This window comes from Taurulus bubalis, assembly GCF_910589615.1.
Source record: "Taurulus bubalis genome assembly, chromosome: 17".
Classification (NCBI taxonomy): Eukaryota; Metazoa; Chordata; class Actinopteri; order Perciformes; family Cottidae; genus Taurulus; species Taurulus bubalis.
Window position 1 is genome coordinate 17,675,923 of NC_136605.1, and position 127,844 is coordinate 17,803,766.

At 42.6% G+C, this 127,844-nt stretch overlaps 7 protein-coding genes across 8 annotated transcripts; 6 read left to right on the top strand and 1 right to left on the bottom strand.

The window, feature by feature from the left end:
- The first annotated feature begins 10,307 nt into the window (after nt 1–10,307).
- LOC306749849 (vascular cell adhesion protein 1-like) lies at nt 10,308–13,403 on the top strand. Its single transcript, XM_079233184.1, has 5 exons — nt 10,308–10,434; nt 10,909–11,175; nt 12,169–12,501; nt 12,587–12,841; nt 12,912–13,403. Exons 1-5 carry the CDS (start codon nt 10,383–10,385, stop codon nt 12,917–12,919), a joined length of 915 nt encoding a protein of 304 aa, XP_079089310.1. The 5' UTR covers nt 10,308–10,382; the 3' UTR covers nt 12,920–13,403.
- A 2,337-nt stretch (nt 13,404–15,740) lies between these two features.
- LOC306750023 (hsp90 co-chaperone Cdc37-like) lies at nt 15,741–20,050 on the top strand. Its single transcript, XM_079233397.1, has 9 exons — nt 15,741–15,802; nt 15,908–16,100; nt 16,594–16,875; nt 17,550–17,655; nt 17,747–17,862; nt 17,978–18,100; nt 18,967–19,149; nt 19,240–19,311; nt 19,421–20,050. Exons 2-9 carry the CDS (start codon nt 15,993–15,995, stop codon nt 19,559–19,561), a joined length of 1,131 nt encoding a protein of 376 aa, XP_079089523.1. The 5' UTR covers nt 15,741–15,802; nt 15,908–15,992; the 3' UTR covers nt 19,562–20,050.
- A 2,332-nt stretch (nt 20,051–22,382) lies between these two features.
- Nucleotides 22,383–33,065, top strand: tyk2 (tyrosine kinase 2). The gene is made up of 24 exons (XM_079232979.1): nt 22,383–22,557; nt 23,637–23,840; nt 23,960–24,080; nt 24,172–24,304; nt 24,409–24,572; nt 25,507–25,885; nt 25,974–26,150; nt 26,441–26,598; nt 26,694–26,811; nt 26,899–27,082; nt 27,188–27,294; nt 27,385–27,555; nt 28,049–28,136; nt 28,352–28,479; nt 28,798–28,933; nt 29,952–30,103; nt 30,190–30,340; nt 30,428–30,519; nt 30,610–30,799; nt 31,099–31,217; nt 31,863–32,035; nt 32,125–32,242; nt 32,360–32,470; nt 32,564–33,065. The coding sequence occupies exons 2-24, from the start codon at nt 23,657–23,659 to the stop codon at nt 32,702–32,704; spliced, it is 3,495 nt and encodes a 1,164-aa protein (XP_079089105.1). The 5' UTR covers nt 22,383–22,557; nt 23,637–23,656; the 3' UTR covers nt 32,705–33,065.
- Nucleotides 33,066–34,418: 1,353 nt separating this feature from the next.
- raver1 (ribonucleoprotein, PTB-binding 1) lies at nt 34,419–42,811 on the top strand (the record flags this gene model as incomplete). The annotated part of the gene is made up of 15 exons (XM_079233779.1): nt 34,419–34,742; nt 35,747–35,813; nt 37,820–38,289; nt 39,731–39,922; nt 40,026–40,146; nt 40,235–40,335; nt 40,471–40,506; nt 40,901–40,979; nt 41,252–41,454; nt 41,536–41,617; nt 41,750–41,892; nt 42,030–42,093; nt 42,155–42,294; nt 42,481–42,546; nt 42,665–42,811. 15 exons carry the CDS (start codon nt 34,419–34,421, stop codon nt 42,809–42,811), a joined length of 2,235 nt encoding a protein of 744 aa, XP_079089905.1.
- A 14,955-nt stretch (nt 42,812–57,766) lies between these two features.
- On the top strand, nt 57,767–97,401 carry pde4a (phosphodiesterase 4A, cAMP-specific; the record flags this gene model as incomplete). The annotated part of the gene is given in 17 exon segments (XM_079232946.1): nt 57,767–58,062; nt 68,138–68,142; nt 68,145–68,196; nt 83,936–84,121; nt 84,542–84,578; nt 84,725–84,795; nt 85,608–85,657; nt 86,682–86,794; nt 91,862–91,955; nt 92,051–92,214; nt 93,022–93,120; nt 93,210–93,374; nt 93,503–93,602; nt 94,361–94,515; nt 94,600–94,722; nt 96,510–96,692; nt 96,865–97,401. Coding segments are annotated over 17 exon segments (2,430 nt in total).
- Nucleotides 97,402–101,920: 4,519 nt separating this feature from the next.
- prkcsh (PRKCSH beta subunit of glucosidase II) lies at nt 101,921–107,409 on the top strand (the record flags this gene model as incomplete). 2 transcript variants are annotated; one of them, XM_079233243.1, is made up of 17 exons in its annotated part: nt 101,921–102,005; nt 102,129–102,245; nt 102,420–102,515; nt 102,602–102,659; nt 102,792–102,909; nt 103,127–103,256; nt 103,499–103,583; nt 103,847–103,925; nt 104,365–104,448; nt 104,522–104,689; nt 104,786–104,879; nt 105,206–105,275; nt 105,404–105,493; nt 105,575–105,649; nt 105,760–105,859; nt 105,929–106,088; nt 107,202–107,409. In XM_079233243.1, 16 exons carry the CDS (start codon nt 101,921–101,923, stop codon nt 106,073–106,075), a joined length of 1,596 nt encoding a protein of 531 aa, XP_079089369.1. In that variant the 3' UTR covers nt 106,076–106,088; nt 107,202–107,409. The 2 variants fall into 2 exon arrangements, with proteins under 2 accessions (XP_079089369.1, XP_079089370.1); XM_079233244.1 differs by having other exon boundaries at nt 104,525–104,689.
- Nucleotides 107,410–113,750: 6,341 nt separating this feature from the next.
- Nucleotides 113,751–120,440, bottom strand: elavl3 (ELAV like neuron-specific RNA binding protein 3; the record flags this gene model as incomplete). The annotated part of the gene is made up of 8 exons (XM_079232881.1): nt 113,751–114,099; nt 114,848–114,886; nt 115,404–115,457; nt 115,735–115,969; nt 116,093–116,246; nt 118,331–118,434; nt 118,527–118,743; nt 120,348–120,440. The coding sequence occupies 8 exons, from the start codon at nt 120,438–120,440 to the stop codon at nt 113,751–113,753; spliced, it is 1,245 nt and encodes a 414-aa protein (XP_079089007.1).
- Between the last annotated feature and the right edge of the window lie 7,404 nt (nt 120,441–127,844).

Genomic DNA, 127,844 nt, shown 5'->3' on the forward strand with positions numbered 1-127,844 from the left:
CCCGAGAGCCGTCCGGACTCCTCTGAACGTGTCGTCCACCATCAGCATCACTCTGAACAAAAAGGACAACGGAGCGGAGTTCAGATGTGAGGCTCAGCTGGACCTCGGTCCTGAGGGACCGCAGCCTCCTCCGAACATGATGTCCGGTCCTTTCAACGTCACCGTCTACTGTGAGATCGCACTTCCATCTGCTGCTCAGTATATCGTGAAGATAAGCGATGAAACCTTTTAAAAGCAGCACTTATTCTGCTTTATTTCTCAACAGATAAGCCCACGATTAATACCTCAAAGCTTCCAAAGACGATCCCCGTGTTCAACGGGTATCTGGAGGAGCTGGTCTGTGAAGCCGACGGCCAGCCGGCTCCAAAGATCCAGTGGCTCTACAGCGCGGACGTCAAGCCCGAAGTGCGCGGAGACGCGCTCTTTGTGTCCGAGCCCGGCGTCTACAACTGCAGCGCCAGCAATCAGGTGGACTCCATCTACCATGAGGTCAATGTGATTTTAAAAGGTATGTAAAAAAAAAAGTCTAAATTTCTTATTGTTGAATCCAGTAAATAAATAAACACTCTGCTTGCCTTTATACAAACGGTATAAGACATTTCACTGGTTTCTGTTGCTCAAAACTGCAAAGTATAGATACAAGTGTGCTCTAGGCAGCCTAAATGTATTTATTCAGTAGAAAGGGAATACTTTACCCAAAGAATAACCATTTGTTCATTAATTACTGACCGTGTGTTACCTTTTTACTTCTTGGAGAAAACTCGTCCTCTCATATTCCCCCACGTTGTACAAATAATTTAAAAACGGAGAAAAGTCTTGATGAATTAAAATAAATGGAGGTCTCAAAACAACTCTACCTTTTATAATCCAGGTGTCTTTTATCTCGTCGTATGCACACTACTTCACAAACAAGCGTCTTCACTCCTTTAATCCTCACTATTTAAAACACCAGCAGACGGGAGCGTTGCTGTTTTTTTTTTAGCAAAGATGGATCTGCTTTTGTTTGTTCAAAGCGGCCCCTAGTTACTTCAATTCAGGAAGACTTTTCCCTGTTTTTTGATTCTGCGAGGAAAAACAAAATGTTCTTCAAGAATTCACGGTGACATGGGGTGAATAGTTGATGTTCAAATGTTCATTTTACGGGCGAAGACAAACTGCTGCGAGGAGGCTTCTCTCCGTCGTATCAGTGAATCTCATAGTGGCGGCGTGTGATTTCTTTGAGCGGTTTGCGTACAAAGACAGAAACAAAAAGGCAGAAGGCCGCTGGAATGGTCCGAGGTTTCGGTAAGTTTTGTTGAAAAAGCTTCTTTTTTTTCTGTTGTCAGTTGTTTTAATAACCTCTTATTAAAGGCGTCCATGTTTTCATGATACAAATACAATCATCCTTCATCTGACTGTTTGTAAGTCATACGTTAACATTACAAGGAGATCGTTAGAAACCTTTTTAATGGTTTTATTTTTGTTTTCTGCATCCAAATAGTAAAATGCATCCTCGCTATCAACATTTTTAAAATAGAATTTCATGACTAAAAGTTTCCATAAATGTAATGAAGCATGACTTGTGTATTTACACCCATTTATTGTGACATTTTTAAGCATTAACATGTTGCCTGTGTTGATTTCTTGACAGAGGACTACCTTCCCCTCATAGCTGGATTTGTGGCTGCCACAGTCATTGTGATCTCCATCATCTTTGTCTTCATCTTCTCGATCTACTACAAGAACACCAAGATGCGCCGCTACAGTCTTAAAAACCCCAAAGTCGAGACCCCCAGTAGCAATGTGGCCCACAACGGCTGGGACATGCAGTTCCCTATGACCAAACTGTCTTAGCAGGACGTCCGAGGAGAGCCGGGACGGATCGCTGACCACTCTGAATAAGCTGCATCTTTGATATCCTCGCATCCATCGTCCCACAAGCAAAATAGTATTTTACCCTTCATGGAATAATGTTATTATGAGAATGAGAAAAACCTGGCTTGAGATGTACCATTTTATATTTACTACTGGATTTTACCTATTTTCACTGGACAAAAAGAAGAAGAGGAGGGACTTAAGCGTTGTCTCTGAAATGTCAGAGAAACTGTTTCAATATTTTTTTAATGAGCACAAAGTCAATAGAGCGCTGCAAGTTCCATGAGTCGTCATTTTTGCATTTCCAGTTCCCTCATCTCGAAGTCACAATCTAAAGGTATTTTTATGTTTTTTTTTGCGTTATACAATTTCTCAGTAAATACCACTCTCGGGAATTTTGAGGCTTTTACACGTCATAAAAAATGCAGTTGGGAACTAAACGTCATCACGAGAACACGAGTCCTCCTTTAGCTCCGTGGCGGTGACGGGAAGTCATGTGACCGTGGTGTAGTTATAGCCTAACGTTAGCTTTTTACTTCTGCCGATTGAATTCACGCTTCAAAAGTGGCGTTCATCTGTGAAGATTATTTTACTGAACAAACCATACAAGGAACATAAAAGTCTGTTTGCCACGGATTACATTTTTTCTGCAATAATGGAAATGGAATGGAAAAATGTCATTGGCTTTTTGTCGATGGAACCAGTGTGATGCTAACTTCCTGTTGGCCGACACAAATGTGTCATCTGTACAGCCCTCTATTTAATATGAATGTTTTTATTATGCCCCCTTAATATTCACTCAGATCTCTGTATGTTATTATTTTCACGCAGCGAACATGATTTGTGACCCTGAAACTGCTCTGGTTTTAGCAGTCACACCACACGTCCGCCCTCTCCGAAGGTGTGACATTGAATCTGTGAAAAAGGAGACCGGCTCTGCTCAATCTGTGGACACGGTTACTTGTGCCTACTTTCCGTTGAGCCCTTCACTATTCGATGCACTTCTTTCTGGGTGTGTAGCACCGGTGCTTTGGTGCGCCATATCCGGCCTTATGGGACGAATGGCCTCGTCCCACAGTTGTCTGCTTTTGTATGAAGGCCTTTCAGAACTGTGCATTCAGGAGGAAATGATATGTAAATGCAAAAGATTATTTATTTCATGAGAAACAGCAAAGATGGAACATTGTGGTGTTAAATAGACTGCAGACAGGTTGTGAACATTGCAAGTGTTGGATGAGTAAGGTTGAGTTTAAGTCCTATCCAGAATGTTGGGGACATGAAGACATTGTAACACGTTTGTGAATACAGCTGTAAATATTTGAGACTGATGTAAAACTGTATTTTAATATTAAAAAAAGTGGCTTTTCAAACTAATTGCTTTGTTGCTTTTTTAACCTTACAGCAGGCCTGAATATATCTGATGTGCATAAATGTTAGATCCGATATATAACACAATAATAATGCTTATATCAAAAACTTCTTGCCTGGTAAAGCCACATCAAAGCACAGACCTGTGATGAAGCAAGCATTTAAAGCCTTTAGATTTTTTTTTATTGTATATTTGTTGACTTTTGCAGTAAATTGCCTGTATTTTTATTTCCTCTTAGTATATCGTGCTTATTGTATGCACCAAAAACATCAATGCAATAACTCTGAAAGAGATGTCTGCTGGAAAGGAATCAGACAATTCGGAGGAAGTCCTTAATTAAAACAATGTGTCTGTTGGGCAATTTGGTCAAACACAAGAGACCAGTCATCCCAGTCCTTGTGTTTGGTGGTCCTCCTCCTCCTCGGGAGGGTGCTGTTAACCGTAACCAGCAGCTTGTCTGTATGATGTATGCTGCGTTCCGTGGCCGTCGGAAATACGGCAATTACTCAATAACTAATCTCTTCTTGGGAAAGGGAGGAGTTGATACTTGAGTTGCTGACACACACACAAACACGCACACACGCGCGCGCACACACACACACACACACACGCACACGCACACGCCGACTGCGGCTCATTACATGGTGAGACACGCCTCACAGAGAACACAAGTGGCTTCATTTTACTCCAGTAGAGGTTGAGAACTCTCGTTTTTTCAAATTCAATAAAACCCTCAAACTTAAGAGAGGAAACATCAACAATGTACACAAACATTTGGAGAAATCGCTGAGCTTAAATGTGCAGTTGAGTTGTTTAACACATAGTTATTAATAAAGGGAGCAGCTGTGTTGTAGCAGGGCTCTCAAGTGTCACGCATTGAGCGTGACTGTCACGCATTTCGGTCTTAAGTCACGCCCTCCCGCCACACATCGTATTTCTCACACTGAAAAAAAACTCTAGGCTATTTAATGTGCCGCAGCGCGCAAACATGACCTGGTCGCGCTGCCCTCACCATGGAGGAATCAAGCGCGTCTCCCCCGAATCCCCTGCCAATCAATAAAAAGAGATGGGCGACACGAATAGCCAATCAGACAAACGTATCTGTTGTATCTGGGTGAAATTAATCGTGTTGATTCTTAATTAATCGTGTTGATTCTTTTTTAATGAATTGTCTTTTTTTACCCTCGCAAAAATAATCTAAATGACCCATAAGCAGTATCGATAACAGTACTAGTATAACAATCCTAACAATACCCCCATAGTGGGGAGTACTGGAATCGTGGAGGTAAAATGAATATTTAAACCTCTTTTCCAGCGTATTTGACTACAATGAGCGGACTGTCCCTCCCCCTCCCCGCGCCGCATGTTTACTTTCGACCGACATCCTCCAGAGCCACGAGTTTACGAGGAGCACGTTAACGCACCACCACAGTTACAGTTACAGTCGGGACTTTCTCGGTCTGCAGGTAAAAGCAAAAGTAGCTGCGACGGAAACTGAAGTTTGTCAGCCAGACCATTTTTTTTTATTTTTCTTAAAGTCGTAAAGGTGTTTCTGGTCGGCACACTGTCCACATCATGAGGTGGTTCTTCATATTGAGCTGCGTTGTCGCGTGTGCAGGTAACTATTTCCTGTGGTGTCTGCTTTTATTTGTATTTGTTTACACGTGAAGTCACATTAATAGCTCTCCGCAGTCTGAACTCCTCCGTTGGCCGACGCCCTTTTGGGATTCATGTTGCTCAAAGCTGATGGTTATCTCTCTGTTTTTATCACTGCCCGGGATCGAAATCATTCTCGTCATTTTAAAGTATTTGGACACTCGTCTAGTCGGCTAAATCATAATCACAGAGACCAACACAATACATGGATTTATAATAAACAAGAACACATATTGGATTGTTATGAATGATCTTCATGCACAAGGCAGAACAACGTCCTAACATACATGTTTAAAGTTAGAAAACAACAACATACATTGAGCCAAAGTTTTATATTTCTATTAATATGTGTCATAACTGAGCTGCTGTTTTAACTGGTGAACACTGTAACCCAGTCAAAGTGTCCCAGGAGCCGTTACCGGGTCAAACCCCAATCCAATCCAACATTGATGTGTAGAACTCTGTTGTGAACCAGCTTGTTGTGCGTCTGCTGTAACACACTCTGTGCTTCCAGGACAGGCTGTGGACCCGCCCTGTCCGGTCCAGATGAACCCTCCGATGGCCGTGTTGAGGTTTGGTGACTCCTTCTTGGTCAACTGCAGCTCACCATCGGACCAGATCGCGTCAATAGGCTTGGAGTCTATCTACGGCAGCACGATGGATTCAACAGGCAACTCTTCTGTTGCCTTAAAAGTAGAGTCTGTGAAGGACTGGAGGTTCGGACCGATCTGCTTCCTTAATCACCTCACTAATCCTCAGTGTTCACTAGCCCTCCCAGTCACCGTGTACAGTAAGTATCCTTGACCTTTATCACACGCACACTCCTGCTAGATTTGTGATCGCTCAACCCCTCTGATGTTGGACTTTATTGTGTGTGCAGAAATGCCGGACATGGTGTCCATCTCTTGGCCAAGTCTAAAGGGCCCCCTGGTCGAGGGCGAAAGGTACAGCATCCAGTGTGACATTGTTAATGTCGCACCAGTAAGAAACCTCTCTGTGCACTGGTACAAAGGAGATAAAATCCACTACACGGAAGCTACGATGCTCCACACGGAGGTTTCGTTGTTCTACACGGAGACGTTCGATGGGTCCAGTCGATTTCCAGTCAACGCGACGTCTGTCTTCAATCTGACGGCCCGAAGAGCGGACGATGAATCTCAAATCTGGTGTGAAGCACAGCTGAACTTCTATAGTCCAGTACCCACGATCGAGTCGGATCCACTTGACGTGATCGTCCTGTGTACGTTTTTAATGCCATGAGAATGAGAATATTGGGCGTGTTTCACCTTTCTCTGATTGCATTTGAATTATTCTTTGTTTATTATCTTCTAATTTCCTCAGACTCACCAGCCTTCACGGAGCCCGAAAATGAGACGCTCGAGCTCTCTGCTGGCAGTAAATTCATTTTAGATTGCGCCGCTGCAGGAAAACCAACGCCGGTGTACAGCTGGCGCTCCCCACACGCCATACAACGAACCAATCAACACGAGAATCAATCCGTGTTGGCCCCGTCCATTCAGCTTTCAGGAACCTATGAGTGCACAGCGTCCAACAGCCAGGGCTCCAAGACCAAATATTTCACCGTCACCGAAGCTACAAGTAAGATATTGTTGTGAAAGTCATCCTCATCTTGTTCGTCTCCATTATTGTCTCGCCATTATTCTATAACTCCTCCATTCTATTGTTTCCCATCAGGTAGTCACCCCGGAACCACTGCTGGGATTTTAATGGCTGTGTTCTTAGTTGTAATCGTTATTTTGGGATGTGTGGTTTATCACAAACAGAGCCGCTCTGAGCAGGTGAGCTGAGAGAAAGAGAGAAAGTAACAGAAACTCTCCCTCCTCCCACAGGGAATCGCACAACCGTTGCAGCCTTGGTTGGAGTAGGTGTGCTCCTGGGAGTCGGGATCTTCATTGTCGGTTTTCTTACGTTGACACGTGGAGGCGCATTTTCTTTCAGCAAAGGCGGCTATCTCAGAGGACGGCCTGCCGCATCGGCACCCGTATGAAGCTGGCTTTTTTTAAATTCAATTTTGCATGGCTTTACAGTGAAATGTATTTGTATTTTGGTGCTTTGATGAACATCTCAGAATCGTGTCTTTTAAAAGCCTGGAGGCATGCTCTGTTCTGCATGGACTTCTGCTCATGTTTGGCCGCTGTAGCAAAATCCCAATAATCAATATTGTTATATTAACAAACGGTACTTTTAAATTCTCTCAAGAAATCGGGTTATGCAGGTGATCGGAGAACATGTTTACATTCACTGGTCTGGCCACTGTAAATCTGTTAACGCGTGCAGCAGGTCAGTAATCAGATTACTCCCCGACCCCGAGCATTATCATGGAAGTGGAGTAGACCTCAAGAAGGATACGCTGTGTGAGTGTTTAGCCTGACTTTGGATGGAATTATTTTGTATATACATCTGTAAGTTCTAAATTCCTATAAAACTAAATTGCAATCTGTAAATTGAAGGGGAAAAAACTAGACAACACTACTTGGTGAGGTTTCGTAAAAAACATCATGGTTTGGCTTAAAATGAAATTGAAATATATATTTTTTGACACATAAACAACTTGCGACTTCCACTGACTCATTTGAAACTTAATTGTGATTCGTCAAAAGCAAACGTACAGTTATCCACAACAAAATCAGTTTTCCTTCAGGCGTGTTTCACACTGCAGTTTGCGTGTATGTAACGTAACATTTCACCGGTACATGTCGGTACCTCTCCTCCCTCTGCTCTGCGGTCACAGCGAAGTGACCGCACCAAAGGGACGAGATGAGGATGCGATTTGAAAATGGAAAACCAAATATTTTTCTAAGGAGTTTAACATCGACTGTAGAGACAAAAACAAAGCTCAAGGAATAATACATATTGGATTTAAAGCCATAATAGGTCAGGCCCAGTGGGCTCGTCTGCCCCTAAGTGACCAAAAAGTGAATGTTTTGTGTGTCTTTGGTCAGTTAGCGGCTGCTCTCTATTTGTATTACTTAAACAACTGTCTGATGATTGCTGATGACAGACATTGGTGCCTTGTTGCTTGCATTATAATCTTGTTACTTATCATTTTCTCATTCTGCAAAGCCACTAAAGGCCACATTTTTAAGGGAAACTTAAGTTTTTAAATCCACTCAGGTATGATTACATTTTTCACAACATGCTTTCCAGACACTACGATACAGCGACAGAAATTACTTGAGTAAGTTTGAACACTGCAATGAGGTACGATGTTGATACTGCTGGTTTTTATTGTTTGTTACATTTTGCTCAATTGATGTTCTGTACAAATTTCACCAGATTATTTTTTTAAATATGCACTGGTACAGCTTTGGAATGTTGAATATCTTTTTGCACTGAAACAACTGACCATGGGACCTGTGTTGGTTCTGTGTTGTGCCTACAATTTCATATCAGTTTGGTCATAATGAAAATGACTGAATGTGAGCCACTAAATCATGTGTCTGATGTACCAGTAAAAAAAAAAACTGATTTCCATTTGTAAACCTGTGTTATTGTGAAAGTAGAATTAAAGTGGAGACACTACAGATAAAAAACATTTTTCTTCAAGACTTTTGAGCTGTTTTGCTTCCTTCACATGTCTTCTTTCAGACTAGTAGAAAGATAACATCCAAAAATACACATTAAGCTGTTTATTTCACATTTTTTTATTTGCATCTGCAGATTTCTCCTAAATTCACCATGTTACCATTAGATAATGTCTCATTAACATATTAAAACTAACGTTTCAGATAACATGCAAAACAAACAATAACTGTCAGCAATAAACTAGAAGGTTCATGGTGATGTCTATTAGTTCATTTGTTAGACTATTTAATTTACTTCATACATTTGCTCATAAATCATTTATAGCCTGATTTATACAACATGTTCTTCTTAAAACATGGAGAAAATATACTTTTTTTAATGGTTCTTGATTGTATTTTATGGTTTATAGAGTGATACAAAGAGATATAAACCCCCCAAATAACCAAAGTTTTATGGTGATATCTAACTCTATATCAGATATCTGCTCTGACCCCTAGTGTCTCCCTTTAATTGAGAAAGTGATACATCCTTTAAGTGTTAATGCATTTTCTGCATGCACTTGTTAAATTAAGTCAACTTCTCTGTCAGTGATCATCCTCAAACAGAATACTGATGGAGGCGGTCAAACCAGCGTCTTTCATTCATGTTTCACTGCCACCTTTTGTCAACCTCTTGGACCTCCCTCTCTAATTCTCTCTCCCTCTTTCTCCCTCCCTCTCGTGCTCCCTCTCTCTCCCTCTTTCAACCTGCCTTACATTACATCGTGCTGAGGCTGCCATACTAATTAGTCGTGCACAGAGTGAATGTAAAGGAGAGCATTTGTTATCCTGCCTTCCGGTGCCAATAAGCCTTTCCCCCCCTCCTGAACTCATGTTCTTTAGGTCCAGTCCGTCATTCCCACTGAAGCTTTTGCCAGAAAGCGCCGTTTGTGTATGCTCAGACTGCGTTGCCATAACAACCTGGCAGAGTGGATATTGCTCAATTGGTCATGGAGTTTAAAAAAAAGTATTTTTTTATCATAGAGCTTCACATATGTCGTGTTGAAGAGAGAGAGAGAGAGAGAGAGAGAGAGAGAGAGAGAGAGAGAGAGAGACATCTTCGAGCATGAATCTGTGCATTTAGATTCCTCAGCTGTGCTCTCCATGAATACACTCCCCAAAGAAATGACTGAAGCATCCGATTACTGAGTCGCTCTGCGGTCAGAGCGGTTACGCTGTGTAGCATTCTGGTCACAGTGTGAGACGTACAAGCTACATGCTGCACCAACACTCCTCCTGCTGGGACTTCACAAAGCTCAGCAGCAACAGGAGACGAGCATGCAACAGAACCACAAGCAGGCTTTTGTCCACAGATGAGACAACGACACAGCAGATTATAAAAGATGGTCTGAAAGCACAACACGGACACACACAGAGCTGGACGAGTATTGCAAAAGAGAAACCGTCGACTCAATCTGATAATATAATGAAGACCAGATGTATATTTGGACTACAGAGGTAGTTTTTACTTGGACTTGCTTTGAATTCTGCAAACTTCTCCCATGTGCATAAATGGTAGGACATCTCAATTATTATAGATGTATTGGAGATGTCCATTTGGTTAATTTAACCACATTTTGTTCCGCTTAGATACTGAAAATAGAAAATGTATTAGTCTTACATCCTAAGCACAATATTATTAGCCTGTAATTTCCTGCTAAAATGCGGACAAGATCAGTGCAGTGCAAAGGATCTGGCTGTGTTTTTCAGAGGCCTGCCACCTGTTAGTTCTCCCTCTCTCTCTCTCTCTCTCTCTCTCTCTCTCTCTCTCTCTCTCTCTCTCTCTCCCCCCCTCCCAAGTCAGCTGAGATGAAGGGGGCCCTTTTGTTCCAACATAGTTCCCTGCAGAGTTGCCAAGCTTGTTCAAGTTGGAATTTCCTCTCTCTCTCCTCCATCGACGGCTCAGTGCAGAGAATAACATGGGAAACAACTTTCTCAAATGGATCCCGACGCTTTGCATGTTTTACTTAGGTAAGTGTTCCTCTCACTTGCTTATAGATTATGAGAAGTGCTTGTGAAAAAATGTGGTGTAGCAGGCAAACTGTGACCTTTAGTCGGGGATAATATATGAATATGAGAACGACCAACAGAGACAATAATGAGGTAAAGCTTTGGTTTATTTTTCCTTTAATTAAAGGACTGTTGTAGATCGTTGAAGCATAAAATATGCCTGTTTGTGTTTGCATGGCTTCACTCTAATCTACAAATATAATTATAACGGGTTACCAGTCAGGTTGAATTATTTACAGATGAATAGAAATAACAGATAAATTAATTATTATATGCAGGCGTATTTTAGCCAATTCCCAGTGTGATTTCTCTGTGTGTGTTGCAACGGGGTTACATAACAGTTCCAGCTTGCTTTTCCACTAAAAATGAAAGTGCCACAAGAAGAAGTAAGGTGATGATGATGATGATGATGATGACTGCTGCTGTGTGTCTCAGTGTCAGGTGAAGGCTGCTCCCTAGTCCTCAAGCCCTCCCGGGTCGTGGTGGGCTTTGGGGAGCCGGTGTCAGTCAGCTGTGAAGCCACTCGCCCGGTCCGTGTGCTCGGCTGGGAGTCGGCCATCAGCGCTGCTCACACTCAGCAGGAGCTCTCGGTCCAGTGGAAGGTGGACAGTCTCATCGACTGGATCGAGGAGCCCATCTGTTACGGGGTGTTCTTCACGGCTCCCAGACAGTGCGAGGAGAAACTCAACCTGGTGCTCTACAGTGAGTTAACTCCAGTTGTATTCACCGATATCTAGACCCACACCTGCAGGTACCGAGTACCGGTCCAACACCAGTGATGAATGATAAGCTGCATGCCTCTCTGTGTGGAAGAGACTGGGATCTTTATTTCCTGTGAGAGACAACGTCAGACTCAAACGTTGCTTTCTTAACTTTGAAAAAAAAAATGTAACAAATAAATACAATATAAGTGTGTATATCAATATTATTAAAATATTAAATCTTGCACCTGTAACTTGGTCAAATTGTAAACCTTTTTAATGCAAAATAAAAGGGATAGTTCAACCCCGGTTAAAACAAACAAATGAGGAAAAATGTCTTGAAACAACAAGGCCTGTGGATTATCTCAGTAAGTAGGTCATGGTTTCTGAAAAGAAACATTGTTGTCGAGTTTTTCAAGTGTATTGTTTTCCGCTTACTTCCCCACAAGCCGAGCTCCATATAGTCCCGTTGTATTGGAGAGAAGGCAGACATCTCCAAAACACAGCAACTCACACCGACACAATCTAGATTGATAAATAGTACGACAGGTAAGAGGTTAATTTGAAGGAATTTAAATTCCTGTTTAAAATGTATCAGCCCAGTATCATGGGAAGTCGTGAAAGTGTTGTTGTGGTTTTGTTGCCTCAATCTAACTTTTGTGACGTTTCTTCAAAATGCAAGTAAGTGGTTTTGTGGCCTAAACCTAACTTTTGTTTTGTAACATATTATAAAAATTAGTTTAGAGCGACACAGGAAAATCGGACAATTCGTGTCCCTCAACACAAAACCAATAGATTGCATGTCCTGACTATGTCACTGTGTCGACTGTATACATATAAAAACATAGGATAGAATTGAACAGATAGGCCCCATTGTCCCCGATACCCGATCCAGCTATTTGAGTCAGTATCGGCCAGATATCCGTATCAGTATCCCTATGCACAGTGTAGTAATGGAGGACTCTCTTTAAAACTGTGTGTAATATTCCTTTAGAGACCCCAGACAGCGTCTCCATCCGGCCTGTGAACCACACCGGCCCCATGGTGGCGGGGAAAGAGTACCAGCTGCTCTGTGAGGTTCAGAACATCGCTCCGGTCCAGTACCTCACTCTGAGGTGGTACAAGGGCCAGACGGAGGTTTACAACAACTCATTCTCCGAGCTCACATCTTCCTCGCCTGTCCAAGTGTCCTCCGTCCTCATCGTCACACCAACCAAAGACGAGAACGGAGCGCAGTACAGGTGCGTAGCGGAGCTGGAGCTCGGACCGGAGGGACCACGGACACCTCCTACTGTGACCTCGGAGCCTCTCAATGCCTCTGTGTACTGTAAGTCATGAAGCTGATCTGGGGGAAAAAGAGTTCTCATATGTTAAAAATATGGTGCATCTAATCACTGTGATGTTTGCTGTAGTTCCCCCGACGTTCCTCAGTCCCGAACCCGAGGTTTTGGACCTTGTAGTGGGTGCTGAAATGACCTTGGACTGCACCGCCAAAGGAAACCCCACACCTGTGTACAGCTGGCAATCCTCCAATCCCAGTGAGGAGAGGATGGAGGATGAAGCAGCTCTCACCTCCTCCTCACTGCTTCCAGGGACCTACACCTGCACTGCCTCCAACGCACTGGAGAAGAAGAGCAAGCAGTTCATCGTCAAAGCCAAGACCAAAGGTAAACAAAGACGACTCTGAAGGGCACATTGTCTCCTTACACCGCGTCCTAATCTTTTGTTTTTACTCAGGTGTGTGAAACCAGACACCTTGAGATTGGATCAGATGACCACATTGGACATACGAGAAGATTCTAACTAAGCGGATTTTACTGCTGCAGCTTTGGAGACGGAAATGACAATGCATTCATGACTCAACAGATATTTATGAGGATCTTGCTATCAAACAGAATTAGATGTAATTTAAAAATCAATATATTCAAATATATATATTTGAATATACTGTGTTTGGTAACTGTCATTCAATTTGTCAGTATTTTAACATGTGTTCTGTGAGATAGTTTGGTGATATAGTTCACTGTTTATGCTTCCCTTGTGATATCCTGTCCCTAGTTTATATTTTTCTAGAATTATTTTCATATTAATTCAAATTATCTTGTAACATTAAGGTAGCTACTCTTGATACAGCAATGATGACTACATTATCATGAATGTTTGCAGGAAATTGAATACTGAATGTTAAAGATCAGCATGCCATTACTGTAAATATGAACTGTTTCTTGATTTTCTTATGTTTATTAATAAAAGTTAAATGAAAAAAAGTATTTTTCACTTATTTCATTCATTCTATTATAATTACATTAAATTGACTATACTAACATGTGAAGCACCTTGAGACTTTGTATTTATTTTAAAGCGTGCCAAACAAATCAAATTCATTTGTATTATTATTTTGGATGCAGTTTCTCATAATGTTTTTATTAAAGGGTTTGGATTAAAACCTACCAATAACAAGACCAAGTAATATTCAAATGTACAGTTTTTTCATAATGTGCCATTTATTCGATTTAGTCGTTTGCCAGTCTGTGGTGTATTCACCTCGCGCCACCAGGTGTCGCTGCTGCACGTTCTAAGAGATGACTTCATTGGCTCTCGGCACGTCACGTGATCAAAACATTGCCTCGCAGTCGCAGGAGAAAGTAGCGTTAGCTTAGTTTAGCCAACACCAGCAGCAAACGACCTCCAAGACCTCACCAACGATTCCGAGTCATACAGGTGGGACTCAGTCCTTAGTGACGTAGTGTCTTATGTTTATTGACACTTCTGAATATTGTCCCTCTCTGTTCCCTTCCAGGTATGCCACAGAAAGATCCGTGTCAAAAGCAAGCATGTGCGATTCAGCACTGTTTACAAGGTACATAAAACCGCCTCTTGAAAGCCGGTGTGTTGCTGAAGCAAACCCCACGTTTGATCGTGTGGCTAACCCCGCCCCCCTTTGTGGTCCTCGTCCTGCAGCTAACAAATACCTGGAGCGCATGTGTGAGGACGTGATCAGGGACATGCGGCGGTGCTGCGATGCTCAGGCCGGAAACTCCATCTGCTGCTCCGGGTTCAAGGACGCCAAACCCACGGAGAAGAAAAGCAACACATAGCTCTCTTTAGCCCACAGCTTTTGATGGGATTACTGCAGGAAAGGAGCATTGTATCAATGTTTTATTGACTGTAACAATGTAGTGGATTTGAATAGGCCTTACTTTCTTTTGTATAGCAGACATGACATTGCAGAAAGGCGTATTGGTACTATGGGTTCTGGAGGTGTCACACAAACAGGATTATATGTTATTAACAGTGGCGGGCCGTGGATTTTCTACCTGGGCCTTTAGTGGTTCAGCTGAATTTAAAAATTGAATTATAAAATAGCTATAACTTTGTGATTCTGTTTAGGCCAGCAGAGAAGGCTTAGATGGCCCTGACGGCCCGCCACTTTACCTGTATTTGACAAAATGTCCCACCTCTTTGGCACAACATTAAGTGGGACATTACAGTGTAAGATGGCAAATGTTGAATTTATTAAAGACAATTGTTTCCAGTGTTATTTTGTCCATGCCCTGTTAATTGCATGTCAGCAACGAGCTACTGAGACGGTCATATTGCATATGTGACTTGTTAGAGGCCCTGCACACTCATGGTAAACCCACACAGGAGATTTAAAACTATTTGGCTGGTTAGGCCCAAAGACTGTAGATAAAGATGTGCTAAACACGAGAAGATCATTTTGTCTTTTAAGATCAAATAAAGCCATTTCAGCTTGTGTTTGCAGACCTCAAACTTAGCTTATCTGGACAGGAAATGCAACAACTCATCCTGTGCAGGAAACACTTTCTCTAAATTTGATTAGCATTGAGCTGTGTCTCGTGACTTTGTTTCCATTAGATACACTAGTAGGGTACATACATCTGTCTCTTCGACAGTGAAATTCTCTCTGTGAGATTGCTCTATGTCAGGCCCAGGCACCTTACTCTTCAAGAATACGTAAGGTGCTCTACGTCAAGAAAAAGCTCTTGATTGCTTGACTAGCCAAAGGACTGTTTCATTATTTATTTGTCAATGTGCTGTTCTTAAAGAAGTATTTTCAACAACCACATTTCCAAAGAAAATTCAATACAATTGAGGAAATAGGCAAAATTTACAATTTCTTTCAATTTTTGTATTAACTATATATATTTATATATAAATATTTATAATAAAACAAATTGAAATAAATTATATATATAAGTATTTCATTTTTAAATTAGCATAAATAAGGCTACAAATTGCACACAATACAATATTTACTATTGCACCCTGAAACAGTTCAAGTGCAAATTTAAAATCAGCTCAATAGAATAAAAAGATAAACTGTTTTTATATCGCCAGGTGGAGGGAAAACAACATCAAAAGATTGTTTTAAACATAATGTACAAAAATAGAAAATTCAGGTTTACTCATGTCAAATAAACTAACACATAAAAACAAGAGTGTTGATTCAAAAAGTCACGGCTGCAGAAAGAAAAAAGCGCATCTTCTCTGTCTTCCGGCGTCATGACGTCAGTGCGACGTAGTGACGCGCTGACGTCAAACGGAAATTTGCAGCAGCAAATCTTTCTAGAATTCTGTAGCCGTTTCTCGCTAGTCCGCTCTAGGTTTGTTCTTCTACGTTTATCTTGGCTCAACCCAGCCGGCCGCTGTTTTGAAGACACATCTGGAAAGTGCTGAACTTGTTGTGTTTTCTGTATTTCTGCTTCTAGATCCGGGTTATCTTCGTCTAGCCCACCAACTTAACGTTAGCCGAGTCATATCCGAAGCTAACGCTGTGAGCTTCTTGCTGGCATCATGTCGAGAATAGACTACAGCGTGTGGGACCACATCGAAGTGTCAGACGATGAGGATGACATCCACCCCAACATCGACACACCCAGCCTCTTCAGATGGAGACACCAGGTATTTAAATACACGAATCTCTGGTTTAATGGCGCACGTTGTGCTGTAGCTGTGAGCCTGTTGTGCATGTTTCCTGATACCAGTGATGAAGTGACTATTTTGGAGTCGGTGACAACTTTCCATCTTTCAGTTTACTGTCGACTTTCTTTGTCTCGGCGATTATAATCTCTAATTGTTTGGTTCAGTTATATGCTGATGACACGGTTATGTGTATGTCCTTGTTGGGGTTACTAAGTAGATTGTTTTGTGTCATTGAATTGTTGAATAGCTGGTGCATCTCAAGTGGTGTATCCTCTAATTAAATATAGATTTAAATCAAATAAGTTTAAAATGTGGAGGATGTCCACCACAGTCTTGTATTATGGTGGACATCCCCCGCCTTCCATTCCTGTCCTGTTCTCTTTTAAGAAGCAGCTCTTAAAGAGAACAGGACACCTTTGCGCCTGCTGCTGGGAACGATATGTGACTGTATTAATTCATATTTGTTCTTCAGGCACGTGTGGAGCGAATGGAAGATTCTGATAAAAAAGGGGAAGACATAGCCAAGTCACTTCGTGATTGTCAGCGTAAGCTGGCGGATACACAGAAGAAAATACAAGAGCTGAGTATTTCATCAACTGATGACGCCAAAGCGGAGCTGAACAAAGCCCAGGCTGAGGAGAAGAAACTGAAAAAAGAGGAACGCGATTGGGAGAAGAAGTCGGTGGAACATAACCGGGAAGAGAAGAAGATGCCGTGGAACGTCGACACGCTCAGCAAGGAGGGTTTCAGCAAGGTGAGGCCGACAACGGGGTGCTAGAGAGGTGACTAACATTTTGAATGGGTGTCATATGGTGATATTTTTCACCTATGCTATTAACAGCTCTTATTTCAACAATTAATTTTTTTAGAAGATTGTAATAATACAATAGTAATAGGCAAATCTGGGTTTCAGAATAATAATGGCATTTTTATTTTATATGATACTTATTAATCTGGTATTAAGGATCAGTGTCAGTACATCTACGTCTAAAAACACATAAATGTTGACTTGAACAAATAATTTCTTCTTTACCATGAACATAGTCAGTCTGCAACATTGCTGACTTGCAGATGTTAAACTGGTTACAGTGATCAACTGTTATATGGATCACAAACGCTTCCACTACAATGGATGTTTATATTATTAGCTTACAGCTATCAGGCAGTCTGCCTATAGTGCTCATTTGGGGTCTTTTTGTACATGACCGAATATGGGAAAATGTTTAAAATCTATCGTAGTCTAACATTATTTTAGAGAAAGAAAACAAAAAGTTCTTTACTTTACTCCCGGTAACTCCTCTGCTCTCCAGTTTTTGCTCAATAAAAAACGAATGGGCTCTGGGAAAGTGCCTGTGGTTAAAGTCTTCACACGCCTCACTTCCAGTTTGTGATGACGACTCTCTGCCACTTTCTTTTCATCCTCCGTAGAGCGTTGTCAATGTCAAACCTGATTCTGATGAAGAGACTGAAGAACAGAAGGAGAAAAAGCACAAAACCTTTGTTGAGAAAAATGAGAAGCAGATCAAACATTTTGGTAAGGATTACTGACATCCATCCATTCATGTTCCAGGGTGCCTGTTTTATAAGAAAGTGGAGCTGGTCCTTCATTGCTGTCTTCCCTACAGGCATGATGCGACGTTGGGACGACAGCCAGAAGTACCTCTCTGACAACCCGACTCTAGTTTGTGAAGAGACCGCCAACTACCTGGTCATCATGTGCATTGACCTGGAAGTGGAGGAGGTAAAGACCACAACAAATAATGTGTTTTTCTGCATTTTGATTTCAGTTTTACGGGCCGTAACTAAGAGATACTCACTTTCTTTATTTTTCAATTCTTCTTCCTTTCTTCTTGTAGAAACACGCATTGATGGAGCAAGTGGCTCATCAGACCATCGTCATGCAGTTCATTCTCGAGTTGGCAAAAAGCCTGAAGGTGGACCCCCGCGGCTGCTTTCGGCAATTCTTTGCCAAGATTAAGGTACAAAATCTAATGAAATACTTCCTCGCTCTTTGTGACCAAAAACTCCCGAAACTATGAAGAAAACAGAGGAACTAAACCCTGAACCTAAACTAGGAACTAAAGTTTTCCACATTCCGGTTTACACTTCCTTCACATCTGAATATCAGACAAATTAGTCCAGTGATTGTTTAAAAACACCCCTGCAGCCTGCTGTTCAGTTTGCCCGTTTCATCTTTAAAAAAAAATCATGTTGAAAAGGAAACTAAGAGCGCCTGTCTTCACAATAAATCACTGTTCTGTTTTAATGGTAGTTTATTTGTGCGTTACAATGCAACAACTGGAAAAGAATCAGAAAAAAAAGTTTTTCTTTCATTCACAATATCACAATATATTCAATAGCCAGAAAAGGACAGCAAATCCTAACTTAACTTGTAATGTTATGAAACAAAGAGAAACGTTATTCCTTTGTCCTAAATCAATACTAGAGTACTTCCTTGTCCAGTGAGTTGAAGTGTCAGTTCTGTGTGTATTTGACCAATCGGCGATCGCCATCCTCTAAACCCCGCCCCGAAAGTTCCTGTTCTTTCAGAAAGTACTACCTCCCGACCAGAGCCTTTTAGGGGGTAAAATGTTCCCGTAACTAAATTTTAAATCACAATGAGGTACTCAAAATGTTCCTAGTGCCTGAGGAGTGTTCCTGCAGTTGAGAGAGATGAGGTGGAAAAGAAGACCGGTTATCTCTAAACATGTTCCCTCTCTCTAGTTGGCTTTAATGCCTCTACTGTTTGAGTTGGAAATCAACAATCAATCACGACAATTGAAATATTACATTAAATGCTAATTTTTACTGCAACCAACACACCAAATGACGTGTCTCCTCACAGACAGCAGATCAGCAGTACCAGGATGCTTTCAACGATGAGCTGGAGTCTTTTAAGGAGCGGGTTCGGGGCAGAGCGAAGATCCGCATTGAAAAGGCCATGAAGGAATACGAGGAAGAGGAGCGACAAAAGCGTCTGGGACCGGGAGGGCTCGATCCTGTCGAGGTGTTCGACTCCCTGCCAGCTGTGAGTTCTTCAGTTTTCAAGAAGCCTCCGCACTCTGCTTTCATGTTATCTTGTTAGTTTAAAGTGCATAAAATGTGTTCTTAATTGCAGGAGATGCAGAAATGCTTTGATGATAAAAACATCCAAATGTTGCAAGATGTCATTAGCAAAATGGACCCAACGGTAGGTTCCCTTGTTAAAGCCGACAGCTTTATTTCTTTGCTAGGAATCCTATTTCAGTTAAGTACCTAATTTGAGCCAGTTAATAAATGTGATTGTTTGAATGATTTAGGAGGCGAAGGTTCACATGAAGAATTGCATAGAATCGGGCCTCTGGGTCCCCAACTCCAAGCCAGACGCTGGGGATGAAAAAGAGGAAGAAGCTACCGATGAGGAGGTGAAACCGGAGCAGGAAGAACCTAAGAAGGAATGACCAACACCTGTGATTTGTTTCCGCAAATGTACTTACCTACTGTATTGCGCCTCCATAATATGTATGACTAGTTTATCAATCATGGAACAATGAAATAACTTCTTTAAAATGCTAAACTGAGACTTGAGGTATTAGAGTTCACCTATCTGCACAACTACATTGAATCAGTTACTCCTGCTTGGAAAAGAAACTGCTGCTCGTGTTTAGGGCTTTTTAGTTTCGTTTTGACATCAGCTGTATTCTTCCTTGTACTTGTCAGTTTGTGTGGGAGTGCCTGCCTGCTTCACTTGTGCTGTTGTGTGGTTAAAAATGTTCTATACATTTTCAGGTTGTGCATTTAATGAATTGGATGGTAGGATTTACCAAATGTTTTTGTTTTTTGTTTGTTAGGGCTTGAGCGACCAATGTATTGAGATGGTTATTTCCCAGAAGAGACATTTTCTACGAACTTGCTTAAATAATAGTTGAATTATATCCAACTACTCCAAACTGAAGTGTTGTGGTTTTGTTTAAAAACTCAAGGTGTGGGGGACTTGCTTTTCAAATCATAAACTAAGGTAAACAAATTATAGTCAGAAGAGAATTAGCTGTTTTAACATGGAGCGACTGCATGTGGGCATTGGTTTTCTAAACATGTCCCAAAAATGTGACATTCAGTGGTACTGTTAGTATAATAGAAGAATTTGATTTGGCCGCTGGAACATCACAGTACACACTAGACATCAAAAGACACAACCAATATTAAACACAAAATCAGTGCTTGTTCTAGATGGGTGTGGTTGGATTCTACACTTTCACTTTTGATGCTTTTATTTTGAAGGTGAAAGTGCCGGAGCTGCCATAGAAATAAACAAATATTAAGTGAAATGGCTTAATTAAACAAAAGCATTATTTGACTATCTTGGATAGCAACAAATAACAGAGTGTGTTTGTTTCCAAGTTAAGTCTCTTATGGTTTTAATGAACTTCTGCGGCATGCCATCTAGTCTGCTTACACGATTAAACAATATCTAAGGAGTTTTGATCCTTTATCTCTTAGCATACAAAGCCAGCATTGACTAGCTGGTTGCTATATGATCTCTTTAAACAGGCTATTGCAATTTAATATTAAAATGAAAACAGTGAAGACGTTCCTTGAAAGCAGGAAACGGAACCTTCACCATTCCTCAAAGACCCGCCCTACTCTGTTATCTAGTTAGTACACGTTGCCTTCTTCACAGAATTTCTTTAAGTTTATTGCTGATGAACAAGATTGGTGGAAGGTTGCTAGTTTAATGATTTCAACTCGGATCTGGGTGTTTTCATAAGGATGGCAGCCTTCTTGTATAGTGCTCTCATATGTAATTACAATGCCCTGCTTATAGGAGAATTATTTTTAAATATTGTTTTGCACGTTGCCTTTTTGGATTTAATAAAAATATTAGATCTGTTGTAGATTTTGTCATAATTGAATAATTGGCACATGGATTAACAAGAAAGCTTATAAATGGCACTTAAGATAAAACATGTGGACAACTACTTTAAACTTTAAGTGAATACCTTTATTTTGTTCCTACAAATGGATAAAACTAATATTAATATATTAACAGAAGCATATTTATACTTAAACATAAACATGCAATAATAACTCAAAACCTATTTTTCCATAACAGTTAGAGGACGACCCTATTATAATTAGTCTGGGTCTCCAACTAAAAATCATCTGATAATCTATTGTAATCTAACACTATCCCTCTCCTCTCATACAATGTTCACAAGTCACAGGTCTCAAGTCTTTTTAAAGTATCAAATCTCTGTGTGAGCGACTTTAGTCCAAGTCCCATCTCTGCTAAACGAGACAGCTGCCAGAAAATATTGTAGAAAAAACTGCCTGTTTTTCCTCCAAGTTTTAGCTTGAGATGATTTGATCATGAAGGACTGGAAGCTCCTGATAACAGGCCGAACAAACACACTGATGAAGGTGATGCAGATTTCCTGAAATTGACACCGGACATCAAACAGCAGAAGTTCATGAAGAAAAGTGTCCAGTTGAAATGATGAAATCATGACACCTAGTGATGAACAGTAGATCTACATCCCACATGACAACTGGATGAGTCTGTTTACTAAAGGCGTGTGTGTTGTTTGTATTTGACTTTGTCTTACGATGGTTGGTGAATTGATATCACACCCAAGTGCATTGTTTATATTGACTAATTTCATTCCAGGACATCAGCTCATTGCAGGATAATCGCAAGTGGAACCGATACCATTCATTTATTACACCTGTGATCTTCATCTTACTAAGTCAAAATTAATCCAATGAAAATGATCATTAATTTGACCATTTTCATTGTGATCATTTTAACACTGGTCATATTGCCAGCGCATTACAACACACCAAGAAGCACTGAGAGCTTTTACTCAAGTAAACGTAAAGTATACTGACATACTTAAATAAAGCAAAATCATTATGTATTATGGAGAATGGTATATGATATAATATATTGTAATCTATAGATAATGTTCACTCCTTGTGTATATATGTTGAGTATTAATCTAAAACAATTTTATAAATGTATCAAATGTGTTTTTATGTAATATTAATCTGCAGAGGAACTAGTAACTAGCTGTCAAATAAATGGAGTGAGCTGAAAAAATTGTACAGTACTCAGTAAATATAAATATACTTTAGTTACGTTCCATCATCAGTGTATCTCACCATCCTCTTCGCCACTTTTTATCCTCGACGTTTATTTTGAAAGGGCAGCTCTTGTTTGTGTGTACGCGCACGTAGGCCAGAGGGCGCGGCCACGTGAGTCTCAGAAACCAGCGGTCTGGAGCCCGCCGCCGCTCGCAGTTCACGAAAAGCCCGAGAGTAGGCGAAGAAGAAGAAGAAGGAGAAGAAGAAGAAGAAGAAGAAGGGGAACCACGCTGAGAAAATAACGAAGCCCGGCTGTCAGCAGCTTTCCGTGGCAGCTCTTCACGTAACTCCGTCCACAGCTCGCCATTAAATGGTAAGACACGTATTTGTCCCTCACGTTGTTACGTTTTGCGGTTATGCCTCTAATAATGTTTACATGTTTCCTTGTCATGGCATCGGACACACCGGGAAATGAACGAGGACGCGTGTTTATGAGCCACTCGGTCACATTCGGTGTGCGTTAAGTTACATTTATATATAAAAATACATAAACATGTTATATTATGTGTGTTATATGACTATTGTGAAATGTCGCCAAACAAGTAACACAAGCAATAACCCCCGGAAGTCCCGTTGACGAATCATTACCTGACGTCATAATTACTAGTTATTGCCACATTTTTTGGGGTCATTTGTTAACAACTTAGTTAAACCCATCATGTATGAAATGAGCAATATGGAATAAATGATTACAGAAAAGCGCAAGGTATCGCTTTAAAACCGCTCTTCCGTTTGTGTTTATGTTTATGTTTATGAATGCCTTCATGAGAACTTAATTTCCATTCAACAGCTGATTTAAGTGACTGTGTTTCATATTCAGTGGTGGAAGAAGTACTCGGATGTGTTTTATACTTTAAGTTAAAGTAGTACTACAGGGTATAAATACTTTGTTACAAGTACAAGTACTGCATTCAAAAACGTACTTAATGAAAGTAATACAGTATTGGAAACACGATATACTGAAAGCACCAAAGTAAAAGTACTAATTAGGCAGAGCGGTCCATTTCTGAATAATGTATATCATGTTATTGTATTATAATTATTGATTAATTAATGTGGACATCACTTTATTGTTGAAGCTGGCAAGCTGGGGCAAATGTTTTACTGCATACACAAAGTGCAATCCAATCTAAATTCTTAATATTACATAATACCATTTACATACATAATTTATGCATTGATAATATTTTGGATTATTAATCGGGATCTGTACAAATTGCAATATTTTCCTCTGAATTGTAGTGAATTAGAAGTATAAAGCTGCAGAATACTCAAGTACCTCAACACTGTACTTAATTACAGCACTTGAGTACATGTTTACCTGTGTGTGTGTGTGTGTGTGTGTGTGTGTGTGTGTGTGTGTGTGTGTGTGTGTGTGTGTGTGTGTGTCAGTGATTTAGCTGCTCCCCACCATGTCCAGAAGTGGGTGGTCGAAGCGTTCAAGATCAGAGGCGTCCCCGGGCCTGTGTGAGGCCCCTCAGGGTCCGGGCGTCCATGTTTACCTGTTCTGGTCAAAGGAAGGTGAACGGTACTTGTCCCACACAGGGGGAGGAGTCACAGCAGAGGAGCTGTGCATCTCCGCTGCAGAGGCAGTAGGTGAGAGTGACCGCACACAGACTAAAGTCTGGAGTTAGTTCTTCTTTTTTTCTTCGTGTGGTGTTTTCGCCTGCTGGGGTGGAAGTGTGTGTGTGTAACATCTGTGTGTTTCTCCTCAGGGATAACGCCTCTGTGCCATGTGTTGTTTGCTCTGTACAATCCACATTCCCGCTGCTGGTACAGCCCAAACCACGAGTTCACTCCAGAGGACTCCAACCTCGTTCTTCACTACTGTTTGAGGTTAGTCTGTGTTTTTATAACGCCGTGTCAGGAAGGCCGATGAAACGCACTTGTCATCTTCATGTTGTTTCTCTGGTTTACTTTTCACTAGGTTTTACTTTCGGAATTGGCACGGACTAAATGAGAAGGAGCCAACTGTTTCCCGTTATGCTCTCAAATCCGGAACCAGTAAGGGGGGTTCGCCTTTGTTCGACATCACATCCTTGGAGTACTTGTTCTTCCAGGTTGGTGTTTGACACAGTTTGAATGGTTTACTGTGCACCAATCAAGTTGCTGCTTTTCATAGCGATTCAGTGACGGACATCTTTTCTTCTGGTCTCTCCAAAAGGCTAAATATGAATTTGTGAACGAGGTAGTGCAGATGGAAGACGTTCAGTCTCAGGAGGAGCAAAGTCGCTTTAAAAACGAGAGCTTGGGGATGGCTGTGCTTCAACTCTCTCACCAGTCAATGCAAATGGGCTGCACCTTACAAGATGTTGCAGAAAAAGTCAGGTAATTACTTTGAAAGGAGTGAAAATGGTACGGTGAAATAGTAACCATTAATAACTGCTCTGAAAAGGATAGTCTGGATGTTTTGAAGTGGGGTTGTATGAGGTACTTATTCATAGTCAGTGTATTACCAACAGTTCCCCCAGTCTTGAAGAGCATACCGTAGCACCAGATGCGAAGCGATGCACTGCAATGTACTACAGCACAATGTAATAAGCCACGAAAGAAAAAGGCCAACCTATACAAAAATCTATATTGGTTTAACAGTACGCCGTATTGAGCATTTCTTTTCCGCTTTACCTTGCTGTGAGACAGATACACAGTCTATGTTTCTGAGAGGGAACTGAAGCCGTTATCAATGCTCTCTCCAAAGTTATCAGACTTCTTTCAAATAAACAATAATTTTTGCCTTGCAGAACATCATTCACCAAAGTCACACAGTAACACAAACAAACTAACTGATCAAAGCAGCTGGAGACCAGCAAGTTCAGTTCTCTGAGTCTGGTTGCTTTGGCGAGAACATAGACGGATACAACGGCTTCAGTTCCCCATAAGTAAAACTTTGAAAATGTTCTAAATATAGCGTACATTTAAACTAATATTGATTATTTAGGTGTTTAAAAAAACGTTTTGCTTGCTGGTACTCCTGCCTGTATCTCCAAACTCCATGTACTTATAAACTGACTATGGATAAATACTTTATTCAACCGCACTCTAAAGCATCGAGATTATCCCTTTAAATCTGTAAATTGATTTGTCAACAAATACGTTAAATGGTCTATATTCATTTGAATATGTTCTTAATATGATGAAGATTTGTCTCATGATAATGAGGTTGTGTTGTTTCTATCCTATTTTCCTGCTACTGTGACAATCCATCATCATCTTAATCTAATTTAATCTCCAGGTAACATCAAAACCTCTGTTTCTCTTCCAGCTATTTGCACTGCATTCCGAGGTCTTTCGCCAAACACATTTCCAAAGACAACTTCCTGACAAAAATCCGGATCCGGCGGGTTTTTGCAGAGTTTGTGCGGACCTTCCAGCAGCACACTGTAGATAAGGGCCGACTGGGCACCCAGGAGATCATGTATAAGTACATCTCCACTCTCGAACATTTGGTGCCACGCTTTGGAACGGAGACCTTCCCTGTGTCGCAGCTGGAGCTGAGAGAGGAAGGGAACGGCAGCAGCTCTCAGTCTAACGCCACTCATTGCCAGGGAGCCGCAAAAGACGACTTCATTAGCCCCGCCACCCACGAGATACTGGTGTCTGGCACCAAGGGGATTCAATGGAGGCAGGTGTCAGAGCAAAAGGTTTGTCAAAACAAAACATCATTAGAAGCTTCTGCCGGTCTAATTCTGTGCCATGTGGACATTTTGTTGATTCGGTCTCTTTACCTAGGCTCTGGCGAACACTTACTTCAGGAACGACTACATGAGGAACAAAAAGCAACAGTCCAGCCAGCCGAGGGAGAACACTCCTAACGAATGGACCTCCTTCTGTGATTTCCCTGAAATAACTCACGTAGCCATCACTGGAAGTAATGTGTGCATTAGCACTCTGGACAACCACTGCATGGTGAGAGTACTTGTTTACCCCTTTATGTAAAAGCTGCAGTGCAATTATTTAATTGGAAAATGTGCTTGTGGTGCATTAGTCCAACTGATGTGCTGCATAATAATCCTTCTACTTATCAGAGTGAATATACTGTACAGTATGCCTGAATTCTTATATATTCTATATGATTAGGACCATAAGAGCTTTGGGTTTTGTTCGGCTTTGGGCCTTTTCATCATGTTTTGATTTGTATGTGTCTGTAGGTGGGAGCTCTGATTGTAAGCTAGTGGTGTTTCTGTGTGTGTATGTAGGAGGTTCAGATGAACTCCAGCCAGGAGGCCCGTTCCTTCATCTCCCTCCTCGATGGATACAACCGGCTGACTGCATTCGCCCACCACTATCTTTGTCATGAAGTGGCTCCCCCAAGGGTAGTGCAGAGTGTAGCAAATGGACTGCATGGCCCTATGCAGTGAGTTCTTCTCCTCTCACACATCTGCACATACAGGCACAAGCCGGCTTTAGAGAAACGCAGCCCGTTATATCACAACTCTGGTGTGCTTCCAGTGATGATTTCGTGCTGCTGAAGTTGAGAAAGGAGGCTGCAGAGGAGGGAGCTTTCCTCGTACGCTGGAGTGCTCTCAATTATCGCTGCATCATCCTAGCTGTCCTGAACAAAAATGAGGTAAGTCAACACCCACGCTTCCTCTCTGGACATGATTGCAGTGCAGCGATGGTGAAAATGTAAAGTGTTTTTACTCGTGGCTCGTAGAAAGGATCGAAGCCGAGCCACAAGCAGTTTCGGATTCACCTCAAGGGTTCGATGTTCTGTCTGGAGGGCTGGGATCGAGAGTTCTCCAGTATGAAGGAGCTCACGGAAAACCTCAAGACCTTTGTGCTCAAGTCTGGTTCGGAAAGCTTCACTGTCAGAAAATGTTGTTTCCCAAGACAAGCAGGTTCGTGTTTATTGGGCTTTTCATTTCTAGACACCTTTTGCCTTAGTTACTTTTGTGTTTTGGGATATTTAGGTCTCAACATTGGTTTACCTTTGTGTGATATAGAGCTGTCCAACCTTCTGGTGATGAGGAAAGGTGTTCACACTGACCCTTTGACCCTGAACATGACCCAGCTACGCTTCCACCAGATCAAGGACAAAGACATCGTACAGGTGATGGAGACACACACTTCATCTGTTCCACCTGACCAGCTTCTTTGTCCGCGGCTCTGTTTGACCACTGGGTGCTGTGTTCATGAGCAGGAACAGCATCTGGGCCGCGGGACCAGAACCAACATCTTCTCGGGACGCCTGCTGGTGCGAGGTGGAGGAGAAAACGACGAGGATGACGAGTTCAACAACAACTCCGCTGACCGCAAAGGGATCCAAGTGGTCCTCAAGATTCTAGACCAAAGCGATAAAGACATTGATATAGTAAGTTATGTGGTCTTTAATAGCCATAAAGGGATATTCTGGATGTTTTGAAGTGGGGTTGTATGAGGTAATAGTTGGTGTATTAGCTGCAGTAGATGGAGTTTGAAGAAACAGACAGGAGTACCAACGCGAGAGCGATGCATTACTGAGGACGTATTTTAGACACCTAAAAAGTCAGTTAAAATCAGTTTAAGTGGATGCGCCTTTTTAGAATGTAAGGATTTAGGGTTTAACTTGCCGTCAGACAGACCTTCCTCACAGGGAAATTAAACCGTTCAATCGATGCTCCTGCCAAAGCCGCCCGACTCCATGGGGAAAAACCTGTTATTTTTCCTTGCAGAACACAGGGCTGCCTCTATCGGTTAATTAGTTAGTGTTATTGTTTTTTAGGTGTCTAAAATACTTTCTCTGCATTTCTTTGTTTCTGTGCTGGTTCTCCAAACTCAATCGACTGCCAGTAATGCACTCTTTACTCTCCTTTTGTGTTTCTCAGGGGTTTTTGGAAACGGCAAGCCTCATGAGCCAGGTGTCCCACAGCCACCTGGTGTTTGTACACGGTGTGTCAGTCAAAGGATCTGAAAGTAAGACAATAATACCATCACCTTCACAAACTGACTTCCTCATTTGCTACTTCCCCATCACACATAATTGGTGTCTACAGTCAAAGTCACAATCCCAGTAGAGAGTGAGCCGTGACGTAGATGCAAAACAACACTGTTCTATTTTAAAAGAGGATGTTTACATTTTGCTCTTGGTGATACCAAAGACCCCTCCGACTTTGTTTCTATCTTTACAGACATCATGGTGGAAGAATTTGTGGAGTTTGGGCCTTTGGATGTTTTCCTTCGCAAAGAAAAAGCATTAGTGACTCCTCAGTGGAAATTCATTGTTGCAAAACAACTCGCCAGTGCCCTCAATTATCTTGTGAGTTCAAACACTCCTTTGTTTTTTTCTTTTTTTGTCTTCCACAGATTCAATACAATTCACTCGCATGACCACGCAGCTAAATGGTCATTAAAGTGAAGTGAGCTAATCAGGTTGTGCAGCTTTCCAGCTGCTTGCGTGCCAAACTGAGTGTTGAGCTGCAGTACAGGAAATAAATAATCTTAATCTTAATAAGTGCTGCAAGTAAAATTCATTTTTGCCCCGATAACAAACAGCATTGATAGTTTTTTTTCTTCAACTTATTGAAATGACCTTTTACAAAATAGTTCAACACCAGTCCTGTTTTCATCACTGTAGGAGACCAAACGGCTGGTTCATGGGAACGTCTGTGCCAAGAACATTCTGGTGGCGAGGCACGGTCTGGAGCCCGGCACCACTCCTTTTGTCAAGCTGAGTGACCCGGGGATTTCCCTGAGTGTCCTTTCAAGGGAAGGTCAGTACCAGAAAGTCTTAATTAGCCTCATTTTATGAGCAAGTCTCCTTCGGCTTACGGGGTTCTGTGTTTTTTATTCTAATCAGATTTCGGAAACAGGAAACTTCAACTAGACCATTTCCTGTGACTTATTTCCTATTTCCTGTTGAAAATACAAAGTTTGGTCAGCAGAGATAGTCAAAGTTTGCATAAATGTTTCATACAAAATATGTCTATATTACCTGCATAGCTAAATGAGACAATACTTACCCAAAAATATTTCTTTATCTTATTTCCTGATTGACCACTTGTCTTTTTTCTTTCCTTGTTAATCGCTGTTGTTTTCCATTATTGTGAACTGAATGAGTTTTGATCTCACAATCGCCTGCAATTTCCTCTTATTTCTGTTCATGTCCACATTTTGTTCTTTTTTATCTTTGTGCCCATTAACTTCTGTGAATCACCGATGTTTTTCCAAGATAAGAAAAAACATCTTTTCACAGTCCACAAACACAAGAAAACTAGTTTTAAAATTGATAAACATAAACAAACCATGAATATCATATCATGAAATTTAGATTATTCTAAGTTTTAATTATAATACAAGATTAAATAATTTAGGAGAGTATCCATAATAATCTAATTAATAAATTAATACTGTTTGTCCATTGAGCCCATTAAGACTATAACAACTCTTGGGTGATTGCTTGTCTGTTCAGCTGAATGCTTTACATACTTGTATCTCTCCAATTCTTGGGCATCTGCCAGAGAATTAGTGAACAAGCTTTTCCCAAAGCAAGGAAGGGCAAAGACCTGATATCATCAAGTAGCATTTCTTTTGTTGCTGCTGACATAGACTACACACACCAACTTTGTTTAATATTTAAATTGGATTGGTATATGATCATTTAAATTTTAAAGTAGGGCAACAATTTGCAACATGTGTTCAGCTCTCTCAAACTAAACCTGGAGCTGGAGATCCCCTTAACATGACACACGTACCTTCTGTCATTTCAAATATCGCTGTCATGCGCTGCAGAGCGTCTTGAGCGAATCCCGTGGATCGCCCCGGAGTGCATTGACAGCGGCTCTCCCATCGTCATCGCTGCTGACCAGTGGAGCTTTGGCGTCACGCTGCTCGAAATCTGCAACAATGGCGATCTTCCCATGAGTGGCTGCACGTTGTCCGAGGTAAGGCCCTTTTTTTATTTCTCTTCCAGCGAGCCCATCTTATCCTTCTGGCTTCTAATTGCAACACTGTAACCCTCCCTGAACAGAAAGAGCGCTTCTATCAGCAAAAGGGCCGTTTAGCCGAACCGTCCTCCCAGGAACTGGCCAGCTTCATCAGCATGTGTTTGACCTACGAGCCTGTGGAGAGGCCTTCGTTCCTCTCTGTGCTCCGAGAGCTCACAGAAATCATGATCAAAAGTGGGGCTTTACTTGCTCAAATTTGTTGTTTCCCTCCAGCTTATCTGTGTGCTTTCGATAATGTGTTGTGGATTTGTCTGCTCACAGATCCTGACATGCCCCCCAGTGAAGCTCTCTCTGACACAGACCCCAGCGTGTTCCACAAACGCTACCTGAAAAAGATGCGCGACTTGGGAGAGGTGAGTTTGAACGCCACATCACCTGTAGTTCTCTTCTTCTTCCTGTCACGCCAGAGAGAGTAATCCACCGCTCGTTGTTCTTGTCTGCAGGGTCACTTTGGAAAGGTGACTCTCTACCTGTATGACCCGGCCAACGACGGGACAGGAGAGCGTGTGGCAGTGAAGGCTTTGAAACAAGAGAACGGTCATGTTTCTGAGGGCTGGATGAAGGAGATTGAGATCCTGAAGTCTCTCTATCACAGCAACATTGTCAAGTACAAGGGCTGCTGTACTGAACTGGGTGAGGCTTCAGCTGGCATCTGCCTGCTTCAAGCATGTGTATTGCAATACATAAAACAATGTACAGTGTCTGCATGTGCTCAGTGTGCTATTTGAGCTTACAGAGCTTCAGTACATGACTGATTGATTTCTGATCCCTGCTGTTCTTTTGAAAATAATGAAAATCTTTTTAAAGCGCAACAAGGTTTCCCTTGCATGTCAATATTTTGAGCTTTCAACACACAGCATGCTGAGCACCAGGTCAATCTTGAAAAGTAATGGAAGTAGGAGGATAAGCCCTGTTGCATTGTCCACTGACAGGAGGACAAGTTGTGCAGCTGATTATGGAGTACCTTCCTCTGGGGAGCCTGCGAGAGTACCTTCCCAAACGCAAACTGGGAGTGCCCCAATGCCTCATGTTCGCTCAGCAGATCTGTCAGGTGGGTTTCGGTGGTTTTGTGCTCATCATCTAATTTGCTTGATTTCCCAACATTCCTGGTGCTGGGTGCAAGCTGCAGACGTGTCTGGTTATGTTTCCCTGCATCACATTTACGCTTTAATGTTTCTGTGTATTGTCATCAGTTCATTCTGCGTTAGTTAAGTAGTTTAGTAGCGTTATGTTTTTCTCTCAGTAACCAGGAAGTAATTACGTTGCCTGCTGTTGATTGTCACATCATTTGCATCATTTCCAGCCGGCTCTGACATTGTATACTTGTCATTTTTTGATTGAATTTACATGTTATCGTTTATAATATAATTTATATTCAATGTTGCCTTTTCAGTGTAGCATGTTAAAGGAAAAGTCAGGGGATTACCAAAGTCAGCAAGATTTGTCATGTAGGGAACATGAATGTCTGTAATCGGCCCAATAGCTGTGGAGACATTTCAGTCTGGACACCCGAGAGCCATGTGTGCCGCTAGCATGGCGAAGAATCGCATGCTATCGGAAACTTTAAAGGACAACCTTTTAAAAAAACATTGTACTCTGCGGTTTCTTTACTCTGTTATAGTATTTCGGTTTGGCATCCACATTTTGCCGCCTCTGAATAATTGCATCCCTTTTTCCTCCCTGTTCTCTTTTTAAGGGGATGGAGTACTTGCACACTAAGCGATACATCCACCGAGACCTCGCTGCCCGCAATGTGCTGGTGGAAAACGACAGTTTGGTGAAGATCGGCGACTTTGGCCTGACAAAATACATCCCTGAAGGCGACATCTACTATCGCGTTCGAGAGGACGGGGACAGCCCGGTGTTCTGGTGAGTTCGTGCAGCACTTAGCGGCCTTATTCAATACTTTGTTTTATGACTGTGGCAACTAAATATAATTTTCTTTCCGCACTGTTTAGGTATGCCATTGAGTGCTTGAAGGAGAGTAAATTTTCCTTTTCCTCTGACATTTGGTCCTTTGGCGTTACGTTGTATGAGATCCTGACCCGCTGTGACTCCCGCCAGAGCCCTCCAACAGTACGTCAAGACTCATATAACAAGCTCAAACCTGCTTATATTTTCATGTGAGACGTATATTAATACATTTTGAGTCCTTGTGTTAAATGCTCAATGTGCTCTGTTGTGTTTTTGTAGAAGTTCTTTGAAATGATGCAGAGAGCCCAGGGACAGATGACTATGATTGAGCTCATTAAACTGTTGGATAAACAGTTGCGTTTGCCTCGTCCCAAAGACTGCCCTCATGAGGTAACATGTCCTTTAAACACTGTTGACATTTCATTGGCATTATGCGTAGCCTGATATTTGCGAAATGATTTTTATTTATGTATTTACCAACAGGTGAGGATGTTGATGGAGCAGTGTTGGGCTTCAGAGCCGGCACAACGGCCGTCATTCGGATCCCTCATCGAAAAGTTTGAGGCTATTCGCCAAACATACAACTGGCAGCCGAATATAAACTTTTCTTTGGCTCAGATTTGATTTATATGTCATCACTTTGCCACTATGGCCACCATATATTACAGGGTAGCCAGTGATGAGCCTCCATTTTCCTTGATATCTTTACAGGTTCCTTTCAGATAAAAGCGCACAATGATAAACTCTTTATCACTGTGTTTTTTTTTTCCTGGCTGATGAATTGAACTTAATGAAGAAAGGTGAAACCTTGGGCGTCAGCGTCTGCCTTTCAAAAGTTCTAGGTTTCCATATATAACACAGTTAGTATTAAATATTTCTGTAACTATCTCTCATTTCCTGTTTGTACATTTGTTTGTGTGTATGTTAACTTTATGTTTGGTATAAACCGAAAGAACAATTCTAAATCTAATAAACCATTTTTCACTTGCCCTTTTATTAAGGACTGAAACGGATTGATGCCAAAAAGTGTGTACCATTTCTGATCTGTGTTTTCTATAAGCAACAAAGTCCTGTGTTGTCTAAACCATTTGTGAAAAAGGAAAACATGCACTGCCACTGACATTATGCACCTATGACCTTGCTGCAAAGAGACAAAAACACTGCTACTCGGATATTTGAATAATGTAGCCTAATGTGTACATTAGCCACATAGGAATTTGTAGATATAAGACCAGCTAAATAACCTTGATGCATCCCAGATCAGTAAATAATCACCTCCTGTTCTGTCATGTAGTGAATACTCTGTTCAACAGGTGTTTTAATCAGTGTGCACAATGTGAGAAAGACCTTAAACCAGGCTCAAATGTGATTCAACACTGCTGCAGACATCTGGTCTACATTTCCACTGGACGAAGCTGTGCGGACAGCCACAGTCGTGTACACAGCTACAGTTTGGGCTTTCCAGCCACACCGTGAACGTAACAGACTTGCTGCAAGTGTCTCGTCGTGTGTTTAAAGTAAAGTGCATACAGGACAAAAAAGCTAGTGCTAGGAATGTATCACTGGACATACCCAGTACAAAGGAATAGTCCAGAGTGGCCACCGTCAGCTGAGACTTTGCATGCCTATATTGTGGTCTCCTTACCAGCCAACCAACACAATTACCAGGGGACATTAAGATGTACAAACAAAGTTGGCGGCATTATGTCTTTATTTATTTATATGTATATATATATTTATATGTATATACATACATGTTATTTATATATATTATTATTATTAATAATAATAAAAACAATATGGGGGTTTAAATACAAACAATATCTTGAGTTTATAATGAAACATAGGGCTGGATGCATTTATTAAAGTGTTTAATTATTAAAGTTGTACTATAATAGGCCTTTATTATGTCCTTTAACGATTTAGTTGTTCCTGTGTCGAATCAATGCATCTCGTCAATCGACACTCAGACTGTTAATGAATGATTTAAACATCCACAGTCTAAAATATTTATATCTGATCCAGCCATAATATAAATGGAAACGTCTATAATTTTAAACACTCTGTAAAATGCAAAGGGAATCCTTAATGATTAGTGTTATGGCCCCCAGTGATTTTCTGCTGCATTTATCCACTTTTAAACATAAGTTTGGGGTTTTTCAGCAGCATGTAGCGAGCAACTGAGGCCCCGCCCCCGGCCTGGGTTACGTCGTAGTCGTGGAGAGTGCGTCTCCCTCTCGTCCAATGAGAAGCGACGCTGGGGCCATGTGTGTATTGTTTAAACTGCTCAAATCGGGCTGAGTTTCCCAGACGGATAAAACTTCCCCCAAACAGAGTGATGGCGGCCGTCGTGTCTGTTAGCACAGCAGCCGGAGATGAAAGCACAGACACAGGGCTCGGTTTCGTCCCTCGTTCTCGTCACGATAACTACGACCTCGCTGCGGAGCACGAAAGCTGGATGTCCGGAGACCGCCGGTTCCCCGAACTCGAACCCAGCGAAGTGGACTCGAAGTCGGACCGCGAGTGTCAGCGGAGGGTCGACGAGGACCTGACATCACTGAGCCCCGAGGAGATCGAGAGCCGCTTGGAGAGAACCCGCCGGGAGTTTTACAACCGGAGAAAGATCATCATCAAAAATCTCCCCTCTGACGTCAGCAATCAGGTAAATCAGAGTTTAAAAGCAAATTATTGGATGATTGATTGATTGATTGACGAGGTCGTTTGGCTAACGTTAGCTTAGCTCCAATATGCATTGCCATGCTACCGATGTTAGCCTGCGAGCTATTTAACTTGTTGGCTGGCTTTAAAAAAAAAATGTGATTGTGACATTTTAGCTTTATAGAAACTGCAACTGACTTATTTTAAAAGTCGAAACACGGTTAATTATTAGCAACTGAACACAAAGTATTGTTATATTTCGCTTGTGTCGTCAGGATAATAAGTGCCAGGTGGTCAGAAAAAGTTAACTGTCAATAATGGTCATCTGTGGCCTGCGTGACCTGCCAGTCAGGCCTCGGTAGGGACAATTATACAACTCTGATATTCATGGTTTTTGCTCACGATGAAAGCTTAAGAGCCAACCTGTCGGTGACTATACCCGCTACTCGGAGGTTACAGGTGCACTGGAACTTTTTTTTCCATCGGTCCATCTGTTGCGTAAGCTGGCGTTTCGTTGCACCGACTACCAGTGATTTTACTCATGATGCCACATTTTTTTGGAACGTGCCTGACTCGTGGGGAGCGATGGGCCTGCGGGCTGTACCATTGTTCCCCGAGGGGAGGGGAGGGGGGGGGAGCAGTGGGAGTTCGAGATGTCAGTTGCACTACAACAAAAGGTGGAAGGTGTGCAGACAAAACGTTTCAGAAAGTGCTAGACAGCATCGCCGTTTCGTTTGTGAATGGTCAAAAGCAGCGCAGAACAATTTCTCCTCCAACAATGAGTCGGTTATTAACCTCTCAACCCCTCACAGGTGCAACTTGTTGCTAGTTTCCCAGTGGACATGAATGAGTTAATTAAGGCGTTGAACACAATATACAATTAAGTAATCTACAATTATATGATGGCCAAAATCTATAATTTAGAAAGTAAAATGCTTTATGTGGATACCCTGTTTAGCCTGTTATTTGAATGTCTTGATGTAATGATTGTCTTTTCCTTTTACACAGGAGGTCCATGAGCTGTTGGGCAACTATGACTTGAAGTACTGCTTTGTTGACAAATACAAGGGCACAGGTTGGTCTAACTGTTTGTTCGGCATCACACGTTCCGTTTAAAGTAAAAGATAAATCGCAGATGATTTATTAATGTTAACTAAAATAAGATCTAGCAAGTAAACTTGATGGTCGCATAAAACACTTGGGTTGTCTGTATTCGGAGCCTTTCACTATTTGCTCCAATATTCTTGATGACAAATTGCTTCACAATTTGAAACGCTTTGTTCACAAAACAGAAAAGACTCTTCACTATTGATCAAAAAGATCAAACATGCTTCTGAAGTATCAACATTTGAATTTATTCGGCCCTTTTAAATATAGCTGTTTAGACAGGCAATGTCCTCTCAGGGTTCTAACGGTCATGAAAAACCTGGAAAAGTCATGGAACTTTAAAATGGTTATTTCCAGTCCTGGAAAAAAATAAAACCCCAAATGTTTTGGAAAAGTCATGGAATTGTGTGTTATTCATATGTTCATGACGTTTATTTACGCTGAGTTTGAAATAATTAATATGCTTTTAAAAGAAAGATGCTCAAAATCTAAGCGGGCATACATACAGGCATCTATCTCAATGTTTATTCTTTTAATCAAACTATTGTCTCATTCATTTGTCATTTAAGGTATACTGATGCTTTGGAATTCTCATTGTTAGTTTAAATACTACATTTTCTCACTTTCATGTATACACCGAGATTTCACAAAATGTTTGGTCATGAAAAACTCCATATATGTAAACGTAAAAACTGTTAATTTGCGAGAAAGATCATCCGGCTAGCTAATGATATTTTTCCAGTGGTTGTTTTCTCCAATGTGACTTATGTAGCAGCCATGTTGGAAATTAATGTTCAAAATGGCTTCACAAAATTGGAAATTGAAGGATATTATTACTAACATGTTACAAAAACGCCTGGCAGATAAGACGCATGCATGCAAAACTGTATTTACTTAATTATTTATTAACACATGACATTCATCTACTTGTGATGACGGCCGTGTGCATTGTTGCCCGTTCTTGTTGACGACTGTAAGAACTCACTCGTCACAATGTCGAACACAAAGTCGTTAATTTGTATGCAGCAAGAGAAGCAGTTTCTACAACTAAATCCCCAAAATAATCGGTTTTAAATTAGCCTGTGGGGAATTGCCTGTTTACGATGGTATAGGTGCATGAACGATCGGCATGCCATTAGAAGTCTCAAAAGACAATTTGACTGGAAGAACTGACATAAAAAAACTAGAACAGAAACAGTCACGTAGTACAAGATAATAATGGGCCAGACAATTGCAAGAGCCAGATGTTAAATGCAGGATATGCCTGGTACCTACCCTACTGTTGTGGCAGATACGTTACATTAAGATGTGCTTTTGTTCTAAATCGATTCATCCTTGTATTTTTAAGGACAAGAATATTTTATCCTCCCATTCTGCTTCTCTTTCAAAACGTGGGTAACGGGGTGTTTGATGAAATGGGGCTCTGGTGTACCGATCACCACGGTAACACGAGAGTCACATTGCTAGGCGTTCTAAAAGTGGGCGCCAATAACATTAGAACTCAAACATCTCTCGACGTGACCTCTTTTAGCCATCGATCTGCTGCTCAGTCAGGTAAAAGCGCCTTTGATTCGTACCAGCTGTGACTGTGTTGCAGTGTGTTCGGGAGCAGAACGCTGGTGTGCGGTGACATTTGTGCCGCCAGCGTTCTCTTTTTATCAGATTTGCTAAAAGAAAAATGGTGTCGTAACCAAGTTTTCCTCCCGGAGAGCTGCTGTGCACGGCAGTTGAAAGAGAGGTTTTAAATCAAATCAGTTGCGTTTGATTGGTCTGCTAAAAAGTGGGTGGGCTTAAAAGAACATTTAATATAAAATTACAAAAAGATTTTTTTTGGAAAACTTTTATATTGTAAATAGGTACTCGATGTGATCTAAAAGAGTTTTTCATCTTAACTTTACTGCTTTGCAAATGTTTCTTTACTCACTCACTTACAGCCAGTTTACTGTGCCTCCCTCTGTCCCCCGCCGCCCTCAGCCTTTGTGACGCTGCTCAACGGGGAACAGGCGCAGAGTGCCATCAAAGACTTCCACCAGCATGTTTTGCGCGACCGGGAGATCTCCGTGCAGCTGCAGCCCACCGACGCCCTGCTGTGCATCGCCAACCTGCCCCGCGCCTCCACCCAGCAGAAGTTCGAGGAGCTGGTGCGGCCCTTCGGCAACCTGGAGCGCTGCTTCCTGGTGTACAGCGCCACCACGGGGCACTCCAAGGGCTACGGCTTTGTGGAGTACATGAAGAAGGACTCTGCCGCCAGGGCCAAGTCGGAGCTGCTGGGGAAGCAGCTGGGCTCCCGCATGCTGTACGTCCACTGGACTGAAGTGGGCTCCCTCACGTATCCACTGCTGCACTCTAAATGCCTGTGCGTGGACCGCCTGCCCCCGAGCCTGCAGACGGCCCAAGACCTCCGCAACGCCCTGGCTGACACCCATGCGCCGGTCTTCTGCCAGGTCGGTTTCATCACACACGCACACAAACACACACACTGCACATTACTACGATTTCTGAAGGGACGCTTTAGCCAGATTGCATTTTACAACAAGAATAATGAATACAAGTCCATTAATCAACTAGTCGATTGACGGATGATTCCTCTGCAGCTATTCTGATGATTGATTATTAATGCTCAGTCTTGGTCATCAAGTACAAATATCTGGTGTTGATGGAGGTTTGTGTGCTGCCCATGTTTATATCTGGAAGTTGTAGAATTGCCACTGCAGGATTGACTCATTTTGTCGAACTGGCTTCCATATTTGATCTTTCGGTGCCTTTTCACCTCTCCCCCATTTTTTTTCCTGCGGCCACTCAAAGTTTCTATGGCAATGAGCATTGCTGGTTTCCATGGTGATGACCACCTGACTCCCCCAGGTGGTGTCATTCAGCAGGCTTTTCTGGAACGAGAGAGAGGGGTGTCCTTTTTAGCACGGCACGCATAGTACCTTTTCTGCTGGTTCCGTTTTTTTTTTTTTTTTTTTTTTTTTTTTTTTGGATTGTAGTGAAAGCTGTGACGATTTAGGGAACCAGTTTAGCGTCCCAGTCCTAGTTTTACCAAGATGGCTATGAGCTATTAAAACCCGAAGGCGTTACATCATGAGGTCGCATCTAGCGACCGATGAGGAGTAAAGAGCCTGAAAAGGAAATTAAATACAATAAAATGGTATTTATTAGAAATTGTAAACAGTCAACAGATATTTGATATCAAACTCTTCTGACAGGAAATAAAATGAGATTTTATTGGTTGGCAGATGGTTTAACGGCTCTTTCACTGCAAATGTGTAACAATTATGAGACTGAGGTTTATATTCTAATAGTTTTTGGCGTACCTCATTATTTATGGTCTTTCTTTTCTATGCTGCAGCCAACAGATTACATTTTTTTGGACTTGATGGAAAAAGTAAATCATCAGTCTTCAATGCGAAGCTGCTATATGAGAACCCGTCAATGCTAGAAAATAGCTTGTAGGGCCACCTGTTAGGAGAGTCACTAAATAATCAATGAACAAGAGTCGCTTTTTTTTTTAGCAGAGATTTCAGTATTTTAGGTGGCTTAGGGAATGATTCCAACATTAATTGAAAAAAGTAAAAAAAAAAAACATAATAAAATGACTAATGACCGTTTTACCAAAAACTCTCAATTACATCTCTGGTGCTTTTTTGTGAAACTCAGTTTCACAGATCTGTCAATTTGAAATCCACTAATGGATTAGTGGACTAAGTTGTACGAGCGTTAGTTGACTAGTAACGCAGCCTCATCTGACGCTCTGGCTTTCAGTCGGGCCAGAGAGGCGATTTGTGAAGGAGCCCAAAACTACCCTTTTGGGACGGTCCTACTAGTCTCTAGCAGCAGAACTTGGGCTAATTGTGTGTCCGTTTTCATTTTTCCTCTCCACAGTTAGCTCAGGGACAAGATTCAAGCTTCCGGCGGTTTACAGTGTTGGAGTTTGCCTCGGCTGAGATGGCCGAGGAGGCTCAGCGACTCGCCGACGGCCGGCTGCTGGGCGGGTCGCACATCAGGCTGTCCTTCTGTGCCCCCGGCCCTCCTGGAAGAAGCATGTTGGCCGCTCTGATTGCTGCCCAAACCATGGTGCGTAAAGCGGATGGGTTTACTGCACCCACATGTCCGTAGCTGCTACTGAGTTTGCCGTTGCTCTCGTGCTGATTGCCTGCTTGTGGCCTCTCCCTTCAAGGCTGTGAACAGGGGTAAAGGTCTCCTTCCTGACCCGACAGCCATGCAGATACTTACAGGCCTCAATAACCCCGCCACCCTCAAGATGCTGCTCAACCCACTGTCGCAGGGACCCAAACAAGGTGAGGAGTCCTCACTAGCCCTTAATCAATGCCTTCATTGTGGGATTAGTTCCGGTGCCGTGGATCCTGACGTCCCCTTTGTGTCCAGGCCTCCTCGGGGCAGCCCCTACGATGCCCCTGCTGGCCAACCCCGCCCTCTCCGCCGCCCTGCTCCAGCTGCTCCTTCAGAACCAGGCCAAGGCCCAGCAGGTACTGCTGCCTTTCTGCCCTCTCTCTATCTCTCTCTCTCTCTCTTTTGACATGTGCCTCCTTTGATGCCCCACCTGTTTTCATCCATCTTTCCTGTTCATGCATCCTTTCTGCTCTTTCCCTCTTTACCTTCAGCAAGCCTTTCTAGGAAATCATCTTCTGTGGGCTCAGGTGCTGCACAGTAAAGAAAACCCTCTAGTGCCTTGTGTGAGTGACAGTGTGTGTGTTTGTGTGGCTATCGCTGTGTAAGATGCTGGTTAAGCCTTTTATATATTTATTTTTGATGTGATAGAAATTGCAATGACTTGGTGGGTAAGCTCTGGCTAGGAAACTTGTGTTTGTGTGGGCTGTACTTTTGAGTGGTGCTGAGTGATGTAGTAGGTGTGCTCCATTGTGTGCACACAAAAAAGTGTAAATACCCACTCTGTATGGACATAATTTCATATGTGGTGAGTAATCCTCGGTGCTGACTAAGCGTGCCGCTGTAGCGCAGCAGTGGTTCACCGCTGGAGTGTTGCAGCCTGTCAGTGTGACCCTGAACTCTGCTCTCTCTTTTGGCCAGCAGGCGGGACTCATTGGGGAGAATCCTCTGGCTGCTCTGCCCGTCCAGCAGGGAGTCCATCTGCTCGGAGACCTGCCCCAAGGTTTGGCATCCGCCGACTCCAGCCGCCGCTCCTTGACCCACAGGCTGCATGTTTTTGCCTTGCCTTTGATGCTAAACATCTGTGTCCCTCTTTGCCCGTTAATCACGGTCTCTCCTCTTGATTTTGGTCAAGATGTAACCAAAATACCACTGAAATATTGACATTTACTTTATTAGGTTACATCTGTATGTTAAAGAGATGACTTGTTTGCTGCTAATCTAATCAGAACACACAGTTGTAATTCACAATGGGGCCTCTATCTGTTCCTCTAGGGGGTGGAGTCCCGGGTCTTGGTCTTCAGACGGATCCTCTTGCCCTCCTAAAGCCAATGCAACTTGGCAGAGCGCTGACGAGGGAGCAGGAGTCTCCCACGGCGATGTGCACCTTCTCCCAGACTTCCTCTCCTACCCTGCAGGGCATCTCCATGGCCCTGATGGGTAGCATGATGGGGGCAGATGGCCTCACAGCTCAAGGGGTGAGTTCACCGAGTCATTTCCGTAACGTTTTCTGCCCACGTGTCAATATAAGGGTGACTCACCTTTTCCCCTCCCGTCAGGTATCCATACTAGGAGATCCTCCTAAAGATGCGAACCATCCCCAGAGTGCTTTCCTCAGTGTCAACAATGTTTTCCCTTCAGGTGAGCTGTCTTTTATTTTTATTTTTTTGCACATTGGGGTTCTGATTTCCTTACTTGGAAGTCTGTTGTTGTTTGCTGCATCAAACCGGGTAAATATATTCCAGCATCTAATGTCTGTCTGCACTACTCCAGCAGGAAGCTGCAGACTTCACCCCTACAGGAAGAGGCCTACACTGAGTAATGTGTCCAACCAGCACACGCACCCGAGCATTCAGCCAAACTACAACCTGCGCTACCAGGATTCTTACAGCCCAGAATATCCTCCTCTACACCAGGTAACTTATTTTCACCTGAATAGCTGCGGCTTTACGAGCTGAATTTAGTGTCGTGCGTGCCTGCCTGCTGATGGCAGCTCATTCAGTAGCCTGTATGATGTTATCTGGTCTGATACCCATCTGGTGTTTCTCCTCAGGATCCTCTGGCCCACTTGAATGAGCAGCAGGAGAACCTGAGTGCTGGATTCGGTCAGCAGGTAAGTGTGTGAGCACATGTTTTTAAATGTTACTGGGTCACATGCGTGCGGCTCTATAGTTACAGTTTGTCTCTCTCGTCAGACGGACTACAGCGACCGCTTCCCTCAATACAGCTACCCTCCCAGCGAGCCCATGTCCTCCTACTTCAGCTCAGGGCCCGAGGAATCTGGTAACGGGGGCCTCTCTACTACTCATCTCAACCGGGTAAGCATAAAGCTTCAGACTCTATTTTATTTTATATATTTTTTTTTTAAATGACCTCTGGTTTGGTTTCAAACTATAAAGGTTAGATTAGGTTCCAAGGAAAAAGTCCTTTTTCAATAATGAATGCTTTGCTTGAGCGCTTCAGTAGAAGTGTCTGTGACTGAGGGTTGTTTGTTTGGTTGTCAGGCGGTCGGGATGCCTCCTGGGAGCCACAGCACCAACTACCCACCAGGCCTGGGGAATGCTGCGAAGGTAATAGAAACGCTTTTTCATTTTTAGTCTTACTTTTTGTATACATTTTTCCTTTTTAGACTAAGCTGCCCTTTTTTATTTTTTATTTTTTATAAATCTTTTTGACCAATTATTTTAGACGCCCATCGGTAGCCACAAGCGTTTGTTCAACCGGCTGATCCCGTCTCCGGAGCCCAGCCCCGAGGGCGGCTACGTGGGCCAGCACTCCCAGGGCCTCGGTGGTCACTACGCAGACTCCTACCTAAAGCGGAAGCGTATATTCTAGCGGCGGCCCAATGCTTCAACAGCCAGCACGCAATGGCATCTCCTCTGGTCTCTTCCGATGAACTGCATGGCGGGACGGTCCTTGCCGTTGTCTCCTGTGTACTCCTGGTAGTGGCCCTTGGAGGGTGCCGGGGACCGCAGCCTGTGGCGATCTGGACAGTTGTGTCACTCCATTAAAATTATTGGCGGTCGTATTTTTTTTCTGTTTTCTGTGTGTATATATGATTTTAGTGTGTTGGTAAATTAAGTTTTTACTCATTTTTATTTGCTTTTTTAGTTTCCTGTTGAAAAACTTGTACAGTGAGAAAAAAATGGTTAATATGCAGATGAAGTATTTCTCCTTGAGCATTTTTTTTAAATTTTTTTTATTTTTTATTCCTGTGTTGAGTGTGGCGTATCAGCAGAGCTACGGCGAGTTTGGCCAGTTTTCAATAGCGGCCATAGGCTGCTTTTTATATAATGTTTGACATCCCACTAAAGTGATGCTGTCCACAACTTCAGGCAAAGGGACTTGCATAGTATTTTAAAAACAAGCTTGACTTTTTAAATAGCCCTCCTAATTCATGTAAAAAGTTCAGTAGTTTGTAATGCGATGGTGTTTTGGTGTTATTGTGCCCCCCCCCCCCCCCCCCTCCCTTTTACACAGGGTTGTTCATTTTGCTGTTTGACTATTTCTGGATTCAAGCCTCTCATTGGTTAACATGCAGCTTTCCATCCCCCAATGATGGCTGTATGGACCTGGCTGTGTATCATGACGGTGAAGCTTTCAACCTCCTGGCATGTTTTCTCAAGCCTTCACTTTTCCACGTCGTTTTGTCTTTTGACCCGCACCCTCCAACTTGTTCACGGAGTCCGTTTTTCTACACCGGTTGATAATGCACTTGGAGGTCACGATCCTAAATCTGTTCTCACCTCTATACGATGCCCCTTTCAAGTCTCCTCTCACTCGGATGTTCAGGAGTTGAATATTTTCTGTGTTTATGTGAGTTCTGTTTGCCAAGTTTAATATTTTGAATGTCTTGGAAGTCCAAACGCCTCGCCTCCATGGTTTAATTGGGTGAGGCGGTGGACATGTGCCATCTTTGGAGTCTGGGGAAGTACTAATGGAAGCTAGTGGCAGGTGATTGGTCGGTGACATGACTGTTGTTTTTTTCCTTTCTCTTTTTTTCTTTTCAAATAATTATCTGGTTGACAGTTTGATTGTGAAAACCCATTACCTCTGACTTCTGCTAGGAAATGCAGCTACACTTGAGCCTTACCAGTGTTTTCTGTGATCTCATCCTGCCCTGTGTTGGCTTCCATCTACATTTACCTTTTCTGTGTTTATTTGCTGTGTAAATAGTTGAGCTTGATCATTTTTCCTGAGTCCAAAAAGTTTTTGTTTTCTTTAATCATACCTGCCTCTGGTCTGGTGTTTTTAAATGGATTTGCTGCTCGTGTTTTTGTCGTTTTGCCTGTTTGCTTGGACAACTGATGTGACGCCACTCATGTTATGTACGGACCACGAGATGCAGCCGTACTGTGTGATGATCATTCATTGTGAACTGCCATCTGTACCTCCATGGTTGTCTCTGTATGTGCGAGTGTGTGTGATGTGAGAGCAAGTAAATGTTATTTAAACTCATGTTGTTGTGAACTCGTCATTTACAAAGAAGAAAAACAATCTTAAGATGTGTATTTAAACCAAAACCTTTTTTCTTCGGGCAGGCTCCTGTTTTGGGTTGAGCACCTTATTTTCTCTTAAAGCACAACTATCAATAGTTTAAATATAGGACTTTTGATTCTCATCAATTTCAGGACTGAGTTTAGTGACTTAACAGATTTGCATAGTTTGATTACATTTCTGCCTTTAAAGCCGAGATGCAATTTTTTTTAATTTTTTTTTTTTTAATTTTTTTTTTCTTCCTCTGAATGCTATCAAAAACGTAGAGAACCAGTTTGTAGGATTTCGGGTGCTCTCTTTGAAGAAATGGTGGACCAACAATGTTTTCATAATCGCCTGACCCTAAGAATAATTTGTTACTTTAGAATTAGCCTTTTAATATCTACATAGAGGAGCGGGTCCTCTTCAAAGTCAGCCATATTTCTACAGGAGCCCAAAAAGGACAACTCACACATTGGCTCTATAAGGGTGAGACATTCATTCTTTTTGTCGCATTAAGGCCACCGTAGTTCTTCGACATGCTTGGAAAGGAAGGAGTGAGCTGAGGATTGTTGAGTTGGTTGCAATCTGCATTCTCACCGCTAGATGTCTATCTAAATTCTACACACTGTCCCTTTTTTAAATTGTGGATGTGATAAATGCAAAGATGATCTGTTTAACACTTAAATAGTCACATTTTCATAAATGGTAAAAAGCCTTGGCGGCATGTCATCTTGCATTGGGGAAAAGCTAAACGAAGAGGCATACTATACTGATCTTTTAGCCCGGTTATGGATGCAATGAACCAGCAGTGACTGCATGCACAAGCGGCTCATGTTTTGCTTTATTGGACTATCGACCGAACATAAAACGACTGCTTCTGCAGACGGGTTTTGAGGAATGGGTGCAGAAACGTCTCATCTGTTGCCCCAGAATGAAGGCTTATTACTTCAAACGACAGTTGTTTTAATGTTCCACGACGAGCATAATGTCTAATAACTTGATAACCTTTGACTTTTCCTTTGGCTCTGGCATTCTCCTGTGAATGTGTATGACTGTTAAACAAGTTATTGCTGAGAGGATGAATTGTGCTCCCTGACTGAATAATTCAACAACAGTCTCAGTCAGTTATCGGCTCTAAAGGCTGATGATAACGGGCTGCGGAAATGCATTACAACTGAGAATGATGACATTTAGATTTAATTAAAAAAACATTCTGAAGAATTAGCTGTTATCGGCCCAGTATTTTCTGTCCAGGTAAAGGCAGGTCAGATTGAGTTTAGTGTCGTCTGCCCAGGTAATCTTCTGCGTGGCGGCACTAAGCCCGTCAGATGGAGGTGCCGGTGGCCAAGAGGCGGCGAACAGAGCGCCTCTTCCTCTCAGCCGCCATCAGGATGAAAGGTTTTGATGAGTTGTTATTCTTGTGGACCCGCTGACCCTCCAGCTGATGAAGTTCTCCCCTGATGGGCAAAAACACAACCGCAGTGCATTGGTCATAAAGCTCCCCTTTCTCAACATGGATATTGTTTCTGACGTTTTTTTCTTTGTTTGGGTCTAGAATATCTCCTGTTTTATTAATCTATAAAGGACAATGGAAATAAGAACACTGAAGAAATGATGGAGTTGTTGTTTAGACCTTCTAGCATTATATTAATGTTTTTTTGTGTGTTTTTTTTTACCAGCCGCTGGGGTTATTTCTGTAATATTTGTCTGCAGTGCTTCAGGCACCCTTGAATTATGTTCTCATACCTGCAGCCAGGCTACCCAGAGTTCTCAGAGGGATCCACCGCGGCTTGGTGGACGCTGTGTCAGACACATTTAGATTTCTGCCTTTCATATTTCCACCCACACAGTCACCCTGCACAGTTGCTGGTGAATGCTGCTGAAACCTGCGATTCTCCCAAATGCAGCTCCGAAGGAGGAAGAGCTCTGAAGGCAGATCGCTGCAGCCTCATTTATCACCTATTACAAACACACAAATGAAGGCAGAGTTATAGATTACTGTGTGTGTGTGTGTGTGTGCTGAAGGTGAAACATACACCCTATCCTGTTATTGCCCCTTGTGTGTTGAGTAGAAATAGGTGTGCTAAAATATACAAATTCACTGTAATCTACACGTAAAGCACACACTAAATGCACGTGTCGTGATTTATTACGTTTTTATTTCAGGATGCGAGCAACAAAGAGTAACCAAAAGAGGGCATGTCACAAGAGCTGTTTTTAGCAGGATTAGTCATAGAAAACAGCCCACTCCCCCCGGTGACAAACAGTCTATAAAAACAGTGGAACATCCAGGAGAAAGCTACAAGTCTGAGGAGACGGTGAGATGCTGCTGCTTATACACCCAGACAAGATTATATTATAGTAGGGATTTCAATTCCAAGTCAGAACACAAACTCTTATCCCCCTGAAATGAGCTTGGCTATTCTTACGCTCTTCTTTTTCATCTTTTCCGCTCGCTCCTCTGTGTAATTGTATATCACCGTTGCACAGGCACAACAAGATAAGATAACCACTTCTGGTTATGTTGGGGAAATTAAAGCTAAGTTTCCCAGCACTGTTATTGTTCTGATGCACTGAAACAACACACCTGCTTTCTGAAACGACGAGGTGATGCTTGTATCCAGACATTAACTCATACTATCACAAGAGTTTATTCAAAGCAAAGCACCAGCGAGCTGTCGTGGAATCCTGAAATCTTTCCATCACACGCCAAGAAACTCAGATCTTATAGAATCCCGTCATCCCGTCTTCTGTCCCGTATCGTCTTCCTCAACATTAACAGCCTTCGCTTATATCTAGAAGGGCAGATCCCGTTCCTCTTATCTCCTCTTGTCTCTTCCATGATCACTATTGAATTACGAGATATCTAATGTATATTCTTTATCTCTGATTAGGAACTTTGTACATTACTTTCTTTATACATTTTTATATTTTTATATTTTCTTCTTTCAAAAACAGCATGTCTTTAAAGGCACCATCTAAACAGAACAAGCCATAACTCCCAAATCAGAATCACCCTTATTGGCCAAGTAGGCAAGGATATTTTTTCCCTCTCCATCCAATAATGCGGGACAGATGAAGGGAGAGAGCCTTTCAAGTCACTACGCTCACTGAAGGCCATCGTTGTTCTCGCTTTAAAAGGCAGGAGTGATCACACTGGTGTTCAGCAGGTTGCAATCTACAATCTCACCACTAGATATCACTAGATCCCCAAAACGATGACTCACTGGATTCCCGCAGCTGTATGACTTCATCAACTATAGCTAAACAGTAGGAGGCTGATTAGTGTGGTACTCTTCAGGTAAGTTGTTCTCACTCATTTAAACTGAAGGTTACTATTAACTATTAGCATTAGCTAGCTTACAGTTCATGCTTTGTGTTGAGCTAACGTCTTTCGGTGGTCGTCTAGCATCCAAACAAAAAAAAATGGAGCAAACTGCGAAAGGAAACTGAGTCTCAGAGCGCCGTCTCCTCTCTGGACTGTCTCAGATGCGCAATTCCTGTCAAGCCTGTCAAGCTGAGCACACCTGCACGCCTCATGAGCAGTCAAGCCTTTAAAACACAAAAGCTTCAAACAGCGAGCCGGGCTCCGTCACAGTAACGTGCACTGCGTCGTAACGACTTCACGCCACTGAAGGATCCTTTCATTTAGTTTTCCCTGGCAGTCTGTAAAGTTTCTCCATCCCTCTGGTTTCACCATTAGTATATATTTCACTCCAGGAAGTTGCAGATGCACATAAGGAGCAAAAGAACAACCTTGCGGTCATTCTGACACTTGATTCTCATTTCCAGTTGCCATTATAGCGCCACAACCTCATTAGTAGAAGTTTTTAGAAGCTCTCAAATCCAGTTATCAAGTTGTTTTAGACCTCTCTGGTCCTCGGCTAGTCCCTGAAGTGAAACCTCACCTCCCCGTTGCAACATTTCCCATCTAACTCCTCCTCTGCCTTCGAGATGCACAGACATGTCAGGAGCATCGGATTGGTTTGGAGGAATAACGAGAACATACTTCAGTAAAAATGAGGTGAACAGTGGGGGATCGCTCTCGCTGCGTGTGAGGAACTCGCCCCCAGGATCTCTTCTGATTGTGCTGCTGGATGTGAGGAGGATTTGTGCAGCTCTGGTTTACACACATGAACACACAGCGTGGACAAAAGGGCAGGCCGCCCCATCTCTGCACCGCCACAGAGAGAAAAGACAATCGAAAGCTATTTCAGGAACCTTTTTAATATAAATGATCTGCAACACTGTTACACATTGCTGTCTAATCATGCATTTATGTCTCTCTCTCTCTCTCTCACACACACTCTCACACACTCTACATCCACTTTTCATTGTTCTACGTACGTGTAAACACACAAATGCAGACACACATGTTCCACTTAGCTGCCAGACTATTGTTCACTGTCAGAAAGAGGTGTGGATTAATATTTCATGGTCCTTCACTGGCAGAAAGTGGATCCATTTCCCAGCATTCCCTGGTGCGCGATGTGTAGACTCAGTGCGGGCCAGAGGCCAGACAGGCAACTGACAGGCGGCTTGACAGGCAGAGTTGGATGTCTTCAGTGGCTGAAAGCCGGAGAAATTGTTCACAAATTCAGTTGAAGATCATCTTTTACCAAGCACACTACAGAATCTGTAGCATATGACGCTAGATATGCTAAATAATCCATTGGTACCAAACAACCATGTCATGCTAACTTAAGGAGGCTACATAATGCTAAGGCTGCATTTCGGTGAGGGAAGAACTGACATGGCCATATTCACAGGGGTCTCCTGGCCTTCCACCTCAAGATTTGTAAATAAAAATGAGTTATTTCCACCTTTTCTAAATGGTGTATTTGTATATTCTTTGCATACTGGGGTACCTAAACAGTCTTGGAATTGCATATGTTTGGTATGACTGGAAAGCTAAGACTCTTGTGGATCCTGTTGTGATCTCTAGAAAAACCACAGCCTCATGAAACTTTGCAACCACACACGAGAGAACCAGGAAGTATGGTTTTCTGAGGCAATAAGAGGGTTTCTAAGAACAGAAGCATCCAATGTAATTCTTGCAGAAATCTCTAAATGTGAAAAACGTTTTGGAAACCAACTCACAGCATGGAATTGTCTGCTCGAGGTCTTGTTGTCTAAATGTGGTAGTTTCAAGGGATTTGGGACAATTGCTATCATTTGTTAAATTATTCAATTTAGAACCAAATCTTGACAACTTGACACATTGCTGAGCTCAAACGGGTTCAAAGTGTTTGAATGAACCCTAACCCGTGTGGAGGACTAAAACAGATAAAGAAAAAGGGTCTATGGTAAAGAGGGGTGGAGGAGAAGAGGGTCAATCAAAATGGCGAGGACGCATTACACACAGTACTTTTCCGTGCTCCGCAAAACCCTCTCATCCACCTAAACTGAGCCAGTAAGGCTGCTTGGCTTTTCAATTATTCCTCACAGTATGAATGAGAGCCATTTGGCGAAGTTGATCATATTAAATCAGATGCTCACTAGATGAAATGTGCAGCTGATACAAGCAAGTGGACATATTTTTTTCTTCCATAGTGGAGCACTGCAGTCTGCATTGTGGGTTCATGGTCATTTCCTCATCCACTGCATCTATGAATTATTACTTTCTTTATTTGTGAAAAAAAAATATATGTAGTCACATGATTTGAAATAAGGTCCATTTTCTACATCAAATAATAGCCCATATAGAACACTTCATATCCCTTCAATGTAATTTTATTAGAAAAATTGAAATGAGTCGGATACAATGCGTATGGTTTGAGTTTTTGTTCAAGGTTTTGAGCAGATGAAAGCTGTGTGACCAAACACCTGAGTATTTAATAAAATACAGCACTACATGTGTGTGGACATTTCTTTTCCTTCGTACTTGGTCAAGGTTTTTGAGATGAAATGAAATGAAAGCAATTTTCTTCTGTTAAGATGCAAGAATGAGAACTGCTGAGTCTTTGTGAGCTCATTCGCATCCCGATCAAGCGACTGAATCGTGTATTTAATTGTGCTGAAATTGTTCTAATTATCCTCTAGAGAGGAATTCCTTCCAGAGCAATTCAACTCAATTGTACATTCATAATTCCATTTTCAAGGCCCAAATGTTTCCCAGAGAAACAATACTCTAATCTGTGATTGTGATAAACAGCTTGGAGTTGCTCATTGAGGGGTTTTCTGAACCCAAGCAGACTTTTAATGAAACAGGATTGTCTAATGGTTTCATCCGCTTCAAATAGGAATATACAGTTATCTCCACATATTCTTCCTGCATCGCGTTACAGACTTTACAGACTTTTCACTTTCTAAGGACAGGCACTTCTAAACTGACAATTTTCTCTCAAGGAGACAGCATTGAATGTACTTTAGAACCGCTGCCCTGAGAGAAAAATAATAATAAAGTTGAGTTTATTCTGTGTTGTAGCAAAGACAGAACAACATCAAATCCCAGTGTCATCACACAAGTCAAAATATATTCTTCTATTTTTAGGCTAATTACTTTCTTACTGAAAAAAAAAGCATCCTTGTACTCAAATGTTTGCAAACATTCTTTTTTTTTATAAAGCTTAGCTTTTGCCCGGAAACCTTCTTCAAGGCAAGAATAGATATCAAGTGGTTGTAGCTCCAGCACCTCAGGTGAAGTCTGACACCGGGTGAGCGGCGTTTTCATCTCTTAGCTCAATACATTGCAATCAAAATGGTTGTTTGTGTCAATTCTGAAGAGACACTGGTTAGTGAAAGAGTCCAGGGTCCTCAGATATTCCTCAAAGGCAACAAGACAGGACATTGTTGTGTGTATTTCCAGTGCAGGCCGCAGCGTTTTGGTGGCAGCCCTCCCTCTCGTTTTGTGAATTGACAGCGCCTCTTGAACTGCTTGTGTAGCATATTGACCTTGAGACATTGACCGTTCATTTAAAATTACAATTATTTAGATTATATACTAGGTGAAGATAAAATAAATCATTGTCATTTTAAGATTACTTAGTTTTAGTCTTCGTCTAGTATACAATCTAAATTTCGAAGGCGATACCACTACTATAACCAATATTCCATGAATAATGATACACATGAATGTCTTCTACTACTCCCTCTAGTCAGGTGATGTTTTGGCCAGGTTCACTGTTCACATGTTGACTTTTTATTCTTACTTCAAAATATTATTTATTTCCAAGTCTCCCAAAAACATTGAAGTAGCAATAAACACAATCAATATACATATTGATCAATATTCATATGACTGAAGAAGAGCTCCATGCTATACAAGCAGATTAATGTAGAATACCAAGGGTATCCACAGATTCAGGGTTTAGGTGATTTAGAAAGCGCAGAATTTCCAGTGACACAAAAAGCAGTAGATGAGAAAACAACCGCGTACGGTGTTAATGCCAGCGTTTGGTTTATTTCTGCGTCACATCAGACATAGATGTCAACATCCAGACTCTCTCTGATGAGAACAAAGCAGCTACAAGATCCCTCATCAGCTTGACATTTTCAGTCTGCCATTAAACCCCCATTTTTTTAATGCAACAAGCAAAAAAACATATTCAATTGTGTGTTTTTCTCTCTCATTCAGCTGAGAAAACACTTCTAAAATTAGGCCCTGGCTTATAAAGACACCAACACAATGATTAATGGCTCTGTGTTGTGGTTGAACTACTGCAATGCTTCTCTACACCCATTCGCCGAGCTGCTCCAGTTATAATGCTGCTGCTGCTTTTCTCTGAAGGTTACCACAGAAATGTTCAAATTTCTTTAAATCGCTTTGAGGGAAGCATTTCATGATGAAGTACCACAGTGTATGTGTAAATATCTTTCGGTCCATTAGGTCCTCAAGACAAGAGTTCTTGTTCATTCCGGATGATATTTTTAGTGCTTCATTTATGATCCATACTGAAATATCCAGTGATGCTCACTCCAGGGTACCTACTTACTATTTCACATTGTCAAATGTAGCTTTTTAATACATTTCTGATTGTCTGCTGCATTATATACCATCCAGACCTCTCAGGTCATCTGGGAAAGGTCGGCTTCCTGTCCTCAGAGTACAAAATGAACATAAAGAACCAGCGTCCGGTTTTATGCTCCATTATATCTGGAGCAAACTCCCAGAACATTGCAACTCTCACTTCTTTTCTATCAAGGTTGACGAGTTATGCCTTTTATTACATACTTTCTTACACTGCACTGTAACTTTTATTTTTTCATTTCATACCAGCCGTTTTCTATTTCAGCTTCCTTTTTATTTTCTATACTGTAGGATTAGTACTGACTGCTTTTAATTATATTATATCCTTTTATATCCTTTTATGATGTGTTTATTATGCACTTTGTCTCAATGTTTTTGATGGTTTATGTTTTGTGCTTTTACTCGCCTGTATCAGAAATGTGCGATATGCAAAAATCTTGCCTCACAGGCTCAATATCACATGAACCTGTGCACACTGTTCAGCCACTTCCTCTGAAGCGGCTTCATGTCTTTCATTATGAACTACGTATACTATACACACTTGTGAAAGCATAGCTCTCGAGCAATATTTCTTCACTTCAAACAGAATGCAACAGTGGTGTGTTTTTGTTTTGTGTGAAACACAGGCAGCTGGACATGAGCACGGAGTCAAAAAATGCTTTCATTTCGGTTGAGGCAGAAAAGCAAAGCATGGGGACGAGAGGAAATCAACTTTTTACATCGTCAGTCTATTTCTAAAGCCAGTAATTACAGTATAGATAGAAACCAGACTAAAAATCTATAACCACCCTCTGCTGCTCTGTGAGGCTGTGAAGCTCACCAGGAAACAAAACTGTTTCTTTATGGTTATGCACTTGTCTCTCAAACAATAAATGATAAAGATGTTCATTTATTTTCAGTACAAAGGTATATTTTGACAACTGAAAACTGTGGTTTTAGTGTGAAGTCTCCTAATGTGCCCTTCATTTCATTCTGGTCACGTTCTTCCCTTCTGTTTCAATCTTTCTGAGCTGAGGCGCCGCCACTGGGGAGGAATGAGGGAAAGCTTACAGGAGACTCAAAGGAAAAAGTGGACTTTTAGTTCATTCTTAGTGGCACCGCTGCTTCTCCAATACTGCTTTCCTCCTGCTGCAGCGTGCTACACACACACACACACACACACACACACACGGCAGCAGCCGTTTGCCTCTGGTGGCCTCCGGCTAATGAGCTCCACTCGCCCGAGGTGTGAGGCCTGAGGTCAGAGCTGTGGTTCAGCCAGCCGGCATTGGATGGAGCCAATGGCTGAGGCTCTCTACAGACCCTCACTGGAACTTTATCAGCGTTATTACAGTCTGGAGTGTTTTTATTTAGCGCCTGTACTTTGATGCCTTCCTTCCTTTCATGTCGTACTTTTTGATGCAGTAAAATGCTCCACATTGGCACAATCATGTTCAATTCAACGATGCGTAGCCGTGTGTGCCTCCATCCTCGCTATTCGCGGCATTACTCGCGAGAGCATTCAGACCGCGCTGGCAGAAGTTTTCAAAAGCTTTCAAAGCTTCACAGTACATCAAGACTTCCGTCTGCTTATTTTATTTTTTTAGCTCATCATCTGTGTCAGAGTGACCGGAGGCAACAAGCAGAGCAGCCCAGATGTCCTGTTTCCCTGCAGCTCGCTCCAGATCCTCTCAAGGAATCTGAAGGCGCTTCCAGGTTCAGCTGAAGCCGAGGCCGTCATGAGTCACGGTGCTTCCTGGTGGGCTGGTCGCCGATAGAAAATGTAACCTTGACCCATCTCAGGGCTCAAATCTTTACTGGGAGGTCCTTGCTGATTTTTTTTTAAAAAACATTTTGAGCTAGGTGCTTCTCTGATGACTAAAACACATTTTTTTCTCCATTTAACGTACAGACATTTAAGACACCGTGATTTAGGAATGAAAAATGGTTTCGTAGTCGAGCGCGCTACGAACGCCTCCAATGCAACGAGGACAAAAGGTTGACGCCTCTGCAGACAACAAAGTTGCTCCTTACTGTCACTCAACTGCAGCTGCAGCTCCATCAGTTTGACTCAGGTGCTTGACATCTTTAATCTAGAACTGGCTTTCTTTGCAGTTTTTCTCAACCACTTTAAACCCTCAAACGCTTCAAAACCTTTGTTGTGTCAGCAAACTGTCCAGTGGCTCCAAAATAAGAGGTTGTTTTATCATCATGAGAGAAATGCTGGTCAAAACCTGGAAGTGTTTCTCACAAATCTGTTTTGTTGACAATGACTATAAATGAATGTCTGTTTTGTCTATCTGAATGATGTTGTGCATCACACTGAGCTTTTGGATTCTGATTTCAACTGTAGCTTAAGGTTTATCGGTCAGTACTGTACAATATTGTAGTTCACAGAAAAAGGATTTGCACATACAGTAAATGTATTTGTGCAGCAACGTGTGACAGAAAATGTGCCACAAAGGGACATCAACTCCAACGATGAAAGGATGCTTAGAAGTCTATACAATTTGACTGAGAATAAATTCATCAGTTTTGATCAGCAAACCATGTGCAAGTGGCCACTGTGTGAAATGTACACCATGTCTCTTGCACACATGTGAATAAACACGTGCAATTTGCTTGAATGATTGAACAATTCCAATCTGTTGTGAACAATAAACTAATTGTTCTAAGATTTGAACTTAACTTACAGTTTAATGTTAACTGTATACTATCAATATACCCTCTAGACTGCACTTTTGGAACAAATTAACTGTAAAATTGATAATTGACTACATCTGAATTTTCAGCTTTGTGAATAGAAATCCATTTGATAATGAGACAAGAGTCTGACGTGGATCATGTGACTTAGAGGGAGCATCATGTCAACCCTTATTTTTGTCAAAGTTACATTGTTGTTGTATGTATTTCATAAGATTTCTTTGCTACATGCTAGGCGAGACATGTTTTTCATGCATTGGTCAACTTTGAGATTTTTTTTGTTCTCCAAAATATGTGCTCTCTCAGATTATTTGAAAGAAAACTCACAAAATCCACATTTAGGCTTTTATTTTTTTACAACTTTCTCCATTTACGCCTGTAGATTTGCATATTTGAACATGCAATTAAAAAAAATGTTTAAAGTAAGTAATCAAATTGAGAAGTTTCTATCAGTCCATTTTCTACCCTTTTTATAGTCTTTAAAATGTATGTATGACTTTTTGTCTGAGGCTCCACTTCAGACGCACTTACATACAGCAAACGTTCCCATTTCATTTCTATATTCTGAAGGTTTGTAGAGAAGGGTTTGTTAAAAAATTATTCATAGCATGGTTTATAACATTTTATTCCCAAAAACATGTTTTTTATGGCTATACTTTCAGATTTATGGAGTGATATAAAATCTTTGACTGTAGCATGTCAACAAAATGAAATGATAATAATTGAACCATGGCTATACAATGTTCAGATTTCTGTTGTGGAAATTTAAATTAGACACATATTTAATAAGATGAAGGGTCATTTAACCTGACATTTCATGAACTAACTCAATTAAAACATTGCCTTCATGTAAGTAATCAAGGTATATCTTTCAGTTAATTAAACATGGTGTTGTGTCTTGTCACATGAAACACACTAAACACACAGAAGTAAACATTGATCCCAGACTGACTGAGGTCAGCTCTGTCACAGATGTCACTACAGATGTTGTCATCCAAAGTGTTTTACAGGACCATTAGCTGTGGCCCTGATGGCAATGGGTTTACCTGACACTGTGAGAGCCCTGCACAGCTCCCACAGCAACAGCACACAGTTTACTGTTCTTCCTCATCTAAAAATACCGCGTGCAGGAACTCTTCCTGGGACTGGAAGGTGTCACTCAGAGGGGGCGGACGTGGACATGACCTCGTCAAGCACGGGCACGGGAGTCAAAGGGACAATGTTCAGGTCCAAATGGGTAAAGTGATAAACAGTGGCATGTTAAAGTGTCGTTACCTGATCTTGAGCTTCTATCCCAGCTGCCATCATTTGAGCAATTTGCTGTGTTTTGTTTTCTTTCAAGGAAATGCGCAGTGAAGGCACGCATGGGGCAAAACATAATGGATGAGCGCAAAAAAGGTTCAAAACCCTCCAGTGCTGGCAAATCACTGAGTAGAACAGCCACCCAACCACAGATAGACTAGAGGAGGGGGGGGGGGGGGGGGGGAGAGTTGAGGAGAGAGAGAGAAAGAGAGAGAGGGGCAGGGAGGGAGGGAGAGAGCAAGAGAGAGGGAGGAGAGAGAAGAGAGAGATAGAGGAAGAGAGAGGGAGAGAGAGAGGGAGAGAGAGGAGGGAGGAAGAGAGAGGGAGCGCGTTGTGGTGAAGCCAATGTTTGTCGTCGAACTCCAGCAAATATGAGAATGGGAAGATAATGGCCCGCACGGAACAGCATGACTGAACCTCCGCAATTATCAATTTGTGTCCTTTTATGATGCATTCTGAGAAAACCAAACCTGGAGAAGAGAGTCTGGACAGCAAGGGACAAAGGATCGCCTGTGGGGTTTTTTTTTTGGACATGTCCAACCGTTCTTCACACCATCCTCATGTTCTGAGGAGGGATGGTAATTGAGTCCAGTATGACATCTTGCTGAAATCATTGGACCCAACATCTCCATGGAGGAATTATCCGAGACTTCTGCGGTGTGTGTGCGCGCACAGAGATGCCGTAGCTCTCCATGAGGCGTGATAAATTGAGCACTTTTATGGAAATTGCTTGGAAATTTCGGCTCAGCTGAAAGACATACGGGCAGCAATAATCACACACACACACACACACACACACACACACACACACACACACACACACACACACACACACACACACACACACACACACACACACGTACACGCGCGCGCGCACACACACACAGAAGCCAGCGCCGGTGATCTGTGTGTCTCTGCAATAAGTGGTTAATAAAAAGCAATAAATTCTCTTAAATAAATACAGTCATCCGGTCGTGCGCCATGGGCGACGAGGCGTCAAACTTCAGGGGAAGCAGCAGCAGGACCGGCGTCTCATCACCAAGAGCCAGGACTGGTGAGGATCACGGCAGAGCGGAGAGTCTACTACATTAAAAACTGATCAGCGCAGAAAACAATGAGATTAACGCTTTTTGGATGACTTGTCAAATGAACACTGTGACAGTTTTTGATGTTATTCAAGAAAGCGAGATTCAGATCGGGGCTGTGCCGGACTTGGTCACTTTGATTTGTTCGCGCGGAGATCAAGTGGCAGAGAGGGACATGAACCGTGTGGTTTTGTGCTTGAATTAAACGAATACAGCCATATATCATCCAATCAATAAGTTCAAAGGGGGTCTCTTTCATTTTTTTGTTGCACTATGATGGAACCACCACCATGCTCGAAGAAGAGCCTGTCCCTGTCGCTCCCGGTTCCCCGGGAAGGACAGGCGACTCTGAAGCCTCCGCAGCATCTTTGGAGACAACCCCGCACCCCGATCAAAATCAAACACCGGGGCTACTCCGACACCGACCGGCACCACCACCGGCACATGGAGCGCTCGGACGCCGTGGATACGAGCGACCGACCGGGACTGAAAAAGTCTCGGATGTCCTGGCCGTCCTCCTTCCACGGGACCACAAACACATCCATCGGGAATTGTGTCGGGAATAAACGGTAGGTGAGAGGAGGGTGTGCATTCCGAAATGTCCCAATAATAACCCATGGCAGCCCACAAGGCATATGCGTAAACGGGAGGGGAGGAGGAGGAGGAGGAAGGGGTGCATTTTAACGAGTGCGTAATAACGCAGTGTGCCTGAAGGGTTAACTGATATGAAGAACGCTTTCCATCGGGAGGCGGGACGCGTGGGTTTTTCGGTGCTGATGCGTTATGCGTCTTTGGATAGACTGTCATGGGTACGAGGCGCAAACCAGTCCGCCCACTCGAAACTCAGTAGCAGCATCTGTATATATATACCAGTAACATTTTTAAGAGCGGCCACATGTTGGTTGATAAGAGACACGATCGAGGCCAGGTCGGTTTTAATGGCACCAAAGGTCTGGCAGGTGCGTTGGAGCGTGCAGCACTGACATCACATCCAGCCCAGCTGTTATCAGCTTGTTTGCAGAGGGAGGTTTGGGGCCCAGTGGAACAAAAGTGCCCCCCTCTCACACCCTTACACGCCCTGCTGAAGTGCCCTTTAGCAAAGCCCTGAGTGCCTGATCCTGACATCTGACCCCCTTATAAATGAAGTTGTGTTGAAAAGAGACTCTCTGGTTTAAATAAGACAAAGTTCTGAAGTTTGACCTGAGCCGTCACAGAGATGGTCTCAGACAGCTTGGCTGCTCTCTGATCAGATATTACATGGAACAAATTCAATCTTGCATTAGAGAGAGGACATCAAACACAGCGGAATGATATGATACATAAACTCCACCTGCTAATTTAAATCAAATTACACCGTGCATGTTAATCAAACAGATTAGATTAAAGGCATTTCATTAAGTGATTCATGGAACGATACCATTTTGATACAATTACTGTGTCCTTCCACAACAAGCGCTCCATTTATCATCTTAAGAATGCCGCGCCCGGTTGTTTTGCTTCCACGAAGGACACATCTTCAAGAACATCGCAGAATACACCGCCTGTTCAGTATGCAGGTTGGTCATGTTCACCATGGATGGATTATGGGACAATGGGCCCTGGGCACATGTAAAGGGCCTCCTCCAGAAGACAAAGAGCCACAGATTTAAAGAGACATATGTTTCTGGTCATTTTGCATCTCTTTCTAGTGTTTTTGTGTCTTTTTGGGGACCAAATTGAACCATGTTGTGGACGTTTTGCATCTATTTGTCTTCAATTAGTCTCTTTTTGGTGATTTTCATCACTAGTGTTTTGCATCTCTATAGTGTTTGACTTCTCTTTCTGTTAATTTTGTGTCTCTTGGTCGTCGTTTTGCGTCTCCTTTTGGTCATATTCATCTTTGTTTAGTGATTTTGTATCTCTCAATGGATGTTTTGCATCTCTTTATACTCATTTTGCATTTCTTTTTGGTAGTTTTCATCTCTTCGTCGTAGTTTTAAGTCTTTTTTAAAATATTTTTGCGTCTCTTTGTGACTTCCCAACAAGAAATGCAATAACTAAGCTCTGGCCGAGGGCCCCCCTAACCCGTTTGGCCCCTGGGCCTGTGCCCAGTAGGCCCGTTCAGTGTTTCACTTGTGTTTGGAAAGCTTGTCAAAGAGAACAAGCTATAAATGCTGTTTTTCCAGGTTGCTCTCTCTTCCACTCTGTCCTTTGTGTAACCTGCACTCCCCAGATGTTTCTGCAAGAGTCAGTTACATGTTGGACTGTGTCTGACTCCTCTATTATCTCCCGTCACAGAGGAAGCCCACATGTGCCTTAAAACAGCAACACACTAACAGAGTAATTATTAGACTAATAACACATCCCTGTGTGCTGCGTCTCGAGGGGATTGTTGGGGTCCGGTTCTTTTTTAAATCCTGTTATTATTTGTTTTCCTTCTTTCGTTTCTTTTCATGTCACAGACGGCCTTCCCGGCAGGCCCCTGGGAGAAGGGCCAACTCCAGCTGACTGGAGGAAGGGCTGATTTGTATTTTGGTCCTCAGGACACGCTCTGAGGCAGTCCAATCTTTAGTGCATTGGGACTCACTCTGCCCTTTTCCTTCTGTAGGCGGCAAACCAGAGAGAGAGAGAGAGAGAGAGAGAGAGAGAGAGAGAGAGAGAGAGAGAGAGAGAGAGAGAGAGAGAGAGAGAGAGAGAGACGTAATTTGATTCCAACAAGCTCAGTTCTCAGAACACACCAAGCTGGCTCCAACTCGGTGTGTGCGTGTAGGTGTGTGGGTGTGTAGGTGTGTGGGTGTGTAGGTGTGTGTGTGTGTGTGTGTGTGTGTGCCTTAACGCATCCATGAGGCGATCTGTACAGTCTGTGGGTGTTTGTACTACACATTGGTCAGGAAGGAGGGTGCATGGAGGAATGGAGGCTGCTAGATAATTGTTGTGTGTCATGAGTAGTGGTCAAATACGGTGTACACTGCGTGCATGTGTGTGTGTGTGTGTGTGTGTGTGTGTGTGTCTGTGTGTGTGTCTGAGAGTGTGTGTAGAGGTATTTACACTGGTCAGTGTCTGACCTGTAGCCTGTATAGATTGCAAAAGGCCTCGTTTCATCTGTTTTCATATCAGTGGGAGGCCAGGGGGATTTCCGTTGTGTGGATTTTATTTTCATTCTTTTCGCATATTAGAGTGACTGTATATTCTGTATGCTGGCTTGTGTCCGAATGAAGGATGCTTCATCTCCTCGCTAGATTTATCAGGCTTTATGAGCATCTAGCCGCACGTTGTTTTTAGCTCAAGGCTGTGGGGTTGAAAGGGGGCACCATGCACATCTGCTCTCTTTAATGCACTAAATGTTTTCACTAAATCCGAAAATATGAGGGGAAAAAAAGGAGGAGTTGCCCCCTAAATCCTGCTTCGATTGACAAAAGGTCCAAGTTACCAAAACAAGAACATGGTCACCGACAAAGGTACAGCGAGTAGCATTTAATGGGACCAATTGGTAGAAATGGAATACAATATGATTAAAAATGTTATCAGCTGAAATAATTAATTGTTGAGTTTTCTTTAGAAAAAGCCATTTATACAGATACCTCTTCCCAGAGACCGCCGCCATGTTTCTACAGTAGCCCAGAAGGGACAAACCAACCGCTGGCTCTCGATGGGGTCATTCACGTCTTCCTCTCAACTGCTTGACATTTTTAGCTCAGTACAAGAATGTTTTTTTCCATTATAATGACCAATATGGTACGGTCACATGTTTTAGCCGCAAGGAACATGAAAGGACTTTGTAGCTGGAGAGTGGAAAAAGTAATTGGTCTTTGATTGGTTGGGCACTGATGGACCGAGCGATGACCTTATTGTCTTCACGAGGCGGACCATTCCATCACTGAAGAGTCGGTCAAGACCTCATCTGGAGGTTCGAAAGATCAATCGGCCTGAGAGATGCTGGTGGAATTGTTTTGGGACAAGGTTCACGGAAGAACAGATTGCTCCGTGTTACTGTAATTGATACACTCGCTTTGGAAAAGGAAAACACTCTCAACAGCCACCAGTCTGGGGATGTGTGTAGCATTCAAGAGGGATTCTGGGTGTTTAGCATAATTGTTTGAAGAATCATTGTCTGAGACTGTTTTCACTTGTCTATTTTTGTCACCGTGTTGTATCCCACAAAATGGCAGTCTTAGTGGCAATCACTCCCCCCCCCCCCCCCCCCACACTCCCCCAAGAGTGTCAGTCTGCCTCCTCTTCCCACCCCCGGGTGTCTTTTGTTCGACCGCCTTGTCAGTCCTTTTGTCAGAGGATGCTAATATGAGCGTCTCAGTCATCAGGTCCCATACCCAATATACGCACTGGGTAGTTCCCGCGCCAAAAATGACAGATCTTCCCGCAATTCTGTTGCTATGGTTACTTGTTTTATGCATTTGTAGAATTGATTTTATTCCCCCCCCCTCCCAAAAAAAAACAGGCAAAGCCTTACAGGCGTTTGACGGGCTTGACTGTATAATTTGTCAGTATGCGGCGGATCCCACTGGATATGCATCATGACTTGTGTGTTTATAAGGTGAGAAAGTGAATATTAATATACCTCTGCTGAGGAACTGCAGTCTGCCGATAGTTTAATCAAAGCACAGAGCCGGTTTCCTGTTCAGTCCTCTGCAACAGTTTCCAACCAAAGCCTCCCGCCCTCTCTCCCTCCCACCCTCACCCTCCACTTCATGCATTCTTTACACCTTTTTCTCCCCCAAGCTGCGACCCAGGGCTGATTTGTAAGCCGGAGCTGCTCTTTTGCCCGCCTGCCGCCTGACTGTCGGCCTGGCTGTATTCATAATGTACTTCATAATGAGGTACAGCTCCTGTTAATTACCACAACAGCTGTATTCTGTTGTTGATCACACAATTATATTTCCACAAATAAATAAATAAAGTCTCATGCAGAGAATATTCAGGAATTATCCCAACAAATGTGTTTTAACGGCGTTAAGTAATAGACCTCTTATCTTGTTTGTGTGTAGTGCAGAACCATCTGTTTAAGCTACAGATTGCACTCTTCTGTGAATACATTGTGCTCTTCTCACTACTCTCAGCGCTAATTAGTATCTGGAGGCAGTTCATGTACTGGAACGGCTCTCGCTACTGGTTGGCTCAGGCGGATCCCACAGACCTGCAGGTAAAAATCCCTCGGAGATCTTAAAGCACTGTTTGCGCAAAAGGGATATGTATGCAGCTCTCATCCAAGGTCCCCGGTCATGTTTGTTCTCCTCTCATCACTTTGTCACATGGAGGCTCTCACAGGCTCTTCAGATACTCAGGCCACTGGTTACCACATTCAGCACAGTCGGTTTGCTTCGTGAAACCTTGGCATCTTTGCATTTTAATTACTTTCACACTGAATCCTCTTAAAGTGGCGACACACTAGTCATTTGTTTTTTTCTTTTTTTTTGACAAGTGTGGATGGGCAAGGATCCCAGCAAGAAGAAACAAAGGGAGCCAAAAAAAAAAATCAAAGTTGCACAACAATTCTACCTGTTACCAACAAAATATTGCCTAGTTTTGGTGAAATTGCTTAGTCTATAACGGAGCCCAGTCCTTAACTCCTTTTCATCATCTTCCTTTGTTAAGTTCATTAAATCACATTAACTGAACTTTGCAGCAGTTTATTACGTGACAGTCTCCTCTCTCAAGATGTCCAGTGTGATTGCAGTAATCCTCTTTTTTTTCTTTCCCGTATCTCATCTGATCTAATAATATTGTTTGACTCACTCTTTTGTCCAAAAGATTACAGCCTGTGATTGCTGCTCTTCTCTGTTTTTGATCCTGTCAGTGCTTCATTTCACCTCAGTGTAAATAGGGAGCATTGATTCCATCTCTATTTCTGTTCTCCGCTTTGTCTCTCTATTGTGTAGCCCTTCTCTCCGGTTCCCTGTAGCGTCTGAGATTCACTCTGATAGCCTCGTTCTTGCTTACAGCGACATTAAGTCTACCTATCTCTCATTTCATCCCACTCTCCCTCTCTTGTCCACTGAGCTCATCAGCTGCTTGCAGAGTCTCTCCCAGCTCGAAGCCATATCTGAGTCTCAAACCTCCACATCCCCCGTGCTGGAATGAGCTGCCCGGCTCTGCCTCATCTCCACCTATATGCTTCTCCTGAAAAGGTGTTTTACGCTCATGTAATTCTACATTCTTCATTTCTCCAGCTTTCCTGGAAAAATATCAGACTTCAAGGGCAGAGCAGACACAGACACCTTCATCATGTGTTTGTCAATCAGCTGCCATTAAAGAGGGAGTTCAAACAGTGCATGTGCATCAGAGAGCGGCCCATCGAAAGGACAATCAGTTAATCATTATGCTCGGGGATGAAAATACACACTGAAAATCATCCTGTGTGAATTCAGACTGAACTTCTCTCCGGAATTATTTTTCACATGTCAAAAAAAAAAAGAGAACGCTTTTTAAAGTAGTCGTAATAGTAATGTATTCTTCAAGCCCATGGGGACGAAGAGGAACTAAGAGGATGAACCTTTTTAGCGTAATCAAGTCACCCACTTCAAACCGAGAATTTAAATGTCAACATTTAACACGGCGTATTCAATTTCAGAATAAGTGGCAGTCTTTCACCTCTCAGCGAATAGCTCTTCTTGAGATTTCCTCACAAGGCAGGCGTGTGAACGAGGATATTGAGTCCATGTCGCGTCCCAGGAGGTGAGACGGACCGCCGCAACACAGACGCAGTCGGCGGTCTCTGCTGCCGCGGCCACCGAGAGGACGACCTCGCTGAAATGTGCTTTAGGCGGCTGTCTTCACGCGGATCTGTCTAACTGACTGAGATTGACAAACCCTCTGTCAGCTGTGTGACGCACACGCACACACACACAAACACACACACACACACACACACACACACACACACACACACAACAAAAACTCACAACAAATCAGAGCGGAAGAGGGAGGAAAGAAGTGCACCTGGAGAACACGTTTGGCACGGACGGACTCAGATGGAGACGGAGTGCTCGCTAGGCGGATGCCAGCGTCTCTTCTGAGGTAACACTTCCAGACCTCCCACCCCAGGACAGTGTTGTTGCCAAAAATTACTGGCAGATGATCAGCATCACTGGATGATTATGAAAGAGTGTCAGTCCTGCTTAGAGAAAGAGGGACAGATGGCATTAATAGTGGTGAACCATGACACACTTCTTTACTGTGTAACACTGTGGCCCAGGCCCAGCCAACACGACCAAAGCTTTGTTCAGAAGTTCATTATTGTTCTGCTCACAGTACAAATAACACTCATATATACCGCCTATATATCATATTTTTCCGTCAAAACAGTGTTGAGATATAGGGTATACGCCTGAGACAGAAACACAAAGATATATCAAGAAATGGTTTGTTTTTCTCCAATCTTGGTCTGACTCGGCTCCGCTGCAAGAAATAATGCCGCAAACAACAGTAAATCATATTTGGATGCTATCAAAACAATAACAGCACAAGGGCTTGCTAAATGTGACACTAAATATTTCATAGCCAGTTAATTTGGAAAGCAGAAAATCAAGTCAGCCCGCAGATATTTATCGTCATTTGAGCTGTTGGAAAACTTGTAAAGCTCAAGCAATGCAGCAACTCAAAAATACTTAGTGACAAGTAAAGGTCCTGCAAACAAAATGTTACTTAAGTATACTCAATAGAGTGTATATCTGCAACTATGAGGTCTTTATGAATACACTTGGAATACAAATGAAGGTAACACTTGTGATATTTCTGCAGAGGTGTAAGCTTCAGCATATATCTTATTGTATGTAAAGATGCAACACAGATTGAATTTCCAAAACTGTACACTGATGTGTCACCTGTGCACAGAGTGATGCTCATACCTTGAAGCTGAGCAAAGTTGGAGAGGTTTAGTCGAGGCGTGTTGAGTTGTGTCAGCTGTGTCATTATAGACATTAGTTCATTTAAATACTTCAATCCATCAGACCTCTACACATGTTCCCATTCACCAAAAAGCATAACCCATTGGTCGATGTGGACAGCTCAGGCCTGTTTTGAAGACCAATGCCTTTAGGATGAGCGCAGTACCGCAATCCATCCACCAGATGGCGACACCCATGTTTTCACGTGAAGGCTGAGGATAGGCTGTCTAATGCTGGAGGAGTGCAATGTGCAAATGCTCCTCCAGAGACAACAAAGTAGCCGTTAGCAGCGTTGATACACCATTGAACACACTTTCAATCACAAACACAGCAACAGTCAGACATCATTTATGGTTTTGGCTGTTTTATCTTTTATTTTTGTTTGTTCGTAAGTTGTGGTTGTAGAGAGAACAGATCTTATAGTTGGAATCTGCGGAGTATCAGCTATCATAATGACTCTCCTTGTGCTAGTAGCATCAAGTAGCTAACTTGCTAGCATAGCAGCACTATGCGCACATGCATTGTGTTTGCTGTGTGCTCATTGTGTTGCTTGGGGTTGGAATTGAGCTTTTGATAAAAACATGGTCTTAGTGATTCTTCTGTTTTGTGTGTTTACAGGATGATTATGTTGCTACATGTTGGTGTTTATGTGGTGTTTGTTGTGATGTGCACTTGGATTCAATAGGTCAAATGTAAAAGTATTGTATTTAAAAAAATAAATGGCTTATGTGAGTGTGAAACGATTATATATTATGTTATTGCTACTGACAAATTAAAGTGCAAGTGGCATTTTACTGTTAAAGCGGGTCAGGGCGGAGCTAATAGTGAAGTAAAGTTAATCTGTAATGTGTTATATTTTATGAGAAGATCTCAAATCTACAATATTTCCTTCTGAAATGTAATGAAGTAGAAAGTTATGGAAAAAGTAAAAACTAAAAGGTACTACTTGAGTACTACTAATTCTACTGTAAATTCAGGTTTCCACAACATTTGACACTGTGAGGGCTTAAAATTCCTCGTACATTATTGATATGTAACATGTACAGGTGCAGTGCCTGGTACAATGCAGCAGTGTATTTTTGCAGTAGCTTGTTGTTGCTGTGTTGATGCCAACGGAGGCGTCTGCTCAGGAATGCGTAACACGTGTTGCTTCCTGTCTAAGTCGAGGCACAACATTTTTTTATTGCCACTGAAACTGATTGATTCAGAAACCCATGGAAATAAAACAGATGCAATAGGTTTGAGGAAAATATATTTATATATATACAATAACTTTGGCAATCTGTGCAGCTGCAGGTTTGTGGGCACACTTTACATAATGCATGAAGCAGCTTATGATTTATGGCCGATTAAAGGTGTTGTATACAGGCTGATGCTCACCTCTGGTAGAAAAAGGGCCCCTGACCTCTCCTGGATCAATGTGTGAGTGTAACCTGTCTTGTCAGAGCAGTGAGCCCATTTATTGTAGGTCATGTTCATGTTCACACATTTACACTCAACATTCAGGCTGTTGGTGGGCAGAGAGGGAGAAAAAAAAGAAGCATAGCCCGAGGGTTCACCATGGTATTTTCATTTGATGCTCTACTTTTCAGTTTGAGATCTGGATGCTTTTCGCAGATTGCGTGCTTATTTTTATTTTTTTCTTGGGCCAGCTTCACAGCAGGAAGGTTTACTGCAAGGAACATCCATCATTATTCACACCTCCATTGTGAGGGCTTTCTAATGATGCTGACACAGACTTAGAGGTTATTTTACCCCCAACATTGCCAAGTAATTAACACCACTGAGGCCCTTTTCAGTGTTCTCCATCTCTCAATGTTGTTGTTGTGTGTGTACCAAGGGGCTTCTAGTGTGATTACTTGTGTGGTTTGGGGGTTTTGTTGTGAGAGGTTTCCTTAAAGAAGATCAGAATTGAGTCTTCACTCACTCAATGCAGCTTAGCTCGACAGCCTTTTAGATTTTGGTGAAGGCTTTTTTTAAGAACTTGAAAGGTCGCTGGTGCAATCTGAAGTACTGGCAGTTCCCAGCTAAAGTTTTAAAATGTTGCACAGCAAGATTAGCTAATTTTCCTCTATGTTTCATTCAGTATATTCTTACTGGAAAGTGGCAATTCATTTTCATTTTTCTCCTCATTACTGACGGTTGGGGAGTGCCGCCTGAAATCGATGCACTTTGCTTTCCTCTCAATTCAATTAAACGGTCAGAGCAACTGATAGAGCAAGAAATAGGCAGGGAGGTGAGGCGGATGGGTGAAACAATCACGGCCATTTTGTCTAGGAGACCACTGTTTGTGTCCCGTGAGCAACTAAAAGTAAATGTTTTTAGTCGTTAGTCACGTGAGTTGTTTTTCAGTCAATGTACTGATAGCCGTTAACTCTTTTCCTAAACCTGACTAAGGGGTTTTGCTGCCTGAATGTAACTTTCTGTGGAGACAGAAGCTTATCTTAGTGTAACAAGTGGAAACGGACACAAACTGACACTAGAGGGGTACGTAGAGCGTCACAGTTTGAAGCTCAGGGCCTCTGACCAAGCGTCGGTATTTGACTAATTTGGAGTGAGAATGCGTTGACCATAAAGTGCCAGATAAACATCTTGCTTTAAAAGAAGTCAAAGAGAAGAAGAAGAAGAAGAAGAAGAAGAAAAAGAAGAAGAAGAAGAAGAAGAAGAAGAAGAAGAAGAAGAAGCAGCGAGTGCTCTCCTGCACGTGGAGGCTGCCTGCTTTAATAGAACACAACCCCTGAGCCAATTCCTTTGCATCAAACAGGTGGGACGCCGGCACCAGGGAGAAAGTGTGAAGATAAGGAGAGTGGAGAGGAACAGAAGGTAAATGTGGCAAACGAGGAAGCACGCATGTGTCTGGAGAATAGAGAATGAGGGCGGTTGTCTTCACAGATCCTCGGCAATTGTGTGTTGTGTCACATCAAATTTGACGCAAGACCTGTCTGCGAGTGGTCGCGTCCCTTGCCACTCGTGGCCGCGGTTGCACAAGCCAGTGATGCTGTGCACACGGAGGCCGACCCTCCTCTTTTTCAGGGAGCTATAAATAGGGGAAGAGAGGCCTCGGGCTCTCAGTGTAATGAGATTAAACCAAACCAGCCTCAGCTCCCAGTGTTTTATTGAGCTTCATTCCGGTTTCCGTTCTTTATTTCAATAAGGGAGATATTGAGTGTGGCGGCTTCTGCGTGCTAGTGTCTACGTACACTTGGTTGTGCATCAGTATGTCAGTGTGTGTTTGTGTATGTATGCATGTGTGTGTGTGTGTGTGTGTGTGTGTGTGTTTGAAAGCAGCAGGAGTGAGAGATAATGTGAAAGACTAGTGTGGGTATGTGTGTGTAATGTCCTCATTTTGCACCCCGCAGGGCATGGCACATCTCCTAAAGATGTGTTCATCATGATGGTGAAGCGTTTGTCACTATAATGTTGTGCCGTCACGAAGCTTCATGAATTCCCCCTCCCTAACCCCACATTTTGCTTCTTGACTTTTCCAGCAGTTTCCATAATTTTCATTTTGAGGGCCTGGTCTGTTGCTGCAAGTGGAAAAGTGATCAGTGCACAAGAGCTTGTTGCAACGCGTTTTGCTGAATCCTGATCTGTGAAAGGCAGACAGAGAACCGCACTGGCACAGCTACTGTGGCTGAACGCCTGCGCGCAAGCATGTGCGAAGGCTTTTGTGAGACGGAAAGTGTCTGGGGACATGCAGAGTGGGAGACATCCATTCTGTTTGGACATACTGCTAATTCTCACAGCCCATATTCCCAGACTCTGACGTTTTGGAAACGGTCTGCTAGACTCTGACTGCTTTTTCTAGCAAGCCGCTCAGGCCCCATTACCCGAACACAGCTTCTTCCTCCTCAGTTAGGGAGCCCTCGGCTCTCCGGGATCACTCGATAAATCTATCTGTTTTTCATCCCCTGCTTCTGTTCCCATTAGCAAACCAAATATTATAAACATCATCTGTACCTCTAAGACTCATCTAACACATTCTTCAGTGGTCAAAGACAGTAAGGTGACTAAAAGCGAACTGTATCCATCTTAGTTGTAATCAGCATGTTCAAAACGGCATCCTCTCCAGATTTAGGATATGTGACGTTTGCTCAGGTCTGGCCACTAAAGTGTGACGGAATAAAGTCCGACAGATGCTGGAAGGTTCGAGCTGCTGGCTTGACGTGATTTGAGGGAAAGACGTGGAGACAGAAAGGGTGCATTTTAAATTGGAGGACATTTTTTTAAGTCTAAAAATATAGTGCTAACGCTTTAAAAAAAAAAAAGAGAAGAGAATATGAGGGACAGGAGGCCATTGAGAATCAAAATTACAGACATATGACTTGTCAGACATCATGTGGCATTCACTGCTGCAAGGTAATGGCCCTGAGGCCGTTTCAGGACAAAAGAATCCACACAGATAATCCTGTCTTTTCCTCTAATGACATCTAACTGCGATCTGGGATGCTCACGCTAATGCTCTTATTGTTCTCTTGCTCACACGATTATTATAACTGCACTATAATTGGAATACATTTTACTAATTGCCCTTGTTACATAAATGTATGGTATATTTCATCTCCAGGGATGTAACTTAACATTTTGCTGGTATAGTCTTTAATTACATGAATTCATAGTATGCATCATAGTTAGTGTTTTAATTCAAAGCAGCTATAATTTATGTTTTTATAGTACCAATGGGTGAAATGGCTGTGTGTGTGATGTGAAAGGGGGTTGTTGGATGAACCCACAGAGAATTATCACTCGACTCCGAGACGCTTTATTGCATCTTCCAGCTCATGCTTTTGGTTCACTCCCACAGCTCTCGTGGCATCGTTTTCAGCTGATCAAAAAATTCTACAAACTACTTCCACTTCCGAGGAACCGAGTTGCTGACAGATTAAAAGCAGGAGACATTCATTTATGTAAATCCAGACCAAGATCACGATCAAAACAACAATGATCTTTCACCCAGGTGAGCGCGGTTCGTTCCCAACGTAAGATTTACTTCTCACGAAACTTACGTACTCGAGTAACTTTTTTGTCATTTCAACCCAAATGACGATATTTTCAAAAACCTCACTAAGTGGTGGTGTTGCCTAAACCAAACTAAGTTACTTTGAAAAGACCGTATGCATGTCACAAGTGTAAATTGACACACACCACATTTAGCTCTGTTTGAAGCGGAGGAGCGGCGGCTTTCCTCCTCACTTTATCTCTCAGGGTGAAAGGAAAGTCATTTCGCCGCCTCGTATCTGCAATCTCATTCTTTCAGTCACTACCCAAAGCTCATGACCATCAAAATGAAGACTTTCTTAAAAGTGAAATTGTTATTACTTCTTATTGCTGCTTGTTTTTAGTCGTATTCCTCTCCTGGAGCCCTCTCACTGTCAGGCTGCATTGGGTTTCAAATCAGTTTAATCCATTTCTCCCTGTGTAGCGCTGCTAAGAGATGGGGTTGAAGATGAAAGACAGCACAACAAAGCAAACAAGGGGGAAGCAATTCAATGGTGCATTTATGTTTGTCCGGCGACGCCAGGAATACATTACAGGACAATTGAGACCATCAAGCTACATGGACCATTTCACTGTGTTGAAATCAACCTTGAAGGCACTCTCACTCAGCTGCACCCTGCCCAGCATTTGTTTTTGAACCCCATTATATCAGTAATTATCTATCATTCCAGGGTAATACGCAGCCAACCATCTTTGTGCTGCGGAATATGTATGACGAATTAAATGCCAAGACTGCTTATTAGTCTGCATTTCACTTCTGGATTGGATTAAATATGACAGAATTTGAAACAACAAAATGAATATGCAAATGTTGAGTCCATGAAACATAAAGATAGACAGACAGACAGACAGGCTTTTACGTTAGCCAAGAGTGCCAGACTGAGTGAAAACACAGATGGTAGAAAAGATGGAAGGAAGATAGTTAGATGGTGAGAAGGAACAGGGACATAAAGACACAAAGGTAGCTCTGGATGACTCACTCTCTCACTCTCTCTCTCTCTCTTTCTCTCTGTGCTTCGCTGTCTCTCTCTCTCTCTCTCTCTCTCTCTCTCTCTCTCTCTCTCTCTCTCTCTCTCTCTCTCTCTCTTCATCTCTCTCTAGTCTGGATTAAAATGAAAGATCCCCAGCAGTCCCAGCCTGCAGAGAGGGAGTTCCGCGCTCTATCTCAGAGATAGGGTGATGCGCTAAAAATACCACTCCTTGTGTGGGCTTGTTGGGGGGGGGGGGGGGGGGGGGGGTATGGATTTGGTGGTATAGTGAAGATGCCAGTGCTATCATTACTTTCTACAGTCCAGCTCGATTGCATTTCCAGCTTCTCTCAGCCGTTTCCTTTCTCATCATGGCTCCACAATGTGCACTAACCACTAACTGGGTTTTATAATAGCTCTCCTCCACAGTCTAGGAATGCTGGTCAGTGTAATTAAAATCCAGTTCATTAATTCGGCTGGATGGCGCTTTTGTGTTGTTAACCCCCATTCCTTCTTTCCATCACATACCACCCCCCTCTTTCACGAGCGTTTCCTTTTTGAGAAACTCCCATTAAACATCAAAAGCAAATCAATATCGTTATATTGCTCTCGCTGCTGCAGGACAATCACTCTCCACGTCGAGGAGTTCCTCTCTCAACTCCTGATTTATCTGGATGCGAGTAGCAGGAAACTAAGCGCAGCACCAATTGAACACGTCTCTCCATCTGTCATCTTTCAGGATGGTACTCGTTGTCAGCTGATCCATCTGTTTATCCCGGCATCAGTCTCCAGCAGAGGGGAGGAGAAACACAGCGGAGACACAAACCAGCAAGGTGCTTTTTGAGAGGGCTGAATTGATTAGACGTTCTTTTTCGTGCTGGTAAACAAAAGACTTAACGTTTTAAAGATTTAAAATGGTGCTTTTGCATTATTCTATGTGGAGAAACTCTGTATGAGTGTTAATCAACATTAGTTTAGGACAGCCTTACTCAGCAAACAGGTCCTCTGGATTCAATTGATATTTAAGAAGCTGAACGCTGGTTATAAAAAAGAGCTGGATGTTTGTTGGGAGACATGATTCTTAAATCCTTACCTTGCCCAAACGGCCTGCGGGGTCACATGGGGGGATTTACATATAAAAGAGTAAAGAGCTTCTGTAGGAGCAAGGATGAAGAGCAAAGAGAGGAAGATGAAGCAGTTTCTTCCAGACGGCAACCACCGGTTCTGAAACGTGAACCCACAAACTTGCATTCTTTCAAATGACCAGGCCGGGGGCGACTAACAGAAGTCTGATTGTATAGAAGTCTGTGAGGAAATGTCGAGGCTTAAAAAACAAAAACCCATGGGTGATGTCACAAAGTCTTATTCTAACATGTTTTATTTTAAAGTTCCTGCAGTTGTGTCCAATCTCAGTCGCAATTAATCACTTTCCACGTGGCCACAGTTAGAAAGAAGAGCGACTGAAGAAGAGACTGTGACGGGCAGAAGGACCGACGGATAAAAGACACCGAGAGAACAAAACAGAAAATAATCCAAGCTGTGCTGACCTTGTTGATCCCCGTTTTTTAATACACGCTGCAAAAGTGCAGCAGACAACAGAGCGGTGGAAAAGAGCTTTTTCATTCTTCTGGCTTTACTCCAAGACAGTGTCTGTAAAGATTTGTACAGCAGGAAAATGACCCTAAACATGCAGACAAGCAGTGATTTTTTTATGTCCCAATAGTGAAATAGTGTTGACTGGCCAGGTCTGTCATCTGAACTCAGTCCAACTGAGCATGTGTTTGACTTCCTGCAGACCAGATTGAAGGCAAACAAGAAGGGAAGATGGCTTCATTGCAGGCTTGATGGAGCTTGACACTGTGACTGCAAGGCTTTACTGTTTATTCTGAATTGTCGAACCACTTTCCTGCTTAGAAACCCAAAGCCAAACAACCTCCGAATGTGGCTGTAATGTTTCATTAAGCTGTGATTTTCTTAGAGGTCACAACAGATCAAAATGGCTACTATGGGGAATAACCTTATCACACATGAATACATTGAATACAGCTTGCAGAAATATACAACTACATCATTTTAGAATAGTTGAAATTAATGTAATAATTTGCACGGCATGCACAAAAGATGCAAGTGATTATCATAAAGTAGACATGTCTGTAAACAGGAGACTTATTGATCCCGTAGGACCCATTTTCATTCACATTTCTTGGTGGGGGTCAAGAGACCCCTTTGAAAATGACCATGGCAGTCTTTCGGCACAACAAAGAATGTGCGAAAGCTCGCTAATACTTTCTCTCTTCCCTATTCTGTCACATTTGAAATGCACCGAAACATCACTGCACTGTGCAGCAGACCATGTCACAAAGTTGTGTCTAAACAGAGCTGAGAGTCGAGCGACCCGTGAAGCAGACACGTCGGTGACGGAAGGAGTCGGCCTCCACCTGAGGAGAGACTCCAGAGATCTGCTGACGGTGATCCGAAGTGACGGACGCCTCTGGTGGGTTTCGAAGAATTCAAAGTGTAAGACAATCCGCAGCGCAGGAGAGCCCGAAATTCCTCAGGTAAAAGAAAACACGGCGCTGAGAGCTTTGCGTGTCTAATGTGAACCACTCAATCCGGGTGGAATTTATTTTGTACAGTGCATTAATAGATTAGGAGGGCTGGCGGAGGCTGTCCCTTTCACAATGAGGAGGGCCTGTTGCTGCGCGGAATAAAGGATGATTATCCTGCCTAGTGTAGTCTATACAATAAATCCCTTTCCCGTGGCATTTGCCAGGTGTGTGTGATGGCGGACAATCCCTCCGGGTTCTTCCTGAAGGGCATGTGTTCTGCACTTTCCAAGGCGGAGGAAACGTCTCTCTGTGAGTTGGGTCGGTGATCCTGTGGGCAGGATAATCTGCTGTAATCCCCGGCTCTGTGATCTGACCACAGCGCAGTGGAGAGCTGGAGGGGTGGGAGAGGCTCGGGCCAACAAGGGAGGGGCAGTGGGCGGGGCCGGGCAGGTGCAGGTCTCCAATGTAGCTCAATCTAATTCTAAACCCCAAAAAAAAGATAAATCATCGTCAGATGCCAGCCGGAAGGTTCTCAGATTGCATTCGGCCAATGCGATGCTCTCCAAACGCTTTATTTACCTGCGTTCAATCAAAGCTGCTCGAACGTGATTGGTCAATATTGCTCGGACGACAAACAAAGACCAGAACGCTTCCGATGTCAAAATCTTGTCCCGTTACTTACAGCCTCGACATGTGAATTCAGAATCTGTTTATAGAGATTATTTATTCAGTCTCTCTTTCAAACTCTCAAACCAGAGTTGGTGATTGCTTGAACAGTGGAAAGACTAACAAAGACGGTTTTAATGAGTTTGACTTTGTTTCTGTGGAGTTTGAATAAAGTGTGTTTCGATGATCAGCGAGCTAAAATTACTGATGACTGACTGGAGTCTTGTGGCTCTGAAGAGAGCTTATTAACTGCATGTTTTGTGCGTCAATGAATTATAATAATTGTTGATTATATTTATCCTATATTCACTTCAACGAGCATCGCTTGTTACTTGATTTCCAACCTTTCCCTCTGAAGACAAAAGCCAGATGGTTGTGGGTGTTAGTGGGATTTTATTCGAGAAGGAAAGGGGCTTCACTCTACTTTCAACATGACCAAACATTCACATAAAAATAAACCTCGGCTGAGAGTTTCAATTCAGATTTGCTCTCCAGTTGCATCAATCCTTTCAGTATTGATGGACTTAAGGTTAGAATACTCCATGCACAGTAATGAGTGCAGTTTTTCTGGTATTGAGCACAGCCGCGCTCAGTGCAGCATTAGTTCTGAAAAGTAGCTCTCGCTGCAGCTCTGCTGACTTGAAAGTATGGGTGGAGCTGAGGCTGAAATGGATTAGAATTTTCAATGGGGTTTAGTATTGTTTTCAGCTTTATCTGAGAAAATATCTGTGAGTCATCGGAGATGCACGCATGACACGACGCATTACGAGTCTCCATCGTGCAACTGTTCAAACCGGGTAAATGAAGGGTTTCTGTGGAGAGCTTTGACTGTAATGCAATGCACGCAGGGAAATATGCTAATAGGATAATGATGTTTCCCGGCTAACATAGTTGATGCGTTTAATGAGCGCTCAGCAGCCAGGTTGCAAGAAGTCACGAAGTCTGAGTCCATGATTATACTTTCTAAAATGGTGATGATTATAATTTGGTATGTAATTAGATTGAATTAGTGACAAAAGATGAGTTGATTTCTCAAAAGATCAGATTTAACAATGTGGCTGCTGACCAACCTGTCACTGTTTATTTCTGCTCCAGTGTCTTGGCTTGTCTTTTCCCCTCCCCCATCTATGTCATTATTCCCATCCTGGCTCTGTGAAGCTCCAGTGGCCAGATGCCCTCTCTTTGTCCATGTGGCGTGGCGCCAGCGCTTTCCCTTCAGAGCTTCTTCCTCTTGTGCATCGTACTGTAAATGTCGACATTAAAATAGAAGCAGGCTTGAGCGTGCTTCTGTCCTTCTGTCCTTCTATCTCTCTTGCGATTGCCTGAGAGGCACAAAGGGCGAGCTGAGGCAAGCGGAGATGGCAAGCCCTGCTCTGGACATGTCATTTGAGATGTGTCAGTTACGGGCATGTTGCCCTAAAAGCATGCCCCGGCCTGAGAGAGTGCTTCGTAATAATAACAAAAAAAACAACTAATGTGCTCGATAGGTCCGCCGATGATTCAACCGCAGCAATGGAGTACAGCTGTGATTATATGGTCAGCCTATACAAGTAGCACCCTTTCCCAATTTTCAAGTCCCCGCTTCTCTTCCCTTCAACTCCCCTCTCACTGCCTCCCCCACACTGGTAGCAATCAGCCAGGTGCTAAATGCCTGGGTGAGGCACAGCTCATGGGTGGATGGGGGCAGTAATAGAGGAGGGGGGGATTGAAATTGCATTTGCACGTGGAAACAAGCATCTGTGATTGCTTGGCAGAGGAGGAAGCGGGGGCAGGAAATAACTGTCATCCTCTGAGCTGAGAGTACGGACTGTGTGTCGTGGGGGGAGAGAGGGTGATGGACTCAGGCAGGTTAATCATTAACTTAGTGAAGTGAAGAGAATGAGGAAAAGGAGATGGCGGGTGGGGTGGGATTGACTGGGAGTGTTTTTTTTTTTTTTAGAAGTAGTTGAAATGAATGAGTGTTGGCGGTGCATCCCCCTCAGCGAGGCCTGATTAATGGCACCGTGCGGTGTGATGGAGGGGTAGAAGAGCTGCCACCAACCAGACGGTTTGGAAACTGCTGATGTGGCAGCAACTAGCACCAGCCGGGTGAGGGGGGGGCTTCCTCCTGGTGATTGCTAATGATTAATCGATTGCGAGAGAGCAGTCAATGGAGGGGATGTATGTGAATCTCTTCTACACTCTCATATAGACTTATAGGTTTAATTAAACTAATTGCTGCATTGACTCGGAGCCCCAAAGCCCTTTGAAGCCCGCCGTATTAATGACATGAAATCAAGCTCCCCGCTTTTGTTGAAGAAATGTGTGCGGAGAAGAGAGAAAATGAAGTGCTGCTGCAGAACAGTTCAATTTCCCCGGCTTATTCTGCACACAAGGACTCTCTGTGAGAAGACGCATGTTCTAATCTAATAAGCATACTAGTACCACAGTAATGGTCGTGTAATGTTTCTTTATGAATCTAATTCAGCTCGATGTGGTGAAGCACCAGTCTAAAATACCTCAATATGGTATCAAATACTATTATTTTAATAAATAACATTCAGTACATTTATATCTTCATATTTATTTGTTACATTTTTGTTTGACAAAGTTAGGAAAACAGTGTTTAAGTCAAGCATGATCCCAGCATTCAGCTTGTTGATTAAACACTGGTATCGGCAGCTCAGGTGCGGATGATCTGATCGGTGCTTCCCGAGCTTGATGTCACTTGCTGCACAAGCGATAAATGAGTTTTACATGTTCCGAGTCGGTGACCACATCTCTCAGTCACGCAAAATGAACCAGAGTTGAGTTGTTAACATGCCCATCACCATCGGTTTGTCTCTGCCGTGCGTCAGAGAGCCCCGGGGTCCTCAAACATGGAGGCAGCTCAGGTAACGGGGGCCACACACCAGACAGCATTTTCAGAGCGCTTCCTCTCCACCCCGACAGAGACTGTTTGCTATCTTCCATACGAAGGAAGGAGCCACTCGGCTGGCACAAATCTCCTTCCCTCTGAAGCCTCTGATCATCATGTCATTGTCCGCAGCGATACACTCCAGGGACTCTGCTTTCACATAATGAAGCCAAGAGAGAGGCCCACAGCTTATAATCCCCCTGTGTACAGTCTGCGTGCGCACACGCGTCGAGTTGGCCTTTTTGTAGTGTTTGAGCGAAAAAAACAAAAGGAGCTTCGCCGTGAAAACTCATCTGTGTGTGTGTGTGTGTGTGTGTGTGTGTGTGCGCTTAATAGCAACATGGGGGTGTGTACAGTTCTGTGTGTGTGTGTGTATGGATGAGTCACTTTGAGAGGTTTCACTGGCTATTATTGAGCTGGGACTGGTGTATTTAATAGGATATAGAATAATTGTCTCCTCATCAGCTCTCCGGAGATCACAATGGAAACTGTCATGTGAATTATGATTCTTGACATCTTTCCCGACGTCTGTCTTTGAAAAGGCACTGTTCAAACAGGCTGCATGTGTGTGAGGCCTTTTTTTTATAAGCGACTTTCTAAGATGCGTTCCGCCGTCCGTCTCCCTGTGCGTCATAAACAAACGATAGTTACTCTCCCAGGAAAAGAGGGGAGGGGAAAGCGAGACTCAGAAGAAAGGGTGAATGTGCGAGGCAGGAGGAGAGGAGGAAGCCGCTTGACAAGGCGTCTTACCTTTCCTGTGTTCCTGTGTGCTCGCGCTGGTAGCTGCTCCCTGAAAGGTGGAACTCCGAATTCATGCAGCAGGTTTTTTTTTTTTTTTTTTTTGGTTTAGCTGCTCTTGCACGAAAAAGGCTGAGGGGAAAACAGACACTATTCACAAGTCGTCTCATTTGTGCTCTCATCCTGGAGGTGCAGAGTGTGTATTCAAATCATGACACACAAAGTTTGAATAGTTTTCCTCTTTAGTGTGCAGGTTGTCACACGGACGTGCCGGCACACACACTTTCTCTCTCTCTCTCTCGCACACACACACACAATTCAAAATGTCCAATTTATATTCCAAACACGACTAAAGGTTAGCCCCGCTACCAAAAACAAAACGTGTTTGGAGGTGAGTTTTCCACTCAGTCGAGCAGAAACTAAGAATTAGATTTCATCAAGAATCAATCAACAGCATGTGATGCAGGAAAGTTTAATCTGTTGTTTTGATTCTCTTAACTTCAGCCTGCAGTGCAGACATCTACATATTATAGACATGTGTCTTAATTACTTAAATATCATAAAGCATAAAAAAAATCCTATTTATTTTGTACATTATATACATTTTTCAAACAATTGTACCATCAGCTTAACAAAGTCTTAAACGCCACCTCTACTTGTAAATGTTTGTCTGTTTCCTGTCTCTTTTTACTTCAACTAAACCAAATGACCTTCATTGAGTTCACACAGGCCGGCTTTTGTTAACTGAAAACAACAGACAACTCCTGCACCTCTATATCACATCTAGGACGCAACGTCTTCAGTTTTATGTGATACACATCTGCCTATGTGTAATAAAACAGTGTCATTTACACAATACCAACTTTGTGAAGACGTGGACTACCAGACGATGCCACAGGAAAGCAATCCAGTACGCTGTGCAATCGTTACTGAGAAAGCCTTAACTTGCTCACCACTTCTTCACTTGTCTCTTGCAACACTCTCACCACACTTTGCAACAGCAATGTTTCGAAATGCAATTTTAGTAATTCTAGGATGCATACACTTGTTACACTGCTGTTAATCTTTACCGTCTATTATTTAAGTAATAAACCACCTAAACACCCAAAGAGATGCAGGCAAACCTGATACCTGCAGTAGTTTAACAGCTGCAGTCAAATATCTCTGCATTTTGAGTTGCAGTGTGTTGAGAAGCCATGTTAGTATAAAAAAAGAAATCCTGCTTGAGGCCGTCTAGCATCTCCCATGTCATCAGTGAATTAGTAGTGGTTGACCTCATGCACCTAGTTTGAAAGCTATTTCATGGCCTCATTGTTGCTCATGCAGAATATCAAGGCCGAGCCGTGTCTGCTCACGTCTAAAGGCCAAGGAAAGTGCTGTTGCCGAGCGAGGCTGTTGATGTCAAAATAAGAAATGTTTTGGGCGCAAACCTTGCACGCTCTTCAGTGGAACATGTAAACATTTACACAGGGGCATGAGTCAACCCGTTTTCCCCTGACTTTTTTTTCTCTTCGTTTCTCTCTCCTCCTCTTTCTGGGTCGTTTTCTATCTTCCCGTCAAATTACACAGCTTCTGTGTGTTGCTCGACTCTAGCGCCTGTTGTCTGTTGCTCTTACCGATCAGCCTTTCCTGTTGCTGCAGAGGAACTGTGAGCAGTGAGATAAGGACAGCGAGAGCACATGCTTGCACCAGGCAGGCGGGGAGGGGGTGGGAGGGGAGGAGATAAAAAAGTAACAGATACAACGTGAAGGGCAAAGGACTGGCTAATTGACATATTACCATAGATCATCACAGTCGCAGCCACTGGTGTCTCGAAGGGTTGTGAATGTGTGACGGCAGCCGCTGCGACGAGGAGACCAGATGGGGACAGAGGTCCAGTTTGGCCCGGTTGGTCCCAGCGGCAGGAAACAGCTGAGCTGGTGAAATATCAGAGGAGCTCTCTTCTGGAAGGCTGAGAAGGAGACAGACAAACCTGCTCAGGGAAGGATTAAGGAGACCTGCATAAATCCAGGGAACAAACCGAGGATGTGAGAAGAGGGGAACTGGAGTTTAAGCACCCAGGGCCTGAGGATCACAGCGCAGGATATGCATGTTTATGCACTTTGACTCCTCCAGCATGAAGCACGCGGGGGAGCAGGACTAAAGGGAGGATCAGGCCTCGCTATCTGGAATTTAGGACAGTTTACATCACGTGGTTCTCGTCTGCTCGATACGTGAGTCGACGCACTAAAAAGCCGTTGACGGGGGCTGCGTGGGAGGGAGACAGCCAGTTTTAAGTGGAGGCTGGGGGAGTTTTCTTCAACTGGTCGGCTCCACCAGGGGCCAGAGCGGGCAGCGATGAGTCAGAGGAAGCTGACACGACAGATGAGGTTATGGGAGAGTCCGGAGGGTCCACCTCCTGCGCCCTCTCTCACCTCACCTGTGTCACCGGTCGATCACTCTCGGGGACACGGAGGCTCGGTTTTTTTCCGCCGTTTGAAACTGAACCGCAGTATTCAGGAGCGCAGGCGGTCATCTCACTGTAACATCGCCTCTCTTTGCAGGTACAGTTCGGCATGCAAGCCACTGATCTTTCATTTTGTCCCAGTGCTCAGTCACATATGTCTGTTCTGCATCAGTTCAGATGCACGGGCGGGTTGAGAGAGAACGGGCCCCTGGGCTCAGACATGCAGGAGGCCCTGCCACCTCCCCGACCACTTTCTAGTGGTTTACCCTCTTTTTGTTGTGGTTTTGTGTCTCTTTCTTGTTTTTTTTTGCATCTCTTTGCAGATGTTTTGTGTCTTTGTGGTTATTTTGCATCTCTGTGTAGTCGTGATGTGTCTCTTCTTGTTCTTCGTGTGAGACATTTAGTCGGTGGAGGACTGGGCTTGTGCCCGGTAGGCCTGATCAGTAATCCATCCATGTTTCGATGAGGTGTGAGCATCATGCAAATGAATTATTCCAAGCACACACTCTAATATCTACAGTCAGATGGATTAGATTTTGGAAAGTGCTGAAATTTGAAGACTCATAATTACTCTCAAAGTTTGCAGGAAAAAAAATAAAACGGGGATTAGTGTGTGCATCTGGCAGAGGTTCCCCCTGGCAGACATTTTTGATGTGTTTTTCATTACCGAAGAAACTTGTTTAATGATAATTTGATCTGTAGTCATATTCACAAAGCCTTCTGGGGAGACGAGTGGCTCCTAATTGGCCAATTTATAAGTCAATTCTAAAAATATCACGCTTCACGTTTAATTTTAGAAGTCAAACTGAAAACCGTTCACAACTGAGTTGACAACACAAGTTTGAGAAGTTTAGGAGAAACGTGTGTGTGTGTGTGTGTGTGTGTGTGTGTGTGTGTGTGTGTGTGTGTGTGTGTGTGGAGATAAAAGTTATTCTACATTAAAAATAGATGCTGCAGCTACACTGCAACCGGTTCCCCATCTGTTCTTGTCATCTCAACATCTGACTGCCGCCTGAAAGTGATTCATACTATTATTTATATCATATCTGTGTATATGTGAAGTCGGGCTGAATAATTTTGAAGAAATATCTAAATGCGATAACTTGACTGATATTGCAGTGACGATGTGAGTTGCAATATTAGAGTGGAAGATCATTTTTACATCATCATTCTCATTTGAATTTAAAAACATATGAAAATTATTATAATTATTGCAGGAATCTGTACCCAACAAAGATGTTTTCTTCAGTCTGTAGAATATGATGTGTGCACCAGGACATGTTTAAAATGTTTTTGACTCACATTTAGCGTTTTAACAAATATTGCCGCTCTTGCGATTTGAAAATGTTGTGATTTTGAAACAATTTTGTTGTTTTAATGGTTCACACCTGTTAACAATTCAGGAAGTATACTTTTCAAAAATATTGTCAGATAAGTTGGTGTCTGTCTGTTCTATTATCACAAAGTAGTCAATAATTTTCTTCTCATATGATGCCAAACTCTAAAATCACATTCGATCAATACTGACTTCATTTCTCAGCTGTAAGATTGAATCTTCCTTCATCTCAAGTTTGGTTGAGGAGTTTTGTTGAGGAGTTTGGTTAAGGGCTGTGTCAGAATAACAACTCCCTGACTGCAGGTGACAAAGAGACTATGAACTGCCTTTAAAACTTCTTCTTTAACCCCAGTTGAGCCACAGCCATTTCACTCAGAAATTCCGAATAGTTTGCATACCCATACTAAATACAGAAAATCTCCTCAACCACAGGGGATATTTGAATAATTTCAAAAGCTATAATATACAGAAAACACATGTGAAAAAAAACAAAAACTTCCTCTTTTTAATAATGCATATCATCGTTTTCTGTTCTACTATAAATAGCACTATGTGTTTACGGTATCTCTGCAAAGTTTGACTTTGATTAAGTTAACCCTCGTGTTGTCTTGGGGTCAAAATGACCCGTGTACGAGTGTATATGTATGTGTGTTGATGGGTCATTTTGACCCCAAGACAACACGAGGGTTAAATATTTTAAGTAATTCATGTAGTGCAGATTTCGTGAACTGTAGGTTTAGGTCAGCTGAAAATGCCCCAACTTTCTTCCTGGACCTTGGACGCCTCTGGTTCCACAACTGAGGGGCTCTGCTCAAGCAGATGCACCAATACATACCAAGCAAGTGTCCTTTAATCCATAAGTAAGTCATATTTCAGTTTTTTGGCTGGAAAATGCAATGTGGTTGATACCTTGCTGAGGCTTTGTCTGACAGTGGTTTTGACGCAATTGGCGGATTCCGTAGATCGTAAGCTTTTCCAATCATGTGTGGCATTAAGCTATAGGGATATACAACATTATATCTTCATAACTCAGGGATCTCTCGAGTCATGTTCGAGTCCTTTTATGGTTTAAATTAATATTTATGGTTGAATTGTGTGCTCTTGTAAGGCCAGCCTTTGCAGGTTTTTTTGCTATGTCACATCAGTGGCTCTGGTATCGATTCATGGGAGTACGAGGACTTTGAGAGTGAGGAAGAGCTCCTGAAGAAGAATTCTGCTGGTTTGTTTTAGCCTTCTGTTTATTGTTAGTCAGCGATCTGCTGGTGGTACCTTCTTAAATATGTGCTTATTAGCAAAATATTCCAGATGAGAAATCTGAACATTGGTTATAGTCTGGTTCAAATGTTTTGTTTCATTTTGTTGACTTATTAGCATCAAAGCTTTTGACCGAGGGAATTGTGGTTCAGTCCATAAATCAGAAAATGCTGTCAGCAGCCATAACAATCTATTTGAGCAATGCTTTTAGGAAAAAAAAATCTATAAATCAGGCAATGAATGATATATGAACAAACACCTCTGTGAAAAGCTTCAGAATATAGACAGGAATGAAACTTGAAAAGTTAAATTACAGTGAATAAAGTAACTAATAGATATCACAATGAAACTTTCTCAGTTGACACAAGACGAAGAAGTATTTTTCATAAAGTGTTATGTTTAAATATGCAAATAGTACATTATCTAAAACATATTTTTTTTAATCTGCAGATTCAAATAGACAAAGTAATAAAATAAACACCTACATGTCTACTTTGGATGTTTTCTTTCAACAAGTCTGAAAGATCTAGTGAAAAACACGTCCGTCACAGTTCTCTTTTCACCAATCTCCTCACAAAGAGACTAGACTCGGGTGTTTATGCTCATCTTGTTGTCGCTGTAAAAGAGAAGCAGCAGCGAAACAGTCACACACAAATGAAAATGCAACAGATGTAAAGACCCATTTCGTCCCTGTCCTTTCTAACCCTTCAGCTTCGATTCCGAGAATGGCCCCTCGCCAGGACGCAGTCCCATGGATTCGCAGGCGAGTCCTGGGTTGGTGCTCCACCCTACTTTCCCCCAGAGCCAGCGCAGGGAGTCCTTCCTGTACCGCTCGGACTCCGACTTCGACACATCCCCCAAAACCATGTCACGCAACTCCTCCATCAACAGTGAGGGGTAAGCACAAAGCCATCATCATCATTATCATCACCATCATCCAGGGTCCATCATGTGATGTGGCCAGTGTCCACACACACACACACACACACACACACACACACACACACACACACACACACACACACACACACACACACACACACACACACACACACACACACACACACAATCCCAATCAGTGGTTATGATTGTAATTATGCAGTCATTATGCAAATGAAATCATGATGAATCTTCTTAACGTCAACTGTTCTTCTCTGTTTCTTGGCTTGTCTTGCAGTAAGTTCAACGCACCCAGAACCTCCCATCAGTGTATTTCAGGACACTTTCTCTGTTTAGATCCACATAGTTCTTTGTAAACATCCAACTCACAGATGCAGCCTCTCGTATAAACACTAACTTTTGGATTTCGCCCTGCAGGCACGCCGAAGACATGATCGTCACCCCTTTCGCTCAGGTATGCTTTCCTTGTGCACCTTGTCTGACATGTTTAATTGCTGTAAATGACTGGAAAAGGTGGCTAATTAGTGGAGTGAACTTGTCCCCCTCCTCCCCCCCTGTTCCCTCCTTCTCTCCCTCCTACGCTGTCCATCCAACCCCCAGGTGTTGGCCAGCCTACGAACTGTAAGAAGCAACTTCACCATCCTCGCCAATGTCACAACACCCACTAACAAGTCAGTATCATGCTGTCAAACACCCCTTCTCCCCTCCACCCACTTACACTCATCACGACTGCCTGCTTAGTTTGCAAGCGTGTGTTTGCTAATGTCTCCTTCTCCGTGCTCCCGTAGGGAAACAATGAAGCTGTCCTGATTAACCAGTTTATGATTATCAGGCTGCGCTCAAAGGAAAATGCAATGTGCATTATTTGGCGTCTCTCCAACATGCTGGCTGAGAATAGAGTGCAGAGAGCATCAGATGCATGTCCCTGAGTGTGTACCCAGACGACAGAGAGACGGTCAATAACACTAAAATTATTCTCCTTTGGAGTGCAGCAGATAGTCAGATAGTCAGTTGGCTTTTAGCTGCACGTCAATATGATATTTATATATATATATATATATATATATATATATATATATATATATATATATATATATATACAGCAATGCACCACAGAATTATCAGCATCTATAATTAGTCAGTGTTGTGCCCTGAAAATGCCTTCCTCAATGCTCAACCATGAAGGCTACATGAAAGGAGAGCAGAGCTTTGTCTCTGACTCAATTTGGATAAATAAATATTTGAATCATCACATCATGTTTATGCACTTTAAAAAACCTTCATTATTCAAAGGCATGTTGAGAGTCAAGAGTCACACTTGGTCTTTTTTTTTTAGGGGCATATAAACGAATACATATTTATACCCCCTGTGTGAGCCGAGCCTTTAGTTGCTTCCTCCTGTAATGCTGAGTGTGTGTTGCAGCCCAGCAGGGGGCAGCAGCGTGCAACTCTCCTTCTGATGTAATGATGTGTTTGTCCACAGGAGGTCACCAGTGACAAGCCAACCCACTGTTCCCCAAGCTACACTCTCTGGTATGTTGTCAGCTAATTAAAACTCTGAGTCCAAAGAGTCTCACGGTCCCCTCGCACTGCTGTGAGGACACACTGAAGGCTCCCACACTCCCTGAATGCATCATCAGTAATGAGCATGACTGCACAGAACATCATGAGGCTATTATTGAGGATTTAATTAACTGTGCTGTATACATTAAAGAGACTCAACATATAATGTGGAAGTTACCAACGATTTCTGTGTTAAGAAATAACAAAGCGGACTGACTGAAACAATTTTACTTAGTTTTAACCAAACACTTAATATTTGAGGCACAATTAAAGACTTTTTCCTGTAGATATGAAAGTGTATATATATATATATATATATATATATATATATATATATATATATATATATATATATATTATTTTCTTAAATTAAATTCAGTCCAGTTTTACTGCGTTTATACAATCGTTGTGCAGAACACACACAGATCTTTCTTGTACGGTGATTTCTGTTTGTATAAAATAAAGTAAAACGGGTAAAAAGGGAAGCTTTCTCCAATTTTGCAAGTCTGTATGAAGCAGAAAATAATTGTATTATAAAGATTTCTGATGATACATTTACTTGTCAATCAATTGTATATATACATATATATATTTATTTAATCATATATGTTTTGAATTTAAATGACACATTTTGTGTCACTAAGCTAGTCATAATTCAAAAAATAGGGCTACTCTACTGTGTTGATGATTTTTACAGCATTAGAAAACAAACAACTGTCTTATTGTCTTATGAGAATACATATATTTAGTCAATCAGTTTTAAAGTGAAAGCTGAATATTAAATCTATACTATATTTTTTAAATGGTTCAGCTGATCACAATTTAAAACATTGACCCGTCTTACTATGTTTACAAACATTATGCTAATATAAGATGCTTCCTATCATTTATGGCCATGGTAGAAACTATTAAACTGTCTATTAATTTACTGAGCAAAAGAACCTTTTTAATGGAGGATCTTCTCCCAGCTCATCCCTGTGTGTGTCCTTCACAGAAGAGACGTACCAGCAGATGGCTCGGGAGACTCTGGAGGAACTGGACTGGTGTCTGGACCAGCTGGAGACCGTTCAGACCCACCGCTCAGTCAGCGAGATGGCCTCCAACAAGGTGCACACCTGTTCACACACAAACATGCTGCACTTTCACTGCCTTCCTGCCTCACTATGGCACCAAGCATGTGGCTGAATCCTTGGGTAGCAGCTGTAATAACTGTACACAATGCATCATGGATAGAACTTCCTGTTTAAGCTCCACCAAGGTTAATTATTAAATCAATTAAAAAACAACCTGCAGGAGTAGTTTATTAAACCTACTCATTAAAAATCATTTTAAGAACACTACATTTGGTTGTAAAAACCTTCATCTCCAACACCTGCCTCATTGGACACATTATTGCTTAGAACATGTACAGCAAGTTGTTCATTCAAAGTCATTCTGTAAAACATTTGTTTCCTGGGTTTATTTGCAAATCCTGTGGTATTAGTTGTCTTGATGAATAATTAATGCGAAATATGTGGTCGACCGTCTCTGGGCTTTTATGGCATTTGTTTGACTAAATGCACCGATTATGCCGAGTTAAGCGTTAGTGTGTACAACTGCAAGAGATGCAGCCAGGTTGTAGTGAGCATACATCTGCATGTCTGTATGCGTGGACATGGGCAGGCTTCTTAAGCGTGTGTGTATTTGTATTTGTTGAGGCACGGGGGAGAGAGAGAGAGATGAGGGGGAGAGAGAGAGAGCAGGAGGAGGGTGACTGTCTGTGGGCATGGAGGACATGGTGATGCTGATGTCTCTGCTGTAACCTTGGTTGCTATCGAACAGCAGCAGGGTCTGCCCTTCCCTTTTAGTCATTGGCTTCTCACTCTGACCACAAGCCATGTGGGTTGGGCAACAACCAATGGAATAGAGGTGATGCTCCTTTAATAGTGTTCTGTCTTAAAGAGACAGCAACGTGTGCCTTATTTGTTTTATTCTGGAAATTCTTCCCATGTTGCACATCACTAGTGATGAATGAAGGTTATTTGTGTGTTTACATTCAGTCAAGCTTGTGATGAAGGACTGAGGGAGAGATAACAGGAGTGTCCTTAAAGGACATCCTTTTTGTCTGTGTGTGTGTGTGTGTGTGTGTGTGTGTGTGTGTGTTCATTTCTGTGTGTGCACATACAATGTGCAGAGAGAAGTCTCCTGGGGTAAACAGAGTCCCTGTGAATATGTTGTAGCCTTTGTAAGCTACATAAATCCTCCGCTCTGTGCCAACGTGGAGGTACACATGAATATTCCCACTCAGTCTCTCACTCGTTCTCACACCCTTGCACACACACATATTTTCGACAGACGTACATGCTGTCTGGTCGCACATGCGCACTCTGAGGCTGAGAGCAGAAGCAGGCACAGACACGCACACACACACACACACACACACACACACACACACACACATGCATGCGCCTGCAGCCACACTGCCTGATTAGCTTGCGAGAGCTGTCTACAGCATCCAGGGAAATGGCGCAAGCGGCAGAGCATTGGAGGAGGAACGGCAGCCTAAAGCAGCGGGATTAGACCTCTGGCATCCCGGCCAGCTGAGGCATGGATTGACTCGGAGCAGGGGACTGGGCTACGGAGCGATCAGGAGGCAGCCTGACTGACTGTGGACTGACTGTGTGTTGCTGGGATCGGTGTGAGACGGCTGATGCACCGGCAGGACTGGGCCGGGCCTCTGGATCTGTACCGTGGGGGAGGGGCAGCCGACGCAGGGAGAGGGAGCCTGTTTTTCCAGACCACAGCTCTGGTGTGATTCTCCAGCCTGACCGTCTGCCACAGGGCCTGCCTGCATCCCTGCCTGCATCCCTCTCTGTCTCTCTCTCTCTCTCCCTCTCTCATCCTCCCCATCCTGGTTTTTCTCTCGCTATTGTCATCTGCGTCTCCCTTCTTCCTCCCCGATGTTCCCGCTGTCATCCAAGCTCCCTCTACCTCCATCACTCGATACTATGGTCATCTTTCCGTCCTGGCGTCACCATCACTCCATCCCTCTCATCTCCATCATCTAAATATTTTAGCACTGTTTGCCAAGCAGCTCTGCTCTCTCTCGCGGCATCATTTTTTTCGTTCACATCTCTCTCACATCCCCACTCATCTCCTCCATCGGCTCCTTTCTGTGCCCTTCAGACGGTCCCCCCCGCTCCCTCTCCTTTTCCGTTTCCCTCCATCTTCCCTCTTTCGGCTCCCATCCACCTCTACCCTGCAGTGACTGTATATTTGGGTCAGTCTGCTCAGCAAATGGGATGAGATGTAGTCTCCACAGCGGCCAGATCCAGGGGGCTCCTGGTCTGCCCATCAGGGGGACCCTCATCTTCGGACCACACTAAGGCTGGAGCCTAACTCTGGACTGACTGGGTGGCCTGCTTTGGGGTGCTGCATGTAGGCGAGGACAGTCTGCACCAGCGGCCCCCACCCTCACCCCCTTCCCCTGTTCCTTCGCCCCCTCTCGGGGCAGCCGTCACTCTGGAGTGTCCCGGCTTGACTGGCTGTGGCCTCTCCTCACACACCCTGACGACGCCCTCATGCCACTGGGGCACCCGCAGCGCCCCAGCTTCGCTCCACTACCGCACCTCCTGCCTGTGCCACCGGCCCAAACCCCCCGTCACCCTCAACATGGGTGTAGTGGAGGCCATCGACCCAGCACCGTCCCCCTGCCCCTCGCCTGTACCAGGGGGCTACAGGCTGCCCCGCTCCTCCAGCTACAGCCCGCTGCAGGGGAGAGCAGGGGCAGCGCTGGACCTCGATGCGGCTGCTGGAGGGGTTCTGGAGGGAAGTGGGACGGCGGCGGAGCGCAGGACGCCCTTAGTGGACCTGTTCTGTGAGACCTGCTCCAGGCCCTGGCTCATCGGCTGGTGGGACCAGGTAGGGATCGGAGAGCTTGCAGAGGGCAAACAAGGCCTGGCAGTAGCCATCTTGGATGTGGATTCTTCAAGTGTTACATCTAAGCATGAATTCACAACTCATCTGTGTGTTTACTCCATCTTCTTATGTGTCTTTATGTAAATCCAGAAGTCATGGTGTTAGTTGTAGAATGTTATGTGTTTATAAGGGAGAATTGACTTGTTCCTTATATTCTGAATTCATGTGGTGGAGGAAGGTTTTGTGGGTCTGAGGGTGGCTTTGTGAGGAGCTGTAAGGCAGTGTGTTCACGTACATAATTTATACATGAATCCACTGAAGGGGAACAGGGATAAGAGCACAGAGTTTATTAACTCTGCTCAGTGTCCTCACCTTGCAGCAGCAATGTAAACAAAAAGGCAATATCACTCTTATTCTTCATCCTTCTATATCTAGTCTACATGTCTGTCCTTTGAGAATACACCCAGCTGCCTACAATTGTGTTAAGTAGTCCAGCCATCTTTACTGCAGGTACATTGCAGTGTCACATGATGTCCATTTCCATCCTGCACACCTGCGTCCCAGATCCCTCTGTTTGTCTCTCCTGCCTGAGGCTAATACAGACTGAAGGAAGCCAAGCGGATTGTCAGAGAAGGACAATGCTTATTGTCTCAGGACTGAGTTTATTTTGTCCTCAGGTGTGCCAGCATGTAACATCCATCATGTCTGAAGTTAGACATTGTGCCAGTTTTCCTTGATACATCAGGTTTGCGTTCGATGCGATATCTTGGCACTGTGTTACCAAAACAAACTCTAGCTTTTAACTTTTCTGTTTTTCTTGAATGACACTGGGCAAAGGAGGGTGCATGAGTTTGTTCTCTTGATATTTCTACAGTCTGAATCAATCAGCCGTACAGGTTGTAGTTAAGAGGAGGGTCATGTTTAGCATGTGTGTTATTTAAGATCATGCATCTGGACAAATTAATAAAGCCTTCTTGGGTCCCTCACATATGCAGGTGCATGATTGTGTGTGTGTGTGGGTGTGTGTGTGTGTGGGGCGGGGGGGAGTTTGTGGTCATGTCTGTGCAGTGTCCGCATGTTTGCTCCATCAGTCGGTGTCATGAGGAAGAGTGTTGTTTGTCCTGGCACTCGGACTGGCACCGTGGAAGTGTTGGTTGTCAGCTATGACTCAGCGTTACAGCATTAGGGAAGGAACGAACGAGAGAGAGCGAGGGAGAGGAGGAGGAGGAGGAGGTGGTTTGGGCTGAGCCTAAGTGTGCCACGGGGCTTGACTTGCTTTCCTGGCTCCTGGTGACTGATTCTGCCTGACTGCTTCTACGATTTGCTGTCAGACTACCTATTTGCTCGGTGTATCATGGGACGAGCGGCAGGCCGGATGGGATGGTTGGGAAAAGAGAGAGAACTGGGAGGAAAAGAGTGAAAGATGGAGGGCATGCATGGAGTGTGGGAAATGGCATAGGAAGCCAAAGTGGAGCCTGTGACAGAGGAGACTGTTGTTTACCTCGAGAGGGAGGGATATAAGTAACAGAGACAGAGAGAGGGAGACAGCAGTGGAGGGGAGGGTTGACCTTGGTAAAGGTCAGAGACACCTGCCTACTCCCTCAGATTGTCACCCAAGCAGCCACCGCTCTCGCATCAAGCTGAAGGACTGACTGTGAGGAGGCAGTTGCCACGGCAACGGCTCGGGTTGCCATGGAGATTGTTATGTGTGAAAGATCAGTCGGTAGGACACAGACTGAAGGGGTTATGTCCGAATCCTTTTGTGCCTGAACATGACTTGTGCAACAGGCGACGATCGAGCCTCCAAATAATCAGAAATAATATAAAATCACATAAAAGCTGAGGAACCGTTCAGAGTTCGATGTCTGCAGGGATGATGTATTCACGTAATCACATCTGCGCCCGCTCTGCACGGACCCGCAGACTAGTCGTTCATGATTGCCACTGTCGAATTTTGGAGAAGAAGGAACGTGCCACATTACCGCAGCACATAAATACACGCCAATCAAAACACAGGCGCACTGAATTGGGGGTATTGAACAGTATGTTCTAAAAAAGAGGAGGCATGATTCATCATTGGTTTTTCTCACCCTTTTAGTGAAGGAAGCCAGAATGCGGGTGATCCTTTGTTTCTCATGTTTGACTCTGGAATGTTTTGTTGTTTCTTATCAGAACAAATGGGATCTGAAGTACAATGTTAATAACTGTGAGCCAATCTGCACATCTACTTTGTAAGTCAAGTCACTCACTTCCTGTGTCTGTCTCTGCTTCCCTCAGTTCAAGAGGATGTTGAACAGGGAGCTGTCCCATTTGTCAGAGATGAGTCGCTCAGGGAACCAGGTGTCGGAATACATCTCCACTACCTTTCTAGGTAAAACACACCTGCCAACCTCTATAGCGAGTCCCTTCTAGCTCTGATCCAAGGTCAAGTCCCGGCTGACCTCTGACTCCCCGTCCCCTCCCCAGATAAGCAGAACGAAGTGGAGATCCCGTCCCCGACTTTGAGGGAGAGGGAGAAGCCCATGTGTCAGATCAGTGGTGTAAAGAAGCTCACGCACAGTTCCAGCCTTTCAAACTCCACCACGCCTCGATTCGGTGTGAAGACTGAACACGAGGAAGCGCTAGCCAGGGTAAATACATCACTGTCTTACTGTGTTTTTATTGTGTTCATGCCTTGTGCTTTTATGCTGCCTTGCTGCAACAGAAAATCCTCTTGTGAGACAATACAGATCTGAACTAGCTGATGGAAAAGCAGCCGAGAAGCAAGTTATTGCATCGACACGCACACATAAACCCACACAGAAGTGTTGTTTTAAATGCTGCGTATGTGTAAAACTGTTGTTTTCATGGGCTGCCAAATTGGTGAAGATATTTCTTCATTTGCCTGTTTAGTAGCAAGTGTTTGTTTTCTTAATGTGCAGTGCTTTGAGCTCTCTGGGCCACCATTAAAAAAAAAAGGCACACACTTGACCCACAATCCTTTCCACAGCAGATACATGAGCACGAGGGTCAAAGTTCAAGGTGCTATGTTATGAGGAAGTACTATGTCCCAAATTGATGTCCCATTACTCACTTTGTAGGGGCAGCAGTGTGCTAAAAGTAAAAAGAAAAGTATCCGATTTGAACCGCAGGGTTTAAACATGGATTTAAAAGCAGAAAACGTTTCCACAACTTAAAAACTTCACCTTTTAACGCCTTTTCGGCATTGGTCCATCAGAGCTTTCTTATTTCTCGCTGTGGGAAAGGGTTTTGTAGTCGAGGAAACCAATTTCTCCACCTTCAAAAACCACAAAACAATCCAAGAGTTCAAGCTTTAAGCAAACATATTCTAATCTAATATAAAGAATGTAAAGGACACAGCTGCAGTAGCATGCACCTTTATGAGTGGATTTAGAGTTTCTGCTGATGTGTGCTAATCTTGCCCGTTGTGCCTTCAGGAGCTGAACGACTTGAACATCTGGGGCCTTAACATCTTTCGTGTGGCAGAGTACTCTAATAACCGTCCCCTGAGCTGCACAATGTATGCCATCTTCCAGGTGAGAGACAGGGAGCTTTAACCAACAATGGACTACATAGCATGTCATGTGGCACGACTTAACTGTGACCATGACCCCTGTGGCTGCAGGAGAGAGATCTACTGAAGACCTTTAGTATCCCTGTGGATACATTTGTCACCTATGTGATGACCCTGGAGGACCACTACCACGCCAACGTGGCCTACCACAACAGCCTCCACGCTGCAGATGTCACTCAGTCTACTCATGTACTGCTATCCACTCCGGCACTAGATGTAAATACCTCTATTGCTCTGCCAGTACACATCTAACTCCACATGCTCAGGCTTCCATGAACACCAGGAGTACAGTAATCAAAGAGCAGTTTACCGGATTACTTTCCTCTTTTATTTCTCTCTGACAGGCCGTGTTCACGGATCTAGAGATACTAGCTGCGTTATTTGCCGCTGCCATCCACGATGTTGACCATCCAGGAGTGTCCAACCAATTCCTCATCAACACAAGTGAGTCCAAATCAGACTAAAGAGCCAACGCAAAAACACCTGAATAAAAACGAAAACAAAAGGACATCTCAATGGCCAGAAGAAACTAAAACACATACATACATAAACATAATAATAAACAAAGCATTAATAATAATAACAAAATATTGTAAGTAAAAATATTAAACACTAATAAAGGTTAAAAAAAACACAACAGCAGAACTAATGGTTAACTAATTGTTTTTAAACTCTTGTTTTAAATATCTATCATGTCATGTTTTATGCAAATGTTGACAGCTTTACGTTTAGTTCCCACATAATAAAATGCATATTATAATTATGACTAATCATTACAAAGCAATGCACACTACTTTTTAGGAGTTGATATACGTGTTGTGATTTGTATATTTGAAAATTTTTTTTTTAAGTATTAACAGTTAGGGACATTGCATTTGGTCTATATAGTTATTTGATTGGATATTTAAGTTTTCCTTCGAGCTAATGTGTATGATACACTCACTTTAGTTGAAACTCTCATATGGATACTTTGGTACCGCCGTCATCCTCTGAGAAAAAAGTACACTATTAGCTTGTTGTTGTAGGTTTTTAGTACATTTAGTCTGTACATTGTGGGCTTTCAGTCACTTTAAATGTGGATATTTGTCACCAAAAGCTTTATTTGCACTGTGCCCCTTCCTTAAATCGACTAAGTAGTTTTGTACATTTTGAAACAGTCTGACTCTAACACTGATGGTGGGTGTTGTACGGGCTTCTCTCAGACTCAGAGCTGGCCCTGATGTACAATGACGAGTCAGTGTTGGAGAACCATCACCTCGCTGTGGGCTTCAAGCTGCTCCACGAGGAAAACTGTGACATCTTCCAGAACCTGAGCAAGAGGCAGAGGCAGAGCCTGAGGAAACTTGTTATTGATATGGTGAGTGTCGTCCGCACACTGTATCACGCCACCACCATCTCTATCTCTATTTTCTTTTCTCTAATGCATCATTTTTCTTCCCAGGTTTTAGCCACAGATATGTCTAAACACATGAGTTTGCTGGCAGACCTCAAGACTATGGTGGAAACCAAGAAAGTGACAAGTTCTGGAGTACTGCTGCTGGACCATTACACTGATCGGATACAGGTGAGACGTTACCTTCCTTTTGTTCTGAGTTTGTTCCAGAAGAACTGAGCATTACCAAAGCATTGACCGGATGTATTTAAAGCTGCTTTTAACCTGTGAAGCTTAAGTGTGTTTTTGTTTTGTTTCTTACCGTTGTGTAATGTCTCTTATATTGTTATTGCTTCTGTTCTTTCTGTTTTTACCATGTAAAGTGCCTTTGAGTACCCTTTAAAAGCACGATACAAATAAAATGTATTATTCGTCAGTAAATTCCATCCCTTAAATTTTGTCGAAATGCCACGATGTCACAGTAAACTGTGTGCATGGAAACCAGGAGAGCTGTGACTCGTCTGTCTGCGCTTTTTGGTATTTTCTCCAACGTGTTTCAAATGCTGGTAACTCTTGTTGGAAGTTAAGGCGACATGGAGCAGGCTGATGAAAGATTCAATAATCTATTATTTTTAAGGGTGGATTATGAGAGATAGAACCACAAGATTTAACATCTGCAGGATCTGCGGGATCTGGTTATCAAAGATTATGCTGAAGTACTTGATGGAAGACATAGGTGTTAGTTTAGGAGAGAGAGAGAGAGAGAGAGAGAGAGAGGAAGAGCTGTTCAGTGTTATCGAAATTGAGTTTGATGTCAGCCAGGCATGCAGAAATGTTTGACCTGATTTCACCTGAATTGTGTCAAAGATGTGAATCTGATCTTTCTTTAAGAGGACCACAGGAAAGGAGGGAAGAGAAACATGCACAGAGTCTGTAGGAGGGGGAGGAAGATGCTGTTGTTTTTGTTGTCGTCTAAACTGAAGTCAGGAGACCCAGAAACAGGGAGGAATGTTGGTTCACTGATTGAGGTCCAACAAGTGTTTCTATGGAAATTATTTGATTCAATAGTTTTGGAAGAGGATTAAGGAAAGCAGAGGCTCCGGCTCACCCATGTTGATGGTTCGATCCCGTCATTGTGTCGACGTGTCTTTGAGCGAGAATCTGCACCCCAAGTTGCTTCACAGCAGCGCACTGCTCCTAAAAGGCTGAGGATGGGTCAAATACAGAACTCAGATTTAATGTATGTATGTATGCATGTATGTATGTATGTATGTATGTATGCATGTATGTGATGATACAAAAGTAAACAATATCTTCTACAACAACACTATTCTCTAGTTGTTGATATCAGGTGGGTGAAGGGTTCATGAGCATTTGTGAAGGTGTCACACACTATTTGACATTGAACGGAGTGAAGGGCACGAGGTTAACAGTGCAGGTGCTTGCTGTGCTAAAACACAAAGGCTTCTGCACCTTTTAGTGAGAGGAAAGAACAAAGTAAAGCCAGATACAGCAATGGAAAAGGGCATGCAAGTGTTTGTGTAATGCAATCTCACTAAAATAGAAGGAGTCTCTGTCTGTATGTCTGAGGACCCAAGGAAGCAAGGTGTCAAGTGTGACGTTGTTTGAATGAGCGGGTCACGAGAAAGCTGCAAACAGAAATACCGTCATACATATCTTTAAATTCAACAAATCTTTGCAAAGATAAATGGTGGGGCAGCTGTTGAAAAAAAAATGAAAGCGCTTTCTAGTTATAGAGGCAGGGGACTGGATTTTTTGTTGTTGTTTTTTTGCAGTTAATAGAAAAGAAAAGAAGAGGGAGTAAACAAAAAACAAAAAAGATAATCACAAAGCTGGTAGTGAATCACCTCCTCTCAGCTGCGATCAGACTTTTGGTCAGATGACCTCCGTGCATATCTGAATTCAGTGCTTTTGACGTTGCATGTACATGATATAGAAACCTGTGGCTGTGTGTGCAGGTGTTGAGGAACATGGTGCACTGCGCTGACCTGAGCAATCCTACCAAACCCCTGGCTGTGTATCGACAATGGACGGAGAGAATCATGGAGGAGTTCTTCAGGCAGGGGGATAAGGAGAGAGAGCGCGGGATGGAGATCAGTCCCATGTGCGACAAACACACTGCATCTGTGGAAAAGAGCCAGGTAAAAGAAATCCGGTGCACAACTGGATAAGTGTTAATGCTGTAAGCGGGATGATCTGTCGTCTCTGATCACAGCAGTCGTCCTCATACATCTTTAATGCTGATTTGTAGAGTGAAATGACAACACTGAGTATATGATACCCGTCACACTCTTTTTTTTATTCTGGATGCAGGTGGGCTTTATTGACTACATAGTCCACCCGCTGTGGGAGACATGGGGGGACCTGGTGCACCCCGATGCGCAGGACATCTTGGACACTCTGGAGGACAACAGAGACTGGTACCAGAGCACGATCCCGCAAAGCCCTTCGCCTCCTCCCGTGTGCCAGGATAAGGATCTAAACGTCTGCATTGACAAGTTTCAGTTTGAGCTCACCCTGGAAGACAGCTCTCCGAGAGAAGAGGGAGACGACGCCGACAAGACTGTGCCAAACCACGTGGCACAGGACTGCAGTCAGGGGGAGGAGGAGGAGGAGGAGGAGGACGAGGAGGAGGACGATGAGGAGGAGGAGGGAAAAAAAGAGAAAGACATGACAGAGGAAGAAAATGAGGACATAATAGAAGAGGAAGACGAGGTGGCTATGGAGGAGGAGGAGGTGGAGGAGGAGCTGAAAGCTCAGTTGGAGGTGAGATCTGAAAAGGAGAGACTTTCTGACACAAGTCCTGTAGAGGAAGAGGAAGATTCTTCTTCACAAGCTGAAGATACATGAGTTCTGCTCCTGTGTCTCCCTCCTCACTTGCACACATTATCTTGTTCATCCTTTCAATGGCCAAACCAAGAACAAATAAGACTGCAATGACAATACAGACCTTTAAATATATTTTTCAAAAAGAGAATCAATTAAAATCGCTTAAAGAGAAGGTGATTACACAGCAACTGTAGATTTGAAGTGGTGACGAGTCCTCCGACTGACTTCACAACAAACTTTAGACCAAGAGGAATTTAGGAGAGCATTAGCGACGGGCAACTGAAGACAGCGTAGCACTCTGGGACTGGAATGCACACACACAAACACACAGGAAGTAACGAGCTTGAAAACATACTAGGAGCAAGTCATGAATACACCGATTCAACGTGCGCATGCGCATGCATCAGCCATGCAGTATAATTGGAGCGCAAATGTACCCCTCCTTTCTTGCAAACACACAAACACCTACGCACACACACACATGCAAACACACACAACGCACGCACACACACTTGACTGTATGTTTGCATGTGTGCATTTATACGAGGGACATTGATCAGTAATGAATCTCTTTGGAAAAAGCCATCTCTTAATGGAGTATTAACTAGTGTTCAGTCAGTATTAGTAATTCATGTTCGTTAGAACTTCAACAGAAACTGTTCTCCTCAGAAAAGCTACACATCCGGGTGACTTTTTTTTTTTCCATTTCTGTCGGAAAGAAAAATAAGAAAATTCACAGAGTTGGAGGAGAAGATGCTGCGACGAGGGGGGGCCTCCGGGTCCCGTTCCCCTTTTCCCTTTACGAGGAGAGTGCTACTGGTGCAAGATGGCTCTGTGCCTTTCTGAAACACCAGCTTCCTGAACGGAGCTGTCGTGAAGCAATGCATTGTGGGACAGGAGTGTCTGATTTTTGTTATAATTTTTGTTTTTGATTGTCTCTTGTTAAAGATCTCTCTTTGCTGTTCATGGTATTGTGGTGTGTATCTCACATGTCCAGTTTATGTGGTCATATGTTTTAAGCTAAAAGTCTTCCTTTGTTGCTCTTCTGGTATTATAATAACTCAGAACTCTAGATGCAGAGCAATCACCACCACCACCACCACCACAAACCATCAGTGGACTCTTTCCAGCTTATGTTTTATTTTCATATTAGAATTTGTTTGAAATCTTTCTGAGAATAAGCCATGTGATGCTTTGAAGCATACGTTTTGCCTATTTTCTATTTAACAGTTGCTCAACACGTTAAAAGGGATACAGAATTACTTCATCAGCAGAACAAATTTCCACTTGCCATCTCATACCCACTTGCACTGCGTGGTTATGTCTTCTCATACACAACGATTCTCACCAAAGTACAGGAGGAGATGCTTCAGTGGGTGAAGTGATTTGAAGGAATGGAGATGAATAGGAAAATCAGGGAGGCAGAATGTGTGGAGAAAGAAAGCGTTGGTCTGGTAGTCCCCAATCATCCTCGTTATGTTTGATGCTTTTTTGCCTTAATGTCAGATGCAGGATACATACCTGCAAAGTATGTAGATTCATAAGATATATAATAGATATCCTAGTATATTTATATATACATATATATGTATGCTTATTTCTGTGAGTATCAGTGTGTCTACAATGTATTCAGCATTGCATTTGGAGGAGAAAGGGGAACGTTGCTGCCAGTTAGTTGTCATGTTGTTGCTGTGCTCGGACCAACGTGAAGAATGTGTCGTTTTTTTGAAATCAGGATGGTCAAAATCTTTAGCAACCTGGAGGCACACAGAGGAAATAAGAAATGAGAGGCGGTGAGAATGAATAAGGATGTTTGAATCTGACCAGATTATTGATTTGTTGACATGACGGAGTTGATGCGTGCGTGTGTGTGTGTCTGTCTGCGTGGCTTATTGTGTGGTCGTGAGTAAGCGAGTGAGTAACAGAAGGAGAGGGCAGGATGCTAAAGATGTTGTCATAAGTGTCATCGGTCCCTCACTGGCATCACCACATTGTCGTTGAATGGCGTTCAGGATTCGATCAGCACAGTTTAAATAGGTCACAGTTTGTTTTCGGTGTTTGTCTTTCACAGGGTAAACAAACAACAAACAAACAAAAGAACATGAATGTGGTTCTTTTGGAGGGTAAGTTTCTGCAGGTCAGTAACTGAGTTCATCTGAAATTACCACAGCTCGGTGCAACAGAAGCCTGTGTGTTTGATCTGCGCCGTCGTCGGATGGAGCAGAGCTGCCGGGCCACCACACAGGCTTTCATCTTGTGGAATGGGAATCCAGGATTACTATTGCCGTTACTTAAATACAAGATTCCCATATGCATCGGCCTTTTACTTTGAAGATGTTGCTTTGATTTTGTGGCTTCTTGTTATGTCATAAGCTATAAAAACATTAATATTTACTTGCCATACAAACACGATACTGTAGCAATTGTTTCTTATTAAGAAAATTATTCAATTGATTGATTGCTGCCATTCTTTTTAAATGATGAAAAGAAAACCATGGGAAGTGTTTTCTTTGAACAGTTTGTGTACAGTTTATTTTTATATCATTCTGGTGGATGGTCTGGACAATGAATCACGTGTTGATGATATATAGCTCTAAGCATTACCACTCTTGTATATAATGTAATATTGGATTGTAAATTATAAATTTATCCAAGTCACAATGATTGACAAACGACCCATTAAGGTTGTTAAGTGAATCACTAGAACACTGCAGGCCACATCCTCACCTTTTCATTCTCTGTTTATGTTCTCGCTCACTTGTGCTAACATTTTTTAAATCGTCCACATTTATTGTTAAAATCAAATATATTTGTACCAGCACTTTATTTCGTCAGGTTTTGAGGCAGACAGTGTGTTTCAGGTAGTGTACAGTCTGTGCTGGTGGTTTGGTCATTGGCAGTCACCTGTTGATTATATCCCATTGGGCCAAATCACAAACCGTCATTGTGCAGTAGTCAATGTTAACCCCTTTTCTAGAGACATAATCAAACAAACTAGTCATTCTCTATTAAAGGTCCATGTGAGATTGAACTAAGTTGACTGATTAAGTCAAATGTAAGATGACGTAGTCACATGGGATGTGACATGTTCAAAGGAAATAAATGTGTCCTTATCTAACTTGGCCATTTCTAGTACTATCAACACCTCTATTTATTAGTAACTTTAATCATTAGCCTGATAGCCTACATGTCCGTCCAGCGGTGGCCTAACTAGCTGGTTCCCATCTGGGTTGCTGTCAGGTCACTTTGTCGCAGAATGACTCCCTCTGTGAATAATTCTCTGGGCTTTAATTCATGTGTTTGTTCACAAGTAAGAAAGATTATTCAAGGGGAAAAAACAACATGAAATGATTGTAATATTTGTAAATGATCTTGCTGTAATGTGTAAAATGTGTCCAAGTTATTTTTTATTATATTATTTTTATGAAAGTTTTTCCTCTCAACAGAGCTGAGGTGTCATTTTGTGAATAAATGCATTTAATAAGCAAACATCTATATATAAAAACAATACTATAGTATATCAGTATATTTTTCTTTTATTTCACTGTTCGGTACTGTAAAGTGTGTTAAAAATACAAATAAAGTAAGATTTTTATATTAAATGCAATACCATTGTCATGTTTGCTGTTATTACAGTTTCTTGCATGATAATCCACTCTTTACTTATTAAGTGTCAGCACTTTACTTGTTTTTGTTGTATTGTTATTAATCCAAGGGCTGGTGGTTTAATCTTATTTCTAACTATAACAAGTCCAGCAATACTGTATTATTAACTGGATATTGCCAGCAACGTCCCTTGGCTGTGAAATACATTTACATTATAGTTGAAATATATTACAACAAATGTGTCAGTTTTACAATAACATCTGTCCACTTAGACATTATTTACGTGTTAGTTTCTACGCTGTGAAGAGGGATGACTACCTGCACCTGACCCGTCTCTGGCATGAGATGGCTGCATCCTCACCAGAATCCTCTACTTCAGACGGGGGCCACCTCCACCAATCACAAGCGCTGATCAAAGCGTCGTCCAATCAGAGTGAAACAAGACAGAAGGGGTTGGAGATATACGCATGCGCATTAACAAGTACGGAACTAGACGGTGTATTGACTGGTAATGATTAGCTATTAGCTTGTTCTAAGACTTTCTTTTACATTATTTTTTGTTTTTACCAACTTTATTATTATTGTACGCTAAGTGTATTATGAGGTTATTGTACCGACACACGTACTCTTGGTATTTTGTATTTATTTACGTGTTTATGGGTTGCTTTCAGCTAAGCTAAATTCGCTCGTTAGCATTAATTTGTTAGCTCTCGGCTATCGAGCAAGAAGTCGTTGTATTCTGCCGAGCAAAAACAAGCATAGATACCTAATGTGGCTTTGATGCTTTGGTGTTTCATAACGTTATCGTCTATTGCACGGCATGTTCATAGCTAGTTGTGACAGTTATTTTATTTATCTGCAGATTCTGTCTGAATTGAGGCGTTTCTGGTGCAGCAGAGTGTTGCTAAATACAGTGTGGAGCCGCATAATCATGATGTCCTGTCAGTACCTGCTGCTGCTGCTGAGTGTGGGAGTCTCGGCGGTGGAAATCCAACGCCCTCGTGGTGTCCCTTTGTCAAGTAAGTATTTGTAACTTCATAAGTACAGGTGTGTAATTCGCTGGGGTGAAAGTTCACAATGAGTTTTCTGTAGTTTTGGAGCTGTTGTGTAACTGACTCGTTCTTTCTGTTTGACCTCTAAAGAACGACAGTTCTATGAAGAGGGCAAACCTTTCACCTGCCTGGATGGCTCCCGCACTATTCCCTTTGACAGAGTGAATGATGACTACTGCGACTGTCAGGACGGCTCTGATGAGCCAGGTGGGTTTCACCTGCATATTAGAGTCTCCTGTACTATTTCTTCTTCTTTTTTTTTTTTTCACAGTTCACTGAATTAATAAAGCAGTTACTATTAAATGTATAGGAGGCCTGCTTGGTCTGTTTTGATTCTTGCTTTGCCAGGTTATGACCATTTGTTGTCACATTTATTTGCAGGCACTGCTGCTTGTCCCAACGGCAGCTTCCACTGCACCAATGCAGGTTTCAGACCTGGCTTCATCCCTTCCTCCCGCATCAATGACGGAATCTGTGGTATGAGTTTTAAACTGTGATGACTATTTATTTTCAGGTGTGTTGTGTCGGCCGGATTTCTTTTAACATCTGTGTTTCTTGTTCAGACTGCTGTGACACAACAGACGAGTACAACAGTGGTTCTGCCTGTCAGAACACCTGCAGGTGGTTATAAATCTAATGATTTATGAATGCCTATTGAGCCTGTACTTGTGCTAACATACACACATAGTTTCCAGTAAAGGTTAAATATTTTGTTTTTGTCTAGTTCTTGTTTTTAACATGTGTGATTTGCAGGGAGATGGGGCGCAAAGAGAGGGAGAGCATGCAGAAGATGGCAGAGATTGCCAAAGAGGGCTTTGTGCTTAAACAACAACTTATCCAGGAGTCCAAGAGGGGCCTCGAGGATAAGAAGGTGTGAAGAACAAGAACACCTTTATTTGTTTGTGTAATAATCAACATCAAGGGCTCTGGGATATGGATTATCGCAATGTCAAATATGTTTTTATTCCAAGATACTGACACTTCAGTAGAGATGTTAGAAGGTGTCTCTTGTGCCATAAATTAAATTGAGTTTTAAGGTATTGTGAGGATCTTAATTTGGTTAAAGTTGTTTTGATTTGTTTCAACAGGCCAAACATGCAGATATTGAGGTTAGTAAGAATGAGTTGGAAAAGACGGTTGAGGCTCTGAGAACTGTGAAGGAGACTGCTGAGCAGCCAGAGAAAGAAGCCAAAGAGCGCCATCTGAAGGCCTGGGAAGGTAAATTGGGATGTGACGGCATATCACCATCTACTGTTTGTACAAAGAATCACTTTACAGAAAGTGTATAGTCTGTCTTATTAACAAAGTTTGAGCTACACTAACTTGCCTGGATGATATAAACTAGTAGTACTCAAAACATTTCATTATTGCACGACTTTTGACCTGAAGTCAAAACGTGTAGTTACACTGAGTGTGAGATCAGAATCCCTGATAACTCCAAAATGATATTGTTGTTTCAGATCAAAAGGCTGTTATTCGAATGGAGAAGGACAAGGTTAAAATGGCTGAAGTGTTTCTGGAACTGGACGATGATGCAGATGGCTTGTGAGTATCATCACCCTCCAGAATGATTAGCACCCACAATGAGGGAGCTCACCAGGGACAACTTAAAAAGCCAAGTTGAATAAAATAGTGCAGAAGAAGAGATGCAGCATTTGGTAATCTGAAGCAATATTTACTTTAATTTGTCTTTGAGAATATATTATTGTTCTTTAAGAAGATTGTATGTTCATGCCTTTCATATTCAGTGTTTTTGTAGTTGGCCTTGTTGTTTTTAACTCAGTTAATGATGTATTTTTTTGTGTCAGTGTCTCTGTGGCTGAGCTTCTGTCCCACTCTGAGCTCGACTCAGATTCAGAGGATTCATTCACAGAAGCAGAAGCTCAGGTAATTATTTACTTTTTGATTTGTTCTTATAAAAACACAGATGTTAAAGTATAGTTATTGTTTGGACTGTACTAAATGTCAGGTTTTCAAATTGAGCTTTGAATGCCATAAAAACATCCTCGAACAAAACCTTTTAATTTAAATAAAGTAGTCCATCTGTTTTAATTTGATATATTAAATCCACTTTCTTTAATAAGTAAACATAAATACATCTGCTGAGTCCCGCGATGCTCGCTGTGTGTGTGTTTTGAAAGACATAGAGGGGAAGGACGGTGGACTCTTGCATGCACAATCAATATCAGTGTTGCCTCATCTTACTGTGCAAAGAAAAAAAGTTGGGCAGCATTCAAATGATTAACATGTCAACATTATACATGAAGCTTCAGACTATCGGTACAAAAAAAACAACTGATATGAACATTGTCTTTGGTTTGTGTAGGGACTGTTGGGAGGAGTGGACAAAGTGGACCCTGTAGCATTTGAGTCTGTTTGGTATGCTATCAAAGAAAAATACATTTCAGAGGTAAGAACCTGATGATTATTTTAGTTATCGCCACATGAGAAACGATCATTTAAATGTGTGACTTTCTTGGCAGCAGGCCAACGTAGACATCCCAGCGCCTGTGGAGAATCCACCGGAGCAGATCAGGGAGCCAGAGTCTGACAATGACTCCGAGTTGTACCCTGAGGATGACATCCCAGAGGAAGAAGAGGAGGATGATGAAGAGGACGAAGATGATGACACAGAGGACAGAGACTTTAAGGTAAGAGTTTCTCCATTAAACTTATGCTGGATGATTCACACATTTTTTTTGTAATTTTTTTTTTGTGAGTCACTGTTATTGGTGTTTGATATGCAGAGTCCTCCTCCGACGCAGACCCAAGAAAAGAAGGATGACGATGATGAGGGGACTATGCCTACCTACGACCAAGAAACGCAGATCCTCATTGATGGTAAGCCCATGTATGAAAGTGAGTGACTCAGTCAATCCTCAGTTTTGAGTGAGTCATACTGTGAAATACTAAAGGGGGAAAAAAAAGCACAGATGTGACTGCATACCTATTAGTTTACATTTGAATATCATCACTCCTTCTGGTCATGAAAAATAAGTTGTTTATCAGAAAAACGATTTCATTTAGTGAACAGTGTTGCTTTTTGTCGTTTTATATCAAAAGCATCAACAGGAGGACATGATTTGATCAGACCTTATGTGAGCACATGCTTGTATGGGTTACATCTGAATTTCCATGTTTAAATTCTGTGCATTTGTTGCTCCCAGCTGCTCAGAAAGCCAGGGATGCATTTGAAGAGGCTGAGAAAGCTCTCCGGGAAGTTGATGATCAGATCAAGTAAGTACTAGAAATATATGAAGGAGTCTCTTCGTCAATATTGCAATCAGTGTTTGTAACCACAGCTGCAGTCTAACTCTAAAAGGCTACAATGGATTAAACATGCTGTATTTGCTTTGTGTTTGCAGGAACCTCGAGAAGGAAATCTCCTTTGACTTTGGACCCCATGCTGAGTTTGCTTACCTCTATAGCCAGTGTTACGAGTTGACTACTAGCGAGTATGTGCACACGCATTCTTGTATTTATTATTTGTTATATGTTCCTACTTCTGAAGGATTAAGTTAATCTTTTGCTTTCAGGTATGTCTACAGGCTTTGTCCATTCAACAGAGTTTCACAGAAACCCAAGTTTGGTGGATCAGAAACTAACCTTGGGTAAGAGAGGGTTATCTTGTTCTTAATATTAGGTTTTTTTGCGCTGTTTAAAAAGAAAATGTCATCCACACTTGGCTCTTCCCATACCTTCCATTGTTTGCTGTCTATAGATCATGGGGACATTGGGCAGGTCCCGAAGACAACATCCACTCTGTGATGAAGTATGAACATGGAACAGGGTGCTGGCAAGGCCCGAACAGATCCACCACGGTGAGGCTCGGTTTACTCTATCTCTCATAGATAAAGCACAGAAAATAAGTATTATTTGTTGTCTTTCAGATTAAATTAACATGTGGAAAGGAGACAGTTTTGGTTTCTACCTCGGAGCCCAGTCGCTGCGAGTACCTGATGGAGTTTATCAGCCCTGCTATCTGCCAGGAACCCCCAAGCCTGGATTCAGGGCTTCATGAGCATGTAGAGCTCTAAATCCATTTGATTTGTGAGTAACTCCATTTTCTCTGTTTGTTGGCAAACCTTAAAAATGAATTAAGTCACACATCTGTCTGCTGCAGGATCACATCTTTTCTTCAGTCGGATCGTAATTTTATTGTAGAAGTGTTTTTGATCAGAAAATATACGGCACCTTCAATGAACAACTGATCACCATTTCTAAATGGTGTTCACGCGAACTAAATGAAAATCAGTGACAGTCAGAGCAGCTTCACTTTTTAGAAGAGCAAGACGGCAGCAAGAGCAAGGTAATAGCAACTTAATTTGAGTTTGTTGGAGTTAGAATATGATAATAATGAAATGATGCACTTAATTAGTGAAACAAATGCCACATTTTGATACAATAATGTGATTTATTCTCTCAGCGCATTGGTGAAGTATTTCATCCATCATTTGGTGCAGACATCTTAAAACGTGTTTAGTGGTTTGTGACACGTCAGCCTTGAGCAGTTTATGACTTTGACATTTTTCATTAAGCTGTCAAACATTTAGTCACATGGAAAGCAGAGTAAATGCAGTATTTTTATTTATTCATTCTTTCTTTCTTAAATATTATTAATCAGGGTTTTCTGTGGTTACAGATACTGGGATAGCTTGCGCATAATTTAATTATCAGGTGATATCACTGTTACTGCCGCTATAAACAATGTATAGTTGTATCATATTGTGGGCTTTCCTGTGTAGCTTCCCTTTTTAAAATGCACTATAACTATAAAAGGTAATGTCAGTTATTTGACTTTTCAGATTGACTGATTGATTGAAAATGTTTCTCCTCCTGTTTTTATGGTTGATGGTAATGTTGCAGACACGCCATTGAACCTAGCTGACCTTTATTATGTTGTGTGGGTGACTTTAGGTCTGTTCAAGCAAGTGTGTACGTGAGAGGGTCTGTGATTGTTGACCTAAAGAAACACAGAATAACCCAAATGTAAGTGCTGACGAAGATAAGACCAGAAGTAGATTCTCATCACTGGTGTGAAAGCTGAGTCCTTCAAAAGAAACCTCTGGGGATTAATTTTAAATAAATTGCCCTTCCCTTTTAGTAGGAAGTCATGACGTAAGCCGACGGGCCGTTGACATGACTGTGCGCTCGCTCTTGCAGGTTGTTCTTGAGGGACCACCGTCACCGCAGCAACAGGAAGTTTCCGCGAGCGGCAAAACCTTGGCATCAATAAACAATTGAGAATAAATGATGGAAATTCCAATGAGTATTTAAATGTTTTACTCATCCAACTTCCACTGCTATCTGTTAATGTATTGTTTCTCTGATTTATGTCAAATGTAGTAGTCATTCCATTGTTTTCCAATAAAGTAAATTTTATCATATTCCAATCCTCTGTCCATTTCTAAATGTATTTTCTTGTAACTAAGCTCTTAATTAATACGGGGGCCTTCCAAATAAGCTGCGTGCAGTTATACTTAACCGTAGTATTGATTTAAATATACTTCTAATATCCTATTGCTGTAAATAGCACATTGGAAAGAGCTGTGTAGAAATATTTAAACAGTCGTCTTCTGCCGCTAGGGGTCTCTTATCCAAAACAATCACAGAAGAGGGCGTTTGGTGACATGAAGTAGTGCGGCATCATGGGAGTTGTGGTCTTCACCAATGTTAGGATTCCTTCAGTGTTCATTGTTCAGGAGGTTTTTGCTAGAAGGCGAATTATCCGCAGAGGTCTCCTCCCCTCCACAGCAAACAGACCAGTTGAACCATTAAAACCAGTGAAAACACTGAGTGAAGCTGTTTCGTGTTAAAAACAGGTGTTCAAGGCTGTTTGAAGGACACGGGGCTCCTGGAGCTGCCGCTAACATTTCAGCTTGTTTCGGACAATTTAAGAGCCAGACGTCCAATGAATAAAATCCTTCATCTGGTTAAAATATATAGTGAAATAAATTTAAAACTGGGTTAAAAAATGCAATTTGTGACAGCTTCTGTCTGAAAGGGGATTTGATGCTATTGACAAGGCGACCAAATTATCTCAATATAATTCCACATTTTTCTGGTTTTGAAAATTGTAGGAAACATTTGGAATAATGCAAGTACACAACTCAAAATATATAGCGTAGGTCTCGTAGTTTTTTTTTAACTTTTTAATGAGGAAAATGTACACATAACTTAACTGAAGCAGTGATATATTATGTTCCTTCTTTCATACTTTCAAACTGTTGATCTGCATTCATTTAATAAATATGAAAAATATAGATACTTGTAAAAAATGTTTCATTTAACTAACTGGAGAGCATAAGGAAACAACTTGGTCATAACATTCAATGATATTGTTTCCACAGTCAATAAAAATTGGGTCACTCAATATTTGTAACTTTTATTTTATTTTTTTCTGGCATGTAAAGTACAAATAATTAAACAATTCCATGAAAAAGTCTTCAAGCGTCTTCAGCTGAAATCCCAGTAATAAATATCCTAGACTAAACTGAAAGGTTTATTTTTTTTTTCTTTGTTAAATTTTGACATTGTTCATTTGGTCATGTTTGGAAGTATGAGATTTTGTATTTCTTCAGCTGACATTGGTGCCAGCAGAACTGTTTTGATCATTTTCACCTTTTGATTTGTTCTACCATTCCAGGAAAATGTAAGAAAAACATCACTAAGTTACTGCGTCCCCTCTTCTAAATAAATAGACACAAAATACAGTTGGTTGAGAAACAGAAGGACCACTCGCCCCTTTATCACCCCGCAGACTCCCAAGAAAACCTTCCTGCAGCTGTTCGGAGCTCCGTCATATTTTGCGGGAGCTCTTGGCTTCTTAGTCTCAATAGCACAAATTGATACAGATGATCTCAGTATTACAATGCTTTTGCAGAAATAGAACCCATAGTATCTTTTTTTTTTTTTTTTTTTCACAAGTCAAGCCATCAGCATAAACAGGAAAGCATCTTGCGAGCTAATCAAAGCTAGGACATCCCCTTTGTTCCTGGCTGGTTGCTTGACCCTCAAATGGGCCAACGCCTCGCTACAGGGGCCGTCCCACGTCTCAGGGGTCCACCGAGTGGTTGAAAAAACAAGACTGTGATTAGATTAAATAATTAAAAGATTTTCATTTAACAAGACAAACAGAACACAGGCAGTAAAGGCATAACATCTAGCACACAGCATGTATGTTTATACACTTCAATTAGTTAAATATAGCAGTGCATTCTTTGACTATGGAGAACGTTTCCAAATCGTACTTCTAAAGCTGTTTTTCTATTTGTCCCCCTTTTTAAGAAACAAAATGGTGTAACCACAATTTTGGCAAACTTAAAATCTTTTAAACTTGCAAATATAATGAAATAAACCATAAATATACACAAAACATACTTTATACGAGGCAATAATAATAATCATAATAAATAGTTTTTAAGTTAACAATAAGTTAAAACTACAAGCTTAAAGTCGCCCAAATAATACAAGTTTGTTGGCGCTATTTTGAATTTTTTCTGTTTAAATTATTTTATGTTGCAACAAAAGCTACCACAGACTTTTACAAACACAATTGAACACAGTTTGATTGAAATAAAAAAATCTAACTAAGTCTAAAATCGGCATACACTGTAAAAACTGCAACTAATTAAATAATGGAAGAAAAATAACAAACTGTACCCAATCAATGCAACCAAACATAATCTTTGACCCATGTGTGTTATCTATGGCAACATCAACAACACAAATACACTAATTTAACAAGTGAGTCCGATATGTAAATGAAATCAATAAATTACAGGTAAAAAATGATATTTGAAATTGACATGGGCTAAAACTGATGATATATTAGACAGTATTCCTTTCAAGGTCGTTGAGAATTGCTCTATAGGTCAGCCAAATATGCAGTTTGTTTGAGCTTGCATGGTCAGAGCACAAATTAGGGACTGAGGAAGTGATTATGGAAATTTACAGATCAGACCTCTCATCGCTTGCTTGATTCTCTTAATGAGTCTGCTCATTTGAATGTTTTTGTCTGAACTTTAGCTCCTTTCACTATCCCGCAAACCTTTTCAGTGTGACGTTTAATTTCTTTTTTTAAAAATATATATCATTTGTTCTCAGTCAATATAAAAACAAAGCACATTGCACTTACTGTTCCATAGGAAAGTTTTTTTGTCTTTTTAAATGATTATTGTTGTTGCTCAAGCAGTGTAGTACTGTTTCCTGCCATAATCCATGGCTCTCTACTGTACATCCGGTGTAGGTCTTTGTATCGACTGTGTATGAGGGGTCATTTTGGGCCGTGGGTTTGGTTTGTGGGTTTGACTGTACTACATCGGACACGGCCGGGTAAACAACTCCAGCTGCGGTTCAACGCGGCCTGTTATCTCGCTTGTTCGTAACGTCCATCACCGGTCTGACCGAGTGATCTCCTGCAAATTGCTCGACCCAAAATAGCTAGATTAGTCCGTGTATGTGGAAACGCCAGCAACAATCATTCAGAGTATTTCGGGGGATGAAACAGTATAAGTCAGATCGAAAGATGCTAGAGTAAGTGGTGCAATGTTTTAAAGGATTAAATTGGTCACAAGACGAAGCAGATGATATCAATGTTGTGGGGAATTACATGATATGGACGCATCCGGTTTTTACCTTTGTCAAGAGGTGAATTTATTTATGATATGCCTTTCTTTTGTCATTCGATGTGTGTGCATGAAATTTGTGCAAATGCGATTGCTTGCAACTGTTTCATTTAAGCATTTGGTTTAGTGGATATAGGATTTACAAACTGATATGTGCAACTTAAGTATTAAAAGGTAATGATAACGGAAATTGTAGAGGGTCCTTATTCAATAAATAACATAGATTTTTTTTACAGCAATTACTCAGGGAATAATATAGTTAGTCTTAATTTATCCATCTTGGTACTGACTTGCAAAGCAATTCTTTGGCAAAAATCAAATCTATCTAATCATAAAGAATCATGCTCAGTGTTCATTATAATTCTGCATCACGGTTTGAATCTGCTTTTTACCTTTTTTATTTATTTATTTGCAAGCAGCTATTGGGTTTTTCAGCTGGGCAATGAGCCGGTCTCACTGCAGCTTTATCTGGGATTCTCTAGTCAAAGAACTTCACTTCACTGCACCATCATTGAAGCAACACTGTACACAACTTCAGGACAAGAGAGGAGAGTGCGTCTAAGCACTCAGACGTATAAATGTGTCAGGTTATATGCCCAACTGTTTAAATTCACTTTTGTTTTTTTCCATTTTTACATCAAATTTGTTTCTGTTAGTTTCAATCAATGTGATATGGTTAAGTTTGTACTAGATACAATGTTCCTTCGCCCCCTCCCTAAATCCCCACCCATACACCGCATGCTTATTCCCCCTTGCTCTGCAAAGATCAGAGGGTTTAAAATAAAGCCATGCGATGTCCCAATTTTTCCAAGCTTAAGAATCTGTAAAAATTCAGCACAAGGTCTTCGTCCTTTGTATGTATAAAAATAGATTTATCTCTAATGTAATCCTTTCAAAGAGATCGTCCTCTTTGGCTAACACAGCGTCATTTAGAAAAGCAAAAGCAAAAATGTCTTGAATATAGTTGACCTTATTTAATCTATTATCATGTGCAGATGTCTTGATATTGAAAGACATTAGCTCTCCCCGTGGTAAATGTAGACAGGTTGGCCTTAATGTTTCATCCAGGGTGCCATAAATAATTTTCATGCAATTGAGTTGGGGATATTTTGAGAAATGCTATTTTTGTTTTAGTGCCAAAACAGATCTGAAGCAAATAAATAAATACCTCTCTGTTGTAAACAGAAGTATTATTATAACACTTATTTCCAGGCTTGATGTTGTACAGTCATCTTTTGAGAGGGCAGGAGTTCAAAGTTTCTGGGAAGCTTTTTAGAGAATTGAGAGGTTTTGAATAAAACTGAGGAGCATTTGGCAAAGCTGGAGAAACTGGTAATCTTTCTCCTCAGAGGATCTGCGAGCATTTTAACATTGCCCGATATTGTCGCTCACACACGAGACTCTAAGTCAGTTTTAAACGTTCAGTCATTTGGAACTGCCTTCCTCTTAATCTGCTCTTTGCATGTTGTTACAAGGGAATGGTGCAACATTCAACCTCATTATTTCGGGGAGCTTCGTTCTGTGCACGAGACGGAAGAATAATACCGGTGCTCTTGGGTTTTTGCTCATCGGTTGTTGTGTCTCTGCAGACCAGCTTAGACCGTCATTCAGTCATGGGGAGTGGTGTTTGACATTTTCTTCAGAGTTACTTCTAGCAGCTACTTGGGTCCCCATAATTCCCTGCTTCCATTTGTCTGGATGAATCTGAAGACTTCACCTGTCTGGAGTGCACTAACATTCGTAATCAAAACGATGTCAGCAAGAACAATATCATTTTGGATGTGTTGTTTGCTTTTTCTCTCTTGACCTCTTCACACCAGATGGCCTTTCAGTTAAAGGGATAGCGCACCGAATCGTGGCTGACAAAGCCATGCTTAGTAAAATGGCCGGTGGACAATAATAATAATAATAATAAAAAATACAGGTGCGATGAAAAAATGATGCAAAAAGGGAAAAAAACACCGGTATTTTCCTTTTGGACGTGGCTGTGTGGCGGTGAAACGGTTTCCCCCTCCAACTCGTCGTCACTCTCTCGCCCACTAGAGATTTACTAATGAGCGCTGCCACCATGGGAGCGCTGCCACTCTGCTCTAAGTTCACAGACAGTCTGCTTGAATCCATCCTGAGGATAGATTTGAAGAAATACAGGGAATCTTTTTCACGTTCTTGGGGACTAAATATATCATCTAGTTATTGAACTGTGTACTCTTAATGTTGTTCGGCGTGAGACTGTGAGGGAAAAAGGGATTCTGATGGCGGTCGGACTCTTTTCTGCGACCAGTATTCATTGGTTCGCCTAAATCTTATTGGGTCTGAGCTAACAAGCTCACACAGGGTAGAGAAACTGCCTTTACGCTAGGCACCACCTAATTCAGGTCAGGAAACAGTAGTCAAAGTTTCTAGAAAATGCTTACATACTCGGCTATTATAACCACCTTAAATATTGAATATATAGTTATATTTTAATAGACGTATATAAGAGAACACTGTTTTTTAATTTCATTTTCTTTGATCTAAAAAAATCGCTGATTCAAAATGCCCAAGTGTAAAAAAGTGACTACATCCTCTCCAGCAAGATAATAGGAGAGATGGTGGGGTAAGAGTTTGGGTAAATTGCACATATTCGTTCATTTAAATTTTTTTGATCGTTTTGTTCATCAGTTGTCATTATTTGCCTGAATTCAATCAAAGCAGTCAGTACACATTCTCTGTCACATTCGTTAGACTGTCTCCTAAATTGATAGCTCTTGCCCCTACCCAACAAACCAGCTACGTACCCCTTCTAATTCAATCCAGGCAAATACAGGGAAGGACTAGCATGTTGTGTAAAGAAAGAAAAAAAACTCCACTAGTGTGTTTGTTTGATACTCTGACTCGTGTATGCTTGCGCTTATGGGTATGTTTGCTCATGTCTGTGCGTGTCTGCGTGTATCTGCATGTTTGTGATAATATATTATGGATTTGTGTGAGAATGTGTCAGAGAGAGACTCAGTCCAGGCCCATGTAGAGTGATGGCACAGGGAGCTCAAGGTTTTGCTCCCTGCAGGTGGAAGGAGCTGGTGCCACAGCTGCCTCGCTCTCTCTCTCAGGCCTTGTGCTGCTTGCTGGTCTTGAAGGAAACCTGCAGCACGCGGTCGCCCAGGCGGTAGCCGTTAAGGCTAGCGATAGCCATGGCGGCTTCGTCGTAGTTGGTCATGGTGACAAAGCCAAAGCCCTTACATTTGTTGGTGGTGAAGTCACGGATGACCTTGACGTTGGTGACGGCGCCGAAAGGCCCGAAGAGCTGCCACAGGACGCTCTCGTCCGCCTCGGGGGACAGGTTGTACACAAAGATGCACCAGCCGGCTCCAGTTGGACCAGTGAGGTTGACCCCGGCCAGGCTGGTCATGCTGTCAATGGTGATGGGGGAGAATCTAGGGAAGAGAGTAGGAGAGCTACCATGGGTGTCATTCTGAAGTTCCACACAGAATTCACTTCTCTACACTGTCTCTTTTATAGGTGTCTGTGAGGAATGATTGGAGTCGGGGGACACCGTCTCCATCCCCTCTGCTGTACAGTAAGTAGATAAATATGTGTGGGCACCACAGCGGCTCCAAACTACCCGCTCTCATACAAAATGACACTGTGTGCCCTGAGACACGGGACACCCACACAATGTGAATATTTTCTCTGCTGACCAAAGCCTCTGCAAGAATTAAACTCATGAATCACAATGTTCAACGGAAATCACAGTATTGTAACAAAACACAGAAACCTAGAGAGGGATGAAAAGCAAATTGGAATCAAATCATACACAAACTGGAGCAAACAGAGGAGACGCAAACGAATCTGGTATGTCCATGCTGGTGAAAAAAAGGGGACATTAAAGCAACTGAAACTGACAATGTTAGTTCATAAATAAATACATATAAATTATTTCTATTAATTAAAATAAAAGAACGAAAAGGTTAAAACAAAGCCATGCCAGAATACCCTGCTGTTAGAAGCTTGCACCATTGCTTATTGCAATTGCAGATAGTATTTTGTTGTCTGGGCTGCTTCTGTTTAAATGGGCAGTGGGTATTAAAAAGTATGGCCATTATCTCTGATTCTGAGATGAAGTCAGCAGGCGGTATTCCAGGCACTTTGTTTGAGGTTTTATTTTGGCATGGATGCTTTTGAAAATACACCTTTGGCATTTACCTCTTGACTCCGTAGCTGGCGTTTAGTAAATTGTCGAGTCTGCAACGCAAGAGGGAGAATGAAGGGGATGCAGAAGTTAGTTATGAGATCTACAAGGAAGGGGGGCTTTCAGTTAACATGTTGCTTCTTCACCAGCTGGCCTCCAGAGGGCATCCTTCACTGCAGCGCAGTCCCAAACCATCCAACCACAAACTGAAGGCGTGTAAAATAGACCTGTGAGTCTCAGCTGGTATTTATTCTTCATTGTGACTTCAGTTGGTTAAGCTTCCACAATAGATTCCCCTTTAATAGTTTAAATGTAACATCCACTGGTTATAAATACGTATCCATACTGAGTATTCCAACCTGAGAGGGTATCTACAACGGTTTCTGAGGTTCCATGAAACATATTTAATACTGGAAGCTTTTGGAACCTTTTTCAAAATTACCGTCAGTTTTACTCTTTATGACGCCTATGTGGTATAGGCAAACGTTAAAGGTTCAGTGTTATTCTTCTTCAGCCAAGATTTATTTAGCTTTAGTTTTTTGTCGTATTTGGAAAAGTCTGGTCTCTTACATTGGTTTTGAGCTGTTATTTGGATCAGGTCCCTTTCCAAGTGAAGGGATCATGCTGCAGTTTAAAAGAAAGTCAGAGAGAAAGAGTGAGAAGGAGGGACAATGCAATATTGTCAATTCCTTCCGTACTGTAAAGCTATAATATTGCTTAAAGGAACAGTTTACTAATAAAGTTGTGTTAATATTGACAGAAAACGTTATTTTTTTGTTGTTGAATGTTTTCGATTACACATTTGTCCTCATAAAATTAGACCACAATTGCTGTTTTCGGGATGTGCCACGTCATCTGATTGATTTTTTTTTTCTCCTATAGGTGATGTGAGGTTCAGTACCTGAAACGCTGAGTCTGGTGGTGCAGGGGCCCCGTGTAGCGGCGGGCAGCGGTCTGGTACAGCTGAGTCAGTAAGGCCTGGCCCGTCTTCTGGCTGGGGTTGTTGGCGAACTTGACAGTGATGGGCTCGGCAGCACCCAAAGGCTTCTGTCCGTTCAGACCTTTGATGGCCTCCTCGGCTTCGTTTCGCTTGTCAAACCGGATGAAGCCCACTCCTCGTGATATGCCTGCTCCGATTCAGAATACAAACCAATGTTACTACCTTGGCATCAAGGGACCGCTGTGGCGAACCGCTCTTTCATTCAGGGGGGCGGTAATGGCGCTTGAGTGACAGCTCGAGAAGTAAATTAAGGCTATACCTGTGACTTGGTCCACTAGGATGCGGGATGTGATGATGCGACCGTATTGGGAGAACAGCTGCTCCATGTCCTTCTGGCTCATGGTTTTAGGGAGTCCACTCACGTAAAGGTTGGCATCACGGATAGATGCCGAGCTTGGCCGAGCATATGATACCTATAGCGCACAAATAAAGTCAATCAATGAGTGCATTTTAATAATATATCCCCAAATCTCAACTCTCAGAGGGATTAAATCAGAGTAAAACAAACAGGTCAACTCCAGGAACATGACAGAAAGTCCTGATGTAACTGTAGCGAGTTCCCAACAAAGAGTCCTCATTGTGACTCCTGCTGATTCCTCTCCACAGACCCAACTGCCTCTGAGCTATCCGTGGACTTAATCAGTGCCTTTAAGCTCGCACTCGCCGCCACAATGAGACCATCACAGACACTCGAAGACTGTAACCATTACCCAAAGTGAAGCCAGTCATCAGCTAACAAGCCCGAGTGTCAGCTTTGCTTTGCAGTGAATCACACATCAGCCTTAGTTGGTGCGTTTTTCCCTGAATCCACTGGTGACTTAATTAGGGCACGGACGTTTTTTGGTGCGTCTGTGTTTATATCCCTTATGGTTTTCTGTTCGCTTCTTACATTCACATCTTCTCTAATTGATTGTAAAAAAAAAGAACCATGAACTTGTTATGGTTTTGGTGTTTATGGGAGCATGTGAACACACGTGTGATAGATAATCCAGTGCGCTGCATTGTTGTCAGAGCTGTGTTTGTGTGTGATGGAGAGACAGAGTGAGTGTTGTCTGAGATAGGCTGAGCTGCCCTCCTCGTCCTGCCTCCTTCCTTTGTCTCTATCCTCTGGGGGAGAACAGCTCCACTGGCAAACAGCAAACAATGTAAGTGCATCACAAGACTTGCAGGATGCTTGACAACTTCTAAACACTCTGTTCACACATATGTATTGGTGTGATAAATATCATTTGCTGATCTCTGGGAGTATTCGCAGCTCTAGAATTGACTCTGCTCATTGCACAGGTACAAAGAAAGCTTTGATGCAAATTAAAAGGGCTTGTATATTTCAGATGAATACAGGTGTTCTGATTTCATCCATCAGTACTGAGCACCAGTGTCTATTGTGTACACAGACAGACTGTATGAGCAGGAGGGTTGTGTTGTGCAGTGATTAGGGTGTTCTGGATGAGTCAGGGGGGAGTTGCTGTGTTCGGGGAGCAAAGGCTGCCCTATAATTAACCCTCTCCCTGTCGCTCCCACAGTACAGATGGTGCCTGAAGCCCATATGGCCTCTAATCCTGTCATTGGCATTCTGCTCTCTGAGCTCCCCCCCCCCTGCTCTTATACCGCTCCCCCCCCCCTCGCAGCCTCACCCCTCTCTGTTAAAGCCTCCTGCAAAATCAGAAAGATAAAACTGGGCTATTGAGCAGAATAATTAATTTTCTACATCTGAGAAGTTCATTATAGACACAGTGATCTATGTATAGATACATCAAATTATTATTGAATGTCATAACAATCAACAATATTGTATAATAATTGTCAAGACAGTCAACACATTTACTGCATGGTTGTTCCAGAGTAAGAAGTATTGAATGACATTATACACACATATTAAAAAAAGACTGAATCCAGTTCTTTTCCTGCGGATAGCTTGTTGTTTCAGTCAGATTTAATGTCCGTGTTCGCTGGCAGCTGCTGGAGGATCACCTGCTCTGCTCTTTCAGAGATTTGATTCCTCAATCCTGCAGTTTGCCTCGATCTTTGATCTACTTTGATCAGGTCGAGGGGGATGGAAGGAAGTCGTGTCTAATAATATGCCCCCTCTTTCCCTCATCTGATTTTGGGACAAAGAACCTCCTAATTAGCCCAGATTGGAGGCAGATGGGGTAACCAGGACTGACCCTAGCGCACCGCAGTCAGACTTCCTAATTACATTTCCATCACAATAACCTCTGCATGCTGTCCGCCCCTTGCTTTCTGACCTCCACTTTCTCCTGCTCTTTTCCCCCTTTCTCTCTCTTCCTTTGTTCTGGCCACCGCTCCCTTCTGCCTCCTCCTCCTCCTCCTCGCCATGTTCCTCCCCTCCCTCTGTCACGTCTGCTGTCGCCACCTCTCTTAACCCCCTCCCCCCCTTGACAAAATCTCCACTTCCTTTCTTTTTGTCTTGCACATCTTCAAGAATCAAAAAAAAGAAAAGAAGAGTGAATATTGAAGAGCGGCTAGGTCTGCTCACCTTGATTGTTTTGGTCTGCAGTTTGAGACCATTGAGTGTGTTGATGGCCTTGTCTGCATCATTTGGATCCACATAGTTTACAAAGCCATATCCCAAACTCTGACCTGGAGACAAAGAAGGAGACAGTGGTGTTAGTGATTCTCAAAACCAGTTGTAGACGACGGTTTCTTTTTCCAAGGTGGACAAAGTGTTGCACCTGTTATCTTGTCTCTGACGAGCTTGCAGGATTCAATCTCTCCGATGCTACCAAACAAACTTTTGAACTCTTCCTGGGTCATGTTCTGAGGCAGATAGTTGACGATCAGGTTGGTTTTGCTGTCGTCTGTGGAGCCATTGGTGCTAATGACTGGACCATTAGGCAGACTGGTTCCGCTTGGACCGTTGGACACCTGGGTTTCCATGGTGCTGATTATCTGCTGAGGAAGAGGGTGGCGTTAGATTCATAGTTCACAAAGAGGCACAATAGCACACAGCAGATATATGGCCGTATAAATGTGCATGTGTTCGTATTTAACATATATAATAAATGCACAAATATAAACGGCACACGCAGGCTGCCCACTCTGTCACTGTCAGAGGGAAAGGTCAGGAATCAGCATTGCTAAAATGGATACGAGGTCTGATTTATTGCCTCCCCTCCCCCATTTTACACACCATCCTTCCTCCTCTCTCGCTCCCTGCCTCTGGTCCTGCAGATGTCACAGTCCCTTTTTCCTTACTCCTCCCCTCCCCCTGCTCTCTTCCAGGGTCAAACCTCATTACATCATTACACAAGGATGGATAATACTGATGGTGGTGTGTGTGGATGGCGAGAGGCTGGGGGAGTTCAGGGGCGGCAGGTCGGGATGACGAACAGCAGGCAGAGTGACGTTGTGAAATGGATTTTGAGCTCCTTAAAATAAGGGAATTTCATGGTTTGGGAGAAAACTAAGTCAGAACTACACCCTTGTCCTTCAGACTTTGTTCCGGTTTCTTAGTGGTCAACTGGCTTTTGTTTTTGTAAGTGGAGTGCGGGTGTGAGTTAGTGCACCGTGAGGTGTTTGTGTTGCTCTGGAGTGCAGCGTGTTGCTTAATTTGATCCACAGGGGCTCCTCAAGGATAATCTGTGTGGCCAGAAACAAAACCTCACACTCACCCTAGTTCTCTGGGTCATTGTTTCCAGTGTAAGTCAACTTGGAAAATCACTGTAAATTCTGCACTGATTTGTTCAACTGTTTGAATAAGAAAACATTTCTAAAATCCTCGGAGTATGGACTGAAAATCTAAATTGCACATCTTGTTTTATTGTGCACATATTGACTATCAGGACAGGCTTTTACAATTTGTATTGTAATGTTCATGTTGAAACATGAAATATTTGATTTAATTGTACATTCCATAGTAAATATGTATGCATGTTTAAAGTTAGCTTACCATTGTTGGCTCAATAAACTAAAATGAGCCTCTCTAACATCCATGTGTGTGCATTTGCAGAATTATAACATTTTGAATATGTTGATGCATTTGAATGTCTTTATTCCCTCTCACAAACAACGGTATAAGGTGTTTGGAAAAACAGTTTGAATGCATATACAGGGTGCTTGTGGTGCCATAATGTAAATTGTTATGTCAGATTGTGGGTTGGAGTTGTTGCAAATCGCTAAACTGTTGGTGTTATGTTTGGCAATAAGTCCAAAGCAACATAATACGTGAAAAAGAATCATTTCAAAATGATATTCAATGAATTTCCTGACTTGATGGAGACACACTGTAGGTGTCATTGAAACATAAACGTTATCTACAACAGGAGTATTTACCTGGCACTTAGCCCCTGTGGCTTTTTTTGGATTGTGTCCTTTAAAACCGTGAAAAATTACAACCTCAGGTATCCAATCTCTTTTAAATCCACCAACACTGTGTGTTCGTATGGGCCGTGTTTCTGTGTTATCATCACATTGCTGGAATAATTCATTTATATGTGCCATTTCATGCACTCTCTCTCTCCTTTTTCCAGCGTCTGCGAGCGGTTCTGTCTAACCTGCCTTTTCTCCTCGTCTCTGTGACCCGCCGTCTCGCTTTGAGCCTCACCTCGTCGCAGGTTGCCCAGGTAACAGCCTCTCAAAGACTGCATTGTTTTAATGGCCGAATGGCTTTCTGGCTTTCAGTGTGCGTTTGTGTCTGAGCCTATTAGGAGCAGATATACAGGTCAGACGTTTCTCCTCCATGTATTAATATTATATGGCTTTGCAGGAGCAGGGAATATCAGCAAGTCAAATTGATAAAGACAAGGGGAGAAGGAGCACAGTGACAGAGTTAAGGCGGCCTAAAAATAAAATACTTCAGATGCACAAAGGCGGTGCAACATTGATAGCAATCTGTCACAATATCTTTATGCGCTGGCTAAAATGCCTGCTGAATATGGTTTTCATGCCATTGTGAATTATGAAACGATGAACACGTGTTGACAACAAAAGGTAGAATCGGGCTGTTGTGTTGTATTTATTCTACACTGTTATGTGTTATGATGCATCCGACTAACTAGAAATATGAGCAACTGAATGTGTCCCAAATATGACAAAAAGCATTTTGGAGGGGGAAAAAAAAAACATATTAGGGCAAATTTGACTCGCCAACTGAAATAACCCTCAACATGGCAGAACACACATCCCCAGTGAACAGTGTGAAGTTATATAATTCACAGACCCACTGAGTAAGGGCCGGGCACACGAGAGTGGCAGCAACTACAAGATGAAGATGTTCATACCGATCAGCACGCTTCGAAGACACAAAAACTGAGAGGACGCCATCATATTCCTTATTCCAACAACAAAAATAAAATAGTGTGGTTTTCAGTCTGGTTTACAGCAACCCCATTACTATGACAACGAGACAATAAATCATTGTGATGCTGTAGCCTACAAGAGCATGAATACTCCCAACACGCCCAGTATAGATCTACTGCAGGCTCCAGACATGTTCGACTACTGGAGACAATAAAAACGTACAGCCGAGGAGTACCGCATGGCGTACTGGGAGCAAACATAATTTCCCCTTCTTCCTATACATTCTTCTTATAGGCTAACTAATAAGGATGAAAACCTGCCATAAAAATAATCTTTTTATAATCCTCTTTTTTAATACCTAAAAGATTGCAGTTGTTAGAGCACTATGTGTCCCACTCTCTTGTTTTTCCTTCTATTTTGAGGTTCTGTGAGATCTCCCTTAATATTTAATGTACTGCATCAGCATCGCCCACACATGGTCCCAGACTTGCACGCAAACAAGAGCCCTGCCTCCTCTGCCAAACACATGAACCCAGACTTGCACGCAAACAAGAGCCCTGCCTCCACTGCCAAGCACACGTACCACCACCTACACTGTACACCATTAAATTACAAAACGCAGAAGCATTGCATGACTAAATTGAAATGCAGTCAGTGTTCTCTTGTCTTCGGATGCTTATAAACCGCTTTCCCCAATTCATTTCTGCTCCAAATGCAGCGCAGCACTGGAGGCTATAATGTACGGAAGAATACTCGTCTCCCAGTTTAAGTCATAAAATGAGATATGCTACATTATATGTTACAGTGCACTGACAGTCTCCATTTGAGTGTGAGATGGAGCAAGAGAGAGAATGGCATAGTCACCTTCAGTATTTGGTGTTTCTGTTTTGGGTGTAGATTTAACTGAACGTGTATTGTGTGTATTACTTTAGTTTTCTTTGTGTTAACACAACTAATCATCAAATCAAACCACCTGGATCTTTCAAACTAACAATGATGACAATGATTTCTCATTTTAACATTTAACCTTGTCTCTGGTCTATGTTAAAATGCATTATGCTTTTTTTCTGGAATGCATGAATTAGAACTGAAAGCTAGGCTGAAGTGTAAATGAGCCCTCTAAATAACACAGATTACAGGATTATCCCAAACAAAGGGCATTAGCCACACTCTCTGCAGCTTAAGGGATCATGGTGGCAGCTGTAAAACAACAGGACGACAGGAGTCACAACCCCCGTCAGCCATGCACCGAGGCTCCGTCCTCTTCTCCGCTCCGCAGACTAAAAATAAACGATTTCTAAAAGATTTCAGCTCACTGAGTACGCGCTGCTTTGATAAGATGGGAGCAGACAACGTCAAAGGCTCAGGGAGACAAACGTGTCCTGCGAGTCCTTGTAGCATGCGGGGCGCTATCCAGCGTGCTGAAAAAGGGAGTGGCTTTCGGACGGTCTGGTTTGAGGCCACAGAGGCCCGTGAATAACCCAGCAAACAGCACCGAGTCGTTTTATTCTATATCCTGTTCACTTTGAAAACGTTTTAATTCGATTAATTAAGAGGTGGGGGAAAAAATCAAATATGCGGCTATTTAAATATGGCAAAAATCCCTCGATTTCTCCTGTTATTTAACCCCCTTTAAAAAAAAAAAAGAGGCAAGACTCTGAGCTCTGCAGGCATTCATGAACCAGAGCGCCTTTTTGCTGAATAAACGTATTGAAACGAGCAAACAAAAGAGCCACCCGTTCCTCCTCTTCTCTCGCAGAGGCTATGGCAGCACTATGAATATTAATGTAAACAGTGGCGCTTTGTGTCGTGGCCAGGGGCTGCAGGACTCTCCGGGAACAATGACTGTTACAGTTGCTAGCCACAAGTCAAAAACGCCACGATAGATCAAATAAAACATCACCAATCCGATATATTTATTTGCTGATTTGGACCGTTTTTCCTCATAGCGTTAAAAGTCTTGTATTGTAAGTTGTATTTAAAAAAGCTGAGTAAACTGGCTTTAACTCGTCGAGCACAATGAGAATGGCCATGTACATTGTCAGAGCAAAACATATTTTTCCCACAACGCTCATAAACTTGTCAACCAATATTAACAGTATTAAAGCTGTACATCATATTTAAATCGTGTGACACATGAGCCCAAGAGAGATGGAGGGCACATTCACCTCTTTCTTCCCTAAAGGTTTTATATTCGTTGCTGATAATTACATGAAGTCGTTTGCAACAGGAGGCAAACCCCCGCTTACATAACATAATTACATTTAACGTCATATAATTTAGACCGGCCATGTCTTAACTGCAAACTACAACATGGAGCCTTTTGGAGTTTTTTTTTAATTTTGGACTGAGAATAAAAATGTTCTCTAACCTAAATTATTTACATTTAAGTGCATTTTTTTAAAACTTGGCATCAAACACCAGTTCAGACTGGTTTACAGTGATGGCCTCGGCTGCCCTTGTCCTTGAATTGTGTAAGTGCCTTGGCTAGGTTATCTGACTCAACGCTTTTATTTGCTTGGCACTGCGGTACAGGCATGAGGACTGCGGACCATGTGGAGGGGAGCTGTCCTCTGGCGGTGCGATTCTTGTCTCTCCTGCGAGGGACAATAGGTGATGTACAACAAAGAGAAAATAAAACTGGGATTGGAGATGTGTCGAGTGGACAGTCAGAGTCTCGCAGGCGATGAAACAATGTGCCGTCCACCTCCATTTTGCACATTTTCTTTCCCCCGAAGCAATAATCAGATAAATTAAAATACAGTGCAATGAGACGTTGAAGTTGTTGATGGGCCTAACTCCTTTTCACACACCCTGTTCTGTGTTCAATTATGTATCTTGTGTTGCTATTCGTCACCGCCTGACATTTTACCACGTGTCGATGTAATTACAATTCTTATTATTCATTTCATAATTCCACAAAACTAGCCTGATAAATATAGTTTAGATTGTTTTTTATTTCACTTGAATGTGGGTTTTAACACCTGCATGTGATTTGAACGTTTGACTGAACAGCATCCACGCTGATCCTCGGTTTCACATTTATTTCCCGGCTCCTATAATTAAATGCAAATGTGTCTTAATTGTTTTATTCGCTGTCAACCGTGTCAAGGAGTAAAGCGGAGCAGGCCTTTTGAGGCTTCAAGGCCCTCGTGTGGCGCTTAAGTCCAGCAGAGACACGCCCAATCCGGCCGTCGGCTCAGAGCGAAGCTAATTCATCACTCACATCCTTCCAGCCGACACGCGCAGCGCCAGCATGGCCATCTTGTACATTATGCGATGTGATACTTGGAAAGGAAATGCGCTTAAAATGGAGATGTCCGTGCGCGTCCTCATATACGGTCGCGGCCTCTGAGATTTCCAGTCCCTTTCACTCGGTCGCATCGCAACGAGGGACCCTGAGGAATTTGGACTTTGTGTGATTCAATGCAAACCAAATGGATGCGTAATCTCCCTCCTCCCCCTCCCGAAGTGACTCGACCCTTTTTTTTTTTCTTCCTTCGCCTTGCTGGATGGGCCCTCAGCCTCCGAGGCATCATGTTTTGTCTCACAAGCCCGTCTCCAGCATCCTCTGTGCTGCAGCAGGCAGAGAAAGCCAGTCCTCCCCCCCACCACTGAACCAGCGCCTCGTCGCCTCTCTCCATCTCCGTCATCGTAATGCTGCGGAATTCCTAAATCTTGACTCATGCATCATTTACTTACAAAGAAATAATCAAAGCGTCGACGTGTAGGCAGTCGAAGTGGCCGTGGTACAAACACGTAAAAGGCTGTGCTATCTAAAATGGCAGGAGAAAGACTTTTATCCAGCGCGCATGATGACTGCAGGCTGGAGCGCAGCCGGCATGGCGCATCACTCAGTATGAGATTGCTAATTGCCGCTATCGATCGTTAATCTTATTATAATAATACGGCATTGCACATCGGACAAAAACACAGGACACCGATCCAAAACATCCTCTGCGCTCTGGCATGTGGGCAAAGTCGTGGAGCTCCTTTTAAAATTACATTCATCTCCACTAAGTATATATCAGTGATACATACATCTGTGTATGGCTACATCATGTGTGTACATGCATATACGATATCTAACATAAAGGGATGCCATGTAAGCATGCTGCTACAGCATCCCCTTCACAAACACAAGAGAAATGGAGTCATACGTACAGTAACCATTCTTGACGTACAATGAAAGAAATCTAGGTCCTTCTTTCCGCTGGTCTTGAAGCTGGAGGCTGAGTCTCTGTGTGTTCTTCAGCCTTTAAATTATATGGCCCTTGTTCTGTCAGGAGTCCAAATGAAAAGAAAAAAAAAAAGAAAAAAAGGAAAAAAATACAATCTTCGCCAGGGAATCTCAGCCCTCTGAGATTGTAGGTGTCCTCTATAGGATGAAAATGAGGAGAAAGGGGTTTTCTACTGGATGATGATGAGGGAGAGCGTTCTCTCCGAGTGGCGTGGGCGATGGTTCAGAAAAAAAGAGAAGCAGTGATCCTCAGCAGGGTGTGTCCAGGGGAGGGTGTTCTGGTTCTGCTGTTTTTATGTGTAATTCCCTGCTCCGCTCGCAGTCTCCTTCTGTGCCTCTGCTGCAATGTTCTTCTTTTATGCGTCCTCCTGGCTGGCAGAGCGCGCTGCTGATTGGCTAATTGTGCAGGGAGGGTACTACATGGCAGCCATTGCAATGCGCTCCTCTCCCATTATCCCCTTCAGGAGAGATCACCAAAAGCCCCCCCTCCCTTCTCCATCCCTGCCCTTCCATCTCTCCACTCCCTTTTTCTCGCTGCCCTTCCTTTCTTCCTGCCCCCCCTCTTCACACACACTCACACACACACACGGAGAGTGGAGTGAATAGGGCTCCACCTGCACTTTCAGAACAGATGGGTGCAGCAGAAGACAGCAGACTTGTCTCTCTCATTCCCCACACTTTGCACTCACTTCTCCCTCAGCACAGCCCCTTCCTTTCTCTCTTATTCTCCATTTAGGTCTGTTTGAAACCATAGCAAACAACTTCACTCTTGAGGCCTTTGTCTTTGCAAATAAAAGCGATTTTGAGTGCAGATCGGCAGACTTCCCGAGTCCACGTTCTCCGCTGACAATCACGGAATCGAAAGCAATGGGTGGAGAAGACCACATGTGTAATAATTGGGTGTGAATTGTGTCTACAAACAAAGCATTACATCCATAATACGACTAATGAGTGGGTGATTTCTGGACCTCTCGTATGCAAGGCAGATGGCTAGCTAGCTATATAGGGTCAGGTGCAGACATGAGAATAACAAATTAGATGCCCCCTGAATTAATTCTAGTCTATTCAGTGAAAAGTTGAGAAAGGTACAGTTGTAGCTACACCAGCCCGGCTTGAATGGTCTCTTCTCTTCGCTTTACGAGCAGAAATGTAGCCAGCAGAGATTTCTGTCTTACTTTATGACATCTATGAATCCCCTTCCTGAGGAGTTGTCGTCCCTCTCTGCCCACCTCATGCTGCTCCCTCCTGTGTGGTGAGTGCTCACTGAGACATGCTGTTTGGGCTCATCTATAATGCATCCTCTGCCCCGGGACATCATGTGTGACAAATGACCTATTTCTGTGCAGACCCCCATAGGGCCTTGACCTGAGGGGGGTGGGTGTGCGTGCAAGTGGGCGCAAATCAGTGTGTGTTTGTTTATTTGTGTATGAGTCTAGGGTTTCTGGTCACGTGAGGAAGAGAGATGGTGATAGGTGGTTTTATTGAACTATAGTCTCCTGTTTTCTTTCTGTCCATGAGTGGACAAGTGGTGCTGATGTGAGTCCTCCTGCAACAACAATCCCTTCCTCTGCTTTGCTCTCACTAACTGACCTTGAAGAGTCCTCAGACGTCTCTGGCTGCAAGGAGACGGTGCGAGGGAGGGAATTGTTTGCATTAATGCCACTGACCACTTGCCTTTGAAGGATATGTGGACGTTGTCTGTACTCAGATGAAGACATGTAGCGCAGGACATGCGAGTAACTCATTTCCTCTCACTGTATGCCTCTTATTGTTTCTCCCGCCTTCAGTCACTCTCGCATACCCCGTCTTTCTCTCTGTCATTGTCCTGCAGCTCTCTTCCAGTCAGATTCTGAACATGGGCCCTGTCTGATATTTTACATAATTGCCTTACATAAGTAGCAGGCTCGGCTCAGAGCTTGGATGATATTAGCGGAGATGAATATTGCATGAGGAAAGCACTCGTTAAGCGTTAATAAGAGGATAGAGATGGAGCCCCACTGTCAGTCTGTCTTAACCCCGCCCCCACCGTTCTGTCAAGCAGTGACTCAACTCAGCCTGGATGCGTTGGAGCCTTTGAGTCAGTTTGTTAGAGAGGGAGGAAGAGTATGTGTGTGTGTCTGTGTGTGTACAAATGTGTGAGTGTGTGTGTGTGTTTCTGCCGGTGTGTGTGAACGTCTCTGAGAAGAGATTTGGTCATTAGGTGCTTGTGTTTTTTCCCGTCTTTGTTTGCTGAATAAAAGCGGCTCTTCTAACACAAAAGCGCCCAGGTCCATCGACTGACTGCAGCCCCACTTACAGTTCACACTTAATGTGAATAAATAGGCTTAATTGTGGCCCCTCATTAGAGCCCTGGTTAGTTGCACGGCAGCTGAATCCTCCCTGTGGGTAAGAGGGTATTTGAAGCGCCTATTGTACATTTACTGAATCAAAGGATCAAGCATTGGTTTTGCTTAAAAGCCTTTTTGTTATTCTACTGATTATTTTCTTATTGTTAAGGGTTCCTCCCCGAGTG

Excerpts from the sequence above, each read along its gene's own strand:
- LOC306749849 (XM_079233184.1), top strand. The coding sequence starts at position 10,383 with ATGGGAAACAACTTTCTCAAATGGATCCCGACGCTTTGCATGTTTTAC. Across the intron at positions 11,176-12,168 it reads ACTCAACCTGGTGCTCTACA|AGACCCCAGACAGCGTCTCC; the intron begins GTGAGTTAACTC and ends ATATTCCTTTAG. Across the intron at positions 12,502-12,586 it reads TCTCAATGCCTCTGTGTACT|TTCCCCCGACGTTCCTCAGT; the intron begins GTAAGTCATGAA and ends TGTTTGCTGTAG.
- LOC306750023 (XM_079233397.1), top strand. The coding sequence starts at position 15,993 with ATGTCGAGAATAGACTACAGCGTGTGGGACCACATCGAAGTGTCAGAC. Across the intron at positions 16,876-17,549 it reads GCAAGGAGGGTTTCAGCAAG|AGCGTTGTCAATGTCAAACC; the intron begins GTGAGGCCGACA and ends CATCCTCCGTAG. Across the intron at positions 17,863-17,977 it reads TTGACCTGGAAGTGGAGGAG|AAACACGCATTGATGGAGCA; the intron begins GTAAAGACCACA and ends TTCTTCTTGTAG.
- tyk2 (XM_079232979.1), top strand. The coding sequence starts at position 23,657 with ATGTCCAGAAGTGGGTGGTCGAAGCGTTCAAGATCAGAGGCGTCCCCG. Across the intron at positions 24,305-24,408 it reads TGGAGTACTTGTTCTTCCAG|GCTAAATATGAATTTGTGAA; the intron begins GTTGGTGTTTGA and ends TCTCTCCAAAAG. Across the intron at positions 26,599-26,693 it reads GGACTGCATGGCCCTATGCA|TGATGATTTCGTGCTGCTGA; the intron begins GTGAGTTCTTCT and ends GTGTGCTTCCAG.